Source organism: Carex rostrata, chromosome 15 (genome assembly GCF_964058835.1).
Source record: "Carex rostrata chromosome 15, lpCarRost1.2, whole genome shotgun sequence".
Lineage (NCBI taxonomy): Eukaryota > Viridiplantae > Streptophyta > Magnoliopsida > Poales > Cyperaceae > Carex > Carex rostrata.
Genome location: NC_135932.1, coordinates 5,969,259 through 6,072,834, shown reverse-complemented (window position 1 = coordinate 6,072,834; position 103,576 = coordinate 5,969,259). Strand labels below are relative to the sequence as shown.

At 34.5% G+C, this 103,576-nt stretch overlaps 9 protein-coding genes, 3 non-coding genes and 1 pseudogene across 22 annotated transcripts; 9 read left to right on the top strand and 4 right to left on the bottom strand.

Moving 5' to 3' along the window:
• Window positions 1-3,701: 3,701 nt before the first annotated feature.
• LOC144566254 (vesicle docking protein) lies at window positions 3,702-9,095 on the bottom strand. Of its 2 annotated transcripts, XM_078316226.1 has the most exons (8): window positions 9,014-9,095; window positions 8,556-8,631; window positions 8,310-8,453; window positions 7,555-7,707; window positions 6,678-7,052; window positions 4,938-6,347; window positions 4,725-4,793; window positions 3,702-3,877 (listed from the first exon to the last, which is right to left on the bottom strand). In XM_078316226.1, the coding sequence occupies exons 2-8, from the start codon at window positions 8,601-8,603 to the stop codon at window positions 3,764-3,766; spliced, it is 2,313 nt and encodes a 770-aa protein (XP_078172352.1). In that variant the 5' UTR covers window positions 8,604-8,631; window positions 9,014-9,095; the 3' UTR covers window positions 3,702-3,763. The 2 variants fall into 2 exon arrangements, with proteins under 2 accessions (XP_078172352.1, XP_078172351.1); XM_078316225.1 differs by lacking the exon at window positions 9,014-9,095 and having other exon boundaries at window positions 8,556-8,753.
• A 2,394-nt stretch (window positions 9,096-11,489) lies between these two features.
• LOC144566649 (expansin-A33-like) lies at window positions 11,490-12,603 on the bottom strand (annotated as a pseudogene).
• Window positions 12,604-15,850: 3,247 nt separating this feature from the next.
• LOC144566162 (pre-mRNA-splicing factor ISY1-like protein) lies at window positions 15,851-19,611 on the top strand. Of its 2 annotated transcripts, none has more exons than XM_078316073.1 (4): window positions 15,851-16,185; window positions 17,397-17,672; window positions 18,461-18,946; window positions 19,260-19,611. In XM_078316073.1, the coding sequence occupies exons 1-3, from the start codon at window positions 16,015-16,017 to the stop codon at window positions 18,935-18,937; spliced, it is 924 nt and encodes a 307-aa protein (XP_078172199.1). In that variant the 5' UTR covers window positions 15,851-16,014; the 3' UTR covers window positions 18,938-18,946; window positions 19,260-19,611. The 2 variants fall into 2 exon arrangements, with proteins under 2 accessions (XP_078172199.1, XP_078172198.1); XM_078316072.1 differs by having other exon boundaries at window positions 19,256-19,611.
• Window positions 19,612-20,983: 1,372 nt separating this feature from the next.
• Window positions 20,984-27,402, bottom strand: LOC144566415 (sister chromatid cohesion 1 protein 3-like). 2 transcript variants are annotated; one of them, XR_013515191.1, is made up of 13 exons: window positions 27,146-27,402; window positions 26,188-26,527; window positions 25,900-25,937; window positions 25,587-25,633; window positions 25,194-25,255; window positions 24,615-25,048; window positions 23,773-23,887; window positions 23,188-23,324; window positions 22,479-22,888; window positions 22,207-22,280; window positions 21,767-21,899; window positions 21,169-21,333; window positions 20,984-21,111 (listed from the first exon to the last, which is right to left on the bottom strand). XR_013515191.1 is itself a non-coding variant. In XM_078316431.1 (12 exons), exons 1-12 carry the CDS (start codon window positions 27,267-27,269, stop codon window positions 21,229-21,231), a joined length of 2,019 nt encoding a protein of 672 aa, XP_078172557.1. In that variant the 5' UTR covers window positions 27,270-27,402; the 3' UTR covers window positions 20,984-21,228. The 2 variants fall into 2 exon arrangements, 1 of the variants encoding a protein (XP_078172557.1); XM_078316431.1 differs by having other exon boundaries at window positions 20,984-21,333.
• A 9,566-nt stretch (window positions 27,403-36,968) lies between these two features.
• Window positions 36,969-40,420, top strand: LOC144566382 (transcription termination factor MTERF5, chloroplastic-like). Its single transcript, XM_078316400.1, has 4 exons — window positions 36,969-37,174; window positions 37,414-37,490; window positions 38,680-38,904; window positions 39,101-40,420. The coding sequence occupies exons 3-4, from the start codon at window positions 38,802-38,804 to the stop codon at window positions 40,279-40,281; spliced, it is 1,284 nt and encodes a 427-aa protein (XP_078172526.1). The 5' UTR covers window positions 36,969-37,174; window positions 37,414-37,490; window positions 38,680-38,801; the 3' UTR covers window positions 40,282-40,420.
• Window positions 40,421-48,270: 7,850 nt separating this feature from the next.
• Window positions 48,271-51,822, top strand: LOC144566381 (transcription termination factor MTERF5, chloroplastic-like). Its single transcript, XM_078316399.1, has 4 exons — window positions 48,271-48,479; window positions 48,739-48,815; window positions 50,139-50,363; window positions 50,562-51,822. Exons 1-4 carry the CDS (start codon window positions 48,355-48,357, stop codon window positions 51,740-51,742), a joined length of 1,608 nt encoding a protein of 535 aa, XP_078172525.1. The 5' UTR covers window positions 48,271-48,354; the 3' UTR covers window positions 51,743-51,822.
• A 2,490-nt stretch (window positions 51,823-54,312) lies between these two features.
• On the top strand, window positions 54,313-57,596 carry LOC144566161 (uncharacterized). Of its 2 annotated transcripts, none has more exons than XM_078316071.1 (8): window positions 54,313-54,631; window positions 54,718-54,861; window positions 54,952-55,067; window positions 55,158-55,249; window positions 55,673-55,694; window positions 55,774-55,842; window positions 56,797-56,920; window positions 57,215-57,422. In XM_078316071.1, the coding sequence occupies exons 1-8, from the start codon at window positions 54,424-54,426 to the stop codon at window positions 57,217-57,219; spliced, it is 780 nt and encodes a 259-aa protein (XP_078172197.1). In that variant the 5' UTR covers window positions 54,313-54,423; the 3' UTR covers window positions 57,220-57,422. The 2 variants fall into 2 exon arrangements, with proteins under 2 accessions (XP_078172197.1, XP_078172196.1); XM_078316070.1 differs by having other exon boundaries at window positions 54,317-54,631; window positions 56,797-56,865; window positions 57,215-57,596.
• Window positions 57,597-58,360: 764 nt separating this feature from the next.
• On the bottom strand, window positions 58,361-58,474 carry LOC144566947 (U6atac minor spliceosomal RNA). Its single transcript, XR_013515321.1, has one exon. It is a non-coding gene; the product is annotated as a U6atac minor spliceosomal RNA (small nuclear RNA).
• A 540-nt stretch (window positions 58,475-59,014) lies between these two features.
• HEMG2 (Flavin containing amine oxidoreductase family) lies at window positions 59,015-64,878 on the top strand. 7 transcript variants are annotated; one of them, XR_013515291.1, is made up of 18 exons: window positions 59,015-59,311; window positions 59,676-59,715; window positions 60,070-60,205; window positions 60,437-60,502; window positions 60,742-60,792; window positions 60,884-60,940; window positions 61,395-61,480; window positions 61,586-61,622; window positions 61,749-61,814; window positions 61,972-62,012; window positions 62,240-62,369; window positions 62,666-62,854; window positions 63,076-63,150; window positions 63,533-63,656; window positions 63,777-63,885; window positions 63,979-64,077; window positions 64,360-64,466; window positions 64,549-64,655. XR_013515291.1 is itself a non-coding variant. In XM_078316860.1 (18 exons), exons 1-18 carry the CDS (start codon window positions 59,170-59,172, stop codon window positions 64,641-64,643), a joined length of 1,626 nt encoding a protein of 541 aa, XP_078172986.1. In that variant the 5' UTR covers window positions 59,015-59,169; the 3' UTR covers window positions 64,644-64,878. The 7 variants fall into 7 exon arrangements, 6 of the variants coding, with proteins under 6 accessions (XP_078172986.1, XP_078172987.1, XP_078172991.1 ...); XM_078316860.1 differs by having other exon boundaries at window positions 63,979-64,053; window positions 64,549-64,878; XM_078316865.1 differs by having other exon boundaries at window positions 59,212-59,311; window positions 60,053-60,205; window positions 63,979-64,053; window positions 64,549-64,878.
• A 14,609-nt stretch (window positions 64,879-79,487) lies between these two features.
• Window positions 79,488-86,973, top strand: LOC144566766 (ankyrin). The gene is made up of 4 exons (XM_078316793.1): window positions 79,488-79,860; window positions 84,125-84,400; window positions 84,532-84,669; window positions 85,148-86,973. Exons 1-4 carry the CDS (start codon window positions 79,555-79,557, stop codon window positions 86,687-86,689), a joined length of 2,262 nt encoding a protein of 753 aa, XP_078172919.1. The 5' UTR covers window positions 79,488-79,554; the 3' UTR covers window positions 86,690-86,973.
• A 3,463-nt stretch (window positions 86,974-90,436) lies between these two features.
• On the top strand, window positions 90,437-90,519 carry TRNAL-UAA (transfer RNA leucine (anticodon UAA)). The gene has a single exon. It is a non-coding gene; the product is annotated as a tRNA-Leu (tRNA).
• Window positions 90,520-94,328: 3,809 nt separating this feature from the next.
• On the top strand, window positions 94,329-99,389 carry LOC144565913 (U-box domain-containing protein 6-like). Its single transcript, XM_078315755.1, has 6 exons — window positions 94,329-94,488; window positions 94,997-95,069; window positions 96,222-96,407; window positions 96,825-96,932; window positions 97,059-98,119; window positions 98,209-99,389. The coding sequence occupies exons 2-6, from the start codon at window positions 95,019-95,021 to the stop codon at window positions 99,110-99,112; spliced, it is 2,310 nt and encodes a 769-aa protein (XP_078171881.1). The 5' UTR covers window positions 94,329-94,488; window positions 94,997-95,018; the 3' UTR covers window positions 99,113-99,389.
• Window positions 99,390-99,596: 207 nt separating this feature from the next.
• TRNAK-CUU (transfer RNA lysine (anticodon CUU)) lies at window positions 99,597-99,669 on the top strand. Its single transcript has one exon. It is a non-coding gene; the product is annotated as a tRNA-Lys (tRNA).
• Window positions 99,670-103,576: the final 3,907 nt, after the last annotated feature.

The following is a 103,576-nucleotide window of genomic DNA, read 5'->3' as shown; positions in this document are numbered from 1 at the left end:
TTAATACATCTCTAAAAATGAGTTTATGGAATTTACAAAATGATGCTCTAAAAATGAGTTTATTGTCTTTTTGTAAATATATGAAGATAATATTGAAGAATAATATGATGTGTTGAATGCAAATCCATGCATCTTTTTATTTAAATTTAAGCCTAATATATAAAATTATATCATTATTTTTTTAGTAAAGTAAAATTATAGCATTATATTGATGCTGATTTTTTAACTTTATTTATAAAAATGATTTAATTGATGCTAATTTGTTTCTTTGTGTAAATAAATTTAATACGTAATTATAACTGCACATAAGTAATCATGACCAAAATATATATAAAAGAGGAGAAAAAATCTTAATGGTGAAATATATACCACAGAGAAAATAAGACACCATATCAAATATATTTTCAAATAACAATAAACTTTATATTTCCAAACATGTAAATATAACCATTGTATATATTGAATGTTTCCTTAGATGCTACACTGCTTGCTTATAAGTAAATTACCTGCCTATTTATTTTTCTAATTATTGCAGCATATAATTAGAAGCAAAAAATAAGGAAGGTTTTAAGAAGGGCAAAAACGGTGTTTAGAAGAAAGATATCTCTTTGCTCTCAATAACTCAAATCATGCGTTGAAAATAGCAACCCCCATTTATTTTTGCTAAATTTGGAGGTTATTTACTTATTTTCTTGATATCGGATGGCTTATACTAGTTTCAGTCCTTTTCTCTAACTATTTTTCAGTTTTATCCCTATTGTTTTTTTTAATGTCATATTGTTCTTTAGTTATAACAGACACAATCGATGCACAAAAAGCTGTCACAATGAACTTAGATTACAAACAATGCAATAACAAATGAATGATTTAATTTCAAAAACTTTATTCAATGATCATCCTTACAAAAGATAATTATCTGAGTTACAACATAGCCAAAAAGCAATTTCCAACAAAAAAATAGAAGTCCCTAATTTACTAGTTTCCACCCACAACACTGCTTGTATGACCTATACTTATCGGTGCTTTGATGCACTCTATTCAACTCCAATCTAACAAGAGCTCCATCTACCTTGACTAAATCGAAATCCTGCATAAGGTTACAACAATTAATTAGGTCTATAAAGTGAACTGATAAATAATGGTCATAATGCACGGTAATTGGCACATGACATGGCAAAAATGACAGAAAATGTAATTACAAACAATTAACATTATTATGTCACTGGTTTAATAATACTCAAATTTGTCTCCACTAAAACATGCAGCAAAACTTGATTTAACCCAAATTTGCCTAAACATCAGGGTAACCTGGATTTTGCCTCAACTAGCATCTCTCAGGGACCAAATTTGCCTCAACAAACCCTCAGTGTGTAATTATATATCAATTCAAACCTCAATTTAACAAAATTATCACAACCCACCTTGAATTGCATAATTGCATAATAACATTTTTCATCTCTTATTTCAGATTGTTAATTACCTTAGCAATTATATAATGATGCCGGGTATCTATTAAACTTTCAGTACATAGCTGACATTGTAATTTATCTTTGAACTTTCTTCAGGAGCTAAAAGGTGTGGTGCAGATTGTGAAAGAAATTTACCTCTATTATTTTTAGATTGATCACACCGTATTGTGGCAGGAGCTATTCAACCTAACAAGAAGTTTAAATAAACAAAATTTAATCTACAATTTGAAACTTGTTCTATTGTTGAAGAAATCCTTTTAACTTTTGTTTCCTCCACATTTATATCTTCAATTTCATTCATATGTACTGGAGCAGACTGAAAAAAAAAGACATAATTTTTATAAAATACTGGTTAGTACATGGGTGTTGCCATTAATATGGTTTTACCAATGAAATATGGTTTAATTAACTTTTCGACATTATATTTATAAGCTCAATATGTAAAACAATCGATATGCATCGGGAATAAACTCCAAATTTCGACACCAATTGATATGCTCAAGCCTTTTGTCACTAAATAGCAAGCTTACATGACTTACCAAAACAAACAGAAAGTACATGTAGTTAATTTTCAGTTTAATTAATCGGTGGTAACACTGGTAACTTGGACAGTGAGAAAAGAGGTACCAGAACAGTATGTGCCTTACAATTCAATTTTATTTTCAGATTTAATCAAAAAAACAATAAGGAGGCTCCAAAATGAATAATCCTTATCTTACCTTAAGTCGATGGTGTCACCTAGTCACCGGAGAGACGGAGAGACGGAGAGGAGGGGCACGGAAGCCAAGGCGAAGGTTCATCAAGAAGGCCAAGCGAGGGGCACGGAATTAGAGATTTGTAGATAACAAAGAGGAAGCAGAAGGGAGGTCGAAGCGCTGGATCGGCAGAAGGTAGGCTGATGGTGATAAACTATGCATTATAGTTGAAAGAAGTGTTCAACGGTTCATTCTAATTAAAAACAATGTACATATCCTAAGAGTCCGAAAGACCGAAATAGTTAATAATACTTCGAGAACTATTAATTGTCTACTTTAGTACCAATAAATATACATTCTAACTGAAAAAGTACGAATTCTTCTTCATAGTGTGCATTAGCGAGAGTATAGATAATAAATTAAGAGTTAAAATATATATGTTTTGGCAGTTGCCAAATCGGCGTTGATATCTCGTCAAAATGCAGGGCTCAAGGGTAATTTTCCATTTAATTAAATAGGTATTTACTTTGAATTGAAATAAAATAAGTATTTATTCCGGTAAAGTATTCTACCTGAAAAAGTATTTATTCTAGCTAAAAGAATGTGCATTTTTTGGATGGGAGGAAAATTGGTCAAAACATGTGAAATCTATTGCAAAGCATTTAAGAAGTGAGACTTCAGTCTTCAGGGTAGTTACCACACGCATTGCAAATGCTGTTATGAAACCCAGTTTAGTATATTTTGTGCTGTTTACTTCTAAGGTAGTCTTTTGGTAATTACCTATGTGTTGCTTTTTATATCTTAAACTCATTTTTGGCTGGGGCCGACCACAGTTCGAAGGACTTAGATCGAGGTTCCGTGACAAAGATGATTGCCGTGGATCGCCCCACAGGGCCTGCGGCGACTATAGCCATGACAGGGAAGGCGCACATGATTAGTTCCAGCCTTCTAAGTTTAAAGTAGCAGCTTCACTCTAATCCATCAGATATTTCTAATGTTAAAATATGTGATAATTGATCCTTGATGTCAATGAGGTTTAGCTTGTTTAGAGATTAGGGAGCCTTTTCTTCCTTCTGACATTTAAATATCAAAGCTTGGTAATATTCTTGTTGAATCAGTCAACTTATATATAGGAATATGCTGGTATTTTAGTTTTTTGTTTATTAAGGTTATTATATTTTGCTGGTATTTTAGTTTTTTGTTTGTTCAAGTTGTTGAACTTGAAAAATATGATAATGTTAATTTTCTTAGGTATTGCATAACTGGTTAATTTGTTTTGCCTGAGGAAGGGTTTAATTTTTTAATTGGGCAAACATTTTGAATTAGCACAGAGCTTGTAAAGAACAAAAAAAAATCTCGTTTGCACTATAGAAGTTTAGAAAATGTTTTCAAAGTGTAAAATAAAAATGAAAATGGCAAGAAAAACTAATGTTTCCTATAACAACTTGCATTTTTTTTTAAATATGAATCACAATAAATAAACAAATTGGTAACAACAACATGATTGCTTAAATCACAAAATCAGCAAAGCATAAACAATCAACAACAGTCTAACTAGTAATAATTTGAAGCTAACGAATTCTCATATGCTATACAAATTTAACTTAACATCAGGTCAAACATGTCATCTGGGGTTAATAAAGTCGTGCCCCCTAGAATTAGTTCAGTATCCATCCTCCCATTCTCTGTTATAGCTTCCATCACCTCCCGTGCCTTCAGAAAAAATAAGTAACAGCTATATTAAAATATAGCTCCTTTTGTTTTAAGAGGAGGGATCGGATGACATCCTTTTTTTGTGACATCGAATAATATCGTACATTTTCAAAGTTTTCAAAGTCCAAACAGTCGATCCAAACCGTTCAACATAATAGATATGTTAAAATATACTTGCAGGTCAAATTTTACATTTTTTGGATTTTTTTTTTTACTATTTATTAAGTATTTAACAAAATCGCTATATTCAGACCGTTGAATTTTTGTACCCATCTTAATAAATAGTAAAAAAATTCAGAAAAATGTAAAATTTGATCTGCAAGCACATTTTAACATATCCATCAAGTTGAACGGTTTGGATCGACTGTTTGGACTTTGAAAATGTACGGTGTCATCCGATGTTACCAAAAAAGAGTGTCATCCGATCCCTCTTGTTTTAAAGGTTTTGCAAATTACACTACTTTCAGCATGCTTCCAAAATGTATTTTCAGATTCGACATTCGTCTGGTTATTTGCAAATAATATCATTAGAGAGTCTGTATTCGCATTAAATCAAGTAAAGCCTTTCCCTTGAAAAGATCACTGAGGTATAATTTTACTTGGTTCATTCATAAAGGGGAATTATGAAGAAAAGCTTGCTGGAACAGGCAAAATTAAAATATGCCACTGTAAGATACTAAGGGTGGTACTACGAACTGTAGAATAATGAGTTTATTTGTAAATCATACTACAAATAAAGTAAAATTTCGGTGAGTACATTTGGAGGGGTTTATACTAAATATGAGATCCACAGATCATATATATTAAACAAAACTGCATGTCTGCTATGGGGGAAAAAATTGCAAACCTCGAGAGTGTTGATGCCTCCAACCATAAAAATAAACAGAACACTCTGATCTCCTAAATTTGGCTTAGCCTGAAAATATATAAAAACACGTGTGATTTATATCAGCTTGATTGAATTTTCAAGTAAATGGTTCCTCAGAACAACAAGCAACAATTGGTAGGTTTGGTATGGTTAAAACCACAAAAGATGAGCAAATAGAGAGTTAAAACATACCTGTCCAAGGCCAAACCTACCAAAACCACTCTTAAAAAGGCGACCAACAGCTGAGGAGTGGTACTCAATACCTGCTACATCCCCTTTTGTCAGGATTGCACTCAATAATTTGTACAACAACCCCTTTCTCGTACCATACGTACCAGATTCATATTTACTCAAGTCAACAAGCGCTTCTCTTATTGTGGGGCTCCTCACTGGTAAACTAGACAACTTGTGAAAGAATTTGCAAAGCTGGTCCGCCCGATCTCTCAATTCCAATTTCAACTGCACTTCTCCATAATCATCTTTATCTTCATCTTCTTCTTCATTCTCATCCCAATTACCCCAATGATCATCAAAATCATCCATCTGATCTGATTTTTCAGAATCACCCTCGCTCTTTGTATTATTTTTCTTGGCTTGTGCTTCAAGCTCCTTTTCCAGGCCATGAAGAAACCTAAATTTGGCATCTTCGGGTTTCATTAAAATGGCATCCACAATTGCATCTTTAATGGACCTTTCCTCTTCCCATGAGAATGGGGACATAGAAACTGAAGTTGGAAAATTTTCACCAGCTAATATATAGCCAACCAAAGAAAGAAGTAACACATCCTTCAGTGAAAGAATCCCTTGTGAGGTAATGCTTGTATTTATAAAGTCACGAATTTCACTAGACAGACTCTGACTTGAGTCAGCCGAGCTCACACTTAGTATCCTCTCAGCACTGACGAAAGCGTCCCACCTGGAGCTCTGTGGCTCAGAATTTGCTGCGTCAGCAGCTAGTGCTAGTTTCATAATCCCTCTATTTCTTACCAAAACTTTTTGGTCTCTGGAGAGTATTTTGACCATGGTATGAAGGTCTGATTGGGATGTTACTTTTGAAGTGAAGGATAATTTTTCATTCTTTAAGGATTCCAAAAGCCATTTTTTGACAAGCAAAAGACCATCTTTTGCCCCCCTGTCAAGTAAAGACTCCAAGTAGCTTGCGCCAGTATAGTTTGAGAGGAATGCACCGGTTAGTTTGGGGGAAATTTCATAATTACTATCATCAGTCTCGCTAGAATTCCATCCAGAGACAAAATTCATGATATTTTCAACCAACTGGTTGTTACCTTGCTCTTCTTTTAGTATTGCATCAAATGGCACATCTATATCGAGTGGGGCCCGTTTAACAACCTTGCTGGGGCTTTGTGGGACTTTTGATGAGGTGGTGCTATGCTGACGAGGCAAGGTAGAGAGGATGCGCTCAAGAAAAGAGTTACCATGCAAGCAAGGGGTTAAAAGATCAACTGTGCGGTCAACAAGTAATAAACCAGCAGATCTCTTGGTACGACGGCTCACATCATATAGGCTTGACATGTCCATCATTGTCTTCCCTATTGCCTTTGACGTGTCGCCCAGTGAGAATATCTCCAATTTCAGATCCATCTGCAGGTAAACAATAAACAATTAAATGCCACTTATTGGAGCATTATATTAAATATGCAATCATGCCTCGGTTTACCCATTGAAATGGTATAATAATAAGCCAATAAAGACAAAAATCAAACATAAAACGCTACCACTCAAATCAACATACTTATTGAGTTATACCTAAATCAAGTATCCCAAACATTGAGTTGAATCATCATAATCACAGCAACTGGCTCCCCAATTTAACTAATTCAACTAATCATTGAGTAGAGTCATCGTAATCACAGCAGTTGGCTCCTCAATTGAACTAATATAATTTATCAATTTATATCATATTGCAATTACCTTATCGGCTAAATAATAGAGCAAATGTGCAGTTAAAGTGACGCCAGATGGCACATCATCTCCATCGAGGCTTTGACCCGAAGATATAGCAGGTAGGCCTGGTCCAAGAGACTCCTCATTTACTTCACCAGACAAGCATTGCTCTGTCACTGTCCCTTCAGATGGCAGCACAAACACCCGAGAAGAGATGGGGCATATGAGCATTGGCAAGTGGTGCACTGACACTGACAGTGAAGTGGGAGCTGCTGTGTCAGTGAGATTGGCATTGTTGTTCCGTTTTCTAACGAGTTCTTCATAGTCTTGAGTAAGCAGGGTTTCGTATTCACGAAAAGCGTCAGGTCCAAGAGGAGAGTCATTAAGGGCCGAGTGAGATACCTAACAATATTTAGACTCCAAAATTTAAGAATAGAAAATTTTCAGTGCAGTTTCAGAGACTCAAGAAATCAGAACTACATGTTTCTGGCAAATACATTTTAACCCACAAGGCTTCCAACCAATAGTTTCTGATGGGACACCATAGTTTGGTATTATTTTGGTACAGTATCTCACCCACAGAGAACTAATCAGCCTCAAATTGTTTATAGTAGTTTTGTGGCTTCTTTGGCAGTATGTCAACAAATAAGCACTAATCAGCCTCAATTTAAACTTAAGAGAACTAAATTAGTTGGATTAGGAACCACAAGTATACAATCAGATCAACTGGTTGTTCACTTGAAAATCTGACAACATCACATCTTAGAGATAATTATAGAAGATAAGAAACCATCCTGTTCTAATAATCTCCCCTCTGGGAGTTGAATACAAACTGTGGTTTACATACTTGTTTCTCAAAGTCACCATGAAACTCTTGCCAATAGATGAAAGTAACAATAATCACCTCAGGGATAGATGTAAATACAATACAACATTGGATGGTTGTGTGAGTCCCAAGGCAGCGCAAGACATATCGGTGTGTATCACTCAAAAGTCGAGATGTGATGATCACAACTTTTGTTGCTGGGTCAACGTAACTCAAGCTCCAATCAGCAGCCTTGGAGTAAATAATCGGGCAAAAATAATATCAAAAACTATTTTTTTGTTATTTTTAGGTACTATGTATACAAGTATAAAATCCTTGGAAAGTGTTATTTGCTAACAAGCCAAATAAGAGTAACTGCAATTGTGCAATTAATCTCAAATTAACCCAAATTAGCCCTTGTCGGACTTCTTTTCAGAAAATAAGACACAACTATTCTTCAATCTCACTTAATTTATGACGAAACTGAGTCTAATTTTGCCACTAAGCCCTCAATTAAGATAGACTCAGTTTTCTTTAATGATGCAACGCAATAGCAAGAAAACCAAGGATTATGAATCATCCCCCTATAGCCACTGTTGACCCCCAATTTTGCAAATAAGCTACATAACCATTAATCATGCTTAATTAAAGCGGCAATTTTAGTCCTTTTTCTCCTTATGAACCTTAAATTAATCATGCCTCAATCAAACTCAATTCAGGCGTGATTTGACCCAGTATAATATGCAGGAATACACAGCATAACACAAATCCTATGTGGGATTCCTATTCCATGATAATAAGAAATGCAATAGTCTAAAGAAAAACAAAATAAACAACTTTAGGGAAGCACTGACAGCATCTAAAGGAGATAAATTATCGAGACTGCAGACCGAGCGCAAACCAAGTTCTAGCAACAGAGGGATGGAGCCAGCGAATTGAAAAGCCTCTTTAGTACCAGAATCGATGTACAAAATGGCGCCCGAAATCTCATCAGATATCTAAAGATGCAAAACATAACAAAATTGATAAGAATAAGCAGGATGTTAACTATTTTTTTATAGAGATACTAGAATCCTTTTGTATGAATATGTATTTGTAACCTGGCGAAGGGAGTCGAGGCAAGATCTGATGAGGTCAACAGATCCCATCTTCTCTCTATCTCTCTCTCTTCCTCGGCTGAATCAAAAAAAGCGAGAAGGGGATCAGAAGTTGGATATCAAACGAGTGACTCAGTAGTGAGATGCTCAATTGATGATCAGTCAGGTAGACAGGAAGCTAGACTAGAAATGAATGCCAACTCTTGCCCCGGCGAAAAAATCACAGATTCACTGCAATGGGTACGGGCTACAACTAGGCATACTTTGTATGTTATATCTCTGACAGCTGACCCCCTACTCTATAATCCTTACTGATTTCTCTCTTATTTCAATTTTTATCAGTATTTTTTTTTCTAGCCGTAATTATTAAAGCACACTCGCTCCAATTCGACTACTGGGCGATTTTCTGAACCGACTAGCCGCGTTTGTGCAAAAAGGCGTTTGAATCGGAAGAGACTCACCGTCCGAGTTGCGCCGATTCTAGTTTCTCACTGCTTCATATCTTTTACAGATTATTCAGAGGAAGATGTGATTGATTGATCATCGCAAGAGAGACCAGAGATAACTGGAAGGAGAAAGAAGATGGATCTGTCGGGTGGGGCCTCATATTTTATAAATTAGTTGAAGGCAAAAAAAATGTTTTGGGCCGTACTTTCAGAGTGTTTATTGGGCCATCTGGGCTTTTTTTCCTAAGGTTAAAAATTATAGATTAAGAATAAATTCATTTTTAGCGAAATGTAAAAGTTAGCTGTGCTAGCCGTATATAGGAGATATAGTACGTATTTGTAGTCTTGAGGTGTTGACAAAATTACAATTTGTTTTTTTTTAAATCTAGTTTTAGTACGTTTGTACTTTGTTAACTATTTTTTTTTTTAGTAAAGATTGAAAATCAAACTACCCAACTATTTAATATCTACAAATGATTGCTCTTTTCGGATTTCGAACTTGTGACCTATACTTGTTAACTATTTTATTCCATCCATTTTCTATCTTTAATTATTTACATTTCAGAAATTTTACATAAATTAGTTGAGCAAAAATATCGGGTCTGATAAGGTTTGACATGAAAAACTTACAAATTTTTCATAAATGATGTTTGATGTTGCACAGACAATAATATGACTGAACTATGTGCATTTTGTGTATTATGGCCTGAGAAACATATCTTCCTATATATTTTGTGTTTTACTGAACTATGTGCTGGGAAATAATTTATCTAAGTGTTTTGTATGGGTTATTTATTTGTCAAAATACGTTGAGGTTCAGATGAAGAACAAACTTAACTTGTATAAATAACTGGGCTTTTATGGGCCTGCAGTATATCAGCTATCAAACCCAACAAAACGAAAAGCAAAGAAGAAAATAACAAGAGGTCATTAAAATTTGAGCCTTAATTATCTGAGAACTGAGGCACATATATAATTCAGCAATATAACAAGAGGGTTCAAATGCCTCCATGTTTTTGTGCCTCTATCATGCCTCCATCTCTCTCCATCATTTTCAAAGTTCAAACAGTCGATCCGAACCGCTCAACCTAACATCCATACTAAAATATGTTTGGAGACCAAATTTTATATTTTTAGGAATTTTTTTACTATTTTTTTAGACAGATACAAAATTAGTAAATCTGAACCATCTAAAAACAGTATTTTTGTACCTATCTAAAAAAATAGTAAAAAAATTCCTAAAAATATAAAATTTGGTCTTCAAACATATTTTAGTATGGAGGTTAGGTTGAGCGGTTCTAATCGACTGTTTGAACTTTGAAAATGATGGAGAAAGATAGAGGCATGATGGAGGCATTTGAACCCTCCTCATATAACAATGCTAATTGCCAGATACTAGCTAGGTGGGCTCTAATCAACAATTAATCCCAAGCCACTGCCTTAACTCTAGTACTAGTATTCTACCTGTGCATTGTAACGAAAACATATTATAAAATGAAGAATATCAAAATTTTGATTTACAAATTGAATTTCAAACTTTTATGCAAGTAAAGAGATTTGATAAAAAAAAAAAACAAATGACTTGTAGAAATATATACATCCCATAGACAAAAGCCAAAAGGACAAAAAATAATTAGTAAAAGTGACTTTGTATTAATCTATTAATAAATTAATTGATCCATTTTGTGGCACTAATTATAGTTAATGTTACTAAATTCCAACTCAATATATGTTCTCTATATAATTAATAACTGAAACTAATAACGAACCTGAACAATCTAATAAAAAATAATATTTTATCTTATTAAAATTGAAGAAGTAAAATTGTAAAAAGATTCACTATATCTTAAATTGAGTAATGTATTAAATTTGGAGATATCAAATGATGATAAAATATTTTTAAAAGATGTCAACATTTGATATTTTTAAAAATAAATTGATCATTCATCATAATTTTTAAATAAGGAAATAAGGAATGAGAGATAGCTGGAAAGGAGAAATAAGGAAATGAATAAATTGATATTCTCTCCAATTTTGTTCTTTGTTCAATTTTAATTATAACATATCGTGTGCTAGTATGTGTGGCAAGTATTTTTCTAACTACATTTAGACTTCTACACGTAAAAAAGATGCATTTAATCAAAAGAAGACGTATTATTTGATCTGAGGTTAATATTAAATCTGAAATTTCATCTTTCAATCATAACTATTGGCGAATCAGGATATCTATATGCATAATATAAGAATGGAGATACAAAGAGAGCAGCATAAGAAAGGAAACATAGGAAAAATAGCATTTTTTGCATACAGACCCCATAAAACCAGAAATTTATTTACATCACGTGGAAATCAAATATGACACGATCGATATAAATAAAGTTTATGGTTCTTACTGGGTCATGTATGTAAAAGAGAGCCGAATAATGATACTTCAAGAAATCAAGAATGAAGACACATCTCCTCTTGACAATAGTATACATATAACATATGGCTAAAAATTCAGATTAGTAGTGTAGGTACTTCCGAACCGCCAATTATTGGGTGCCACATTGTAGACGTACGGTCACTGTTTTCTTGTCATCAGTTTGGATGCGAAAGGAGAGGCTCTGGCTGTTGAGATACGCACCGCTCTGCCAGTTCATGCCCCAGTTCCTCTTCATTTGCATCCAGTCTGTCTTAGAGCCCTTACTCCATACCGCACAAATTACACCGCTGCCGCCTACGTTGGTGATCGTGACCAGCTCGAAGTATGGGTTCCCGTTTACCTGGAAGGCACTTTACTCTGCAGATATATAATGCTTGTTTTTATAATTCAGAGTAATTAATTAGAGCTTGTTATAAAATTTGGAACATCTGATAGGTGGCAAGTCACATTTAAATTGGCTATAATGCATGCCCCTAAATATAACGACATGCGATTATGCTGCTCATTACATTAACAAGATACATATAAAAAGTTTATCAACTAATTAACAATTATGGTAATGAGTCAAGTACCTCTGATAATAAACAGGGATAATTCCAGCACGGTAAACCCCGATCTTCTCAAAAGCAGGTTGAGACATATCGAAATGCTGCCTGGGAGGGTTGCACCAGCCTCCATTATTGCCTGCCAATGCGTAATTCGGAGGGCATAAGTTCGTGGCGGTTATGGTGACAGTTGGGTATCCAGGTTTGCACCACTGCGACTTGGTGGGGTCGCACTTGATCTGATAACATGCTCCGCACATCCCTCCATTGTTGAACAACGCTGTGCTAAGCGCCGCTGTTAGCACCCCATAGCCAGCACTGTATAAGTTTCCGTAACCGCATGCTCCGCCTGTGTATATGTATATCCAAGCATGAACTCAATTAGCATTTAGCACTACATTTTATTTTCTGAGTTCAAATTACAAAGGGATTGATGCTGTCATATTACTGGTACGTAGCTGGTCCTATTTTATATAACAGAATTATTAACCCAAAATAACAGCCTCACCCATTGTTGCCGAAGCATCGGCACCGCCATAAAATGTGGCGGAGGCCGGGATCCATTGAGCCATTGATCCTTTCCCTTGAAGAGATGCCAAAAAGATTAAAGAAAACATGACCGGTAGCCTCTCCATATTTTTCTTTCTGTAGCGAGCTTCAAAGGATTATTGATATATATATTTTGGATTGGTCTAAAAGCCTATTTATAGTTTGGATTACATATCCTATCCGGCCAAATCGCTCTTTAAAATAATTGAGAACGAAATGAAGAATAAAAAATGCTATCTAATTATTGGACAACTTGATTGATGAAGGTTGACTCGATGAAACTATTATATGTTAGTTTTGAAAGTTTATTTGAAAAGTCATCTGTGTTCTCAAATGTGAATATATATATAGTATAGCACCGAAGTGTTAGTTGCTTGATCCGATAGAACTCTTTGATTGCCTGGAGTTATCAGCTCGAATTATATTAAATATATATATATAGATAGATAGATAGATAAGAGTATATGTAGATATCATGTATAGTTATAATTCGACATAAAATTTACTGAATACATATAACTACAGGTTTACTGAATACATATATAAAGACGACATAAAATTTTGCATATAAGTTCGATCACTGAGATTCATACCGATGTAAATGTGCATGTGGTTAATTTAAGGGGGTTTTTTTTTTTCTTTTCTTTTTTTACCTGTTCAATGGCCTGAGCCCTGAATACATTATTGTAGATTTTTTCAAGAAAAATTGAAGTTAATTAACCCGCATTTGCTACCAGTGGATCCACCCTCGAATAAGGCATTCGTTAGTTATCAAGTAAAAAAACAAAAAAATTAATCTCAAACTAGCTAGCCAGTTGTTTGATATCCATCCCCAAGTACCAAAGAATCTGTGTCCCTCATTGTACGTGCAATTGAGAAAAATAGTCGGACCAAAGAATCTGTGTCCCTCATTGTACGTGCAATTGAGAAAAATAGTCGGTCCAGATTAATCTCATTCAGATCAAATTCAATTCAGTGGCTGTTGACTGTTGAGGTTGTAGAGGTCTGCTTTTAGATTTGTGCCAAATGAAATGAACGGTCCAAATTCACCACTTGCACCTCAGGTACCTGAGGTGATACGGATTCAGTACGAAACATACAAAAGGTTCAAATTGAAACTTGATTATCAAGGCCGGAAGAATCGGGCTTGCAAAATGATTATGTGATCTATACTACAAAAATCGAAAAGAATAATATCTACCATGGAGGATCCGCTTTTCAACCTTTTCCCATTCCTTCGACAAATAACTTATTTTTGTAACTAATGTTTGTTAGAACGTGCATTCCCGCTAGTGGTTTGCAACTCGGGCGGGTACGGGTACCCCGGGTATACCCGTCTCGGGTACGGGTACGTTTCGGGTACGGGTATACTCGGGTACAAGGGTATTCGGGTACGGGTATGGCGGGTATAATTTTCAAAATCCATACCCTACCCGTCCTATACCCTTACCCGTGTACCCTTGACGGGTAAGGCGGGTACGGGTACGGGTAGGGCGGGTACGGGTATTTTTTTTTTTTTTTTTTTTTTTGCTGTTTTTTTTCTGGTTTTTTCTGGTTTTTCCTGATTTTTTCTGGTTTTTTTCTGATTTTTTTGAGGGGAAAAATCAAATTTTTTGAATTTTGAACTGTGATGAACAGTACTCGGGTATACGGGTATGGGTACTCGGGTAGTCGGGTACGGGTTTAGTCGGGTACGGGTTAACTCGGGTAGGGTAAACTCGGGTATTGGTCTAAAATAACGGGTCCGGTCCGGATTTTGCCCGTACCCGCGTACCCGAGTACCCGACCCATACCCGGGCTCGGGCACGGGTACCCTAGCTGGCGGGTACGGGCGGGTATACCCGTTAAGGGTATTATTCAACCTCTAATTCCCGCTAACCACGGTCACCAACATGGTAGCAGGATTGCCTGTGGCGCTTGCAGTCATACCTAACCATGCATATATCATATATAGGTAATGTAGACTTAGAAATTAGCATAGTGACAACTTATATTAATTGTTCGGAAAAAGTTCAGCAAGATCAAAAATTCATAATTCGGAAATAATTCAGAATTATATATTAAGTTCGAACTAGAGATCATAGTCCAGTACAAGAGAGCCAAAAAACATTTATACTATGAAGTTTTTTGGCTCAGGAAATAATTCGGATATAATTTGAGAATAATTCAAGTATAATTCATAAAATTTGTGAATAATTCGGGTATACCGAATAATACACTTATTGATTCACAACAGCTCAAATCCGAATAATTCACGAATCTTGTTATTATAGAAATTAGGGAGAATTTCATGTACTCCCCTAAAAAAATTGATTGTCCTCCTCTAAAATTGAATTACATATTTATTCTTTAAAATTGTAATAACTCACATATATATTTGTCATGTATAACTCTATAATATATTAAATATGCAAAAACAATAAAACATTGATATTTAAGACTCTAAAATTTGATTATGGACCATTATACCTTTTCATTTCTCTTTCTCCTCATCTGAGTAGTTGCTTCAAAGCTTTCTGTAAATTTAGGAGCTATGTTGTATGATATTTCTTTTATGAAAATATGTTATTTAATATGTAGTTTATAAAATATTATTTATCATTTAGTCTAAATTTAAAAAAATATATATATGTGAATTTTTTTTTCTCTTATTATATTCACGACAATATTTTTTTTATACCAATCATAATTTAGGGGTGTACAAAATCGTTCAAATTCGTAACTCGTTCATAATTTGGTTGCTTTAACTTGCTCATTTACAACTCAAGTCAGTTCCAACTCGAGTTGGCTGAATCATTTAATAAATAAGTTAAGTTTGAGCATACCCCAATTCGCTCATTAATAACTCGAGTTATACAAAATTCGTCACAATAAATCTCATGTCCTTCTAAATGACTTCTAAACTGCTATTTGGATTTTTTTTTTTTGTTAGTTGTCTTGTTAATTATTTTTGAATTGTTTGTGTTTAGATAAATTCCTACCAAATCATTTGAATTTGTTTGGGTTTAAATAAACTCTTATTAATGTATAACTATAACTAAGAAAATTGATTGGTCAAACAAGTTGTAAGCCAACTCAAATTGATAATAAACTGAACTCGACTTGGCTTTACAGCTCATTATTGATATCACAATTTAAATTAACTCACTTATTTACTAAATAAACTGAGTACAAATTAAAAATAACTTGTTCAAACTCAGATCATTTACATCTCTAAACCATATCCTCTGTTGAACTCTTTAGGATAAACGAGCGCGGCGTTCAATGAAAAAGCTATGTGATCTCTGGCCCAGTAATCATATCTTAGGCCCATGGCCCAAAATGTTTCGTCGACATTTTTGCAAGCAGTGCAGAGTTTAGGTTTTAGTGACTTGGCTTCGGCTCATCTTTTGTAAATCGTAAACCCGGGTAATCGCTAGTCACCATTTCCCTTTGCTTCCGCTCTCTCGAACCTAACAAAGAGAAAGAAGAGGAAGGAGGAGTAAGGGAGAGAAAAAATGGCGAGAAATGAAGAGAAGGCGCAGTCGATGCTGAACAGGTTCATCACCATGAAGCAGGAGGAGAAGCGCAAACCTAAGGAGCGCCGTCCCTTCCTCGCTACCGAATGCCGTGATCTCGCTGAGGCCGATCGCTGGCGCTCCGAGATCCTTCGCGAAATTGGTGCTAAGGTGCAATTTCAGTGCATTTTGTTCCTCTTATTGTAAATTTAGTGAGCTTTGTTTTTTAGTCTTGTTCCTCCAAATTTGATATCAAGGCTTGAAATTAAATCTTTTACTTGCTTCGAATGCTGCATATTTAGTAGGCGTTCTGTTAATATACAGAAAAATTGACTGTAGAAACTGAAGTTGAGTTAAGAAACAAAATAAGCTATCTTGACGTTTCATTCTTAAATTGCATAATAGAGGATGCACGGGAGACCCTCTTTAAATTCATCACTTTTGGTTTTATTTCATATCTGGCTTGAAACATTAGGGGTTTACTACCGAAAAATTGAGTCTTCACTTGCAACTAGTTAATGTATATGTTGTGTGACCTTTGTAAATCTGAGAAACACTAGAGTGTTACTCATTTACATTTAAGCTAGGTGATGGATATGTGGTGGATATACAAAATGGGACTTCAGGACCATCCATTTGTTATTATTACTTTTATTTTAGCAAATAAGGGGCATGAGATGTTATTCAAACAGGAGTTTTGGAGAGTTTTGTTTCTTTAATTTGGGTGAAATAAAATGGATAGGTGCATCATACCAAGCTGCTTCATACCAGTAACACAACTGGTAGTCTGGTATGGTGCATCATGTGTGAAATAGGAGCTCCAGGGATATTAAATAGGTTTATGAATTACATTTGTACGTGCAAAATCAATGATATTTAATTTGGGTGAAATAAAATGGATAGGGTGCTGCATGTGTCTTAGATATATGGTTTATAACAAGGATCATTGACCAAGCTGCTTCATACCAGTAACGCAACTGGTAGTCTGGAATGGTGCGTCATGTGTGAAATAGGTTTATGAATTACATTTGTACGTGCAAAATCAATGATCTTTAATTTGGGTGAAATAAAATGGATAGGGTGCTGCATGTGTCTTAGATATATGGTTTATAACAAGGATCATTGACCAAGCTGCTTCATACCAGTAACGCAACTGGTAGTCTGGTATGGTGCATCATGTATGAAATAGGAGCTCCCGGGATATTTAATAGGTTTATGAATTAGATTTGTACGTGCAAAATCAATAAGGAAATCTACCTAATACAATTCAAAGCTCCACGTAGAAAGAGTTGTTGCTGCGCACTACTCAATACCGTACCTCTTTTGTACTGATATATCCAATTCACATATCTGTACCTTCACTAATGCTCTCTTTTTTCCAGGTTGCAGAGATACAAAATGAAGGCTTGGGTGAGCACCGTCTCCGCGACCTTAATGATGAAATAAATAAGCTGTTGCGAGAGCGTGCACATTGGGAGAGACGAATTATTGATCTTGGTGGACCCAACTATGCTTCGAAAGGTGCGCCTAAAATGACAGATTTAGATGGAAACATAATCGATATACCAAACCCCAGCGGCCGTGGGCCTGGGTACCGCTATTTTGGAGCAGCAAAGAAGTTGCCAGGTGTGCGAGAACTTTTTGAGAAACCTCCTGAGGTGCTTATAATCTATCTAATCAATTACTCTTTAAGTGTTAGTTTATAGAAGTTTCTTGGGGGTCATGAAAAATAAAGTCAAAATTGGGATTTTCACTTGGTTTAGTTCCATTATTTTTTATTCCTTGGATTCTCTCTGTGTTTCCCCTTTTTTGCAGTCTGGGATACATATGTTTGACAGAATTAATTTGAAAAAACTATGTTGTTGGAATAGAATCTATCAGTGTACTACCTGCAACCTATACTGGTAAATGGTAACCCAGCACCGCTGCATCATGGGTGTAGCTACTACAGGTTTACTACGGCCATGTTTGGATGAAGGCTTGGGTTAGCAAGAATAGTGAGCTAACCCAAATTTGAGATAGTGAGCTAACCCAACTTTTAGTTGAGTTAGTAGAATAGCATGCTAACCCACTAAAAACAAACAAAGAATAGTCACTTTTTGCTAACCCAAACACATCCAAACATAAAATAGTAGTTCGGAATAGTAGCTAACCCGGGTTAGCACTATTCTTTGCCTCATCCAAACGCAACCTACAAGAGTAGCATATTTGTATTGGTCAGCATTAGTTAGGCACGAAATATAGCACATACCTTTGGTAGTCTGGTAACATATGAACTACATTCTGTGCTATGATAGGTAGTACCAGTATATAGTAGGGTGTGGCCTGATAAAGCCTGGTAAGCCATCAAGAATTTGAGTCTTGATTGTACTTGCACAATTATGATTTCAATTGGTATGACCGGGGGAAATTATGATCCTTCATTTGAAAAATACTCCGATGACAGGTCCGCAAGCGGCGTAGCAGGTATGAGATCTACAAGCGAATTGGTGCGAGCTATTATGGGTACCGAGATGACGAGGATGGGGTCTTGGAAAAGCTTGAGGGGCCTGCTGAGGCAGAGATGCGGGCCCAGGCTGCCGAGGAATGGAAGCGGGTAGAGCGGATCAGACGTGAAGCATTGAAAACTGTGCAGAGTGGTGAGGTGGCATCAGCTGGTGTACCAAGCATGGCGGCTGCTGAGGTGTTGTTTGAAGAAGAGGAGGATGTGGTGGAGGAAGAGAGGATACTGGAGCGAGAGAGGCAGGAAAGAGAAAAGGGAAAGGAGACAGAGTACGTGGCACATGTGCCGTTGCCAGATGAGAAAGAAATTGAGAAAATGGTTTTGGAGAAAAAGAAGAGAGATTTGTTAAGTAAGTATACTAGTGAGGGGTTGTTAGAGGAACAGCAGGAGGCCAAAGAGATGCTTAATGTGCATCGGTAATAAAAAACGGTATGTGCGTTCTTTTCATTTTCTAGTTTTCTTTTGTGGATTCAGGATGTAGTTAAACTTGGGATGAACTTCATTTTTTTTTTTGGCCTTTTGTACTTCATGTCAGGTTAGAATGTTAAGATGAATGGAAAGGTAAAACAAGCAAAAGATAAACTGAAGTGATACTGATCAGGGCCTGTACTTCTTTCCCTTTTTGCTGATTGTGTTTTTATGGTGTTTCTCAAGTGAAGAATAGCTATCCCAATTTGAGTTGTCTGTTATTTAGTTATAAATTTGAAGTATTTTTCTTGATATTTCATCTTTTGTTAGGTAGCTCGGTATGCTTCTCTCTCGTGCTACATGGAGATGGTACATTGGAGCCCTGGTGATAAGGAGTAATCTATTATTTGTGATAATTGTGCATCCAGTTGGGAAGTGTGATGGAGACTTTAAATCTGATTCGGATTTGCACAATCAGTAGAGAACATGGTTCTTAATTACTGAACAGTGTACTATTCTTTTGCTTTAGTACGGCAATGCCTAATTTTGTATTGATGTTTATATGTTGTTCTAATTAGGGGTCTATGCCGATTGGATTGGCCAGGTTTTGTCTATGTTTTCAATCCGATCCTTTGTTGTTGGGTTATGACATTTTTAATTCATAATTAACCACCATAATTAAAATCTGTTGAGCTCGTATCTGTTTTAGCCGTTGGGTTTTGTGGATTTTATTGACAAAAATATGACATATAAAAGCATAAATGAAGTTCTTAACAAGAATTTCAATTAAGTAATATATTTTAATCTAACGCAAAGAATTTCAATTAAGTAATATATTTTAATCTAACGCAATATGTTTTAAATATACAATAAAAATAACACTATATTTCAACTTAGTAATAAGAAATTAAGAACATCATCATTAGACAACACTATTAATACAATAATAAATAAACAATTTTATGAGCAATATAAAAAATTATTTAATAATGCATAAGCCTGATATATTTTTAAAATTATTTCGATTCAAAATTAATTAATTTATATCCCTCCTAACATTTGAAGGAAGGTACAAATTCAATTGTATTATGCGTGACGGTTAGATTTTTTTTTTTTTTTTTAAAGAGCGATCAGGTTAGATTTTAATTAAAACATTTTTTTGAAAATGTATAACCAATTTATATTTGACGAGTCAATTAAAATTGAATCCGTATTACTCCATAAAAATTTAAATTCATCATTTTTAGGGTCGGATTAGTCAGGTCCGGTGGCTTCCTTGTACATCCCTAGGTCTAGTATCTGAGCCGATTAGTTATTTAGGTAAATATTAGTTACTTTCTGTTGCTCTTTATGCGTGTTTGAAGATTGAAATTCTGATCTTAGTCAGGACTGGAAGTGACTGACGATAGGGAAATTTTGCTTTAATCAAATAGGTCCATAGAATGTTTTTTTTTTTTTTGATGAATTAGGTCCATATAATGTTATAGTTGCTATTTGCTTTAGGGTCGCTCCTTTTTTTTTACGAGCGTTCTTATAGTTGTAGATACTTTTCAGGTATCCAAATTGGAAGATTTGTGCTGCCGATATCATACCAAGGCTTTGCTCCTTTGGGAGAGGGCGAGAGGCAGACAATTGCTTAAATTGGTAAAGATCATTTTAATTAATTAAATGTTGGTCTTTTGCTCCTGAGCAGAGATTTATACTTTATAGTTCGCCCTCCAGTTTTTTTGACACGAATTTTAAATGCAAATCCGCTCGCCCCAGAATATAGCCTTGAGTTGGTCTAAACGAGAACCCTTCTAACCCTCCTCTCCAAACCCAAAATTATATCAGCATTATATACAGATAGGAATCGAATAATTAATTAATTATACAACCTTAGATAGTTTGTAAATATTAACAATAACTAGAAATATGCAAGAAATAAACATTTAAATTATAAAACAAATAACCAGCTTGTTTGTGTTGTACTAAAATATGAGTCTTTGAACAAAAGCTATAAGCTGATCAGCCGCAGAACACGGACTGCAAGCACCCACAGAGAAATAGAAGCAAGCAGAGGGGAAGTTATCCTTTTATAAGCCTCATTATCAACAAAACATGCATAATCTACATAATTAATTACTATAAAAAAGCAACTGACTAATAACTACACCTGTTTTCACCCATTTTGCCTATATTGTACACTGCCAAAGAAATAAACAATGCGCAAAACTAGAAGAGATAAAGAAGGTCACCCTAACCTAGTTTCAGTCAATTACTATTCTCTGCACATAATTTTCCTCTCTTCTATTCTTCGCTCTCTAACTTATCCTGAGTTCCTCATCAAGACGAGAAGTTGCAAAAATTCTAATATCTCCGTATGGTGACTCCTGTTTCAAATCTATCATCTCACGGCCTTTTAGCATCTACAAATTTTAAATACTAGTGAGAATTTCTTCAATTTTACTAATGAATGAGGTCTAGAAGCGAACGCAGATGAGAGAAATGGAAAGAGTTCATATATAGCCCTCCACAGTGTAAAAATGTCATGCCAACATTACTGCAGACGATGGAATGAAAATATACCCCACAAAATGAAATATACCCATCAATTACCTATTTGCTTCAGGGGGCAACTACATAATCCTACACCCTTATCATTTATCTACACGTATAGCAAGAAGATTGTACAGCAATTTGGACAGTCATCAAAAGATATTGTACACAGATGTTTCTTGTTTTGGATGGCTTAACATTATAATTATGTGGTCTAGGAACCATACCAAAATATCCAAAAAAAGGAACAACTAAACTTATATTTCTATTCTTCATAATTAAATAACAACAAAGGAGCTGTACCAGAGTTTCATAGAAGAACCTTGCACTTGTTTTTCTTTTCTTCCCTTGCAGCATCTGTTCTAAGCTCAAATAGCTCTCCTGATTACGTCTCTTCAAATCAGATGCTTTTTGATGCAATTGATGGGCCACATACCTTAGAGAGATAAAAAATGGATAATATAGCTTGCCAATTGAAATGGAGAATTTCATGTGTAACCCCCTTCTATAATGTCTCAAAAAAAAAAAAAAAAAAATACGTACAACACGTATTCCTAGCTACACCACTCCCTCCCCATATTATCCACAAGAATACAAAAAGAATATTGTCAGAGGGGGCTAAATTCAGCATGTTCAGATTTTGGAAGAAAAGAGTCTGTATAGCTTCAATGTTTCCACAAGAAATTCTCCTTGTGTAGTTATATCACACCAAAACAAAAGGGCGATGTATTAATTATGCATACCTTGTACGTGGCGACCATACACTACCTTCTTTGGTCTGATCTACACCTCCATCCCCGTCATGTGAATCAAGCTCCTGTTATATGACACAAAAAACCCAGCATAATCAAATTCTTTTTCCATGCTACACAAAAGAGTAAAAGGACAAAAAAGAAAAAAAAAAGAACAGGCAGTGATTGCTTCAGAACCACTGTAGCACCAATCTATTCAGGGTCAATGCAAATTTGCACATAAAAAGGGTGGTAAGGATCTATACTAGAGCAAAATTGCTTACGCTATCAAAGGAGCTCGGAGTGGTATCTGATGTCTCGGTTAATATTCTAGGTGTGGGTCCATCTGGCAAACTCCCAAACCCAGGACCTCCGCTCCTCTCATGAACCCAATCACTAGAGTCAGTGGATCTCCCGTGGGGCCCATTCTCTGGTGTCCCGGGTTCAAAAAGACGCCTTCTAATTCTCTCAAACCTTGAAGTCTCCTTGTCACTGATGTCAACAGATTTCTCGATGGTTTCACTTTCTTGCACTTCTGATTCGATATGTTGTGTTGTGCTTTGTTCAAGATCTGTGTCCCCAATATTGTTGATGTCACAAGGAGTGTTTAGTGGTATTTCTAATTGGCTATTGCAGTTATTGGGCACGCATGTTGTATAGTCAGAAACTCCAGCATGGACCTTTGAGAATTTACCTGCCAGAAGTAGAGAATTGAAATGGCAACAAAATAAGATAAATAAGGATGAATAAATTAATTTAGTATCCTGGAACAGATACAAAGGTTCAGCAGTGTGTAACGCACCAGTACTGCACTCTTTGTACCGTAAATGACATTGATAACAATAGCATTGGTTACAGGAGTGCTAATTAGATCTCATCGGTTATAATTTTCCTTTGTTCTTTACTTTTGGCACCAGTACCAGCAACTACATGCCAGCATGAGTATTACTTTTTTTTAATAAACAGAGTAACAGTAAATGATGATTTACGTACAAGGAATCAGTGGTTCAGAAAATAGTTGATCAACTAGATCAAATCGCTCCCCTCTCCATACATCTAGGCAAGTGCTAGGTGCCTTTCTCCTTTTGTATACCAGATCACTGGAATCATTTATTGCTTTTCCCATTACCCTGAAAACGACAAATAGTAATCAATTTTACCAAAGATTTTTCAGAAAGAAAAAAGAAACCCAACAATAATAGTTTTTCATCTGAAACCCATGATTTCTTACTTAACAACTTGTTTGGAAGATATTCTGGTTATTAAGAGAACTCCCCATCATTAAAAATCGATGTTTAAGCCTAATTATTGACCGTATTACCCGTGAACTTTGTATTGGTTCGACCAAATTGCTTTAATATTTTTGGAATAATGAACTCTTCCGTACATTTATTCAACTCCAACTTGTACTTGGATATGTTTATACTAAAATAACAGGACTGACAGCCTGAAGTTGTGAGTAATCTCTTCCTAGTATCCACCAAACGAAAATTTATGCAACTCCCCATGACATTTAGAGCTTTTCTTACTCTAGCTACCCTAATTCTTATTCAAAGCATCAATAAGAGAATCTAGTACTCATTCGAAAGGATTGTTCTCTGGTCACAGCACCAAGAAATCTTGCGCTTCCTCAATTTCCCATAAGTCTCTCTCTTAACCGGAGTTCGAACCATCGGCTTGGGAGAAAACAGACCTAATAGATACAGAGAATAGAAGTAACTTCTTTGCCTTAAATATTCAGTACATATATGGATTGAAAAGTACAAATAGTCTGCCCAAAGTAACTTTGCATAATAAATAGGCTGAAAGAAAAAGGCAAAGAGGAAAGGTACACATTCTGCAGAGTGCAGAATCTAATATTTCCTTTTAGACATGGTATATATGTCACCTATACCACCAATCTCTTAATTAAGCACATATCCCTTTTATTTTCTTTCGCAGAGATGACGGATGAGGCATTTTGGGAAAACTCAGCATCCTTTGAAAAAAGTATACAGACATAAGATATCATAGAGTATACTTTTTTCACATTTTACAGGGGCATGCATAATATTATCTAAATGTTAACTGGGGTCTCATATAATAAATCTCTTTTAGCAATGCTAGAGTGAAATGCAAGCTAGAAAAAAGATCTTGGTCAAGTCCGAGTCAAGTTAAATTACACTTAGACCAGTCTGTCTGGTTAAACAACTTGGTATTTCCTGGGGAAAAACAGTGTCTTCCTATTAAGCTTAGTCCATGCTTTAAATTTTTAGGAAGTTCTTCATTGCTGAAATTTCCCAAGCTTTTAAAACTATTGACATTGTAATGTTCTAGCAAACTCTTATCACCAAAAAAAGGAAGGAAAAAAACAAAGAAGAGGTAATTGCATCGCTATACAAACATTTAACTTCTCCTGGAATAACAAAATTTATTCTAACCTGGACCAGTCATGAGAAGTGGCATTTCTATTTGCATATTTCCCAAAATTGGCACATCCTTCTCTTTCGATGGCACATTTATGTCTTTCAATGGTGATTCATGACACGCAACAGAGGGTTTTACAGCTTCAGCCTTTCCATTGGGATCTTCCGTGTGCATATTCTGTGTAGACTCCCGGTGTTGCTCAGCCGATGCATTGGCATCAGGATTTATATCTTTCAATGGTGATTCATGACACTGAACATAAGGTTCTACAGTTTCAGCCTCTTCATTTTGATCATCCGTGGGCAAGTTCTGTGTAGACTCTTGGTGTTGCTCAGCCGATGCAATGGCATCAGGGTTTAAAGTAGTTTTCTCTCTCTCGCTAGAAGTTAAGTCATAGAGGTCAGTTATATCTAGGTCTAGATCGATCATCATCTCCACTGGAATGACACTGTGAATAACATCATATTAGAATCTTGGAAACAAATTAAGAGAGAAATCAAACAGATCTCATAAAAATAAAAAGAGTATAAGGTTTCAAGATATTTTACATTCAAGTATTAGAATGCAAATCATGTTAAAATCATAGTACTTACTCTTCAATCAGGGAAAAGTATGTAGAAGAGAAGATACGACAACCAGATTCCCTTTGATAACTCTGATGAAATCAAATAAATTGAATTGAAGTTTATGATACAATTTTTCCAAAAATAAAACAAGTTGTGACAAATTAATTGTAGGTATCCAAATGGCACCGCAAATTTCACTTGTATGCAAGTAAAATCAAGTTATTCTACAATTCTGCAAACCTACCAAGAAATATAAGAAAAGTTTAACATAACCCCCAGTAATAACACTTATTATCTGCAAACAGCTGTACAAGTTTGATTACAGAATTACTTAAATGACCAATTATTGTGGCAAGTTGTACATTATAGATGCTTCAAATATAAGGAAATTTATACCAAGTACATTGTCAAAAAAGTTACCTCATGAAGAAAAAAATTACAGTCGCTTTCATCAAATGCGTTGTTTGCTAAAACATAAGAAGAAGAAAAACAATCAAATTAATCACAGGGGTCTTACGAAACTAATAATATTTTGTTAGCACCTCTTTGTAAAATGAAAAGGCAGAGAACATCTTTTTTTATTTCATACGAATCAACATTTTTTTCTGTGCAATTGATCTGCGGTAATAGAATTGAGTCATGACTTCAATTGCAACGATTTATTACAAAAAAAAAAAAAAAACTTAAAGAGATGAAATTGCAAATATGCAAAAAGATACTGTAGAGGACATACCTTGTGCTGCCGGCTGCTGATGTGTATCAGGGGCATCACTGTAAAGAGAAATAAGAAAAGAAGAAGAATGTCAAATTGCAAGATTAATGTCTGTCAAATTGACCAAGACAACACGATTATGCTCTCCAATTTGCAGAAATTAGGAACATCCCTTGCCTGTGGCAACTGGTTTTGCAATTAAATTACATCAAAGCATCACAAATGGACTAGGGACATCTCAATTTTCCTCCAAATGAAGAAGCAGCCATAGAAAACAATTTTCAGACAGTACAACTAAATGCTCCATACCAATCATCAGCGATTTCTAGATCAAACAAATCAAGCTCAAATGTTGCCGGTACTGATATAACCACTTGACTAGAGCGGGCCCGCAAGGCCTTGAGTAATCCCATTCCGCTATGGGTCCCACCACCAGAAGTCTCTGCTAAATGTGAGGTTTGCTTCTGCACATGCTTGGATTTTTTAGGGTTTTTCCAGTAGATGGCCTCAACTGACTCAGTCAGAGTCTTTAGTGTTGTGTTGCAATCATCTTCTAGAAATTCAACCTTCTTTGAGAAAATTCTGACGATGCCAACTAGGAGGTGAGCCAAGATTCGGTAAGAGATATCAATGTCTTTGATTATCTGATCTGGATAAGCAGTATGAAAAACATGGTTAATGCAATTTCTGTCAAATCAGAGGATGGCATGAGGATTTAAGCAGGCAAAATTAGGGTCCAGGAAACCAGGGTTTAGCAAAATCTAACAGGGAAAGATGAATAAACCACCTTAAGCAAGGAATCTCCAGATAAAACCTAGTTACTTTGACTGCAGAAATACCTAAAAAAAATTCACTCTGGGAACCAAGTTATGTAGGAAAAAAAAATATTAAATAAGAGAAAAGAAACAAAAGACTAACTACCAATCACGCACAAAAAGAAGAAAACAATACTTCGAGCAGATAATTAGATAGGAAACTGTAATACAGAAAGCTAAAAAGAAAAGGGTAGATTCACTCAAATTTACTATTTTAGGTAGTAGCAAGTCGACCAGTCCCCCCAGCTTACTACAACCCAAGTTCACCAGAAAATAAATAACTAAACCACACAGTCACACTTGTGGCTAGAGTATGTTGTTAGAACAATATAAAATATTTGCAAACCGACTGTGGTGAACAATTTGCGAAAAAGAAAACAGATGTACCTAAACGACATACTGTTTTCACTTAATATTTGTAATCTAATCGAGAGGAAAAAAAGAGAACAGACCGACGGAGGAGGCAATGTCGGTTTGAGCTATTTGATCCCTTTTGAGCTTCTTGAAATAATAAGCGGCTGTCCATATGTTCGCAACAGGCCCCTTTCGCCACAGAAGAGCTTGCGAGAAGAACATTATCCCAGCGTTTCTCCAATTTTTCCTTCTCTGTGCTTGAAAAATGGCGGAGAGGCTAGAAGAGTAGAGGAAGAAGAGGAAGCTTGCACCGAGAGGGAAGGACTAGAACAGTAGAAAGCAGGAAGGAAACGGTAATTTTTTCGTACGCACCCGTGTAAATCTTAGTATATTATTTTCAACCATGTTTGTGTACTGTAAAAATTAAACATGTTCTTGTGAAACCTTGTAAAAGGTTGAAATGTTTATTTCTCGGAGAAATTGTTTAAAATGTTACTCTGAGCGACTGAGCGTCTCTCTGTAGTCTGTAGTGCTAGAGATCAAAATTTATGTTAGTACGAGGATTTCTATGCATAGTTGGGAAAAGGCGTACTTTTGGACTTCAGTACCAATGCTAATTTTGAAATTTCAAGGGGGTAAGTATCAAATTTCTCTTGATGGAATTGCAACGGGCAGAGAAATCAACGGCTGATGACCTGATGTACATAGACCTGTTCTAATAAGCTTTTTAGTTGTGGGGTACAAAAATTGGTGACTGGTATTCTTCCCGGTTCATGGCACCGGTTCTAAAGTGCAGTACATCTGTGGTAGTGGCCCGAGGTTGTAAATGACGGGAGTACCCCCGGTCCGGAAGTAAATTTTTCTATAATCTACAAAATAAGAAATCCTCTGATATTTTTTATTTGGATCATCTCCGATTTGTTTAATGATGGGATCAACTATTCACTGTCATATTATACTATTGTTCTGTATTGAGCATTGACTTTTGGAGCATGGTAGTAAAGGAAATTTATATTTTAAATCTAATTAATTTCTATATCATTCGAAGTTAATTGTGATAATAATAGTAAGAGTAAAGATGTTGTCCCCTTGAATCTGTCCCCTGTGTGTTCCCCTAACAACTTTTCTTTTTTGTTCTCTCACGTGGTCAAAATCCCTCTTTAATCTTCTCTTAAAAAGAAAAAAAAAATTCAACACAACTCAAAACTCACCCTGTTCTTCTCCTCTACTGCTCGCCACCATCTCCCCACGCCGACAGTTGTGATGGCGGTCGAGATCCGGCGAGGCGAGCGTGGTGCACCGTCGAGATCCGGCGAGGAGAGCGTGGTGCACCGTCGAGATCCAGCGAGGAGAGCGTGGTGCACCGTCGAGATCCGACGAGGAGAGCGTGGTACACCGTCGAGATCCGACGAGGAGAGCATGGTGCACCGTCAAGATTCGGCGGGGAGAGCGTGGTGCACCATTGGAGGGGGTTCATGCTAGCCCAGCGAAGGTTGTCACAGTGCAACATATGAATACTTCATTAGTTAGATATGAATACTTCAGTTGTTAGATATGCATACTTCATGTTACATATGAATACTTCTTGGAAGAGGTGGGATGAGAGAGATGAATCTGACTTTGAATTTTGAATTGTATAAATTATTTCGAAAATGTATGAATACTTTGTAATCGTCAGTATGAATAATTCTTTAGTTAGATATGAATACTTCATTGTTTTAGATATGCATACTAGTCTGTTGAGAATATTTATTGGTCCCAATCTGGGCAGGTGTGAATATTATTAGTGTCAGATGTGAATATTGTTAGTGTCATGTGTGAATACTTCATTAGTTAGATATAAATAGTTATATATATGAATATTTTATTTGTTAGATATTGAGTACTTCATTAGTTAGATATGAATACTTCATTTGTTAGATATGCATACTTCATGTTAGATATGAATACTTCTTGGAAGAGGTGGGTGAGAGAGATGAATTTGACAATGAATTTTGAATTGTATAAATTATTTTGAACATGTATGAATACTTCGTAATCGTCAGTATGAATACTTCTTGGAAGAGGTGGGGTGAGAGAGATGAATCTGACTTTGAATTTTGAATTGTATAAATTATTTCAAACATGTATGAATACTTCGTAATCGTCAGTATGAATACTTCATTTGTTTAGATATGAATACTTCTTTATTTAGATATGAATAATATATAGTTTTGCTGTAGTGGTCCCCAATCTTAGCAAATGTCGCTTTCAGACGATTGCGGTCCCCAATCCAGGCTGCCACAAGACGTCAGTGGTCCCCCTGGTCGTTACTGGTTCCCTCCAGCTTATGTTTACATATGATGAATGGTTCTGATAATAAGTGTGAATACTATAAATTCGTAGGTATGAATACTATACGTTTTGACTATTAATAAAAGAGCATTAATCTTGCTCTTTGGTGGTAGTTAGCACGTTTTAACTATTTTTTTGTCTTTTAGTGCGGGGGACAGATAGGGGACTGAAGTAGGGGGACTGTTAGTCGATCCCTAATAGTAAATAAGGAACGAAGCGTCAGGCCGTCAGCGGGTCTGGTTCTTGTTGGGAAGCATTGTATTTGGAACTCAAATTCTCTGCCCCCTGGGTGCAGGAAAATCCTGCCCCCTTTATCTCTGCAACTGGAACCGATCACTGTTAAAGGCAGCCGGTCACTGTTGATTTTTGAACTGGAGATCTGCTAACAGTGACTCTGGGGACAGACGATTCCTTTTATTTGTACCCAAGGGACAAGGGCACCTGGCGGATCCATGTATCTCTGGATTTTGAGTTTTACACCTTGTTTGGATGGAGAGTAGAGAAAGGGAGGGAATAGAAAGAAAATAAAAAATTTCATTGAATCATGTTTGGTTGATAAAATTATATCAGAGGTGAAGAATACAGGAGGTGAAAAGTTTAACCTTGCATTATTGTAATTAATAGAATTGGTTTATCTCTCAATTTGGAGTGTAACGGATGGAAAGAAATTTTGTTGCAAATATTTTTAGAAAAAATAATACAAGTGCCCAACTTTATATCTTACCTATATAATTATCATATAATTTTTTTGTCACAATCCTACAACAGCCACCGAATTTCTCATTAACCTTCTAAATTTTAATCAACCAAACAAGAAATAAGACAGAAAGAAAAATTATATTTATTTTCCCTCATTAATTATCCAAATACGAAGAAGTTAAATATGTTAATCTTTTTTTTTCTATTCCATTCCATTCCCTTCTACTCTTCACCTCCCCTTCCTTCCTCTACTCTCCATCCAAACAAGGTTTATCTCTAAATGTTCCGATCGATTTTGTTTTTTTTAAAATTATTTTTGTTTATCTCTGAATGTTTGATTTGTAATTCATGTTATATTTAGATTTAAAATTAAAATATTTTTTTTGAATTATGATTGGTAATTAGAATCATAGATTATAGAATCAGAAGTTACAAATTATAGTATTGAAAAATATAAGTTAAAACATTGTCTTTTATTGAGTACCTAATTAGTTAACGGATTTAAACCGATTTGATATTTTTTTTTATCTTCATAATGAAAACCTGAATCCATCCTTGAATTTATACCTTTGATTTATTTGTAAACATAAAGAAGTTTACTTCTAATAAATACGAGGAATGAGGCGTCAGTTTGATTTTGTTTGGAAAAAAATTACGAACGATTTTGTTTGTAAGAAGTTTGCTTGCAAGTTGCTACAAATGTCTCTCATCAACCGTGTATTGTGAGACGGGGGCGGAAGGTAATAGACTTAAAAGGAGGCTAAGTCACCCCCATGCATTGAAAATTTGTAATTTTGTCTATTGAATTTTATAATTTTTATATGTAGTAATACTTTTAGCCCCCTCTGTAACATAAAATTACACTACCATTTATTTTCTAGCCCCCCTCATCTCAATATTCTAGTTCCGCCCCTGCTGTGAGATGAGTTGCTACAAATGTCTCTCATCAACCGTGTACTGTAGACATCTCACAGTGCAATTTTTTTTTTAGATTCAGCTCTTAATGATATCTATGTTAGAGTCGAGAAAAATCAATAAGATTAAAATATGTCTTGAATATAAATTCGATTCGATGTGATTATTTTTTATAAAGATTTTCGGAATTAAGACTAACAATCCTAAATCAGAAAAATATGTGCATTTATGGGGAAAGATATGGCATGCTTCTGTTTAGCTTTGTCTATTGTATTATTTAACGTTTAAATATTTCTTTTTCTATACATACATAAAAAATTATTAATTTTCAATTTATTTTTATATGGTACAATAAATTAAAAAAAATAATGTCTAGAATTTTACCATATCACTATTGTATTTTACAAGCTCTTGAGTCTTGATACAAAACAAAACAAAAGTCAACATATTGTAATTCTTTATACGCGTATAAAAAATAATATAAATTAAATCTAACGATTTTATTTTAACATTGAGCTTTAAATTTTAAGTTATTAATGTTTAAAAAATAGAGATACACAAAAAATAAAGGAATTTGAACACTCATTTAACTAACAGATACTTAAACACTAATGTTTGATTATGAAGAAATGACTGTGATCGCTGCATTTTACATTGAGTTTTAAATTTTAAATTGTTAATGCTTAAAAATAGAGATACAGTGGAGGTGCAAAAAAATAAAGGAATTTGAACACTCATTTAACTAACAGATACTTAAACACTAATATTTGATTAAGTACTTCCTCACTAAGGTGTCTATATTTTTCTAACATGACATCAAATTATGGATTTTCGAGTAGAGTCTGCACTTCGGAACCAGATCACCTGTCTATCTATGAGCAAAAAATTCATATTTTTAAAGTTACTGACATGTGGATTCGGAGTGAATTTTGACATTTAAATATTGAACATAATTTTACTTTCAAATCCACTCCAAACCCACATATCAATGACTCTAAGAACATGAATTTTCTGCTCACAAGAGAGTAGGAGATTCGGTTCCATGTACCTCAGGCTTTTGTCTCTCTTTTAATGCTCAGATGCATGAGGAGTTAATGAACTGACAAATTTCAAGTATTAAGCTGGAGAAATAATGAAAAGGGGAAATTTCATATACACCCCTCAAAAAACTATGAAATTATGTATTTATCATTCTAAATTCTAAAAACTCACATATTTAATCAATATAATTTAATACATATTAAACATATCCGAAACTCAAATTAATTATGTTTAAGGATTTAGAAACTACAAGTATTAATTAAAACTAAATTCATTTTTCATGTACCCTCTTTGATGATAGATAACAGCATTAAGACGTTCTTTTCTGACTGCCCTTATCTTGGCCACGCCTTCTCCTACCAATCCACACAAGAAGCCACAACAATCGCTAACACTCGTGTTGTCAAAAGTTGATTGTAACAATGGGGTAGCGGGTCATGCGAGAGTCAATGAGAAAGGTTATAAAAGACATGCCATGTGTGCAGGCGAGAGCTAAAGAAGACAAGAGTCCAATTCGAATGTGAAAAATGGGTTCGGTATTAATTAATTCTTAATTAATAAACATAATTAATTTGAGTTTTAAATATATTTATAATATATTTAAATTATATTGAGTAAATATGTGATTTATTAGAATTTAAAATGATAAATACGTAATAATAAATTTTGAAATAATACGTACATAATTTCAATATTTTTGAGTGATATATGTGTAATTCCCTTATGAAAATTAATTTTTTTTCTTGCATGTTTCTTTCACGACAATTGTCTGGCAAGGCAGGTCGTATTTCTCGTGCATTGTCAAGAAAATGATGCGAAAATCATGAAAACATAATATTTTTACGATGGCACTGAGTTAAAAGGGGAGATTATTTTTAATTAGAAAAAAAAATAAACTCGATATGTTTCCACATATTTTTGAAAAATAAACTCGACTCTACTGTTGATGTGGCAGACAGGAGCACATCTAGATTGAGTCGGGACTCGGGAGTAATTGTCTTTTTGGATTTTAAAATTTTATAGAGATTTATAAATGGGATCGACTAACTATCCCCCAGTCAATAACTACTTGTGGGGACCATTAACTAACTGAACTTTATTAATTACTTGGGGACCACCTAATATTTAATAGATTTTATAACTGACGCGTGCAAATATGGATACCTATGCGCAAAAATGTTAATATATAATATATCAAGTATTCATACCTAAGATACCAAGTATTTCGAAAAAAAAACTGGACACATCACACACACATTTTTTACACGTTTTTAGAGTTGGGTTTTTTTTCTCCGTTCAATTTCATCAATATTTATGACGATCTGTGAGAAAATTTGTAAATCTAAAACCATGAACGTCTTCTAGGTAATTTTCTCTTTCAAATGAGATCCATGATGACATACTTTCGGGTTGTCCGTCGTGCAAGTATTCATACCTCGTCATGCAAATATTCATCGTTGTCGTGTAAGTATTCATATTTTGTTGAGCAAGTATTCATACCTCGTAACGCATTACTTGTGGGGACCGCTAATTAAGTGGGGGATCACTAACTACTTAGGTAACCACCTAATATTTGATAGATTTTACAACTGTCACTTGTAAATATGGATGCATATGCGCGCAGGTGTTAATATATAATATATCAAGTATGAATACTTGCGCGGCGGACAACTCAAAAGTACTTCATCATATATCTCATTTGAAAGAGAAAATTACGTAGAAAATGTCTGTGACTTTAGATTCGCAAAAAAATTCACAAATTGTCAAAAATATAGGCGACATTGAAGTAAGAAAAAAAAACCATAAAATGTGTAAAAAATGAATATGTGATGAGAAAGATTATTTTAAAAAATATTTGATATCTTACATATGAATACTTACTATATTAGATGTTAATACTTGCGTGTATAAGTATACATATTTATGCGCATCAGTTGTAAAGTTTTTTAAATATAAGTGGTCCCCCAGTTAATTAGCGGTCCCCCACATTATTACTAATACACGTTTTATTTTGTCTTTTTGTGCTGAAAGTTGTGGTCCCCTCATATAATTAATGATTGGGGGATAGATGAGGGAAATAAACTAGGGGAGATAAATCTTTATTCTTTATAAATCTGATTAATTTTGTGTTTTTTGAAATTATTTTGTACTTCTCTGAAATTTTGATATATAATTTGAATTATTTTAGTATTTATTATATATAGAGAGAGAGGAGAGATCCACTTACAATATTTGTAAGTTATAATATTTTACAACAATTCAGTTTTGTAATTTTCAAAATTTAAACAGTCGATTCATGCCATTCAACATGATATCAATATTAAAATGTGCTTGGAGATCAAATTTTATTTTATTTTAATTATTTTATTATTTATTAATATTTTACAAAATTGTTGTTTTTTAGTGGTAAAAAATTATTTAAAAACAACAATTTTGTAAAATACTTAATATATAGTGAAATATTTTTTAAAAAAAATGTAAAATTTGATCTCCATGTACATTTTAATATAAAAATCATGTTGAATGATTTCAATCGATTGTTTGAACTTTAAAAATTACAAAACTAAATTATCGTAAGATATTGTAACTTACCAAAGTGTGCATACGATAGATAAGCGTGTATTTTGAAGCTGTTCAAAGTTCTAACAATAAATATAAAAATTAAAAATAATAAATATACTAATGTGTCATGTCGTATGTATAATGTATTATGAAACAACGAGTGTACAATTTAAAATTTAAAATAATAAGTTTGAAAGATTAATATACAACTATTGCATATTTTGACTTGGTAAAAAATATACAACTACTGGTATTAATTTACATAATAGATAATAAAGCAATATGCACTACGTAAGAACCCTGCTTTTATCAGTCCGGATGAAATTTTTTATCTATATAAATTATTTAAAATCACACGTACTGAAACAAAGAGAGTGTTTCGTATCTAACAAATATCAAATATAGAAAGATCTGACTCAATAAAACCGATTCAAATACATGAATCGGACAATGATTCATATCCATCGATATATTTTATTTTAAAAAAATATTAATGAGAAAATCTGCAATATAGATGTCGCAGAAAATCAGGTTAGAAATGGATAAGCCTCAATGATAAAGATCAAATTCTAAATTGATTAAATGTGACAGCTACCGATTCTTATTTTCTAGCTAATTAAAAAAAAATATATATTTAGATCTTCATAATTGAGTCCAATCCACTTAGAATATGATAAAATGTGGCGCTTGCATTTTTTCTTTTCAACTGTTCAAAAATATAATATATATATTGATGGATTTGAACCCGATTTTTTTATTAATATTAAAAAAATTAATAAAATTTTAAAAAATATCCAAATCCCGACTGAAAGTCAAAAACTACCCAAACCAGTTATCCAATAACCGGAAATATCCATTCTTTCCAGTCCTCCAATTCCCGGAATTTGAGAATTGGACCGATTGATGGTTAACCGGAAAGAGGGAAATTTTCGGTTATTGGTTAACCGGTTTATGTGTCTGGTTAATGGTGCACCGGATTTGTGAATTTTGCTTTTTTTTTAAACAGAAATTTCTAATTTTTTTATTTTTTGTATTAAAATATTGGAAATGTTGAGTATATTTATTTGAAAATAGATGAAATACAATATAATTTGATTTACTAGAAAGACTGCAACAAATAACCCGGATCAATATTTTCAGGCCGGATTTTTCGCGGCTGTAACAAAAATTAATATATTTCTTTATGTGTTATTGGAAAAAAATAAAAATGTTTAGATTATGAGTTATTGATCCCAATTCAAAAGTCACTTCTATGTAATCCAGAAAATATTGTGATCTTTCTAGCACGTTTAATTTATAAAAAGTTGTATCTATTTTGAGAATTCTTTTTGAAAAACAATCATTAAATAAATTAAAGTTTTTGTTTTTTTTCAAAAATAGATACAATTTTTTATAAATTAAATGTACTAGAAGGATCACAATATTTTCTGAATTACCTAGAAGTGACTTTTGAACCGGGATCAATAACTCAGAATCTAAACATTTTTATTTTTTTCCAATAACACATAAAGAAATATATTAATTTTTCTTACAGCCGCAAAAAATCCAGCCTGAAAAATATTGATCCGGGTTATTTGTTGCAGTCTTTCTAGTAAATCAAATCATATTGTATTCCATCTATTTTCAAAGAAATATACTCAACATTTCTAATATTTTAATACAAAAAATAAAAAAAATTAGAAATTTATGTTTAAAAAAAAAGAAAAAAAGAAAGCAAAATCCACAAATCCGGTGCACCATTAACCGGACACATAAACCGGTTAACCAACAATCGGAAATTCCCATCTTTCCGGTTAACCATTAACCGGTCTAATTCTCAAATTCCGGGAATTGGAGGACCGGAAAGAATGGATATTTCCAGTTATTGGATAACCGGTTTGGGTAGTTTTCGACTTTCAGTCGGGATTTGGATATTTTTTAAAATTTTATTTATTTTTTGGATATAAATAAAAAAATCAGAATTTGAACTATTGAGTCATATCTCTATATTTGAATCGGACTCTTTTTATATTTGTTAGAAACAAAACACTCTTTCTTTCACTGTAGGTATTATTTTTTCTTTCACTGTAGGTATTATTTTCTATAGATAAAAATTCTCCAGTCCCGGATGCCAGCATATATCGCCGCATAAAATACCATAACAAGAACAGTCACATAAGAACCAAGTTTTTATTTTCTCAAAGGTTCTAGATCGGAAGTAAATCTGCTGCGATTCTAGGGTCCTGCGATTCCAATTTCAACCATTTATTTATATAAAAATTGTAGAAATCTCAAAAAAAAAAAAAAAATTTGTGCACGAATCAAAATATATAAACGGTTGAGATTAGAATCGCAGGACCCTGCGATCCTTTCGAATCACAGCAGATTTATTTCCGCTCTAGATCATATCGCGCAAAAATCTAGCCGCAGAACTCAAAAACTGGTCACTGCTTCTCCCTGCTGGAAACATCAATGCACTCGTCGGAGGCGGTGGCTGGAGCGAGAAGTATTGGGCCCCGCCCCACCAGTAGATTCTGGGCCCACTGTCAGCCACGCAATAAATGACTCCTTCTCCCCACACCAATTCCGGTCTCCAGGTCTCTCTTCACTTCTAAGGCGCTATTTCATATCATATTTTATTTACCCGTGCAAGTCACTTGAAACACGTATGCAACATGAATTACCCGATTATTTAAAAAAATCGAAGGTGTTAAATAGAAAGAATGGGGGAATTTGGTATAGTACGGAACTACAGACCAGTAGTTCGGTAGCGTTCTTATAATTCTAGACTGTAATCCTTTCTTGTTTTTATTTTTATTTTTTCTAATTTGTGCAGAGTTCATATTCAATTTGCCAAAAGAATATGGATACGCCGGTCGCAATCATGTGATGCCGCTTCATTGTCACCAGTTTGTAAGTTCTTGTTTTTTACATCTTGATCTGATTATTGATTTATTTACAATTTAGTCTTTAATTATACATAACTTGGGCATTTGTATGGAAAGAAGTCAGCACTTCAAACAATTTTCTAGGCTCGTCATTCCACTCGCTCAATTAACCTTCTAAGTATCTTACGGAACATACATATGTCGCAAAAACTATGCATGGATGAGACCTTTAGACGAGCTTGATCCCTTGTTATACCGACTTCGAGATTTCAGCGCTCTTCATTCTCTTTGATATTTCTCCATGAGACGATTTAGATTGAAATAACCATATTTTAATTTCAGAAAACTCTTGATTATATGAAAAAGACAAATTTTCCATTTAGACAGTTAATTTTGATGCTCGCTGTAGAGAACTGAAAAGAGTAGAAGACCCCATGTAAATCCAGGAAACCACTTGAAAGGTCTTTAAGAGAGTTTATATAGTAGTCTAACTGGACCAATCAACACTGTACCAGTTTAGCTGACCAGAGAATTTTTTGCTTTCTGTGTGTTGGAGATTGATTTCTTCTAAACTAAAATAATGAAGAAAACAAAGCGAATAATAAAACAACAATGTTTTTGATGGTTTCAATAAAGGGTAAATCAGTCATTTGTTTACTTAATGAAATCAGATACGAATTTACTCAAGATTCATTAAATAAGGGGAAAGATCAAAGAGAATGAAATATTAGTGGGTAAAATATCTAAAGTTCAGCGTTTGGATGGGGAATCTTTATTAAAAAAATAAATTTAGATGGGTATGTAGCAAGTTTCCCTAAAAAGAAACGACCAATTATTGACCAAGACCTTCAATGAGCCTGACGGCCTGACCTGTTCTACTTCTATTGATTCTTGTCCAGGTCAGGGTTTCCCAGTCAATTAACCTGGTTTAGGATTTTATTCTATTTTACTTCTGTTAATGTACAGGGGCCAAGCTTTTAATTACCCAAATAGCACAAAATAAACATACGAATGAATGAATAACTAACGCATGCTGAAATGCAAACACAGAGAAGGTAACAGTTTTTCTGACAGTCTGGATCCAATCCTTTGGGTTAACCTGATCTGGCTACATTATGGGTTCATGTCTGACTATGTAAGGTTTGTTTTTCAAATAGAAACTGCAAGCTAGTCAGATTCATAGTTAATTTTTTTGGATAATTTGCCAATTGCAGTTACTGGGGAGTTTCAAGAAGAGGCTGATGCAACAGACTTCTCAGCAATGTCTTCGAGCCTTCTTTCAGCTGAGAGAGAGGAGGCCAAAGGAGTACTAAAATTGTTTCTGAAATAGGAAGGCATGAGCAATGCACTGGCAGCTCGTTTCATCAACAAGTCTGAGTCCTTCATAGATTACCTCATTTCAAAACTTCACTCTGTACACAGATCCCACTATATGATAGGTATGTTGGATCTAGAACTTGCATATTGACGTGAGTGCCTGAACCTGGACCTGACCGTACCAACCTTTTTTTTTTTTGTAAATTCAAACCTGAAATCTATGAAGCGCACAAATGTTTACGTGTGCTTTCATATCACAATATCAACACAAAGTAACTTCCATTTTTTATTTTAACTATATGCAAATTATGTCTCTAGGGAGGGAGCTAACAACTCTTGAGATACGAAGCGCGCTAATTTCATGCCTAAAGAGCCTCTCAGAGGAGCATGGGGACCTCCTAATAAATATGGTGGAGAACTTTCCGGACCCGCCCAGTACCAGTAGTGACCATACCGACCATCCTTCATTACCATCACCTTCATCTCGTCTTGACCAAACCTCAGCACGAGACCGTGCCATGGCTCGAGTGATCAAAATTGATGAGAACGGACATCTTTCTCCACAAGTATCATACCTACTTGACCTTGGAATGGACCTAGATTCAATCCAAAAGATAGCTCGCAAGTTCCCATCCTTTACCTACTATAGCCTTGACCGCAAAATCAAACCAGTAGTGGATTTGCTGTTGGATCTCGGCGTGTCTAAACAGGATATACCAAAAATACTACAAAGAAGGCCCCAATTATGCGGCATTAGCTTCTCTGAGAATTTGAAACCATCAATGCTTTATTTGGAAAGTTTCGGTGTGGATAAAACACAGTGGGCAAAGATTATAACTACCGTTCCTGCTTTATTGACATACAGCCGTCAAAAGATTAAATCATTCATCATTTTTCTTTTAACATTGGGTGTCCCAGAGGGCAATATTGGAAAGATTCTGACTCGGAGACCAGGGATACTTTGTTACTCTGTAGAGGAGAAGCTGAGGCCCGTGTCAGAGTATTTTGCCTCATTGGGCATAGACGTTGCATCTCTATTTCACAAATGTCCTCAGAGTTTCAGCTTGAGCATAGAGGCTAATTTGAAGCCTGTGACTGATTTTTTTTATAAAAGAGGTTTTAGTATGGAAGAAATAGGCATGATGGTGAACAAATACGGAGCACTTTACACACTTAGTTTGGAGGGCAATTTGGTACCAAAATGGGAGTATTTTCTGACAACGGGGTATCCAAGGTCGGAGCTTGTTAAGTTTCCACACTATTTTAGTTACGATTTGGAGAAGAGGATCAAGCCAAGGTTCAACCGAGTGATGGAATGTGGGTTAAGTTTGGGTTTGAATAGGATGCTGTCTACTGCAAACAGTAAATTCGAGGACATGTTGGAGAAACAGATGAAGAAGTTAGCTACTGCAAACAGTAAATCTGAGGACATTTTGGAGAAAGAGAAGAAGTTAGGTAGGTCAGCAAAATACATAGAAAAGGAGCAACAGATTATTTAGAGGCAGAGAACTAGAGATGGTTGCTTTTGTTATTTAGTTTGATGTAACTATGTATTGATCTAGTGAAGTTTTTAAGAAGAGGAACTTCTGATAAGAATTTGTGTTTGTTGTGGAATTTTTTTGGATATTTATCTTACTGTTTGCAGTAAACCAAATGACAAATCAATATGTATATGAGTTGCTGTTAAAGAAAGATCTATTCAAGCCACAAAAAAGTATCATCTTCGAGCAACAAAATAATAATATACCAAAAATCATCATACTATTCATAATCTAATTCAAAAAGAAAACTAATCAGCATCTAAAAGAACCAATACTACAGGGAAAAAAAAGTTAAAATGAATACTACAAAACGTCTCTGTGACTCTGCATCGTAAAAAAAAAATTTCCTTCTTTTTTTTCCAACTCTTTCTTCATTAGTTTCTTAAGAGTTAAAACCCCTTATCCGATGGCAACAAAGGATTAATAAATGACAGATGGAGACAATCAACGAATTCGTATCCTCTGCATTAACTCAAAAACAGAAGAATCATCTTTTGAGTTAATAAATCTGGACTGTTCGATCTGCTTTAATATTCATACAAATTAGAGTTACACTAATATTAAACAATCCCTGCGTTATAGACGGGAATCGGATTAGAACCGTTTAATATCAGACGGCTGAGATATAATAACTAAAAAAATACTCTCTTTTGAGTTAATGTAGACGATGCGGACTCACAAGTTGAAACTTAGTCAAGTCTCATTCCTTTCTAAAAAAATATCGAGAGAATCTAAGAAGCTCCTCTCTGGGGTAAACCCATAATTATAAAGTACTCTCATTGTGGAACCGAATCCTGTCCATAGGGAATCAGTAACCCCTCATGTAATTATACCTGAGGTTATTGCACAAAAATATCACCCTAAAAAACGATCTGAATTTTGTTCTGGCCGGTTTAAAAAAATACGGTGCATATTGTAACCCCTTAGGGGCAGGGGCGGACGCAGAATTTTTGTCAGGGAGGGGCAGAAATCGGATTCAAATAGCTTAGCAGGTTCAAACCCAATAACTAATCGGATACTATATAAAATAATCAATATAATAATTTAGCTATTATAAAAATTTTGGTATGTAATTGTAGCTACCATAGATTTAGCTAACATAATAAAGCCTGATATATATATATTTAAGAGAATTCGGTAGGAGTAATATTAAATCGTCTAAAATAGTTACATTGCCGTAAAGAAGAAACAAATAAATAAAATAACTGCATCTAACTTGAAAATTAAATTCTTATGACTCTAAAATAAAGACAAATCTCAAACCATCATCCCCCTCTTCAGTTTGTAAAAAGTTAAAAATTTGAAGGATCAACTTGTAACTTTTCAAATTCCCTCAATATATAATCTTTCATGTTATAGATATAAAATAAAAGGCCCTATAAAGCCCAGTCCATAAGTTAAACAGGAAAGTTATTCTCCTCCTCTTCGTCTCTCCCATTCTTCTCTATCCTTCATCAATGGTTTGAGAGAGACAGAGACGAATTCAAAAATTATAAGAAAACAGAAATTTTTTTTTTTCTTTCTTCTTTATCTCTCCAATTCTTCTCTACCACGCTGCAATGGTTTCACAGAGGGGCAATCTCATTTCCAGAGGGGGGGCAAAATGAAATTAGATCTGTATTTTGTACTAAATTTCAAAATCCAGGGGGCCCCCTGGTTCAACGTGGGTCCGCCCCTGTTTAGGGGGTATTTTGAAATTCGTGTCAGAGTCTAAATAATCGACCATTTTTATTAATATCCTAAAAAAAAGGAAAATTTTAAAAATGCCCCTGTGTGCCATTTTTTTTTTCTGCCTCGACCGCCTGGGCTTTGGGCGGCCCAAAAAATCCAGTGGAGCGCCCTAGGGACGGGCGGCCCACTACCCAGCTTATTGTATTTTTTTTTATTTTTTTAATTATTTTCAATTAGCCATTTAACTGTACCCGTTATTATGTAATACTCATAAAATTATTTTTTAAATGTAGTTTGTTAAAAAGAAAATATGTTAGTTTTTTAAATGGAAGTGTGGGTCGCAAATAAAAATTACGGTTTGTTAAAAGCGCAACAGTACACTTCAAGTCATTATATTGAAACTAAGAAATATTGAAACCGTAATTTTTATTTGCGACCCACACTCCCAGCATACCGCTTGTGACAGGGGCGGTATACTAGGGTCCTGACTGCCTGAGCCACGGGCGGTCCATTGCGGATGCCTATTTATTCGTTTTTTCTCTCTCTTCTCACTCCAACATCAGTTTACCTCTCATCTCAAAGGCAGAGAGAAGGGAGAAAGAACTGAAGGCGATCTCGAGCGATTTTCTGGGCGACTACAGCTGCAAGTAATTTAAATATATTTTTAATTATTTTTTTAATTTTCTAATTAATTTCTAATTAGCCGTTGATTACTGTACAATTAGTCTTTAATTAAGATAATTAGCTTTCCTAATCAATTACTGTTATTTGAAACCCTAGTTACAATGACACCCAAAGTTGGAAAAAATAGAGGAAGAACTGAAACCGAACGCGAAGAAAAAAGAACACTTATTAATAATTTTTGGACAGTGGAAGCCTACGCGATGAGAAATTTGGAAAAATTGTTTTCACCCAAAAATAATGAAGAATTTCTGAGCACTCTTGATCCATCAATTAGAAAAATGCTGATGGAAGGCTGGGTAGACAGGGTCCCTCCACCTGGATGGGGACAGTGTTGCTTATGTGAGCTGAAGGGAGATATGGTGGATATGTTCTTCTATTATAAATGTGGCAAAGCTGTTCACCCCAATTGCATGGACCCGTATGCAGATCCGCTGAATGACGCTCGTCTCACTACGTGGGAGTGTCCTGCGTGCGTCCGTCGGACTGAGGAAAAGAAGGGAGCAAGCTCCTCAACTCGTAAGGCTTAGACCCCAATTTGTATGCTGTTGTAGTATTTTATGTTTGAACTGTAACAGTTTGTATAATTGCTATGTTTGAACTGGTTGTTGTTGTATGAATTTTATGTTACTTTATTTTATGGACTCGACGGTACTGTATTATTTAGTAATGTATCTGGATTTTATGAATTTTTTGTTGTAGTATTTATGTTGAACATGGACTACATTATTTTTGAATATGCTAGAAATAAGTATAGTTCTAAAATAGTCTAACATAGTTCAACAATACAATCAAAAGCACAATTAAAGATCATAACATAGTTCAAACCAAATAAATCAGTTCGCATAAGAAAAATAGCAAGTTTATCTACCACCACGTCTGAATAAACCTAACAAATGACTAGTTCTTCTGGTACTAGTGGCAGGTGCGGCATTACTTGTAGAGGCTTGGCTTACAGGAGGAGGGGGTTGTGTTCTACCAGTTGATTCAGCAACAACTCTAGCATTTTCTCTCTCGTTGTGTTCGTTTATGGCATCTGAATATAACAACGCAATTCAGTTAGAAATGTAATAAAAGCATAAATAAATTTCGTATAATGCTACATACCTTCCATGCGCCTGTCGGAAACAGAACGGCGAGCCCGATTTCCCGACGGTTGCCTACCACCCATCCTGTCCATGGTCATTACAATACGCTTGTGTCTCCTCCTTCCCTTTCTTATCTATCATTCTGAAGGGAGTATTCTATCACCAACATATGCAGTCCACTCATGCTGATCAGGATAAGAATGGAAAGATCCACCCCAAGTGGAAGCAAGGTAATCGATACGGTACATGTCAGCGACATAGTGATCCTCGCAGTAGTTCCTCACTCGGCATACCGCCATCACGTGACAACAGGGTATGTGACTTAGTTGGGGTCCTTGGCATGTACAGTTTACCGCCCTGGCATCTCCGAATTTAACCACGTACTTGCAAGCCCTCTTCACAAACTCCATAGTGCCATCTGGTCTACGGCTGGTAGAAATGTACTCATTTGAATTTTGCACTTCAAATTCAGTACCATCATTACCCATCGGGATCGCGATCATAGTTGCACCTTTGTCCCTGTGTTGTCTTAGTTTCTCCTCCACCCTTGTTGAAAATGACTGATTCCTCCTTATTAATTATGCGGCCTTAGCACGCCGTTCCTAAAACCAAGCATTTAACTTGTAGAATGTGTCCTCTACAACTGCAGCCACAGGCAACATCCGGCTCTGCTTGAATACTGCATTCAGCGACTCGGACCCGTTGGTGGTCATAATTCCCCAACGCCAATCTCCATCACGGGATTGATATATTTTCTCATATGCTGGATCTTCGTTGACATCTCTGGAATTATTTTTACCCACCTTCATTAAGTAGAGATTTGCCTTTGGCATGTACTACACAAAAAAATAAGGAAATAGAATAATGTAAGTAAACAATTGTACTAAAAAATTGTTTTCTTAAAATACAATAATATATGTAAACAATTGAAATACATGTACCTTTCCAAAACTGCTAGTCATCTCTACCACCCTTCTTGGCTTTTTCTTTCTGCAATTCCATCTAAATGTATCAGTAACCCACTTGTCGCCCCCGGTTGCCTTGGAAAGGTTCTCCGCAACGTGTTGCATGCACAACCTGTGCACACACTGGCCAGTACATGTTGACCAACCGTAATCTTCACGATCAAAAACATATTTTATTCCTTTGTGCTGGTCTGATATCATACAGAAAAACTTCCCTTCCCCAATCACCCGTTTTCTTAAAAACTGCATAAAGAATCCCCAATTCTCACCATCCTCTTTCTGAACAATTGTAAACGTCAAAGGTAACAACTAGTTCTCAGCATCATATGCACATGCTATCAGTAGCCTCCCCTCGTAACGGCCAGACATTAAGCATGCATCAATGCTGATAATGGGTCTGATGTATGGCACAACTTGGATACAAGCACCAAAAGCCCATGCTATGCCCTTGAATTGTTGAGCTCCCTCTATTAGTACTCTGTCTTTATCAAAAAAGGGGCCATGCCATCGCTCATATACGGTGCCGACATTTGTACTTGCCATGGCCTGGAGCAATGGTGCCAGATAGCCATATGAATCCTTCCAACTACCGAATATTCTGTAAACCGCAAGTTCACGACCTCTCCACAGCTTGTTGTATTTTGGGATTACATATTTATATTTGTGTCTGACGGTCATAGCCACCGCCTTGATGCTCATTGATGGATCCAACTTAATGTCCTCCTCAATTGCATCGGCAATTAATGATGCCGTCAGCTGCGCATGGTCTGTCCTTGTGGACGCAGACTTGCATGTATGAGGTGGTTCACACTTCTTAATCATCCATGCTTCCCCTGAACCCGCAGGGGTTGCAAAAAAGCAGAACTCGCAGCGCGGGTGAGTTTTACATAGCATAACTAACCTTGTTCGGTCCCTTTTGTGTATTATACATTCCCAGTTGCTGTGAACATGAGTCTCATTTATTTTCTTTATAAGTTCGTCTATGTTGGTATAAAGTTGTCCTGCGGCAAGTTCTTTATTGTATTCAACACGAGGACCAAAGAAACTAATGTTTGCCTCTTCAAAAGTTGTGGTGTTGTTGAATGTGGCAACCGGATGCTTATTCCCCCGACCTCTAATCGGGAATTTTTCTGCCCTGGACAACCTTGGTACATTTGCATCACCATCTGATAAGTCAAAAGCTTCCCAAACCCCTTGGTATTCATCCCCGGTTTCCATTTCCCTTTCTGGTACGGCATCAATAGCATCTACATCAATATCAATATCAGTTCGATTAACGTGTACCGGTCCTGACTCTGGCATAGTTGGAAATCTAGGGATTATGGGTGTCTGTCTCGGTGGTGGTGGTAACTCTTCAGTATTTTCTGGGGAGTTGTGGTACCCCTGGTTGCCATAAGGAGAGTGTTGGTGGTACCCCTGGTTGTCATAAGGGGAGTGTTGATGGTACTTCTGTTTTCATAAGGGGAGTGCTGGTGGTACCCCTGGTTGTAATAAGGGGAGTGCTGATGGTACTCCTGGTTGTCATAACCCGAATTGTCATAACCTGAAGGTCCAGCCCTAGTCCGGGGAACCCTCTTCGAATATATGTCCATTACCGGGACCCTACTAGCCACAAATTGAGTGTACACAACTCTCCACAAATTCACATATGTTATTGGAAACCTAACAAAGTAAGGTCTACCCCCCACGTGAGTTGTCAATCCGTGTAGCCAATTCTATTTCATACCTGTTGGGGTTTACAACAGTCTTTTCGTATATTAGCTGCTTAAGTTCTTGAAATATGGTATTTTCATTAACCTCGAAGCCAAATGCGGCTTCTTTCGTGTACTGCACGCCGTCTGCACCCTTTTGTAGCTTGCCGCCCATGTACAATGCAACTAACATCTTTTCTTTAACAAACTACATTTAAAAAATAATTTTATGAGTATTACATGACATAATTACGGGTACAGTAATATATGGCTAATTAGAAATTTTTTAAAAAGAAATTAAAAAAAATTACAATTTTGCTACAGTAAGTGTACAGTAATTGCAACAATTATAGTAAACTGCTACAGTAAATGTACAGTGTGCTACAGTACGTGCAACAGTTACAGTAAATTTGCAACAATAATGACTAATTATTATATGACATACTTACGGCTATAGTAAATGTACAGCCAATTTGGAACAGTAACTACTAATTATCATAATTAAAAAAAAAAAAACCTATTCAGCTGGAGAGAAGTTTCAAATCGCAGAGGGAAGAAGTTGACAGGAGAGAGAAAACATAAAAAAAGGTTAAATAAGTTGGCTTATGGGTCGCCGGTCCATGGGGCGCCTTATTTGGCATGTGGGCTGCCCGGCTCTGGGGCGCCTCACTTGTCATGTGGGCCGTCTATAGTGGGGGCGCTCCACTTGGTATTTTGGACTGCCCGAAGCCCAGGCAGTCAGGACAGAAATTAAAAAAAAATGGCACACAGGGTTATTTTTAAAATTAATTTTTTTTAGAGATATTAATAAAAATGACCGCTAAATAATGGTCTAAATTTATTAATTGTACTTCATATATATGATATATATGAGGTGATGTGGATTCGCCCACAGGTGGGCAAGAATACATGATTCATTTGTTCATAATTTAAAGGTCATAATTGAAATACGAAGAGTATTTGGTTTTGAGAAGACACAATTCATATTTCAACTATGATCGCTCAGATAGATAATGGATGAATCGACATTCCGACCATGTTGACAGTAATGTTAAAATGTCTTTTTGTATTATGCGCCAATAATACTTCACATTATTATTTTCTAGCGAATTAAAAAAAAAAAAATTTAGATCTCCATCCTTGAGGGTTGAGGCCGATCAAATTAGGATATAATGAAATGTGGCACTTACATTTCTTCCTTTCAAAAGTTCAAAAATATAATATATATATTGATGGATCTGGATCATTGAATCTGATTCCTATATTTGAATCAAACTCATTGAGTCAGATTTTTTAAGTATTTTTTTATTTCCGTACATATTAATTTAATAATTAGAGTAAAGCTAGCGTGTGACATGCTCACCAAGAAAGTTTGGTGAGCATAACTCCAAAAGTATATCGGATCGACGTTAAATGCCAAATCCAAACCGTTGAAATCTATGTACTTCATGAGTGATGCATATATATGCAAAATTTTGAAAGTTTCGAGTTTATTTGCTACACGGTCAAGTAGTTAAAGAAATGAACATTTTATTATAAGTTATTTTATATATTCAATTTTTATTATTTCTTTGACCACTTGACCGTGTAGCAAATAAACTTGAAACTTTCAAAATTTTGCATGTATATGCATCACTCATGAAGTACATGGATTTCAACGGTTTGGATTTGACATTTGACGTCGATCCGATATACTTTTGGAGTTATGCTCACCAAACTTTTTTGGTGAGCATGTCACACGCTAGCTTTACTCTAATAATTATATAGATAAAAAAATTTCAGTCCGGATGGCCGGATGCCAGCATATATCGCCGCATAAAATACCATAACAAGAACAGTCACATAAGAACCAAGTTTTTTGCTGAAAGGCTCTAAGATCATATCGCGCAAAAATCTAGCCGCAGAACTTAAAACTTGTCACTGCTGGAAACATCAATGCACTCGTCGGAGGCGGTGGCTGGAGCGAAAAGTAGTGGGCCTCGCCCCACCAGTAGATTCTGGGCCCACTGTCAGCCACGCAAGAAATGGCTGCTTCTCCCCACACCAATTCCGGTCTCCAGGTCTCTCTCTTCATCTCTAAGACGCTATTTCATATCACATTTTATTTATCCTTGCAAGTCACTTGAACCACGCTGCAACATGAATTACCCGGTTATTTAAAAAAATCGAAGGTGTTAAATAGAAAGAATGGTGGAATTTGGTTTAGTACGGAACTACAGACCAGTGAGTTCAGATGTTGTTATAGTTCGGTAGTGTTCTTATAATCTAGACTAGTGTAATCCTTTATTGTTTTTTCATTATTTTTTCTAATTTGTGCAGAGTTCATATTCAATTTGCCAAAAGAATATGGATACGCCGGTCGCAATCATGTGATGCCGCTCCATTATCACCAGTTTGTAAGTCCTTGCTCTTTAGATCTTGATCTGATTATTGATTTGTTTACAATCTAGTCTTTAATTATACATAACTTGGGCATTTGTATGGATAGAAGTCAGCACTTCATACAATTTTCGAGGCTCATCATTCCACTTGCTCAATTTACCTTCTAAGTATCTTACGGAACATACATATGTCACAAAAACTATGCATGAATGAGACCTTTAGACGAGCTTGATCCCTTGTTATACCGACTTCAAGATTTCAGCGATCTTCATATCGAACAAAAGTGAAATCCTTATAAATAGAAGCATAAAAAGAAGACAAAATTGTGTACATAGATATTTCTCCACTAATACTTCATTCTCTTTGATATTTCTCCATGAGACGATTTGGATTGAAATAACCATATTTTAATTTCAGAAAACTCTTGATTATATGAAAAAGACAAATTTTCCATTTAGAGAGTTAATTTTGATGCTTGCTGTAGAGAACTGAAAAGAGTAGAAGACCCCATGTAAATCCAGGAAACCACTGGAAAGGTCTTGCAAAAGAGTCCAGTATTGAATTTTTTATTCAATACTAGTATTTTACCAGTCACTATAAGAGAGTTTAGTATAGTAGTCTAACTGGACCAATTGACTTTGTACCAGTTTAGCCGACTGGAGATTTTTTTACTTTCTGCGTGTTGGAGATTGATTTCTTCAAACTAAAATAATGAAGAAGACAAAGCGAATAATAAAACAACAATGTTTTTGGTGGTTTCAATAAAGGTAAATCAGTCATTTGTTTACTTAATGAAATCAGATTATAATTTTACTCAAGATTCATTAAATAAGGGGAAAGATCAAAGAGAATGAAATATCAGTGGGTAAAATATCTAAAGTTCAGCGTTTGGATGGGAAATATTAAAAAAAATAAGTTTAGATGGGTATGTAGCAAGTTTCCCTAAAAAGAAAAGGCCAATTATTGACCAAGACCTTCAAATGAGCCTGACGGCTTGACCTGTTCTACTTTTAATGGGTCTTGTCCAGGTCAGGGTTTCCCAGTCAATTAACCTGGTTTAGGATTTTATTCTATTTTACTTCTGTTAATGTACAGGGGGCAAGCTTTACCCAAATAACACAAAATAAACATACGAATGAATGAATAACTAACGAACGCTGAAATGCAAACACAAAGAAGGCAACAGTTTTCTGACAGTCTGGATCCAATCCTTTGGGTTAACCTGATCTGGCTACATTATGGGTTCATGTCTGACTATGTAAGGTTTGTTTTTCAAATAGAAACTGCAAGCTAGTCAGATTCATAGTTATTTTTTTTGGATAATTTGCCAATTGCAGTTACTGGGGAGTTTCAAGAAGAGGATGACGCAACAGACTTCTCAGCAATGTCTTCAAGCCTTCTTTCAGCTGAGAGAGAGGAGGCCAAAGCAGTACTGAAATTGTTTCTGAAAAAGGAAGGCATGAGCAATGCACTGGCAGCTCGTTCCATCAACAAGTCTGAGTCCTTCATAGATTACCTCATTTCAAAACTTCACTCTGTACACAGATCCCACTATATGATAGGTATGTTGGATCTAGAACTTGCATATTGACGTGGGTGCCTGAACCTGGACCTGACCGTACCAACCTTTTTTTTTTTTTGTAAATTCAAACCTGAAATCTATGAAGCGCACAAATGTTTACGTGTGCTTTCATATCACAATATCAACACAAAGTAACTTCCATTTTTTTATTTTAACTATATGCAAATTATGTCTCTAGGGAGGGAGCTAACAACTCTTGAGATACGAAGCGCTCTAATTTCATGCCTAAAGAGCCTCTCAGAGGAGCATGGGGACCTTCTAATAGATATGGTGGAGAACTTTCCGGACCCGCCCAGTACCAGTAGTGACCATACTGACCGTCCTTCATTACCATCACCTTCATCTCGTCTTGACCCAACCTCAGCACGAGACCGTGCCATGGCTCGAGTGATCAAAATTGATGAGAACGGACATCTTTCTCCACAAGTATTATACCTACTTGACCTTGGATTGGACCTAGATTCGATCCAAAAGATAGCCCGCAAGCTCCCATCCTTTACCTACTATAGCCTTGACCGCAAAATCAAACCAGTAGTGGATTTTCTGTTGGATCTCGGCGTGTCTAAACAGGATATACCAAAAATACTACAAAGAAGGCCCCAATTATGCGGCATTAGCTTCTCTGAGAATTTGAAACCATCAATGCTTTATTTGGAAAGTATCGGTGTGGATAAAACACAGTGGGCAAAGATTATAACTACCTTTCCTGCTTTCTTGACATGCAGCCGTCAAAAGATTAAATCATTCATCGATTTTCTTTTAAAATTGGGTGTCCCAGAGGGCAATATTGGTAAGATTCTGACTCGGAGCCCAAGGATACTTAGTTACTCTGTAGAGGAGAAGCTGGGGCCCGTGTCAGAGTATTTCGCCTCATTGGGTATAGACGTTGCATCTCTATTTCACAAATGTCCTCAGAATTTCGGCTTGAGCATAGATGCTAATTTGAAGCCTGTGACTGATTTTTTTGATGAAAGAGGTTTTAGTATAGAAGAAATAGGCATGATGGTGAACAAATACGGAGCACTTTACACACTTAGCTTGGAGGGCAATTTGGTACCAAAATGGGAGTATTTTCTGACAACGGGGTATCCAAGGTCAGAGCTTGTTAAGTTTCCACACTATTTTAGTTATGATTTGGAGAAGAGGATCAAGCCAAGGTTCAACCGAGTGAAGGAGTGTGGGTTAAGTTTGGGTTTGAATAGGATGCTGTCTACTGCAAACAGTAAATTCGAGGACATGTTGGAGAAACAGATGAAGAAGTTAGCTACTGCAAACAGTAAATCTGAGTACATTTTGGAGAAAGAGAAGAAGTTAGGTAGGTCAGCAAAATACATAGAAAAGGAGCAACAGATTATTTAGAGGCAGAGAACTAGAGATGGTTGCTTTTGTTATTTAGTCTGATGTAACTATGTATTGATCTAGTGAAGTTATTAAGAAGAGGAACTTCTGATAAGAATTTGTGTTTGTTGTGGAACTATTTTGGATATTTATCTTACTGTTTGCAGTAGACCAAATGACAAATCGAGATGTATATGAGTTGCTGTTAAAGAAAGATATATTCAAGCCGCAAAAAAGTATCATCTTTGAGCAACAAAATAATAATATACCAAAAATCATCATACTATTCATAATCTAATTCAAAAAGGAAACTAATCACTAACCAGCATCTAAAAGAACCAATACTACGGGGAAAAAAAAATTAAAATTAATACTAGAGAACGTCTCTGGCTCTGCATCTTAAAAAGGGTTTTTCCTTCTTCTTTTTCCAACTCTTTCTTCATTAGTTTCTTAACACCTTGTTTGGATGGAGAGTAGAGAGAGGGAGGGAATGGAAAGGAACAAAAACTTTTCGTTGAATCGTGTTTGGTTGATAAAATTATGTCGGAGGTGAAAGGTACAAAAGGTGAAAGGTTTAATCTTGTATCATGATAATTAATAGAATCGGTTTCCCTCCCAAATTGGAGTGTAACGGATGGAAAGAAATTTTATTACAAATATTTTTAGAAAAAATGACACAAATGCCCAACTCTATATCTTACATATATAATTTTCATACAAGATTTTTTCCTCAAACCTACAACAGTCACTGAATTTCTCATTAACCTCCTAAATTTTAATCAACCAAACAAGAAATAAGACGGAAAGGAAAGTTAAATTTATTTTCTCTCATTAATCATCAAAACACGAAGATGTTAAATATGTTGATCTTCCTTTCTATTCCATTCCATTCCCTTCTATTCTTTACCTCCCATTCCTTCCTCCACTCTCCATCCAAACAAGGTGTAAGAGTTAAAACCCCTTATCCGATGACAACAAAGGATTAATAAATGACAGATGGAAACAATCAACGAATTCGTATCCTCTGCATTAACTAAAAAAAAAGAAGAACAATATTTTGAGTTAATAAATCTGAACCGTTAGATCTGCTTTAATATTTATGCAAGTTAAATCTGCACTAATATTAAAGAGTCTCTGCGTTATAGACGGAGACCGAATTAGAACCGTTTAACATCAGATAGTTGAGATATATTAACTCAAACGATGCTCTTTTGAGTTAATGTAGACGATGCGGACTGACAACCAACTTGGTCATTGTTTCATTCCTTTCTAAAAAATATCCACGGAATCGAAGAAGCTCCTCGAGGTAAACCCATAATCATAAAATACTCCCTCTCACAAAAATAGCACGATAAAGAGCTATCTGAATTTAGTTCTGGCCGGATTAAAAAAATCCGGTGCATATTGTAACTATAGGGGGCATTTTGAAATTCGTGATCAGTCTAAAGAACAGTCTGAATTTATTAATTGTACTTCAGGTATATGAGGTGATGCAGATTCACCCACAGGTGGGCAGAAAACATGATTCATTTTGAGAAGACAATCTGTATTTCAATTGTTATCGTCTAGACCATGGATGGATGGACATACAGACCATGTTGACAATAAAATTTTATTTGAAACTTGAAAACATATAATATAATTTTTTGAGTTTATATCAGAAATAATTACTTTAATTAATTACTTTGAAGTAACTATTCCTGATATATCTACATTAAAAATTTCTTTTTGTATGCATCAGTGATAGATGGACATACACTATTATTTTTATTTTTAAAGATTAGACGTCCAATTCGAACATTTCAACGTAATTTCATTTATTAAAATGTGTTTGGAGATAAAATTTTATATTTTTTAAAATTATTTAGTATGTTTTTTAGACGGTACAAAATTAATATTTTTAGATAATTAGAATTTTTTTTAAAACTATGATTTTGTACTTTCTTAAAAAAGAAGGTAAATTTCGCTGGAAGTCACTCAATTTTGTCATATGTCAAGTTTGATTTGTCTCTCTATAGTCAATTAACTACTGAACTTCAATTTGTTCCGATCAAGCCACCCTATAACTTTTTCATCTAAAATTTAATAAAATATAACATTTTTCATTAGTATTTTGGACAAAATAAACAAATTCTATTAAAATTTTGGACAGAATGAGCATATTCAGTTAGTAATTTGGACGGAATGATCATATTCCATAATATTTTGAACGAAAAAGTTATAGAGTGACTTGATTGGGACAAGCAAAAAGTTTAGTAGCTACAAAGGGACAAATCAAACTTGAGTGACTAATTCGTGACAAAGTTTATTGATTTTCAATAAAATTACCCTAAAAAAATAGGAAAATATTTTCTAAAAAATATAAAATTTGATTTCTAACTACATTTTAACATAAAAATTATATTGAACCGTTCAGTTTAATTGTTTGAAATTTGAAAATATAAGAATGTAAAAAATGATTTGAGCCCAAAAAAAAAACTAAAAAGAAATAATGGAACATTTTAACATTTCTTAATTCCTCACGGACCTCACCTTGGTCTCTCCCAGCGTTCTCTCGTTTTCCCAGCTGACTTGACAGCGTTCTCTCGTTCTTTCTTAATATTCAGGGCCGAAATCCGACCGTGCAAAAAGTCTTGCGCGTGTCCGGCTGTGTTTACACCAGTAAGCAGTAAACCTCCCGAGCAAAACCTTAAACCCTAGCAATGGCGATCTGTCTCAGGCGAGCGCTTGCGTCGAGAGGCTTGCTCTCCCTCTACGGTGCTCGTCACTTTAGCGGACTCTCTTCTCTAACCAGCCTCATTTCCAGTTCAATCTCAGACGAAACGTTGCGCCCCAATCCAGGGTTCAATGGCGGCCTGGGTGGTTTCAACTTCTCGGATCGTAGATGTTTCGCCAAAGGAAGGAAGCAAAGCAAGTGGCCGTTATTTGTTTGCCATGCTGTTTATTGTTTCATTAGTTTGAGTATGATCACATATTTTTTGTTAATGTTGTTTCAGAAGAACAAGATGAAGGGGATACAGTTCAAGCCGTTGCAACCATCGGGCCAGCTGTCAAGTCAGCTGCCACGTCACAAATGGAGGCATCAGTTGTTGCTTTAGCTCGGGAGCTTAGTAAGCTTCGAACTGGACGAGCCCAATCAGGTATATTCTCACCATAATATATCAATAATTTCTATTTGTGGATTTTCTCTTGGCTGAGTTGGTTTGTTCAATAACTTTTCTACTACATAGGTATGCTCGATCATATAATTGTAGATAGTGGAGGTGTCAAGATGGCATTAAACAGAGTTGCTGTTGTTTCTGTCATTGATCCCCAGACTTTATCTGTTACACCATATGATCCTAGTGTAAGCACCTAATTATATATATTTGAAGAAAGAGATCATAACTTTGTGAGAAAATTATTTGGTTTAATTGTTTCTATTTTATATGCTTAGTCAATAAAGTCAGTGGAGCATGCGATTATATCATCTCCATTGGGTATAAATCCTAGAGTTGATGGGCAACGGGTTATTGTTCCTATTCCCCGGTGAGTATATTTTTAAGTTTAGGAATTATTTTATTTGTAACCCTGCAAAATGTTTAATATCATAAGTACCCATGCAAAACAAGAAATATATCATGTATACCTCTAAAGCACAGAAATTACTGCCCATACCTTTTGTCTTTGAGTTTCGATGGAAGTTTAGAACTACTTTGTTCTAGCTTAGTTTAGATTTTTTTTTTTTTTTTGAGGGGCGGAGGCATGTGTACTCTGTTTAACATGTATAGGCATGTTTTTCTTGTTTTGCAGGGTATATGAAATTGAACCTTGATTTCCAATTTTAGATTTTCATCTGCTACTGGTATAGTACCACATAAATTAATGTTTTCCTGAGCCCCAATTCAATAATAGTGTCTAACAAATAAATGCTATTAAACTACTCTCACTTTGTTCTTTATTGATTTTCAGACTGACGAAGGAGAGTGTACAGGTGAGGTTCTTTTCGAGAAACATTTCATCCTTTCGGCTCGATTTTTCATTAGTTGTTATAGTTTGAAACATTAATCTAGGCATTATGCAAGTTGGTTGCTAAATCGGCTGAAGATATGAAACAAAGTATCAGGAGAGCCCGCCAAAAGGTACTTACTACCTCTACTAAGAATAGTGAATTACACAAGCAGCAGCCCTAATAATTGTCAGTGATTCTTTTTGGTCCTGTAAGTAAAATTGTAGTAATTCTGCCCCTTAAGAGAGGTAGAAGTCTAAGCACTTTTGTGGTTTTTTAATCAGGGGTGGAACTAGAAAGGTTTGATTGGGGGGGGGGGGGGGGCTGAAACATAAAATGTATGATGCAAAATGTGTGGCAGTGGGATTTGAACTTAAGTCTCCACTCCACAACCACAACAAGGAATTCTAACCACTAGGCTACAAACACACATTTAACATTTTATGAGGGGAGCTTGAGCATATAAAAACTTAAAAGTTAAATTCAATTAATTTATTATACATAATTAATAATAATTAATATCACAGGGGTGGCTAAGCATCTCTTTCCAATGCAGTAGATTCGCCCTGGTCTTTAATATTTATTCTGATAGGAACAATGGGGAAAGCCCTTCCTGATTTTTATTTTAGTGAGTGCAGCAAATTTAGGAAGTGATCTTGATGTTAATTTTTTGCCGAAATTGCTACTCCAAAATGTGCTGTCACTTTTGCGTATAGCATCAGCGTTCAGGACCCACTGTCAGAATTTTGATTCACAGTACCAGAATTGAATTAAATTACTACCATAGATGATCTGAGTGTAACGATTATACAAAACAGAGAATAGCTTAAAATCACATTCTGGAAGGGTAAAATGGTTAAGATGTTAAGTTGTAGTAATAGGACTGATTCCTGTATTTTTTCAATTATTGGAATGAAATTCCTGTATTCCTCCCTCATATATTATGACAGCAGACCAGGGAGATAAATTTGGCACAATATTCCAGTTATTATTTTTGGAAATTATGTAAGTATGTCCTAGTTATCTGACAGGCTGATGGTACATCTAAAGATAGCCTCTTTATTTAATTAATATTCTCCTTCTTCAGGCGTTGGATACAATCAAGAAGTCTGCCTCAAGCATGTCAAAAGATGATGTGAAGCGGCTAGAAAAGGAAGTGTGTACCTCACTATTTCTTTTCAATAATACCATATTAAGGATTAATGTACCAGGTAGTTATTGGGGTACAAGATTACCATACTGGCCTTCTCTCACAGTGCCTGTCAGATTGTATCAGAATTGTTACAGACTGGTACAACTTGGTTTGTACCTATTACATGGATGCCTTATTGGTAGAATTCCAAGTTACATTGTGCCTGTTAAACTGCCCATCAACACAATTGAGAAGGTTTAGATTCTTTTAGGCATATTGCACTAAAATTGCAATGAGAAGGTTTAGGTTCTTTTTGCTACCTTTAATTGGTTTTAGAAAAACGGAAGCATTAAATGATGGTGCCATTCACCAGGTTGATGAAATAACAAAGAAATTTACGAAGTCGGCCGATGACATGTGCAAGGCCAAGGAAAAGGAGATTTCCAGCTGAGCTTTAAATTTGTGTAAACTATTTCTCTTAGGATACTCGAGTTTTGGGCTGTTAATTTTGGGTTATGCGTTGGGATTATATTGCATTGAAATTTTTTCTTCCTGCTTTCTCCTTTTATTTTGGCTGGCTCCTTCAATTTTCTTTGGTTCAGTAAAAGAGAGTAAACTGCCAAAAATAAGGACTTGAAGCTTGACATCTTGCTGGAGCACTTCAAATTACTTTGTTTTATATATAGGTTTAGAGGTTGAACTGATAAACAAGTCTTTTTTTTTTCTCAACTGTTTTAGCTAAACAAGGCATCTTTTGTTAGTACTTGCTACTGCAAGCCCTGTATGGCTGTATTCGTTGTGAAATTTTTGTAATGGAGCAAGTTGTTACTTGCAGTTGCGTTTTATTTTTATTAGATTTCCTTTTTCTTCTTTTCCAGCAGCAGTCGTTTTTTTTAGAACGGGAAGGTGATTTATTACTCTTAACAGTCGCTGCTTTCACAATGCTTCGTTTTGTCAGAAAAGGGATCGGATCATCAGAATATATCCGGCATCGTTTTGTTATCTGCTGTGTACTGGAGCCGAGTTTGAGCAAGTTATGCTCAGCTCATTTAGTTAATAAGCAAATTAATTCGAGGTAGGATGGCAATAATAAGTTATAAAACTAACTCGAGTTCAATTCATTATCAATTCAATTTGACTCACAACTCGTTTAATCAGTCAAATTTTTTAATTATAGTTATATACTAATAAGAATTTATCTAAACATAAATAATTTAAATATAATTAACAAGACAATTCAAACAATATCTCAGGAGTAATTTAGAAGAGCATGAGATTTATTAAACAAGTCATATAACTCGAATTATAAATGAATAAGTTACAAATTCAAGCTATTTTGTACGGTTCTAACTGTATCCAGTGATAATGACCTGCTAAACGGGCGGCTAAACAATTTGTTCCGACTCAGCCCAATTATAAAGTCTAATTTAGGAACAGGCCGAATTTTAGGCCTTGTTTGTAGCTACTAGGCCGTTTCTTACAGGCCTATAAAGTGGGACATGTGTCTAAAATAAGACCCAAAAAATTGGGTTTAAGATCTGCCTAAGCAGAGTGCCTTAAATGTGTTCAGGCCCGAGGGCCAATCCCGTCCCTGTCAGGGGGGATGCCAACCATCTCTCCTTTCTACGAACACGTTATTGATGCTACTGTTCAATATTATATATACCCTCTAATTTTTGTAGTTTAACCATGTGGGACTATTTGAAGGCTCCGAGCCGTTAGTCGCTCCTTGGAAGTCCCTTCTTTGTTTTGGTGCTTGAGCCCAAAGTATTGGTTCAACCAGAGAATCGGTACAACTTTGACTTCTTTGACACAGATTATGTGAATTTTTTTGGAGTTAAATTAACTATATGGCTGTCATGGAGATAATCGGTACTAAGAGAAGCTTACGCTGTATCATCAGATCTGTTGGGGACTTGGTAGAGCATTACATCCAGAGGATCTTGTAAAGGTGTTCGATCCGCGCAAGGGCTTCTGGGGAGTGGGGACGATAGAGACGAAGAGAGGCGAAACAAACGGTTCACCGTTCCGTATCTTCTGTTAAATTTAACGGAGAGTAATGATTTTTTTCTATTGTCTCAACCGTCCGATTAAAAAAATGAAACATTTCTCAATTCAGCAGATTTATAGGTTAGAGCAGAATATAATTACTTGAATACCCTTGAAACTACTTCGGCACCCAGACACCAACTTTTGAGTTTTGACCTCCTAACCCCGTTCATGTCCAATACCATGGGCAATTAGAACAGAAACAACTAGCTCTAGCTATGAACCATTGACCAATGGCAGATAGAATTCTCTTGTAACAACTGCCGATCTCCGGTCGCGATGTCTATGTATACCGCCTATGACCGGTGCATTTCCCCTTATCCCCTGCTCAAACCCCCTACCAAACACTTGAGAAAGTCGCAAGCTCTTTTTCTTACCATCGCCATGGCTACTTCTCCTGCGAAAGACCCTAAAAGCACAGGTAACCCTGAGTCTCCCCGAAATATAATACATCTCCATTTCGTGCCATAACTGGACATATCTCCCAGGCTCGATCAGTTCCCTATTGCTAGGAATGGAGGCCGGGAGGAGCGGAGCTAAGAGCTCTTATCAGATAATTGTTTGCTGAAAAAGGATATTAATTTTCATATATGCACTTGCATGCATAAACTTTACATTAGTGGAGTTGATGCTCTTCTCTTGTAGCTTTTTGCCTTTTGTATTCTAGCGTTACCAGAATTCAAGGCTGTTTACCTGGGGTCAATGTATGAAAAATTGAAAATTGCAGGTTTATTATTTTACTGCATTCAAGCTTTAAAAGAATTTATTTCTTTTTTGTCCATCAGGCTCTGCAAAATCAGTGGCAATTATTGGAGGCGGTGTCAGGTAATAATTTAAATAATTATTTGTAGTTTTTGTTTCATTGAACATTTCTACTCTACTGAGGTAATTTGTTTGACAAAAAAAGTAGTTTCGGTTAACTGGATTATGCCATAGTTGCTAAGTTAGAATTGTATTTATTTTATACATGTAGCACTGCTGAATTACAAAAAGAAACTTTCTCTGAATGTCAGCATTTCCAATTAGTTTCTTTTTGATTCAGAGTAAAATTCTATTTTTACTTTACCACTAAAAATTTGCTTAAATGTAAGATCAAGTTCACATACCAATTTTACATATTATTACTTTTAGTATTCCTAATTTATTTGCTTGTTTACTGTAGTTCCTTTTTGTTTATAGTGGGCTGACAGCTGCATACAAACTGAAAACTAAGGGCATAAATGTTATATTGTTCGAATCAGAGGGCAAAGCTGGAGGAAAGATAAGGAGCAATTCTGAGAATGGTTTCTTATGGGATGAAGGGGCAAACACTATGGTACATTTGTTACTGCAAAAATAAAGGGAATGAGAAAAAAAATAACTGTCACGATTTGGTATTGATATGTACCTGACCACACCATACCAATTGTTACCATGCACGTATCAGCCAGCACATTTTGGAGTAAACCTTGGTTTTCAAGTGCACCATTGGAAAACAACATATGATGGATTTATACTTTAGCTGTTAAATTTTTATTATCTTGCTTTCTTTATTTGTTATGCACAGACAGAAAGTGAAAAGGAGGTGGGAAAATTAATTGACGACCTTGGTATTCGAGACAAGCAACAGTTTGTATGCGCTAATTCTTCTCTTATTTAGAAATACAATTTCTTTCTTCTGATTTTTCCTTTAATTATCTTTTTTTGTCGAGTTAAACACAACCAGTACCAAAATGTGGCTTGACCTTTGGCTAACTTTATATGAATGAGCACAATGAGGTGTACAAGTTTAAATAATTTTGTTAATTATTATATTTGGATGTAATCTTTTGAGCTGAAATCTAATTGGATACATGACAACTCGTGTCACAGCCACTATCTCAGCACAAGCGGTACGTTGTAAAGAATGGGAAGCCAGAATTGGTAATTTACCTTATGATATTAACTTTGAGATTCTCTTTCATAATAATTTTTTCTACATTGTCCTTGCTGAATCTCTATTTTGCCATGACAGATTCCATCTGACCCAATTTCGTTGATCAAGAGTTCCATCCTTTCTACACAGTCAAAGGTTAATTTTTTAATTGATCTAGATATGTAATAAATTTAGAAAGAATTACATGTCGACAGTTCTATAATAAATACATAATTCCAATAGCAAAAAATATGGAACTTTCTTGTCACCAAAATTGTATCCTGACTCTCTTAGCCCGAAATGCTTCTTGGCATTATTGGATTTCTAACAATAATCTTGGGTTAAGAACAATTATTTCAGGGATTTCTCTTTTATTTTTTTAGGAATATGTAGCTATTTATTATAGATTCTATTTTCTGGGGAAATATTTGATTGCTAAAGATTCTAGGATAAAACAAAGGTGATATTTCCCAAGAACTTAAAGAAAACCCCTTCCAAAGAGCTTATGATAAACTAAAAGCTGCAATTTCCTTCCTTAGAGATAGTTCAAATATAACTCTTTAAAAGCTACATTATTGTTAAAACCGACTTTTTTTTCCATTAAATGCAGTTAAAACTACTCATGGAACCATTAATGTGGAAACGTTCTGAACAAAAAAACTCTGCTAAAGTCTCTGATGAGTTCTCCAAAGAAAGGTGCTTTTTATTGTTTATAATTCTTTTAGATTGTTGCAAGGTGGTGGTGATTTTGTAAGTCCTGCATGTATTTAATTTTGGTGCCTCCTATTTCACCTTTGGCAGTGTAAGAAGCTTTTTCCAGCGTCACTTTGGAAAAGAGGTATGGAGACAAATTTGTTGCTTAGAATCATAATATAATAGTCCGCTAATCTAGCTCTATTAGAAATTTGCATAACACATCTTATGAATGTTAATGACTAATGAGTATAGCTATTTTGGAATTTAGGTAGTTGATTACCTCATTGACCCATTTGTGGCTGGCACAAGTGCCGGAGACCCCGATTCACTATATGTGAGTTTGAATTCTTATTGCCTACGGGCTTTTCTCAAAAAAATAAAGTTTGAATTCTTATTCTTTTTCTTGTCAATTGAATTTGTTTTTCCTTCATTTAACTAGGTTTATTATAATCATAAGTTCAGTGAATTACCTTTCTATCATATTTGTGCAGATGCCGTATGCATTTCCTGAGCTATGGGATCTCGAAAAGAAGTATGTTTCTCGACATTTGTTGTCATACGAATCGGTTTTGGACAACACCAGTCAGTAAAAAAATGAAAATAAAAATTTAAAATTCTACGAATGCATCTAGTTTTGTGGCTACTCATGTGACTGATACATTTGTACCAGTATTGAACTCACTGGTACTGTACTAAACCATTTTCTTTTGTTATTTTTAAGCTAAATTTTGACCAAGAGCTGAACTCTCCTTTCTACAGGTATGGTTCTATCATAGCAGGAGCTATGTTATCCAAAATTAAAGTTAAAGGGAGCGATAAAGGGGAGAAGAACACTTCAGTGAAGAAAAGGAATACACGTGCATCATTTTCTTTTCACGGTGGGATGCAGGTACATTTGAATTAACTACATGTATTTTTTTTGAAAGGTTTTTGAATGGTAATTGCAAATTTATCCTTCAAAATCCAATTACTGTGCATAATTGACAGGAGGAAACTAACCCTATGCACCTTTATTCCAAATCTTTTTTCAAATGAATGACATTTCTACCACCATCATCAGGAGGGAGGAATGATTAATAGTTCAGAGATTTTTTATGGCCATATGAGTTCTTAGATAGACTTTCACAATTATAGCATGGGCATTTGAGCATTGAACTGTGATGCTGAAAATTATACAATTCCCAGGTGCTTATAGATAGCCTTTCTAAGGAGGTTGGAGGCGATAATTTGAAGTTAAATTCGAAAGTTTTGTCATTAGCTTATAACTATGAGGTAAAATCTCCAAGTGGGCCGTGGTCAATTTCATGCGATACCAAAGATCCTGGAACAAAGAATCTCACGAGGAAACAATCTTTTGATGCAGTTATTATGACGGTAAGAAATTATACTTCTGTTGGAATTGTTTCTTGATTGTCATGCAAAACATTAAATAGTATTCCCTTGTTATAACTACTCCATTGGCCCAACCCTTTGTTTGAAAAAGAAGAAGAAAAAACAGCAAATGTACTTCTTTTTACTGATATTTGTGCTTACAGAAAGGAGTTCGTTGAAGCATATTTCAGTTTCTTAAATAATATGTAATGTTTTTTTCTCAGGCTCCGCTCTCCTGTGTCCAAGAGATGAAATTTTCAGTGGGGAAGTCTCCTTTTGTGCTAGACTTTCTTCCCAAGGTAGTATTCTTTTGTATCAGAAATTGCTTCTAAAATATCAAAATTTTAGGATAAGCTATTCCCAAGGAGACCAATGGATTTCTGTGCTTTATAACTTAATGTACTGTAAGGTTGTATTGTACTCCCTAATCATAAAGGTTCATTGACTGATTAATATTACAAAATGCAGTTTGTTCTGACTTTTTTGGTTTTGTTTAGAGTACCATGCATGAAAAACAGTCAGCCAGTGCAAATGTAATATCAGGGGTATGAAACATGCTGCTTGGGCCCAATCTGTTCCGCTTATGATGTAAAAAATGCAACTAGTACTGGTACTTCAACTGGTGAAGAGACGACTAGGAGGATTGTAATATTATGTATAAATATTTGGAAATAATTGCAGGTTAGTTACCTACCATTGTCACTGCTTGTAACAGCATTTAAGAAGGAAAATGTGCAGAGACCTCTAGAAGGATTTGGGGTTCTAGTGCCTTCCAAGGAACAAGAAGATGGGCTGAAGACAATTGGTGAGCTTTTATGTCCATTTTGGTCTTTTGGTTTTCTCCTTATTTTACAAGTATTATTCAAGCTAAGATAATTTTGGGGATTATTCTATACTAAGTTTTGTTTGTCTAATTGGTGAACAGGCACTCTATTTTCTTCTATGATGTTCCCTGACAGGGCCCCTAGTGATCAGTATCTATACACAACATTTATTGGGGGAAGTCGTAATAGGGATTTAGCGGGTGCTCCTTTGTAAGAAAAATTGTTACTATGGCATGCTTTTCTTTCTTTGCTTGTGCTACTTTTCATAACTTGCTTCAACAAAAATTGCTATTCTTTTTTCAGGCATGTCTTGAAAGAAATAGTGACTGCAGACCTTAAAAACTTATTAGGTGTGGAGGGTAAACCGACCTTCCTCAAGTAAGAATCTCTAACAAATTACAAGTCAGGTTTGTTACCAGTAGTGTACTTGTTGTTGTCCTGAACTGGTTCATATCGGGACAAATACATGTTATGAACCAAAATTACAACTTACGATAAATCAAACCAGTACTTCACCTGCACGAGCCAGGTTAATTACAAATTTGTAGGTCAGGTTTGGTTAACCCTGTTTCCTCGTTGATATGTGGTATCAGCTCAATCCAACAAAATCGATTAGTTCGTATGAATTGTGATCTGGGTATATTTTTGCAAATTTACTGAGACTTTTCAACAATTATCATATAGGCATATTCACTGGAAAAATGCTTTCCCATTGTACGACAAAGACTATAACCTAGTTTTGGAGGCAATAGAAAAGATGGAGAAGAATCTCCCAGGATTCTTCTATGCTGGTATGTGAAAAGTTGTGCCAAGAAATACCTTATTTTTAAGTTCTAGAATTTTTGCACTAAACGGTCCTTTTCTTGCAATTAGGAAATCACAAGGATGGATTAGCAGTTGGTAAAGCAATTACTTCGGGAAGCAAGGCTGCGGAACTTGTAATGACATATCTAGACAATAAATCTTGAAGTTGTGTTTTAGTTTTGTTTTTACTCAAAACAATTATTTCTCCATCTTGGTGTTTTTTGTGTCTATGTATCCTTTTGTCAGATAGGAAAAGGGAGGGATTTTTCTAGTTAATTATTCGTTAGATGCGAATAATGGATACCCGACTACCAGTTGAGTCTAATGCCCCTATCTCCTCCTCATCTTTTTTTGTACACTGCAAATTCTGCCAGAATTGAGTATTTGTTTTAGCAAAAAGTTTATTTTCACAATAATAAATTATGCAATTGAGCAATCAATTAATCTAATTGAGGACTACTCATAATGAAATGGGAAAAATATGCATGTCTTGTGCAGTTTTGGTTTTTGAATGCAAAAAACAATGACTATAAACGCAAAGATGTATTTGATGTGCTTAAATAACAAAGCAACTCAAGTAATATAACTATTTTGTATTCCATTGCAGTAAATCTACGCACGCTTATTGCGTTATTATTCATTGTACATATCTATAGCATTTAAAAATATATAATTACCTATATCTAAATCTTGCTTCTACAACACAAAAAATTTAAGTGCGACTTCCAAGAAACATCTTTATTAACAATAATTAACGTTACAATTTATCAAAAGTACAAACATATTTTTTTAGAGACATATTACATATATACGCATTTAGGATGGAGATAATAAATATTAAATACAGTACCACTTCTCTATTTTTAAATAAATTGTCGTTTAATAGTAAATCTTTATTGAGGAATCCAATACCTTTTTTTTTTCATACCTCATATTTTATATCTTGTTTTCCAAAGTCCAAACAGTTGATCCGAACCGCTCAATATAATATTTATACTAAAATGTGCTTGGCGATAAAATTTTATAATTTTTGAAAATTTATTACTATTTTTTAAGATATGTACAAAATCACTGTTTTTGGACCGTTCAAAAAACAGTGATTTTCTACCTATCTTAAATAATAGTTAAAAAATTTCTTCTCCGACCATATTTTAGTATGGATATCTTGTTGAATGGTTCGGATCGACAACTTAAACTTTGAAAATAAAAATATAAAATATGAAGTATGATGAGGTATGAAAGACATGAGGCATTGGAACCCTCATCTTTATTTGCTGATGATCAAATCTGAGGGCAGAAAAAATATTGGTATCTAACTAAGATTTAAGAATCTTTCCACAAGATCTTACCAGATTTTACAAGATTTAATAACTAGCCGTTATGTTTACGGATTCGCTTATCGCCGAATCAAATCAATCAATCCAAGCTATTCGGAAAAAAAAAAAAATGCATCGCTGCCATAGGTTATATAAATTCCGAAATTTGTATTAATACCCAAAAAAAATATTAAATTTCAAAATCTACACTCCATTCATATAAATTTTGAAATTTGCTCTAACCGCAAATTTGTTTTGCGAAAATTCAGCCTAAAACCGCATAATTATTTTGCAGTTTTGGTCAATTTTGAAATCTACCCTAACCGCAAATTTATTTTTCGGAAATTTAGCCTAAAGCCGCAGAATTATTTTGCAGTTTTGGAATTCCAAAAACCGAAATATTATGATTTATTTGATTCTCTTTTTAATTAAATAGCATGTTTATAATTTATTTATTTTTGTATTGAAATATTAGAAATATTTTATATATTTCTTTAAAAATAGATGAAATATTATATAATTTGATTTATTTGAAAGACGGCGACAAATAATCCGGATCAACATTTTTCAGGCCAGATTTTTTGCGGTTGTAAGAAAAATTAAAATATTTCTTTGTGTGTTATTGAAAAAACTAAAAATATTTTGAATCTGAGTTATTAATCAATATCTATTTCGAAAAAACAAAAACAAAATTGTAAAAAAAAGTTTTTCAAAGAGATTTTTGTCAAAGAGTTGTCAGAGAAATTTTTTGTTTCTTCGAAAATATAGAAGGGTCACAATATTTTCAATATCTACATAGAACCATAATCTGGTGATATTTTTGCAAATATACTGAGGCTTTTCCCAAATTATCATGTAGGCATATTCTTTGAAAAAAATGCTTTCCTGTTGTACGGCAAAGACTATAGAGTAAGACTATGGTACTTTGCAATGCGCGGATCGTTCCGTGCTTTGAGTTCATATAATCAATCCGAATTGCTCAATATTATTATCATAGCCTTACTGAAGACTATAACCTAGTTTTGCCAAGAAATACCTTATTTCCACATAAACTTTTATTGAAGTTCTAGAATGTTCGCACCAAGCGGTCCTTTTTTTTGTATAATTAGGGCATGTTCGGCAACCCAGTAGAGAATAGGAATGGGTATAGGAAATGAAAATTTTGAACTAGATTTTACTGTTCACGTGGGAAAAAAAATCAGCCTGAGTGAATTTTTTTTTCCCACGTGAACAGTACTTTCGGAATTATCGCTGAACAGGGCCTCAGAAAATCACAAGGATGGATTAGCAGTTGGTAAAGCAATCACTTCAGGAAGCAAGGTTGCCGAGCTTGTAATGACCTTATCTAGACAATAATAAATCTTGAAGGTGTGTTTCAGTTTTGTAAAATGACTGGTACCACCACTACATTCCAGTTGTGTAAATTTGAGGCTGGCCTTGTTTTCCAATGGACAGGAATATTTTACAAGTTGAAAGATAGATTGTGGAATTTAAGAATGCTAATGAGAATTGTAAAACTAGGTACTGATGAATAGAGATTAAAATGAAATAAGTAGTAAAATTCAGAGGTAAATTAAGGATAAATATGAAAAAAAAAATGTATCAAGTTTTCACATTTTCCTTTATTTAAGATATAATAGAAGGATTTGACTAATGATCAAAGAAAAAAGTCTTAGTTGGGGCCTAGTCTTACGGCGTGTGAATTGAAGAATAATTCAATAGTCAACCAGTTGGTACAATTTATTGGATTACTAACTAAGCCTCCTTAATTAGATAGATATATGGCTTAATTACACTACAGAAAAATAAGGTACACATGTATATCTTCCTATTGGATCAATTTGATGCAAAAAGCAAAAAGACTAATGAAGATTTTGTGTTGCTTTTGGAACCCAACTGATCGTCTTATACAGAAATGTGTTTATCTTTCTATTTTGTTGTCACACAACAAGAACAAAAAAAGTGTAAAAGCAACTTTTTGTATATAATAAATAGGATATAACAATTTTCTTAGGGTTTTAGTATATAGTAAATAACTAATTATGGACGTATCAATTCATGATGGATTTCGCTAGTTTGAAACCGGAGGCTGTTGTAGGAAGCTAGGAACTGCGATCTCATACACAAATATCATTATTAGTTGTTAGTTGTTACAAAAAAATAGCATCCAGAAGTTTACCAGTCTGAAAAGAGCGAAGCTAGAGTGTAATGTGCTCACCAAGAAGGTTTGGTGAGCACAGCTCCAAAAGTATATCAGATCGGCTTCAAATGACGAATCAAAACCGTTGAAATTCATGTATTTCATGAGTGATGCATGTATGTGTAAAATTTTGAAGTTTCGAATTTATTTGCTACGAGGTCAAGATGTCAAAAGAATTAACCCTTTATAAGTTATTTTATATATTCATTTTTCATTATTTTTTTGACCGCTTGATCTTGTAGCAAATAAACTCGAAACTTTTAAAATTTTGCATGTACATGCATCACTCATGAAGTATATGAATTTTAATAGTTTGAATTTTTTATTTGAAACCAATTCAATATACTTATTAAGTTGTGATTACCAAATTTTTTTGATGAATATATCACACGCTGGCTTTCCTCGTCTGAAAATCTTATCTGTCAAAAAATATACTAATATAGTCTATTCCATTTGAGCACCCACCCATTTTGTAGGCTTACTAGGGAACTAGGTTGTACCAAGAGCAACTGTAAGGCCCAAAAGCTAACCAATAGCATGTGCCTATTTTTTGGTTGGACTCAGCCTATACGCCCAACTTGGAACCTATGACTTCTAAAAAACCCAAAAGTAAAAGATATAAAAAACAAGGGGTTTCTGATTAAGGTCGGTTCATTTCAAATCATAGACATAACAAGCAAGTCAAGCAGGTCTATGATTAAAGATTAAATGATTGATTCGCAGTGTTCTATTAAAACTGAATGGATGGTCCAAAAGGAGATCAATTTGAGAAAGGAAAAAAAGAAGAGAAAATGTTTATGTCCACTGGGTTTTGTTCACCATCTGTCCACAACCTTATCCATTACGTCTTCTAACGCTTTTATAACAAACTCTACCGTACGGTCCGTACCAACTTTCCTTTTATAAACTTTCTTAATCTGTCTCTCCGATGTGTCTCTCCGTTTTGAAAATAATTTCCAATCTCTCTTTACAAAAACGTGAATATTCATATCTCCCTTCCCGGAAACCAATTACTCATTATTCGCTGAAGTATTTTGAAGATCGATTCTTCACCGAACAACAACTGGTGATATGCTCCAAAAAGTCCATTCAGAGATTCGATTGGGCTTATTCACTGTTTCTCCAAAAAATTTCCTATCAAACGATTTAAAAAGTATTTTGTTTTTTGAGTGCGATTGCGATATACTCCCTAAATCATTGAAGAATTTCATATTAGTTGAATTATTTTGTGATGATTTTTAAAGTTGTTGTTAATTGATTGACAGATATACCGCTTTTTAGGATAATCGCGCTTTGTTGATTTGATTATAAAATTTTATGAAGAGGATTTCAAAATCTGAATAGGTTTGTGAATTCAAATCTTGTGCATTAACGCGATAGTAGCGACGGCAGTGATGGCTGCGACAGCAGCGGTGATCGCAAAATGATGTCTTATCCCCGCTTTGTGGATCTGGTTGAAGAGACGGCAGCAAGGGCCGACGATGGCAACGAGGGCCGTGACAACGACAGGAGATTTTTAATTTTACAGTATTCATCTTGTCATTTTACAGTATTCATCTTGTAGAAATCTGGAGGAAAGAGATGATAGAAAGACGATATGGAGTATTGATTTGTTAATTTTACAGTATTTATCTTGTAATTTTAAAGTATTCATCTTGTAATTTTACAGTATTCATTTGTGAAAATATAGAGGAAAGAGATGATAGAGAGACTTCTTACTCATCCGAACAATGAACACAGAGGTTTTTAATGTAAAAGTTATTTGTCCATAGTTTTTTTTGTTGCTATTATGCTATTCTGAATGTTGCGGTGAATATTTTTATCTTGTGTTGAACAAATGTTGTTTGTGGTGAACATATGTTGTTTTGTGGTGAACAGATTTTTTGTGTGATGATGGATGTATGTATAGATTTAGCAATTTTAGAGTATACATGGTATTATTTTATGGTTTATATTTTGCAATTTTATAGTATACATGATTTTTTTGTAGGTTGTAGTTTAAACTGAAATGTAGCATTTGTTACATTTTATCTTACAGTATAGATGATATTATTTTATGGTTTAGTTTTAGAAATTTTATAATATATAAGATTCAATTGAAAATTTACAGTATACAAGATTCAATTGAAAATTTACAGTATTATTTGAAAATTTTACAGTATACAAGATTCAATTTTACAGTATATATTTTACAGTATGCAAGATTCAATTGAAAATTCTACTGTATACAAGATTTAATTTTTACAATATACAAGATTCAATTGAAAATTCTACTGTATACAAGATTCAATTTTACAGTTCTGCTAATTCAATTTTACAGTATACAAGATTCAATTGTAATTTTTACTGTGTAGAAGATTCAATTTTACAGTATATAAGATTCAATTGAAAATTTTACTCTATACAAGATTCAATTTTATAGTATACAAGATTCAACCCAGTGCGGACGCTAATAATTAACTCTAACTGCCAATAACCGCTAATAACCGTTAATAACTAACTCTAACTGCCAATAACTTCCTATAACTGTAATTTCCGAAAGTACAGTTTGAAAGTACATTTATTTTGTCGTGTTGTGCAAGTTGCAATCTTTTTCTAACTATTATGGGACCACTTCAAATAGTTGCTGGATGTTTTGTGATTAACTGATATATTTTATGTAATATGTTGTATAATTATACAGCATGTAGAAGTAATTTTACAGTATTCGCGCAAGTCAAAGCTGTGGACAAAAGACTGTAGACAATTAGACGCTTCCAAAAAAAATAACATAAATAAAGCTGAGGTGTCATTTGTCGGCAGAATATGGCTAGGAATAGCATAGAGCTAACTGCTATTCTCGCTGGGGAAGGTACCTTCTGGGCTAACCAAGGGACTATTTTTCTAATTACACCCTCTTTTAAATTATTATTTTGTTAAGAGTCCCTGTGGAGCTAGCATTTTTCTTGTTAAAAACCTTGTGTTTTGGAATATTATCCTTTATAGAGAAGTGATTTTTTGTTATTTTGAATGTGGAGATCATGTTGATCGGTTATGATTGAGTATTTGAACTTTAAAAAATATAAATTTGAATGAGAATTTAAACCAAGATTTTAATTCTCATATTACAAGAGCCCGACTCTTTTTCTTATGTTTGGGAATTAATGGTTGAAAAATGATTCCTCATATTACTAACAAAACTCCAATAGTTTATTAATTATAAGTAAGAATCTATCTTTGATCTAGTAACGAAGTCATATGGTTTGTATGTAAAAAGTTATGAATTCGAAATTCATAAAATAATTTTTTTCTCTCTAATATACATAGAAGTTTAAAAGTATGTTGAATGACTTAACTTCTAACTCATGATTTCAAAAAAAAATTTTATCAATCATAAGCTCAAATCCAATATAAGATACGGTGAATTGGAGAATTTCTTTTTTTTCATAAATATATTGTATAAAAAAAGATGTAATGAATCTTTTCTTCTTTTTTTTGAAACTCTGATAGTGGCTATCAGATATGTAATGAATCTTTTCAACGAGAAGGTATTAAGCTCTTCTTTTACCATAGTAACAAGATTTATGAACTATTCGTAAATAATTTGTTATTTTTGTAATGGCCAACCAAATGTCGAATTATTCAGTTGACTGAAATTTAACCGAATTATTCGCGAATAATTCACGAATTGTACGAAACTTTTCCTAACTTTACGAATTATTCGCGATTCTTTTTTGTTTTTTGTTTTCCTTCCTTGTGGAAATGAAATCTCCGGTCCGAATAATTCCGAATCATTTACAAATTATACTCAAATTATACATAAATTATTTTTGAATCACGAATTTTTTATTCTACCAAATCAAATATGAATAATTCATTTGTCAGTATGCTTCTGACTATAGTGATGCTTATCAGGACCTGTAACACGCTGCAATACATATCTTATTTTGTTCCTGGTGCGGATCATTGATAAAGAATTAGTTTGATAACTCCCCCAGTTGTAAAAAATAATTCATTTAAATAAAATCCAGCAAGTAAAATATATTTTGTACATACACATTATAATGATATTTAATGCAACTTTTATCGTTTATCGAATGACGTAAAATATATAGCATTTAATATTTAATAGTATATAATATAATATTAAATAATATTTGAATTGCATATAAATCGATACACAATCAGTTCATCAGAAAAAAAAATAGCTATAAATTCATCCTATTTTATTTTAATTTTTTGACATAATTTGAGAAAACATCATCAGAATTACTGAAAAAAAAATGTACTTTTAAAAAAAAAAAAAACTTGCATGCAGAATCTTAAACTGTAAACGACCTCCGAATCTACAATGCTAAAGGGCTAAGTGGCTAACAAACAAATTTCATAGTCCAATCAATACACGGTTGTTGCATACTGAGTTGACAACCTATTTTATTCTAGTCTACTTTAGTTCATCTCAGACCTCAAGCCTATCCATACCATACACCAGCCGATCAATGAATATTGCTGGCGCATATTCTCTCCAACACACGTCATTTCCTCCAATTCAATTTGCAAGAAACTGTTCTGTTAGTAACAACTTCATCGCACGAATCTCAGCGCTGATCGACCGGACCGTGTGATTGGTGCTGCCGGCTTCGAAGGAGATCACATCCTCTCCAATACCTGATAAGGCTGATAAGGGAATCTTTTATAATTACTAGATTTTGATCGTTGTTTTTAACTTGGCACGAATCTCAAAGCCCAAAAATACTGGCCCCATCCCCCATTGTGACTCGAATACCAATACTGGCTGAGATTTAATCTCAACCGTAAAGTGAGGTGATCCTCTGCAATACCTGAGGGGATACGGATTCGCTTAGAAGGGCCACTTGAAGCCGAATGCTAGAGGTCAAAAGAAAATTGTGCAATTGTCTTTTCTAAACTGTTTACATAGTGTTCGGAAAATGACGCGTGGGGTCGGACAAATAGTGTTCTTAGTTTTGTTGCTTTTATAGTTAGGCAACGATATCAATGTATCCGAACTTTGTGCAACCGAGTTTTATTCAACCCATAGAACACGTGGCAGCTTTCAGATTTATAAAGGGAGGAGTGTTAAAATATCTGAAAAAATAAAATAATTTACAATGGCTTTTGGTTTTTCTGAGAGTATTCTGTTAGCTACTCATCACCGGGGAGGCGGGGACACACTCCTTTCCAAAAGAAAAGAAAGCCACAAAAGTCATCATGTTATCGGATGTCTGTTAGGGGTGAAAACGGAGCCATGCAATAGTGGTAAAACTATATTAATATATATATATATATATATATATATATATATATAAGGAGGGTTCAAATACATTCAAATTTTTGTGCACCCAAATGCATCCTATCATTTTTCTCTGTTTTCAAAGTCCGAATAGTAAATCCGAACCGTTAGATGCGATCCATATATTAAGATGTGCTTGGAGACCAAATTTTACATTTTTTAGAATTTTTTTACTATTTATTAAGCCACTTTGAAAATCGCTGATCCAATGGTCCAAAAAATGTAAAATCAGCGATTTTCAAAGTGGCTTAATAAATAGTAAAAAAATTTCAAAAAATATAAAATTTGGTCTCCAAGCACATCTTAATATATGGATCGCATCTAACAGTTCGGATTTACTATTCGAATTTTGAAAACGGAGAAAAAGAATTTGAAAGATATGGTGCATTTGAACCCTCTATATATATATATATTTCCGAATATAGATATAGTGGATATTAGACAGATATGGATCCGGATCGGATCAAATATTTATTAAAATATTAAAGTTCATAATATCTATCTAATTATAATAATGAATAACATAATTTTTTTTATAATATATATTAAAATATATAGTATATATCTACTATTCGAATACATATAATTAAAACGTAAAATCATATTAGTATTTTTATTTACACAAATATTCAAATACCATATATCCACATCTAATTTTTTAAATAGATATAAGATATTATCCATACCGTTTTCACCCTTAGATGTGACTCATCTTCGAAATAAAAAATTCAGATTAAAAATCAACATAATACTTATCTGTGCCATCCTGAGCGAAAAGGGCCTATAACTATAATTGGGACCTAGGTGCACCTCCCAAGCAAGTTGTACACATGCCTAAGAAAAATGTATAGATTTCCTGTGGAAGTAAACCCTAATCCTGGATCTGAGTATCTGACCACAAACCTAACCCTGGAGCTGGAAGGAAGGAAACAAACCCTGCATGCTATGCACATAAAACAAAAGGAAAGCTATGGTTTAGGGTCCTGTGTTGACCGTATTTTAACAAACTAATGATGAAAAGACAGGTTTAAATTTTAATAGGATGTCCCATCTCATTGGGATACCGAGATACTCTAGTAAAAATTAAATAACGTGTTAAGACTTAAGAGGATATTCATACTTAACAGTAAAAATTAAATTTATTTGCAGATTTCTTTATCCCTTGCTTTATTCCCAAAAATTTTATTTATAGTATAATAATAAAAAAAATAATCAAAACACTCCGATTTTAGAAGAATTCCACATCTATTCGGACCGGCAAGCCAATCTGAGGCTTCATTCATGGGGGGAACGCAGATTGGCCTAACGGCCCCTAAAAGAAAAAAAAAACACACTGTAATATTAAATATATTTAAGTTTTGAGAGGCCTCAGAACCAATATGCGATTCCTCATGAATAGAGTCGCAAATTAGCTTGACGACCTGAGTAGATGTAGAATTCCCCATTTCTTAAAAATAAATTATTTATGTATCAATGTTCATAGTAATATTCTTACATCGATTTTATAATGTTTTCACTTTGGTAATATTAATTTTGTTGATGTGAAAAAATAATTAATTGTAAAAATTGATAAGCTTACGGTTTGTAATATTGTATTTTCAAATTAGTACTTGTAAAGTCTAATATGACCAAGATGCATTCCTTGGGAGCCGCTATCAAGATTTCAAAAAAGAAAAATACAATTGCAAATGAATTGTTAATTTAGCAAGATCATTAAAATTTACACCTCTAATTTTCAATGCTCTAATTAACTTCTATTCATATTCAAAAAAAATATTTTAATTTTAACTCTAATTTTAATCAAAATTACATATCAGAATTTCAAAGGAGAGCAAAAAAAATTTAGAAAGGACAGAGTTGATTCGGACCTATAAACCTCTGTAAAATTTCAAAATCCAGAAAGAACAAATTACAAATTTGAAAAATCAGAGAGAATTCAAACTCTCTCTCATGACGGTAGGAGTTGATTAATGTACATACCTCACTATGAGAGGGGAAGTAATATCATTATATCATACCTCAGTATTGATATTTTCAACGCAAATCTCGATGCAAATGAAACATAGAGAACAATTGTGGAGGAATGCTAAGACTTGATTCTCAACCATTTTACGGTGCATCGATTATATGTCAAATGAGTTGTAATCCCTCGTGAAAAAAAAAATATGAATGGATAATTTAACACATTCTTACTAATTTTTTTTATAATTTACTAAAAAAAATTAACACATTATTTACTCAAATTTATGGTGACAAATTTGAAGTTTAAAAATAATCGACAGAATTTAAAGTTTCGATTCGTATATAATACTGATATAATTCAAGAATAACTCGTTCATTTATAATAATAATAACTGGTCAAAATATGGATATTTAGAAAGAAACAAAAAAAATTATATATTACGGGTAAAATTCCTTAATTCTATAAAAATTGTAAAGATCACAAATAATTTGAAAATAATACGAATATTGTTCGTAGAATTTGCCAACAATCAATGAATTTATTAATCAATTAATTCACACGAGTTTATTAAGAAATGTTGTTACTTAATTCGCACCGGTTTATAGTAACAGAAAACTTCAAATAATATTTCTACTGTATTTGGATTTACTCTTTCAAGCCTCCTCTGAACAAATAGACGAACTAAAATAACATTTGCAAATAATTCATCAATATTCATATTTGTCACAAATTTACAAAAATATATGTGTTCTCCATTTATATCCAAATTATCCGTGAAATTTACAAACTTTTAATTTTCTTTCTAATAATTTTAGTAAAAAAAATATATTAATAAATTATACACCTATATATATTAGACCTCAATAAGGAATTGTCCAAAAAAAAAAAAGGAATTGTCGCCATCATAAAATTATTTTGGAATTGTGAATCCTCAATGAGGAATGTTTGATTAACGGTCTAACGGATATGTTTTAATTAAATTCATTATTCCGGTGCATGCATTTTTATCAAATTTTGATCTGATGGCCCTGAGGTAACTTCAATTTTAAGTCAGATCTGGACCGTCTGATATGCTTTGACACGAATATTAAAAAGGTCCATGCATTTTACCTCAAACTAAATTTGTTTGGATTCTAATCAGACGGTTCATGGTTCAGATCAAACTCAAAATTTGAGCTACGGAGGATTCAAACTCGACATTCGACCAAAATTTGCTGCTCCTCCCAAAAACACAGGTTCTTAATTTTTTTCATCTCAACCGTTCAAATATTTTTCGACACATTAGGTTTGAAGTCAAGTGGTCAAATGTGTGAGTTTTGAAGTTAATTTTAATACATTAATTTTTCAATATTTTTACCGCTTGATTTGGTACTAAAATGACTCGAAATTATAAAAAAATTTGTATGTAAACGCATCACTCATAATGTAAATCGGTTTGAACGGTTTGAATTAGTCGTTCGAAGTCGATTTAATAAATTTTAGAGTTGATGTTATATAGGTTGAAATGACACTGATGTTATACTAGCCAAACTCTTTAATAACACTTACTATTACAGCAAATAATTTGCTCTATCTGAATTTCAAACTCATAACCTCTCACTTAGAGATAGGCTAAAAACACCAAATTTGAACTATTGAAAATATTTAATCGGTTGGTAAGAAAACATGGTTGAACAGTGGATTTGATTCGAATCCCTGCCTCTGCCTCCAGAATTGCTCTGAAAACCAAAAATGATATCTTACCCCAACATTTGATGGAACCTTTGCATAGGATCCAAAAGCATGGAGAGGACATGGCACACTATACATTTGATTGATGGCTGATGGCTCCTTCCGTGGAGACATTTGGAAACTTTCGCTCAAGAAAATAAATACAACTTTTCTTAAAACATTTAAATAATAAAAACTGTCAAATCTTTACTGTGCTTCAACAAATAATTTGATGATTTATTGTTGCTTGATTTGGAAAGAAAAATAGAATAAAACGATTCATTGACATCCTTAGTTTGGTTTCCTTGTTTTTAGGCATTCAGTAGTTTGTTTGTAACATAGTTTACTAGTTAGGATTTGAGTTTCCAGAGTTTTTGTTTCTTAAACTTAAAAAGTACAAAAGAAAAAAAAATGGTCGGAGAGTATATACACACACATAAAATTCTAAATAGCGATTGTCACGTCATCACAAAAAAAACTAAAAAAGTTATCGCAAAATAATGAGAATTATCTTGCATAGCGTTTATTTTTTTTCAAAAATTATAAATTATATTTTCACTAATTATCAATGTTATCTACATTCTTATAGGAGTGAGGCTATGGTACTTTGCAATGCACGGATCGTTTCGTACATTAGATTCATATCATTGTCTTGAAAGTCCAAATAATCGATTTGAACCGCCAAACATTATTATCATATGAGATGTACTTCGAGATTAAATTTTATATTTTTTGAAATTTATTTACTATTTTTTTTTTGTAGGTAGAAAATCACTACTTTCGGATTATTCGTAATTTTTAGATTGAGTGATTTTCTAATTGTGTCAAAAAAATAGTAAAAAAGAGAGAGAAAATGATTCCCTATTAAGATATAATATATAGATTATATTAAAGGGCAACTTAATCGTTTGAATTTCAATTAAATTGTACTTTGATACTAAGTATATTTTACTATAGTAATGTTGCATCAAATTTGATCTAATATATATTATATCTATTATATCAATGTCATTGAGATTTTTTAAAAATTAGCTGACCGGTTAGTGCACATTTTGTAAATTTCCACCGATCACTAACACGTATTAAGCTCCAAATGAAACAAAAAAATGATAATTAGCGAATAAATTGATAGCATATTAAAATATAATAAATAAATATATATGTTAAATACATTATCTACCTACTATAATAAAACATATACAATTATTATTTTTATACCATTTATAATTTTAATCCTCTCGAAGTCAAAAGATATAAAAAATTAACTAAATGAAATGATAATACGGTATAAATTAATTTTCAAAAAATTATTAATTAACAATCTACATAAAATATTGAATAAATTAATTTTATCATAAATTACTAAATAAAAAAACTAGACGAAATGTAATACGAATAAGTTTGACTGGCCATAACTTAAATCACAAATTCTAATTATCAAACAAAAAATAACTTGAAGTTATAATTTAACTTAAACCTCAACTAAACATAAATAACTTTGGCCGACTTAAGTTGGAATAATCAATTTTGACCTCATTAATCTTAGGCCACAACCAAACACCACCTTGATGTTTTAATTAATTTTGGATATAGGATTTTCCTGTTCGAACAATGTTTTAAATTTATCATTCAAATATAACGAAGTATAATTTGAAAATAATTTCATACTTTAGAGCATCAACATTCTAGCAACTCAAATAAGTTTATAAATAACTGTTAAGTATTTTTTAAAATCAAGATCTCTAAAGTTACTGACTCTCATTTCTCTTAAATTAATTTTAGAGTTTCTATTAAGCCACACCAGCAAAAAATTTAAAATGATAAATAATTTGAGCCAATCATTTGATCAGCATGTAGTTTATAAACAATTTATTAATAAGAAACTTTACTGCATAGTTTATAAACAAGAAACTCTCTCACATCCCTGAGACTGAATTAAAAACTGTCACATCAAATTAAAAACTCTAGTACCAGGGATGTAGATACTCATTATAATACAAATTATATACCACCGTATTGATTTAATTAGACATAACAAAAGAAAATCAGTCTCTACATATAATTTAAACTATATAGCATATTTTTTGTATAATCATGAGTGCAGAAACAATTAAGAAAATGTTGTACAAAATGCAAATATAATATCAATATTATTTTTGCCTCTTTTTTAAAAAAAATATCAATATTATTCATGAGTTAGCACTTAGCACAGTAGTAGAACTACATTAAATAATTAAGACAACTTTTTCTTTCAATATACCACCGTATTGAATAGGTTTCAAACAATCTGCATGTAAAATCGTCTGATACGAATGAAAGGTGTTTAGTGAAATTCTGTAATCTGTACAACTAGAGAAGAGCTGAACCTGAATGATTCGGAACCTCTCAGAGGACTGCAAGTCTGTAAAGCAAACGTGGCTTCTCGTTAACTGACGGTAAGTTTACCCAATTTTTTTCTTTCATAAATGGATTTTTAACTGCGGTAACTATACCCAAGTACTAAACCTCACCCCCTCTATAAATCACCCCACTCTACTCTCCACCTCGCGCCTTCCTCTTTCAATTTTCTAAGCATTTCAAACTGACAAAGAGGAAAATGGCGGTGCTGTGGCAAGGAGCCATGGCGCAGGTGTGGCCCATGGTGGAGTACAACCCCGACACATCACAGAAGCTGGTGGATGCGATCGCAACTGGAGCTGACGTTGCGGCGTGCCTCGCCGATCCAGCGGCGGACGTTAACTTCGCCGGAGCTTTCTGGCTCAAGTCGAGGCGTGCTGACATAGTGCTCAGAGAGGAAGCACCAAATGAGGTGCGGTTTGAGTATGAAGAGATCAGAACTGACGTCTCGCCTCTGTTTCTAGCTGCTCACTCCGGAGATCTATCCCTCGTCAGATCGTTACTAGTAAGTTCGATTTAAATTTCTCATCGTTTCGTGTTTTCAACTTTTCTCTGTTTTTGTAGTCATATCGACCTTACATTTTGCTAAAAATTGCATGACGAATGTCGTTAGATGATCAAATTAGGAGCGAATAAGCTGCTAACTTTTGTAGATATTGTTTATGCTTTCACAACTTTAAGCATGAGCAAACCTATGCAAAGATATTACGTATTTTCACGCCGGACCTTCCATCCCAAGTAATTTTATAACACAACTCTGTATCACTCCTGATCATCATTTGATTTGTCCGATCTGCACAAATTTGCTCGATGGACGTGATTTACTGATTTTGATTTCGAATTTCGAAATTCTCCTCAAAAGTTCAAATGTCGATTGCTTTATGTCACTATCTTGTAATTTTACTAGGTTGTGTACTTTTGCTCCTTTGACCCTCGTTTTAATAGCAGTGACACCTACACCTCATCAACCCAATGCACCTCATTAATTGATCAATCCCTCTACTACTTTGTCAAGTTACAACGCCAACTGGACGGGTATGAGTCTTTCAAGATTCGTGCTTTGTCCATCAGATTCCCCTCGCTTATCTAAAAAATTAAAAAGGGTCTCGTGGACACCGGGATACGTCCACGCAGTAAATGCTCGCGCTTACGAGGCGTCACTGAGAGCTCTTTTTGTGCTTGACATTTATTTATTTATTCGTATATTTTGTCACTAACCGGTGAGGTCCTTGTGCGAAGCGACTAGCGAGAGTAAAGTACGTGGGAAGGTGAAATTTTACTGGGAGACAGGGTTTACTTTGTATACGGGCAAGTATTTATTTAATTTAATTTGGTGAGGAGAGTTGAGAAAGGGATGGTGAAGGAGATCTGAGCATCTGACACCTCTGCTTCTCGGAGAGTTGCGCAGGAGTGGAAATATTAACAGAATTAAAGACTACTTTTAATTAAGTATTCCTTGTAATAATAAGAGATGGGATCACGTGAGGAGCCCAGATGTAGTGTTTAATGCCTACGTTTATTTACTAGAGGGAGAGTTTTAATTGCTTGACCTTTGGATGGGAATCCCCTCATGCTCTCTTGTTCAGATCTCCACCATTTATATTTAGTTAGTAATTAAATGAGATGTTCCCCGAATCGTATTTCATAGTGGTAGCGCTGATGTCTGCATCGGCAAAATAAATTTATAACAATACGAGCCAGGCTGGAGTTTCTGGCAACTGGAACTAATGTCTGGGCCCAGGTACGAGACCCTCGGGGCCCAACGATGTACGGAAAATAGACGTGTCGGATTGGAACCATTGTAGGGGGTCTCTTTGAGGCGACGATCTAATCTAATCTTGTCATTTAATGCGGATAACAACTAACAAGGGATTGTTATACTTCCAGCAGTGCAGGAGTCGTCCCCACAATTTACCATACCGTCATGTAGTTTAGTTCTTCTGTTTTGATTTTTCTGCGGAGCTTTGTGTTAGCTGATCCCTCTTGTAAAGACTAAAGACTACATAGAAGATACAGGAGGATAACTCGCATCAACTAATTTGTTCAAGTATTGAAAGACCTTTTCTTTTTACATAAAACTTTGTAAGTTTCAATACGGCTAGATGTTGGCTAAGTGCCCATGAAATTAGGAATTCGTATCCTCTGCATTAATGGAACGTGCGTTAATAGATCTGCATTTTTTTGGAAAAAAAAAATGCATTGTAGGTGTGAATCAGATTGGCTCTGATTCTGATCAGACGACTGAGATGCATTAAACTAAAAGAATGCTCTTTTGAGTTAATGCATAAGATGCGGAGTAAACTGACATGTAAAGTTGAAATGTTCTTTTTGTCTAGACGTGGCTAGAAATATTTGTTGAGTAACATTTTATCAAATTATTTTCTCCGAGAGAAAAAAGAGATTTTATGAAATAATTTTGAGTGGAAGCCCTTTGATCTAAAGTTGTACTCAAAGAAGTCTGTCCCGAAAAGCCTTTTGTACTTGGTCGGTGGCTATTTGGGGAAACGTTCCGAGACTGGAGGTGGGAGCCACAGCTCTTGAGTCCCCTGATATTTCAGGATACTAGTGTAGTTGAAACCTCTCCAGTTTCAGCGAAACAGAATATTTTCATTTCTCTGTCCAGCCAAGAATGTTGGGTACTGAATTGTAAAGGACATATCCAGTAGAATAGTATGGAGATTTCAGGTGCATAATCTGGATGGTCTTTATTGACGTGGCCCGGAAAAGGAATCCGTATCACCCCAGGTACCTGAGGTGCAAGTGTCAAATCTGGGCCATTCTTTTTATCTGGCACGAATCTCAAAGCGTACCCTCTATTAAAGCAATAGCCAATAGGCACCGAATCTAATTTGAATCAGCTGAGATTAATCTGAGCCGTCTGTTTTGTTAGATTGTACCTCAGGTACTTGGGGGGATACGGACTCCCGGAAAAGAGAACAAACAAAAGGCCAAAAGATAGCACAGATCGTCTCTTCCTTGTCCTCTTTAACTCCCCAAAGGCCACTGGACCTGTATGTACGGAGAAATTTGTCGTACTCCTGGTCTTCGTCCTTTTCTCTCTCTCTTCTGCTCTTTACTGTGGCGCCAGCTGTTTATCCTGCGCCTTATCCAACTTGTGCGTGACACGTGCTGTTTGGCAATTGTATGTCCTAATGTCCGCCACTTGGTGTTCAATTTGGTTAGGCTCTTTTGAAGAGAGCTGTTGTTCAAATTAAAAAAAAAAGGAGCTCTGTTGTTAAATTGAGCCACCGCCACGTGTGGCTATGAAAGTTTATTTATTTTCGAACTCTTACTATAACTATTCATTTTACTATACGCCCGGGGGCGCAACCAGTCAACAGAAATACAACTTGTCTGTGGAGGGACGGTGTGCAATGTTATAAAATGAATGACCACAAATAATCACCTTCTAGTAAAACATTCAATTATTCAGCTGAGCGAGCAAAATAAAGAGTGTAGTCCAAAAGATCAATTAATCACTTCCACATAAAATAGTTTATTAGATATGTTGTCCCAAAAGATCACAAGTGTCATAATGGCAACTGTTAAAAATGTTGTTGGTATTAAAAGCCATATAAATACTATACCGTATTGTCCTTGCTCTTACTGGGTACTAAAAGCCATAAATAAATTCAACCTCGGCCCACACATCGGAGCAGGCCTGAATTGAGTAATTATGCGCTCTTCCTGTCCACAATGATACCCCGTATCTATGGAATTTGTATACTCTGCATTAACTCACTTTTGAGTTAATGCAAAATGAATCTGGACCATCTGATCCGTGTTGGCACGAATATTAAAGATGCCTCGTGTGTTTCACCTTGGGCTGGATTGGCCGATATCTTGATCAGACGGCTGAGATGCATTAATTCAAAAGTTGAGTTAATGGAGAAGATGCAGACTCGTATCTTTGTCCGCTTTGTAACAGTTAAGTGTTTATGTATCCATGCTCAACTGGATTTTTTCCTCTCAATCTTGCTCATTATGGATGTCATGTCAGGTCCTACTTGAATATATTATTCATATGACTTTGCCAAATGCATCTCGTACTTACTTGATTTTATGCATGATTCTTATATGAACTATTAATTCATTGCCACTGTGTTCGGATATTCCTTCAGGTTTGTGTGGTTGAGGTGGTTAATTTGTTTGTATTTAACACTGCTTGCATCAATATATTTGTTGTAAATGTTTTTGTGACAATATTCTACAAGGTTTTGTTATTCTGAACAACTCTTTTGTTGAGTCCCAGTTGCCATTTAGATTTGTGCTTCTTGTTTAGTACCAAACAGAGCTTGGCCAAATTCTTCAAAAGGTTTTTGCACACGTCAATTAAATTTTCTCAAAGAAAGTTTTTTTTTAAATTAACAAACAGAGAGTTTGGTTGTCTGATTTAGATAATTTTAGCATATGTTAGTTATGCAATCAGTTCCATTTCAATGCATAAGATGTCATAAAGTAGTAGGGTTCGGTAAATACTAACATGTACTGGTCATATAAGTTCCAGGCCCATTTTTAAGTTGGGGACTGCAGAACTCAGAACACTGGTTACCAAAGGAAATTACACCTAAAGCTAATTGGTCTCATAAGAGCATCTTTTGTCTTGTAAGTTGTAATTACTTGATTTCCCAGCTTAAACAAAATGAGAACAAAGAGAACCATAGAGGCCAATGTAAACATAAGGACCCACTTCAGTACTAGGCAGCTACAATTATTATGACCACACTTGTGAAATCTAAGACTAAGCTAATAGATTAATGCTTTCACAGGCAAAGGGTGCAGATGTTAATCAAAGGATGTTTCGTGGGTACCCTATAACTGCGGCAGTGAGAGAAGGAAAGGCTGATGTGGTGGAGGTACTTGTAAAGTCTGGTGCTTCACAGCCGGCCTGTGAGGAGGCTGTGGTAGAGGCAGCTCTGCATTGCCGACCTCACATTGCAGAGATAATAATGGAATCTGAGCTTGTCAGACCCCACATTGCTGTTCACGCCCTTGTATGCGCTGCTTCGTGTGGATTTGTCGATGTTGTTGAAGCTCTTATCAAGGTATGTCTGTGCTGTCATTTCCACATGTCTTACTGATTTCATCATATGATGTCAATTGCTATTTTACCAATAACTTATTATTTTTCTTGTATCTTATTTCTGGGATATCCTTATTTTCTTTTCTCATGAAGTGTGGGGCTGATCCAAATGCAAAAGACCGCATGCTTGTGAGGTCCTTGAAGCCATCTCTACATATGAATGTCGATTGCACTGCTCTGTTTGCAGCCATTGTCAGTCGCCAGGTTGAAGTTGTTCAACAGCTCTTACAGGTGCCTATCATGCTTTTTACTCCAAAGAGTACTTAGTTATATCGTTTTGTTTAATTTGGAAATCCTCTATGTCAGTCTGGTTTAAGCTCTAGTTTAGTATCACTTCTGCAATTGAGTCTTAATGTAATCTATAATTTCTTCTATCAACTAAGCTAGGATGTTCACTGTTCCTGGGTTACTATCATCAAACAAGAAAAATAGTTATACTTCAGTTTGGACCTGCAATAGTGTTTAAACTCATGCAATTTAGACCCCATAAAAAAGGACCTCATACACTAGTGTTCTGCTGGTCGTGGTGTTCCCTGTGACTACAAGTGCAAACAAGCTAGTCTTGAAGTGCACTCATTAGAAGCAGAGATTTGGTGTTTTTAAATAACAGCATAAGACCAGCTGCTGTTTTGACATAACATTGCTTGAAAAGAAAGGAAATCTGGTAACTCCGGAATTAAAACTAAATAATCAAATTTTTGTATTCTAGGTTGGGGTGAAAAAGGATATGAAGGTCCGGCTCGGCGCCTGGTCATGGGACACCACAACTGGTGAAGAGCTCCGTGTGGGTGCCGGCCTCGCTGAACCGTATGATGCTACATGGTGTGCCGTAGAGTTCTTCGAGTCCAGTGGCCACATCCTTCGTCTGCTTCTCCAAAACCGCTCTACAAATACTCTTCACCTGGGTCGATCCCTTCTTCACCATGCAATTCTCTGTGGCAATGCTGCAGCAGTTCAAACCCTCCTTTCATATGGCGCTGATTGCAACCTCCCGGTAAAGACCAATAGGAAGCAGCACGAGTTTCGGCCAGTGCACCTGGCATCCCGGCTTGGCCATGCGAAAATTCTACAAATATTGATTTCAGATGGTTGTCAGATTGACACCAGGACAGAACATGGTGATACAGCTTTGATCCTTTGTGCACGGCACAGGCAAGAAGAATGCCTAAGAGTTCTAATCTCGAGTGGGGCTGATTTGGGGGCATTAAATTGTGGAGGCGAATCAGCTGTCTTGGTGGCGAATTCCACCCAGTGGGATGCTGGGTTCCAGCGTGCAGTTATAGATGTGATCCGAGCAGGCAAAATTCCCAAATCAACAGACCCACATATTTTCTCCTCACTAATTTTCTCGGTGAAGTGCGGTGATGTGGCAGCGATCGAGGTTCTGTTGACACAACCAGAGGTAGATATTAATGAGCATGACAGAGATGGGTTCACACCAATTATGATCACAGCTAGAGAGGGACATGTTGATGCATTTCGGGTTCTTTTATTCGCCGGTGCAAATGTGCGGCTGTGCAACCAACATGGTGAGAGCACAATAACATTTTGTCAATCAAGTAAAAAAAGAGACTTGTTTGAACAGGTGATGCTTGAATTTGCCCTAGAAAATGGTGCAGCCGGTGGTTTTTATGCTTTGCATTGTGCGGCTAGACGTGGTGACTTAGCAGCAGTTTGTTCACTTGTGGGTAAGTGTGGAGATGTAAATCTTCCAGATGGAGATGGTTATACTCCTTTAATGCTAGCTGCAAGAGAAGGCCATGGCTCAGTGTGCGAGTTGTTGATTTCACATGGTGCGAAGTGTGATATCCACACTTCTAGGGGTGAAACTGCACTTTCTCTTGCAAGAGAAAATGACAAGTTTGGGAGCTCAGCTGTGAATGTGATATTGGATGAGATCTCTAGGGTTTTGGTTTTGAGAGGGGGACAGGTGAAGAAACACACTAAGAATGGAAAGGGTTCACCACACTACAAGTTCCTGAAGATGGTGGGGCCCACCGGTGTGTTGAGTTGGGGTAACTCATGTAGCAGGAATGTCATTTGCCAGGAAGTGAAGGTGGGCCCAAGCTCAAACTTTGTTAAAAACCGAGGTCGGAGACAGGATGCGAACGAGGCTGGCTTGTATCGGGTGGTGACCATCAAAGGGAAGGAGGTGCATTTCGTATGTGAAGGGGGTAATGAAGTGGCTGAATTGTGGGCCAGGGGGATTAGGCTTGTAACGAATGCAGCTGTAGGCAATAAAGTTGATTGATCACATTTTCTTAATGGTTCTCTGGTAGGTACAGTTGCAGGGTAGTTGTACCAGGATTTGTAAAGAAGGGTCTGTGTCGTGTTTTTACTGGACTTCAGCTCAAAGTCGGTTTTCTTTCTTCTTTTTGTTCTCTTAGTAGAGGAATTTTGAAAATGCTGTAAATACATCTCATGTTTGTCAATGTTGTCAATCAGGTAGTAATCTTGCTATTCGTTAATTGCTGAGGAATTCATGTCAATGTAAAGGCTGTTATGATCTGTCAAAATATTTTGTAGATTCTTTTATGGTGTACCAACCCTGAATTTGACAGAGTATTGGCATGGTATGCTATTCTAGGTTGATCCCTTGATATATTACGTTGGTCAATTTGGTTCATGTTGCTTAATCCCTTTCTTGGATTTCGTTATAAAATAAACAATAATCGGATGCTGGCACAAGCAAAAAAATGTTATTTTACAGAAGTGGTGCATAACATTGTACTTGACTATTAAAATTAATCCTTCCTGATTCCTGTGGTCGGGATGGAGATAGCCTTCAAGTTTCAACGATGGTAGAATAAAAATTACCATGCTGGTAAAACAAGTTCAGATCAGGACTCTATCCTCATGATTTTACCATGCTTTGTACTTGCGCACATTGCTTCTTTGTCTGGTCTACCAGGTACACCTCACTGGGCCAATGCCACTGTTCGTGTAAAAAAAAAATCCAATTGAATCAATAAAACTGGAGAGACAGAGACCGGAAAGAGACAGAAAAGCGGTGAATTATTGTGCATCACATAATTGGCTCCTGGAAAAGATAGCAAGGAATTGAAATCACTCTTTTATGGGAGAGGGGGGTGTCCGATGGGCATCGGACCAAATCCGGTTCGATGGGGGTTTAAAGCGTCAGATCTGCTTTAGGATTCGCACCCGCAATTTCGCGTCTGCTTTAAAATCCGTACACACGAATCCTAAAGCAGATCTGACGGTTTAAACCCCCATCGAACCGGATTTGGTCCGATGCCCATCGGAAACCCCCCTCTCCCCTCTTTTATATGGTTTAGTACATCTGGTACGGTCAATTTTGGCTTCTTCATTTTATGTTTCAATTGGCAGTTAGCAGCACTACCAGCTGTGCTATCTCGGCCTCGTTTATCATGTCTTCCTTTTGACAGTCAATTGCACTTCCTCTTTCTATCTTTCTGTGTCCCCCCTGTCTCTGTTTGGCCAAGTCTCTTCTTGTCAACAGTACCATTCAACTGTTTTGCCTTTTGGAACTGATTGTTAAATTGAAAAGCCACTTGAAATCATTTCAGTACTGGTCTCTACTTGTAAAAGATGAACAATTTTTTTTAGAAAGGGAAATTCATTTTTTGTTAATCATTTCACTGCTTTCCCTTTCACTTGAAGTAACAATTTAAGCTCTCAAGTGGCAAGCATGCACGTGAGCATTTGATTTAGAGCAGACTACAGCAGTGCCTGGTCTTAAATATCGGAAAATATATACATGGATCACTTACCAAGGAAGCAAGATTTGGATGCCTATCGAATAAAACAAAATTAGTTTGGTACATGTACCACTCGAATGTTTTGAACTTGTGTAGTATGGATATTTCTAGAGCCGTGTCAGGTTTGTATTTAACATGCATCATATTCGTTCGTATTCAACAAGATACTGATATAAATATTTCAATAAAAGTTAATTAAGATAATGTATCATATCGTGTCACGCCTGACACTACCTATTCGAGCCAAAAGCAGAAGTACTAAAATAATAGAGTGAGTCTATGGTACTATACATATTACGATTTGGCATCGTGCTATGACTTTATATTCGAGTTTTCAAATCCTAACGGTCGATCCGAACCGTTCATCTTGTTCTCCATATTGATATGTGTTTGGAGACCAAATTTTACATTTTTTGAAATTTTTTTACTATTTTTTTAGATTTATTGAAAATCACTGTTTTTGGATGGTCCAGAATTTTCAGATCAAGTGATTTTCTAAATATCTAAAAAAATAGTAAAAAAATTTCAAAAAATGTAAAATTTGGTCTCCAAATACATATTAATATGGAGAACAAGATGAACGGTTCGGATCGACCGTTAGGATTTGAAAACTCGAATATAGAGCCGTAGCACGGTAACAACCCGTGATATGCATAGTACCATAGACTCACTCAAAAAAATAATATTGAAGATGTTAAAAAATCTAGTGTCCATTTTTATTAATACCCTTCAAAAAAAACAAAATTTTAAAAATAACCCCGCATGCCCTTTTTTTTTTTAAAATGCCCCGACCGCCTAGGCCTGGGGCAGCCCAAAAATCAAGTGGACTGCCTGAGTCTGAGGCGGGCCACACCCCAACCAGACCGCCCTTGGCAGGGGCGGTCCTCTTATTTATTTTTATTTTTTTAAAGTTGTGTGTTTTTTTTAAACATAATTTTTTTTATTTTTTTATTTTTTGTATTGAAATATTAGAAATGTTGAATATATTTCTTTAAAAATAGATGGAATACAATATAATTTGATTTATTAGAAAGATTGCAACAAATAACTCGGATCAATATTTTTCAGGCCGGATTTTTCGCGGCTGTAAGAAAAATTAATATATTTCTTTATGTGTTATTGGAAAAAATAAAAATACTTAGATTCTGAGTTATTGATCCCGGTTCAAAAGTCACTTCTATGTAATCTAGAAAATATTATGATCCTTCTAGGACATTTAATTTATAAAAAGTTGTATTATTAAATAACTTAAAGTTTTAATTTTTTTTCAAAAATAGATACAACTTTTCATAAATTAAATGTCCTAAAAGGATCACAATATTTTCTAGATTACATAGAAGTGACTTTTGAATCGGGATCAATAATTCAGAATCCAAGCATTTTTTTTTCCAATAACACATAAAGAAATATATTAATTTTTCTTACAGTCGCGAAAAATCCGGCCTGAAAAATATTGATCCGGGTTATTTGTTGCAATCTTTATAATAAATCAAATTATATTGTATTTCATCTATTTTTAAAGAAATATATTCAACATTTCTAATATTTCAATACAAAAAATAAAAAAATAAAAAAATTTCTATTTAAAAAAAAACATAACTTTAAAAAATAAAAAAAATAAGAGGACCGCCCTGCCAGGGGCGGTCTGGTTGGGGTGTGGCCCGCCCCAGGCCCAGGCGGTCTGCTTGATTTTTGGCCCCCCCAGGCCCAGGCGGTCGGGGCATTTTTTTTAAAAAAAATGCCATGCGGGGTTATTTTTAAAATTTTGTTTTTTTTGAAGGGTATTAATAAAAATGGCCGAATTAATTTCATTAGACTCTACATAAAATCAATTCAAAAATTTAAAATTTTCAAATGTAAACGCATCACTCGTAAGTAGACAGGTTTCAACAATTCAGATTCGTCGTTTAAAACCAATTCGATAAATTTTAGTGTTAGCGTTTACAAAATAACTTGGTGACCTTAAGAACCCTAGTTCTGCTTTTGTTATTTTACTTAAATAATTACTTCATTAACAGGAGAGTCAAATTATATTGTTTTAATTAACAGAAATTGTACATGAAAATTACAAATATTTTAAACCATATGGAACTCAACCACCCCTGATTGATTGGACGATTCAAATACTCAGACACCTTAAATATCTTTAAATCCCTTCGCCTTAATTTAGCACCTCAAAGTATATAAATCTTCGCTCAAATATTTACTCAAATGTTTACTTATTTTTAATATAATTAAAAACAACATAAAACAGAGAAGCTGGTTTGCCCGAGTGGTTAAGGGGGAAGACTTAAGATCTTCTGCACATAAGTGCGCATGGGTTCGAACCCCATAGCCAGCAATATTTATTTTTGTTTTAATTTTTTATACATTACTTTTCTAATTTCTAAACCACCATCTGGTATATAGCCAACAGATTTAATTTACCGTTTCTTTTAACAGCTCAAGCAGTAAAATAAATTTGTAACAGCAAGTCCTGCATGCTTAGTATATGACTTGATGTTCTTGTCAACAAAACATTAAACAAAATAAAATATACGACTAAAATATGAATAACAAAACAAGGGAATTTTCTTTTTAAAACATATCAGTTTATAGGTCCTACGGTGTTTTAGAGCACAGTTATCTTGAGGAAAAAAAAAGCAAGCATACCTCCTATTTCTTCCATCTAATCATGCCTTTTATTTTATTGTATTTTAAATAGTTATTTTTTTTAGAATGAACTGGACAGTCCTTTTTAATCGCTCAAATTTTCATTATTCCTCTATGGTTCATTAAATTTTAATCATTGTCAGAATCTAACTACTGTGTCCGTTTTGAATTCAAAATAGCCACAACTCATAAGCTAATTTGCCACAGTATTGAACCTGTTCAACTATAATATATCAAACAAATCTGAGAAATTTTATTAATGATATGTTTTAAAAAAAAATCACAAACTTATACCATATTTACAAAACTATGGAAGTATTTTGCTCCCTGTTTCAAATTAATTGTTGATTTGGGATTTTTTTTAATTTTATTTTACAAGTCACGTGCTGATTTGGAATGAAAATAGTGATTATATCGAAATAAAATTACAGTTCATTGGTATCTGAAATATAATTTTTTTTTTATTTACCTGATTGATAGGAAATTGAGTTCGCAAATTATTAACTGGCCTCGCTAAAAATCACTAGAATTCCTCATCATCGATTCTCGTTAGCACAATTTTGATTGGTAAAACGACTAGAAATGTAAATCTTATAGAATTCGGAATGAATATTGTTATGTATACTTGATTAGGAAATACAATAATTGTTTATAAATTATTCAATTATCCTGGAATGCATGTGCAACCTAACACAAGTTTAAATATTATAATCTAATTATCTCTTGCCATCCATCCCCTGTAAATTTTCATTTTCATTTTTATTCTTTATTTTTTTTTAATATTTATAAAAATTATTACTATTAGTCTATCATAAACTAATATTACATGAAATTTATTTATCTAATTTTCTCTATCTCAATTTTCGTATTCCGCCTCCACGATATCTCTTACTTAATTTAAAAATAAAAACTAAAAAATTTGTCTGATCATAATTTTTTTGTGCCCCTTCATACTGTTAAATTCGATCACCTTGACTTGAACAGTTATAAGAAATACATCATTCTTATCCCATAGAACATATATAAGTACCCTTGTGTAGATATAATTATTAGCATAGCCAATCAACCCCCCCCCCCCCCCCCCCCCCCCCCCCCCCCCCCCCCGCCAAAGTAACATTATTAGTGGTTTAGTGCTATCTGATAATCATATGTAAGGAAAAAATGATAATGACAACTCAAAAATGATATTTCACAGGGTATTGGGCCTGATAATTTTTGCAAATTATATTCTGATAAAACTGAAATAGAAAGGAACAAAGCTGACGTGGGATAAAATAAAAATACAATTATTTTTATAAACATCGGAATGTGGATAACTTGGCCATTATATTCAAAATACAGAATTCGTAACACCTACGGTAACATAATATTTCTGATTGGATTCAGACCGTCCAAACAGAATCTGTATTACTCGTGCGTTTAATTTTGAACCGGATTGACTTAAATTCTAATCGGACGGTTCAAATCTAAACAGAAATATTCTGTTACCTCATAGGATGTGGATTCCTAGTTAGAATACGCCTGCTCTTCTCCATATTTAATATTTTAAAAAATTGTTATACAGATAAAATTGTAATATGGATAATTTATTTTCTTACTGGACGGTCCATAAATTTTATGATATATTTGCGCAATCATTTTTATTTTATAACAGCACACGTGTACTCATCCAGAGTCACAGAACAATACATGGCTGAAGTATTGCAGTTGACTGAAAACTAAGTGAATGCAAAAATTGAAAAATATCCTGAACTTGAAACACTTTGTTGGTACCAATTTATAGGTAAATGTAAAGAGTTGCCAAGAAAAAGAAATAAAATAAAATAAAATGAGTGAGTCTATGATACTATGCATATCACGATTTGGTCTGTGATATAGATAGATAATTTTGTTTTCAATATCTTAATATTTTTGTTTTCAATATCCTAATGGTCGATCCAAACCGTTCAAAATGATTTTAATGTGAATATGAAATTGCAGACCAAATTTTATATTTTTTAGAATTTTTTTACTATTTTCTAAAATATATAGCAAATCACTGTTTTTGGATGGTTCAGAATTTTCATATCAAGTTATTTTCTACCTATCTTAAAAAATAGTAAAACAACTCTAAAAAATATAGAATTTGGTTTGCAAGTACATATTTATACAGAGATCATGTTAAATAATTTGAATTGACTGTTAGAATTTTGAAAAAAAAAATATTGATTCATATTATATGCCAACCCGTGATATGCATAGTAACATTGACCACTCAAATAAAATTACCAAAGATCCACATCATATGTAGATCGTTAACAAAGCAGCTGGAAACACTAGTGCAAATTAACAATTAATTCTTGATTTGCAGCACAAATTAAACTATGTAGTCCAATGTATTAAAAAAAATGAATCATAGTTTCTTTAATATGTTAATTCTGCGGAAAATGGCTGACTGATCCAAACTCCAAAGTCTTGCGAAGTTGGGAATTGGGATGCACATTTGAGTTGATTGGTCTATCGGTGTATATGGACCAAGTCTATGTATACTATCGAATAATACTGACATGCCATTGTGTTCCACAGGAGATATCTGAAAGAACATTCATCCACGTTCATTTTATACATTCTTTTATTAGTAAGTCGATATGGTTATTACCATTTCAACTGTTTCAAAACATAATTTTCGCAAAAGACAACTCTTAACTCTTAGTTATCTTTATCGGATATCATATCTAATTACAAAATTCGCACTGATTTTTCGCTGTTAATTTTATTTTTTCAAGCATATCAAAAGCGTCTCTATTTTCTTGTACTTCTAATTTATAATCTGAATAGTCAATTTTATTTTTCTCTTACCGATACAATTTTTTTTTTCAAATTTTAAAAGATTTTCAGAGATTGAAGTGTTTAACAAAGAGATTATAAAAGTATATTAAAATTTGTAATCTTCTAATAATTCAATTTGAATTTGATGGACTAAACAATTCTTTTCATATTGCTAAAAGAGAAGAAATAATTGAAGAAGTATATTTTTAGCAACTCAAAATCTCTAGTTATGAAATTCTAATTTTTTTCTTCAAAATGGTATCTAAACATTGGTCAAGAACTTGAAAAATCAATTTGTAAAAATATAAGTATCGAAACACATAAAGTACATATAAATATAACTATGAAAATTCAATACCGTACAACTTTACAAGAACGGGTGACATGTTGATATCATTTGGCAAAAACGTATAACTTCATCCACGATTTTAAACTTGCGATCTTTTATACAGAGTCACCGTACCTAAACCTGATAAAATATTATAGATTCTAATTACTTTTTTCCACGGCAGCACACAAAGTAAAAGGCCGTAGAAAAGATTTGTAAGAATAAGAATGACTAGAAACAAAAGCGCACAAACTGCTCGGAGATTATATAAAAAAATAATGAATGTAGTCCCAAGGCACGAAAAATATTACCCGTTTCAGCAAACAACGAATTTTGGTCTCTCTCTAATCAGCTACCCACGTAATCTCCTTCCTCTTTCTCTCTCTTCCTCTCTGTCTCTCTCTCTCCCCCTGTCAACAACATTAGACTCAATTCTGCTGCGCAAAGCCCTAGTCTTTCGCATGAAGTCGCAATGGCTATCGGTCTTTACTCTGATTTCGATTCGATTCTCTGCTTCTCTGGGTACGAATTCTTCCTTCTTGTTTTCAGTATTTTTGTGTTCTTGATACCGAGTTGATCGAAATTGAGCAATTTCGTAATGCTTTTGTTATTTGGGTTGGAAGTATACATGACATTGGCTTTTTCTTGAACTCGTTCTTGATTCTGTGACAAGATTTGTTTCCAAAATGACAATCTTTATGTTTATCATGATCAATCAAATCGTAGATAGTGGAAAGTGCAGACATTTGATCAATTTCAACAATTCAGTTCTTGACAGCACGAAATAAGCATTTTAAGTTAATTTTGTTGTTCTTTATTCCTTGAAACAGTTGAACTTCCGCAATGTACTTTACATATTGTTCCTTAATTGATCTTAAATTTTAAAACATTTCTTCATTAATATCATAATATTGTTTTCCTCAAATAATATCATAATATCATCAGAACTTTCTTTGATGGTAAATGCACCATTTTCTCCGGTGAGATGGCACTAATAGTGTAGTTTCCTTTTCTTGAACTTAAATTCCAGATGAATTCTGAAATTTAGAATCATGGATCATTTGGAGGCAATGGGTGATTTTGTTCCTTCTGGCAGCTGGAAGGTACTCTTTCTTATCAGTCTCTTTGTTTTAATAAACCATTTTTGTTAAATCTATTGCTCGAGTCAAGTTGGAGAAATGGGGAATATATAGATATCCTTATCTACAAAGTCAATATATTTATTTTGGAACCTTATTCTTGCTTGGAATTTATAGATGAATTGTACTAAATCTGATCCAATGTTTTTTCATATTACATAATGTGCCAAAGTTTTGGGCATTTGGGTCAAGTCTCACTTGAGTTTATCCTTCTTTAATGGTTCAGTGTATTCTCAAATGAACCAAAAAAAATCTGTATATACAGATGATTTCAAAAGTATTAATAATTTTTTTTCATTTGCAAATATGATTAACTAATTGGGCTAATCTGTAAAACTGTTACAATCACGGTTTTAATCAGGTAACTTTCTTGCACAGCTATCATCATTGTATTTCCTATACCAGTCCAATACCTCTACTGACCTGACCAGGTACCAACTGGTAAATGGCAACATGTACCATACCAAAACGTGTAGCACACACTTCGATGTAAAGTTCATATCTAGTCCTTTAAAACTGCATTAACAATGACAAATTTAATTGCAAGTTTGTAACTGATGTAAACCTATCTCCTTCTATATAGTGTAAATCGGTCAGTGATATATCTACTTCTATTAACTCAGGATTTCTTGGCCATTCTATGATGGTTTGATGAAGTCTTTGAACTTCTCAAAATTTATATAAAAAGCACACTGCAAAAAAGGAACTTATCGATGTTTTTGTGCAAATAGTTCAAGTTACAAGTTATTCTGTACAACCCAATCACAGTTCAGCTCAAGTAATTCTTGGACAGCAACAACTTGATAGTACTTGCTCAAAATTGTATCTCCGCTACCAATTCTGTCCTGTCCAACTATGCTAATCTAACTTTTTATTTCCTGTTTAGTCCACAATTTTTTTCACAATTCACATGTTGATTGACAAAAGGTCATTGTGGAAGGCTATCTTCCATCAAAGTGATTATCAGCATTTTCAGGAGAAAAGGGGACAACTTTAAAAATTTATGACCAAAATGTTAGGTGATTGATACATTATGGTACAGATAGGTATAGTACTACACTGTAGTTTACTGATAATAAGCCACTAATCTACTTGATTAACAATTGATGAATGTAGTTGCATGGAGGGATGTGTCAACAGTTGTGGTCACCTCTACAAAAATTGTTGAGTGTGTTTCCCAAGGTTGAAGCTGCTAGGCCTGGAAGTGCACCAGGCATACAAGCTCTTTCTTTGGTCAATCTCAGTATCCACAAGTCCAAAGGCCTCCTTCAGCATTGCTCAGAATATAGCAAGCTCTACTTGGTAATCTTTCGTTTTCTTGCAGATTTTGTTTTTCTCTTAGATTCTTCTATTTTAATTCGGAAATGGACATATTGACAACCAAAGATTTGTTCTTTATCAAACACTGATAGAAGTGAACTGTTAATTTTTCAAATGGCTCCAAATTTGATGCAAAGGTAATCTAAATCAGAGAGAAGTTTAAGAATTCCAATTTTTGATCTAGAGAAGTTTTAGAATTTATATTTTTAATTTCAATAATTGTTGCAAGAGTTGCCAATATAACCTATCCCTTGTAATTCAGTAAAGTGTTCCTCTGCCAAAAAAAATTGCGCGCTTGTGTGAACTAGTCACCCAGTGCTCTGCTTTGTTTAAAAATTAACTGTCAATATTAATTGTTTTAATTTAGTGTGTTAATTGATATTTTGGCATTCAATTCAGGCTGTAATTGGAAATTCGCTTCCGATGAAGTTTGAGAAGGAGAGATCCAGTCTTGTTGAAAATATTAAAACACTTGAAGAATTGGTTGTGAGAGAATTACGTTCTAAGGTACAGTATTGATTTAACACTACAATTTCAGAATGATCTAAGACCTTTTGAAGTAAATACTTCACATATTTATAGTTGAATTTATAAGTGTCTATAAAAATCTTAATTCTTGTGTGAAATTTCTAGCTTGTCGAGGTACGTGTTGAGCTGGAGGCTGCAGTGTTCTCTCTTGACGAGTCGGAGAAACAAATCGGCCAAGAATTATTCAAACTCATTCAGAAAGATCCAAACGTCCCCACCACAAGTGCTGGTGCGGCATATGAATCTGAGCTTGAAGGATTCTACCAAGTGGCCACTAAACTTGGCATAAACTCCTACAGGACTGCTCTTGTCGAGCGGCGGTCCCTGAAGAAGCTTCTAGAACAGGCCAATACTGAGGGAGACAAGTTGAAGGAAAAAGTTGTTGATTATCTACTGCAATTAATGCAAAAGTATTCCAAGCTCTATCGTACCGAGGGTGACCCTGACTCGAATTGCTCCTCCCCTCGCTCAGATGATGGTAATCAAATGAAAGGTGGATCTGAAGTTGAAAATGTTGCCACTTTCAACAGTCAGGTGTTAGAAGCCGTGGAAGAACAATCTGGAAGAATCCCAGCCCCACCGGAAGAGCTCAAGTGTCCCATTTCCTTACAATTGATGTACGATCCAGTGGTTATTTCATCAGGACAGACATTCGAACGGGTTTCTATTGAAAAGTGGTTTGGTGCTGGGCACACCACGTGCCCGAAGAACCGAGAATATCTTTTACATACCAACCTGACACCTAATTCCTGCGTCAAGAGGTTGATAGAAAGTTGGTGTGAGCAAAACGGTGTACCTGTGCCTGCTAACCCTCCAGATTCACCTGACATTACTCCATTTCAACGTGCTTTGTCAGAAATGGGTGCTGCTGTGTCATATACTCCCCATGAAATTAAGTTAGAAGAAGAGGAGGATGAGGTCAATAAGTATAAGAGATGGATGGAGACCTTGAATTTAGAGAGAGATAGATGGGAAGAGAGGAAACGGGCTATGCTGGAGATTAGGTATCACCTAAAGGATGATGTGAAAGCACGAATAGACATGGGCAAGTACGGGTTTGTGGATCCACTTGTCAAGTTTTTAAGAGAGGCGATTGCAGAAAAAGACGATAACTTGCAAGAGGTTGGTGCACTTGCGCTCTTCAACCTTGCTGTCAATAATAACAGGTAATTTGTTTATATACCTTTTTGTTTTTTTTGGTCTACATATTCTTGGCTCCTATAGTTACTGTTTTTTTATTTTTTTTTTGTTTCAGAAACAAGGAGCGAATGATATCAGCCGGGATTATCCCCCTCATGGATGAAATGATCGATAGCACATGTAAGCCAACCATTGAGGCGGCCATCGCTCTCTACCTCAACATCTCATGCCTCAATGCAGCCAGACCCTTACTTGTGCAGACCCGCTTGACCAGCTTCCTCATCGAATCTATCCACTCAAACACCCCTCTTTCGAACCTTTGCCAAACGGATGCATTGTTTGCCTTATTCAACCTCTCAAATCACGCCCCAAACGTGCCTCTGCTACTCAACTCTGGAATCATCCCCGGTTTACAACCCCTGGTAAAGGCCACCGGAACGTGGGCCGACAAAGCCATGTCAATTTTGGCATATGTAGCACAGGAACCTTCTGGAAACAATGCCATTAGGAAGACCCCTGGTTTGGTCAGTTCACTGGCTTCTTTGCTTGACTCAGAAGTACCATCTGAGCAGGAGCAGGCTGTTTCATGCCTCTTGACTTTGTGCAGTGGCGATGAGAGGTGCATACAGATGGCTTTGCAAGAAGGTGTGATACCGTCACTGGTAATGCTATCAGCTAATGGCACAGCACGGGCTAAAGACAAGGCACAACGGCTGTTGAAACTTTTTCGTGGAATGAGAAATAGGGAATTACCTGGGAAAGATGTGATCCAGCTTGACAAGTTGAAGTTGGAGGTGCCAGAAATAAAGGAACCAGTAACAATTCAACCGCAAGAGAGGATTAGACGCAATGCAAGTGTAAATGCAGCTGCAAGTAAAAGTCCCAGTAGTAGTAATGGAGATGACACAGAAGAGGTCACAGAAGGTACAAAGGGGCTGAGCAGTTCTCGGTCGAAGCGGTTTGGCCGGACAATGGTTTCATTGCTGAAGCCCAAGCACAATTCAAGAAAAACCAAATGAGAATGGATTGTTGGATTGGTATTGGAGAGATGTAAATTCTTCCTTTACTCTTTGTTGATTGGTAGTCATTCTTTTTCTTGCACATATTCTATAGGGGTGAAGTTTTTTCTTGGGTTGTTTTTTGTTCTGATAAAAGGTGAAAAGGTAAAGGTTTTTTTTTTTTTTCTATTCTTCTTAGTAGTTTGCTTTTGGTGAGGAATAGAATTGGCTAAATTTGTTTTTTTTTTTTTTTTAAATGGTATAGCAGAGAAATGTACAGGCCATTTTTTTTTACTTTCGTTCAAATGACAGTCTTTTTTCCATAACAAGAGTAATTGACAGTTTTCAAGTTTCAACTCAGGTAGATGCAAGGTGTATCTTTCCTTTCACATTCTTTTTTGCACGGTCTATTGACTATTCAACCTCCATATAATTTTAGAAATCTGTACCACGAACGATTCAAATTACTTGAATATTACATATATCACGATGACTTATATCAAAAGCCCGTCTAGCTCAGTTGGTAGAGCGCAAGGCTCTTAACCTTGTGGTCGTGGGTTCGAGCCCCACGGTGGGCGTTTTTAGTTTTTTTTTCTTGTCCTTATTTTGTAGTATTGTTTTATTGTTCCACAGGCCTGTTCTAGCGTGAAAAGAAGTTTCAACTACCATAATAGAACAACACAAATATGAAATATCCGTAATTAGGCCCAAAAAAGGGTTATAATTGTGTTCATCCGCGCCAAATGCACTTTATTTACGTCTCATTGGCTTTCTGAAAATTTTGAATTCCGGAGTGCGAGAAAAGTTTGGACTATTTATATATACAATTTTTTATGATATTGTAACATTTTAATAAGGAGTCCGGTTAGTATAATATCGGTGTCATATGACACTAACTTCAAAATCAATTAAATAGACTTCAAACAACTAATTCAAACCGTTCAAACCGATTTACTTTATGAGTAATGCGTTTACATACAATTTTTTTTATATTTTTTGAGTTATTTTCATATCAAATCAAGCGGTAAAAATGTTGAAAAATGAATGTATTAAAATTAACTTAAAAACTCACATATTTGACTGCTTGACTTGATACTAAATAAATTCAAAAAGTTATAAATTTTGATGTAAACGCACGTCTAATGAAGTAGATCGGTTTGAACGGTTTGGATTCACAGTTTGAAGTCAATTCGATAGGTTTTGAAGTTGGTGTGTATATAGGCTGAAATAACACTGATGTTATATTAGCCATACTCTTCAATAAGTACTTCAACACTATATGCTTATAAGTCATTTTTGTATTTTTAAAGTCCAAACAGTCGATCCGAATTGTTTAACATGATATTCATATTAAAACGTGTTTGGAGACCAAATTTTACATTTAAAAAAAAAGTTTAACTATTTTTTAAGATAGATAGAAAATCTACTGATTTAGAAGATTATGTAATTTTTAAAAATACCATTTTTCCAAAAATGATAAACCAAAATACCACAATTATGTGAAATTTTGAAAAATAGCATGGTCGCATCCCCTAGGTGCGGCCACCTTTTTTTTTTTTTTTTTTTTCTTCAGGTTAAACTGTTGCACGAGAAGGCAAAAAAAAAAAGGTGGCCACATCCCCTAGATGCGGCCATGCTATTTTTTGAAATTTCACAAAATCGTGGTCTTTTGATTTATTATTTTTGAGAAAATGATATTTTTAAAAATTTCGGGATTATGGACCATAAAAAACAATGATTTCTATCTACCTTAAAAATATAAAAGAAATGATTTGACCTCTTTATGTATACAAAATTTAAGCTCTAATATTTTATCTATTTTTAATATATACAATTTTTTTTTGTTAATATATACAAATTAAACTCTCTCTTTTTAGCCCCTTGAATTTCAGGGCCCAAGGCCCGATTTTTTTATTTTTATCCAAAATTTAAATTAAATTTTAAAAATTAACCGAACCGGTTGGTAAATTATAAAACTACCCAAACCGCTAAACGGTTAACCGGACCCTAGGTTCGGTTAACGGTTTAGCGGACCAAGGGTTCGGTTAACTGTTTAGCGGACCAAGGGTTTGGGTCCGGTTAACGGTTAACCGGATTCGTTGGTTCGCTGAACCGTTAACCGAACCCAATTTTTTTTTTTTTTTTTTTTTTTTTTAAAACAGAAAATTTTAAATTTTTTTATTTTTCTATTGAAAATATACATGAAAATTCGTATTTAGATTTATTAACCGGAAATATGGTTTTGGTCCGTTTATCCAATAACCGGTTTTTTTTTTTTTTTTGTTGTTTTTTTTAAACTCGTTTTTTTATAACCATATTTATATGCATATGTATATGTGTATGTATATTTTTCTATAATTTTAAATTTCAGATTTGATTTACAAATTTTTTTTGTGTAAATTTGATAAATCTAAATACAAATTTTATTTTATATTTTCAATAGAAAAAAAAATTGAAAATTTTCTGTTTTAAAAAAAATTAAGTGAATAATTTGATAGAAAAATACACATACACATACACATACACATAAATAATATACAGTTATCAATTTTTTTTTACTTTTTTTTTACTTTTTTTGAAATTATAAAATTATTTATTCTGTATCATGGTTAATTTTCAGATTTAATTTACAAATTTTATTCGTAAATTTGATAGATATAAATACGATGTTTATTTTTGTAAATCGTATTTAATTGAGATTCATTGTTTTGGAGATTTTTTAAATGTATCTTTTGGAGATGCATTGCAAAACAATAATCTTGTATAGTGGAAATGGGAGATGCAAAGCAAAACCATGCATCTTTAGTTGTTTATGGATCTTATACAACTGGGTTGGACATTTTTTTGCTCCAAATTAATCACAACCATTCAAAGAACCATTTTTTCGAATTTGATGGTTCATGATTAGTGTTTTTCGGATTTGATGGTTCATGATCAGTGTGCACCATTTTTATACTTCTGGATTGTACATAATCCATTTCTGGTTCAAATGGAGGCAATGAACATGTCCATTACTTTAGGAATGGAGGGGTCTATGGACCGGTTCAACCTAAATAGACTTGGTCCATACCTTACTCATGAACTGCGAAAAAAAAGAACTTTTTTTGCTCCCACCGGGGCTTGAACCCATGTCACTTGGGTGGGAGCCAAGTACACTAACCGCTATACTAGATTAACTTTCTTGTTACCATCTTGATTCTTGTTTATTATATATACGACTTGTATAAATTTTCTAGTCTATATAGTTTCAATGTTTCTTGTATAGTGAATAAATTTTTTTTTTAATGTAAACTATATATATTCTGTCGGAATATTTATTTTATTAATATTCTATATAATCTATATACACTAACCCTAAACCCTAAACACTATATATTCTATATAATCTACGTATACATATAAAATAAAATTTGTATTTAGATTTATCAAATTTACACAAAAAAAATTTGTAAATCAAATCTGAAATTTAAAATTATAGAAAAATATACATACACATATACATATGCATATAAATATGGTTATAAAAAAACGAGTTTAAAAAAAACAAAAAAAAAAAAAAAAAACCGGTTATTGGATAAACGGACCAAAACCATATTTCCGGTTAATAAATCTAAATACGAATTTTCATGTATATTTTCAATAGAAAAATAAAAAAATTTAAAATTTTCTGTTTTAAAAAAAAAAAAAAAAAAAAAAAAAAATTGGGTTCGGTTAACGGTTCAGCGAACCAACGAATCCGGTTAACCGTTAACCGGACCCAAACCCTTGGTCCGCTAAACAGTTAACCGAACCCTTGGTCCGCTAAACCGTTAACCGAACCTAGGGTCCGGTTAACCGTTTAGCGGTTTGGGTAGTTTTATAATTTACCAATCGGTTCGGTTAATTTTTAAAATTTAATTTAAATTTTGGATAAAAATAAAAAAATCGGGCCCAAGGCAGTCACCCTGTGTGCCCTGCACCAAAGCCGCTCCTGCAACTGCAAGGAGGTCGCGGTTTTATGCTTGTGAGATTATTAATACCATTGGTGTACCAATATGCCCAATAAAAAAAAATCGGAATGATAGTACAAAAATGAAGCAATTTAAACAGTTCTTTCAATAGTTTTGGTTTCGGTGACTCATCACTCATACTATTTCCACATGTGCATCAATATATGGCAAAATACTGCGTAAATGTCTAAATGAACTGTATATGTGGCCGTATATTCGGACCACACACTGTGAAGAATGGTCTAAAACAATAAATTATTTGCATCGGTCGTAATCAATAGGCAGCTTGCTTTAATTATCATCTCGAAATATTTCATTTTTAATTTGTAACAATAACTTGAAACTAGTTGCTACATATTCTAACCTAACTTGTATATAGAAAACTAATTGAGAAGAACATCTCAGGGATATTTAATTAGTCCTGTGATTTTCAATTAAATTAAATTTATTTCTTGCTACCAAACTAGGGAGTATTTGTTATCAAAGAATATTTTGA

Excerpts from the sequence above, each read along its gene's own strand:
- LOC144566161 (XM_078316070.1), top strand. The coding sequence starts at position 54,424 with ATGGCGATCTGTCTCAGGCGAGCGCTTGCGTCGAGAGGCTTGCTCTCC. Across the intron at positions 55,250-55,672 it reads GTTATTGTTCCTATTCCCCG|ACTGACGAAGGAGAGTGTAC; the intron begins GTGAGTATATTT and ends ATTGATTTTCAG. Across the intron at positions 55,695-55,773 it reads TGACGAAGGAGAGTGTACAG|GCATTATGCAAGTTGGTTGC; the intron begins GTGAGGTTCTTT and ends ACATTAATCTAG.
- LOC144566766 (XM_078316793.1), top strand. The coding sequence starts at position 79,555 with ATGGCGGTGCTGTGGCAAGGAGCCATGGCGCAGGTGTGGCCCATGGTG. Across the intron at positions 79,861-84,124 it reads CCCTCGTCAGATCGTTACTA|GCAAAGGGTGCAGATGTTAA; the intron begins GTAAGTTCGATT and ends ATGCTTTCACAG. Across the intron at positions 84,401-84,531 it reads TTGTTGAAGCTCTTATCAAG|TGTGGGGCTGATCCAAATGC; the intron begins GTATGTCTGTGC and ends TTTCTCATGAAG.
- LOC144566415 (XM_078316431.1), bottom strand. The coding sequence starts at position 27,269 with ATGTTCTTCTCGCAAGCTCTTCTGTGGCGAAAGGGGCCTGTTGCGAAC. Across the intron at positions 25,938-26,187 it reads CTAGAAATCGCTGATGATTG|TGATGCCCCTGATACACATC; the intron begins GTATGGAGCATT and ends TTCTCTTTACAG. Across the intron at positions 21,900-22,206 it reads GTATGGTCGCCACGTACAAG|GTATGTGGCCCATCAATTGC; the intron begins GTATGCATAATT and ends TATCTCTCTAAG.
- LOC144566254 (XM_078316226.1), bottom strand. The coding sequence starts at position 8,603 with ATGGGATCTGTTGACCTCATCAGATCTTGCCTCGACTCCCTTCGCCAG. Across the intron at positions 7,708-8,309 it reads ATTTATCTCCTTTAGATGCT|GCTGCTGATTGGAGCTTGAG; the intron begins GTCAGTGCTTCC and ends ATTTACTCCAAG. Across the intron at positions 6,348-6,677 it reads TCTATTATTTAGCCGATAAG|ATGGATCTGAAATTGGAGAT; the intron begins GTAATTGCAATA and ends GTTTACCTGCAG.
- LOC144565913 (XM_078315755.1), top strand. The coding sequence starts at position 95,019 with ATGGATCATTTGGAGGCAATGGGTGATTTTGTTCCTTCTGGCAGCTGG. Across the intron at positions 95,070-96,221 it reads TTCCTTCTGGCAGCTGGAAG|TTGCATGGAGGGATGTGTCA; the intron begins GTACTCTTTCTT and ends TGATGAATGTAG. Across the intron at positions 96,933-97,058 it reads TGAGAGAATTACGTTCTAAG|CTTGTCGAGGTACGTGTTGA; the intron begins GTACAGTATTGA and ends TGAAATTTCTAG.
- HEMG2 (XM_078316860.1), top strand. The coding sequence starts at position 59,170 with ATGTCTATGTATACCGCCTATGACCGGTGCATTTCCCCTTATCCCCTG. Across the intron at positions 60,793-60,883 it reads AGAATGGGAAGCCAGAATTG|ATTCCATCTGACCCAATTTC; the intron begins GTAATTTACCTT and ends TTGCCATGACAG. Across the intron at positions 62,855-63,075 it reads TTGATGCAGTTATTATGACG|GCTCCGCTCTCCTGTGTCCA; the intron begins GTAAGAAATTAT and ends TTTTTTTCTCAG.
- LOC144566162 (XM_078316073.1), top strand. The coding sequence starts at position 16,015 with ATGGCGAGAAATGAAGAGAAGGCGCAGTCGATGCTGAACAGGTTCATC. Across the intron at positions 16,186-17,396 it reads TTCGCGAAATTGGTGCTAAG|GTTGCAGAGATACAAAATGA; the intron begins GTGCAATTTCAG and ends TCTTTTTTCCAG. Across the intron at positions 17,673-18,460 it reads TTTTTGAGAAACCTCCTGAG|GTCCGCAAGCGGCGTAGCAG; the intron begins GTGCTTATAATC and ends CTCCGATGACAG.
- LOC144566381 (XM_078316399.1), top strand. The coding sequence starts at position 48,355 with ATGCACTCGTCGGAGGCGGTGGCTGGAGCGAAAAGTAGTGGGCCTCGC. Across the intron at positions 48,816-50,138 it reads CGCTCCATTATCACCAGTTT|TTACTGGGGAGTTTCAAGAA; the intron begins GTAAGTCCTTGC and ends TGCCAATTGCAG. Across the intron at positions 50,364-50,561 it reads CAGATCCCACTATATGATAG|GGAGGGAGCTAACAACTCTT; the intron begins GTATGTTGGATC and ends TTATGTCTCTAG.
- LOC144566382 (XM_078316400.1), top strand. The coding sequence starts at position 38,802 with ATGAGCAATGCACTGGCAGCTCGTTTCATCAACAAGTCTGAGTCCTTC. Across the intron at positions 38,905-39,100 it reads CAGATCCCACTATATGATAG|GGAGGGAGCTAACAACTCTT; the intron begins GTATGTTGGATC and ends TTATGTCTCTAG.